The following is a 143,379-nucleotide window of genomic DNA, read 5'->3' as shown; positions in this document are numbered from 1 at the left end:
TCTAATTACAGGAAGGAGATTCAATAATATTGATAACGTATAATGAAAGGAAACTTCTCATCTGAAAGCATTATAATTATTTTGGGTGACTGCTTTTCTGCAAGCAGCATCTCTCTCTTGGGAATGAAAATAGCCTAACAACCATTCAGAGTCACTTTTTAATGGGGAGAAATTGGCATCCACTGTAGGCTGTCATGCCAAAAGCACCGCCTCATATGTACTAAAATAGGCCTGTAATTAATGCTTTCCCCCTTGTATTAATAAATCAAGAGAAATGGGAGTTCAATTATTGCAATATTCTCTAATTTTCCATATTTTGTAAGAGATAAGTATCCTTTCTTTCATTCAGCTCTTATGGGCAACCCAAGGAGAAAATTATCTCCCAAGGCTGCTGTTACCTAAAGACATTAAAAGAAAGCAATTAGATTATATTACACTTGCGTGCGCATCAGCCTCTGGTGTCACATGCAAGAACAGGTGACAGCCAGTTTATATAAAATGTGGGGCACACAGAGAGCAATCAGCTGTTCAGAGTTCCCTGTGGCATGGCATGTGTTCACAACCAGGCCACACATGAAAACAGAACATGAAGTGGGGTAAGTTGAAAACTCTTTTAGTGAGCTGCCACACCACGTGGAACCCTGCAGGTGTGAAATGCTTCTCATACACCTTCTGTCTCACGGAATTGACCTCAAGAAATAGGACTTGGGATGTGGCTATTTAGATGTACATATCCGGCATATGACTATGCAGAATGGAGCTCTGTAGGGTCTTAGTGGCACCCATCGCCACCAGGTGAACCAGACTGAAGCTTGACACAGAACCTGACTCCCACACAAGGTATCAGGGTGAGCAGGCACCGGAGGAAGAATTAGTCCCCACCCGTTTACAATTAGAAAGAAGTAGTAAAAACATAGAAAGCAGTTATCGGAAAAACGTCAAATACTGCCAGTGAATAAACTGATCCTTCTTGGAAAGCCTGGAGAAATAATATCTTTAAGAATCCAAGAAAATAAACAGTGGGTGGAATTCCACATCATGCTATTACAAACATTGTCAGCTTGGCAGATGGAACGCTTCCCCCCTCTCCTCCCTGTTGCTCAAGCAGAAGCCCTTGCACAGAGCCAGCAGTGCGGACTTGGGCCCTTGAAGGTGGGTGCCCTGCGCACAGGTGCCACGCTACAACGTCATGACATCACGTCACGCTGTGCCATGATGATAGTGTGGCCTGGCACTATCATGATGGTGTGGCAGCTGCAGACGCACTATCATGGTGCCACAGTGGTGACGGGGCTGGAGCCTGCACCTCCACCGCGCCTCTTGAGGCCCGCTGCCGCCGCGGACACACCCTGCAAGCACACCTGTGGCCACAGCAGGCCCCAACAGAGGTCCCACGGCAGAGGGACAAGCCCCGGATCACTCATGCCATGGTGCCAGTGTACCAGAGGTTAGGCGATGGCAGGGGAGGGAGTGGGTGCCTGGGCCCCAGGAGTTGGTGCCAGTGCACAGAGCTTTGGCTAATGGGAGTGCCTGTCACTGGAAAATGTGTGAGACAGGGCAAGTGCCCCTGCTTTGAAGGACCTGGTCCACACCACCATGGAACACCTCCCAGACAGTCCTGGACTTACAGAAGCCATCCAGGATTTGGATTTGATTTGATCCTGGAATGTCTCACTTTTCCTTCCTCTTTTCTTTGGATAAATGTTGGAGGGTATGGAGTTACGCAACCCCCCAAGCCAGGGAGATAAGTAACTCTATAACCTTTAGAAGACATCTAAAGCCAGCCCTGTATAGGGAAGTTTTTTTTAATGTTTTATTGTGTTCTTATATATGTCAGAAGCCACCCAGAGTGGCTGAGGCAACACAGCCAGATGGGTGGAATATTATTATTATTATTATTATTATTATTATTATTATTATTATTATTGGAATAGGACATCCCTATTTTCATCAAAGAAATATTGGAATTCAGTGCGCCATCCAGTTAAGCCATCTCTTTAAATCTGCATACTTCATAAGACCGATAAATGTCATTGATCAATACTAGCTGGTCACAAATGGTCTTATAATTGCTACTGTGGTATTTTCATAATCCCACACATATAACAGGCAGCTCCATTGTCATATATATGGCAGAAACAGTACTCATAGCAGTTTACAATAAAATATAAAAATAAATGCATCTAAAAGCAGAAGTAAACCATATAAAATGAACCATTTAAAACACACAAACAACAGAGCAGGTGTCCAGTATAAGCAATATAAGTATGACCAATCTAGTTATCAGTACTCAAGGCCTCTTGGGTCAGTTTTACACCTGGGATGGCTAACCTGAGCCCTCCAGATGTCACTGGACTGTTATTCTTTAAATGGAAGGTGCAATTGTATGTCATGTTGTGGTGGAACAATGTCACATATTTATGAGACAATTTCCCAAAAATATCCAGGGTGGGAGGGGGAGGAGGAGGAGAGAATAGCTCTGGGTAGTTGTGCATCCTTTTGCCCCACACTGGCTACAGGGCTGCCCAGAGCCAAACCACGTAGAGCAGGATGGTCCAACATGTGGGCCAAGAACCTCACACCGCCCTTGAGGCCTTTTGGGGGGCGGGAGCCTCAGCAACATTTGACACACACAACCCCACAGCCCTTACGCTGCCTTCCCAAAGCCAGGTAAATGAGGCTCGAGGCTCTGGCAGGACCCTAGAGCCCTCTCACCTTCTTCCCAAGCTGGGAAAATGCTAACTAGGCTTTGAGAAGGAGGATGTAGATCTCTAGGACTCTGTCAGAGCAGCTCACTTAGCTGGCTTTGGGAAGGCAGCTCGAGGGCTGGGTGGGAATCAGATTTGGGCCTTATCCTCCCCCCCCCCGCCATGACAGGGAAGTGTGAGGCCCACAGGTTCTGTGTCAGAAGTATTCTTGTGGCCCACTTGGTATGAAAAGTTGGACCACCCTGACTTAGAGCTTTAAAGGAGGTAACCTACACTTCGAACTGGACTCAAGTATGTATCAGGAGCCAATAGACTTTGTGTAATATTGGGTTAATCTGCTTTGAATAATGGATCACTAAGAGTACCTTGGCATTCTCTGCCAGCAACAGCTTCCTTGCACCCTTCAAAGGCAACGCCAACACAAAACACAGAGAGTACCTGGATGTGACCAAAGCATTTGTGACTGTGACCACATCTGCATTCTTCAGATGATGCATTCCTAAACGATGCAAAATAATTCCTGGCCAAAGCTACAACCCACTCTCCAGTTGCCACCATACCCAGAACAGGCTGAATATCCTTTCCCAGATGAATTTTCCTTATGACCAAAAGCTTCTGTTTTCATCTAGCCCAAGTCCCAATTTGTTAGTTCATAAATTATCACGAAATGGATATATGTATTCATATAAGAACTGCCTGCCTGAAGCATGGTGGCAGGGAGGGGTCAGAATGGTGAATGCATCAACATCAAAATTGCTAGTACTGTTTTTAAATAGCAAAGTGCAGGGGGAACCTGACTCACCCTACAAGAGAAAAACCACAGCAACTAATATTTCAGTTGTATGCAACCTAAAATACCTCAGAGATCTATTTCACTGCTGAAGCATGTTTTGGGTTTGTGGGTGGGGATTTAGAAGCCTGCTGCCCAGGTGGTTCTGCAGTGAAAGAGTGTGCTCTTCAGTTACAAATTTGCTATTTATTTACAATGCACTCTTAGTCTGCAAGATACTTTAATAAGTCACAATTACTGCCATTTTACAGATTTGGAACTGAGGTTGAGGGACAGAGAGGGTGCATGGCAGCAGTAGCATAGGAAGGGGGATGAAGGGGGCTGGCTGCCCTGGGTGCCACTCTGGGAGAGGTGACAAGATGGCCCCTGCCTCCCCCCCGCTGTAGAGCGGCCGAGGGCGCCTGCAGTCCATATGGGTGCCACTCACGCGGCATCCATACGGGTTGCTGCTCTCACGTGCAGCGGTCATATGGGCTGCCGCGTGTGCGCAGTCCGTACGGGCTGCCGCTCGCACGGCAGCCCGTACGGTCGCTGCACAAGCAGCAGCCCGTACGGCCGCCATGTGCGAGCGGCATATTCCGTATGGAGTGCGCACGTGTGGGAATGGCAGAGTTAGGACCTCATCACAGGCTTCCTGAATCCAAGGACAATTGCAGGTTGGACTGGAACCATCATCCCTGAGACCTGCAGGTATAGGGTGGTATAAAAATTTAATAAATGATAAATAATAATAATCCAGTTCATGGCAATCTGGCAAGGTGCCGGATGAAAGATGAAGATGGGAGTGGGAGGATGGATTCTGCCCCAAATTCTTTTCATATCTGCTACTGTTGGGCTCATTTAGTGAGTCACACAAACCCAACAGATCAATAGCGACTCATGCAATTCACATTTTGTATGGCTGATGATGCCTTTGACATCATCTCTGGAATTGCCTTGTAATTTAAACTGGAATGTTGCCATTTGACTCTTACAGTAAAGACGTAATAGACATAAAATGAAAACCTCTTTATCTCTCTTGTGTGGGTGGGAATCCCTAAGATAAGGTAGTGCATTATCAGAAGTATGTTATAGTGATATGTGGGAAAGAAAACAGGAACCACTCTTTTTAGAAAGAGAAGCAAGCTGCAAACATCAAAACAACAGATCCTCCAGAACTGGATGGTTGCCCCCGTCTGACTTTAGCATAGGATGAATGCCAAACAGAAACAACCTTTAAAAGAAATGCAGCCAGGCTACCTGACAATCATATAAAACAATGGTTTTCGCACTGTCTGCTTAGTAACTCTGTAGAAGCCTATCAGGGACTTCTCAAGCTGCAAATCAGATGGTGAAAGGCAGCTTGTCTGCTATTTCCATCTTTCTCCTCTTTGCAGCTGCAGGGAGTATATTGAAGAAGAAGAGTTTGGATGAAGAAGAGTTTGGATTTGATACCCCGCTTTATCACTACCCGAAGGAGTCTCAAAGCGGCTCACATTCTCCTTTCCCTTCCTCCCCCACAACAAACACTCTGTGAGGTGAGTGAGGCTGAGAGACTTCAGAGAAGTGTGACTGGCCGAAGGTCACCCAGCAGCTGCAGGTGGAGGAGCGGAGACTCGAACCCGGTTCCCCAGATTACGAGTCTACCACTCTTAACCTCTACACCACACTGGCTCTCATGTGCAGAGTTCGTGCAGGATGATGGTGAGGATCCAGCATTCAAACCCTTCCTCTGAAACACCAGCTGTGATATCAGGCTCACAAGGCCTGAAGGTAGAAATCTGCAAGCCACTGCAGATGTAGAAGGTAACAACAGATCTTTTCCTCACCTCTGCCAGCCTTTAAAGGAAGCACGAGCCAATTCACAGAACAGCTGACAAGTGGCATTGGGTAAACCGATAAGCCCCTGGTTACATGTAAATCACTGCAAAGCCTACATTCTCAGCCACAAATCAAGGCCTCTAGGAAGCAGGGAAAACAACAGCTGGCACTTTGTTTGCTTAGCTATATTTCATACCACACTGTGGCACGAAAGCTTGCCCAAGCAGGTAGAATGCATGCTTCTCCCTGATGTGCTACCGTGGGGAGCCCAGCAGAAAAGGCTGGATGTTACTCCAGAGACAATAATCAGAGAAGCAAATGAGGTGTTCAGGGAGCACTCCACTTTCACGGGCGAGCTAGCTCAGTCAGACATGGGATGAAATTGCTCACCATCAGTGCAGAGCCACCAGCATGTCACATGATCGCTATATGAGTCTCTTTATAAATCTGTTTTATGGACTTCCGCAGTATAATACATGTGGTAGTGAGGAGCAGCCTACTGAAAACACATAGGCATGGTGCAGACAGCTGCCTGCATTTTTAGGCCACCTCATGCCATCCTTCTCCCATAGTACAATGGAAAGCTGAATCTTTCTACTCCAAGCCTGAGACTCTTGCTCTCCTTGCCCTGCTCATTCTCACATGTACAATACATGTACAATATGTGTCGGGCGCAACAGAAAAATAAGGGGTTCATTTAGACAAGTCCCATTGAAAATTGCAAACACTATAAACAGCTCATTGTTCTTTTCTAATCAAGCACTTTTATTCTGCCATCAGCAACTGACTGCACTTTCTCTCTACACTTCAAAATTGCTTCTGCTTTCTTCAGTGGGTTTTGCCACTTCAGCTTCTGCTTTCTTCAGTGGGTTTTGCCAGGCAAAATTATGTTTCTCTGTCCAACTGAAGCGACTTATCTTTGCCATTTTTGTAAGTGAAAATGGATGGGATTCTGAGTCATATTTGTTTGCGTAGTAAGATACTGGAGGAAGCAATGTTTCATGCAGAAATGACCAATTTGCAGATGTGCCCACCAAAACTGGCAGTAAAGAAGCTGCCTCATAGTCAAAATGATCCCTCTAGCCATTTGCTGTCAGTCCTGACTAGCAGCCCCAATCCAAGACCTCAGATGGGAGTCTTTCCTACTATTTGTAACTTACAACTGTTTTCTCAAGGAAGCTTGAGACCTTTTACAAACACAAAGCACATACTTCCTGCCTGCCCTGAGTTACCCAGGTCAGACGTTTGGGGCACTTTCATATGGCAATCTTGGCTGCACACCCACAATACATTTAAAACCCCAAGAATCCTGAGAACTGTAGTTTGTTAAGATGCTGGGAGGGGTAAACTATAGTTCCCATTATTCTTTGGGGAAGTGCTTTGTATGTATGGTGCATGTGCTTAGTGCTGCTGATGCATTTAAGTTCTGTACAACATCCACACAATGTCATGCTCATCAAATTGCTGCCCTATATTATTTCCCCATTTGATCTGGATTTCCCATTTCCGTGGAAAATTAATGATTAGGTTTAAAAAAAAACCCAACAACAACACACCCAAACCTGTGGAAATGGTAAATCCAGATTAAAAGGGGATGGAGTGGGATTTTGAAGAGGACGTCATTGTGTGGACGCTGTAAAAAACTTGCATGCATGAGCAGCACCAGCTCCACAGTAAGTGGCTGCTTATTGCACCCTCTAAGTCTTGGACTCACTGTGGACTCTGTGTTGCTCACAGGCAAGTCGATGAAGAGACAAGCACACAGGAAGGACAGCACTGTAGATTTATTGAAACATAAAGCTGCCTTTGAAAGCTGTAGCCTTCTGTTGCCTTCCTCCCTTCTCCCTCCAGAACCCCTGGAACAGGCGTGGGGGATCTGTTTCACCCTGAGGGTGCGGAACCTTCTGGGAGCTCCATGCCTGTGGCAGATGTGGCCAGAGGCAAAACAGCAACAACATCCCAGCCACGCAAAAGCCAGATCCCAGCCCCTGCATCTCCCCACACAAGAGGCACAATCGTTCTTCATGAGGGTGGCCTGTGGAGAGGCTGTGTTCTGGGGCAGATAAAAGGGCGCAGAGAGCTGTGCTTGGCCTCCAGGCCTGAAGCTTCCCACACTCCTGCTGTTTCCAGTCCCTGCTCCACGTTATAAGGCTCATGATTCCTCCGCAGCAGCGGGTTGGACTAGAGGACCCTCAGGGTTCCCCACCTCTACAATTCTAAGATTCTAGAAGGCTGCATACACACCATGCATTTAATGCAAGCCCCCAATAACAATGGGAACTGTAGTATCCCCCTCACAGCACCAGAATTCCACCACTCACCAACAAACTACAGTTCCCAGGATTCTGGGGTGGGGGGCTATGCCAGCTAATGCCCTCGCGAAAGTGCAGGCAATGTAGGTGGGGAAGGACTGCGATAGGATGGCTGGAAGCTAAAAATGCATCAGGGCCTCAGGCAGAGTCCTCCTTTTGTGGAGCAGCCTCCATGTTAGTTGACTCCTGACACTGCTAGCCTTCCTTAAGCACCTGGGTGTACAGAAGGCTTCCTGCTGTTCTTCTCTGGGCAACCTGCGCGCTCTGCTTTGTTCTCTTTGCAAAGTCCCCCCCTTGCTTCTCAGAGAAGATGGTGGTGCCATTTAGTATTCAGTTCACACATTTTCTTTCCTGTTTTTCTCTGGACTGAAATCATTAAACCAGAATTGGCCTGTCAGTCTTCTGCGGTTTCCTCCTCTCCCTTCCGCACCTCTTTCATCTGTCAATTCCCCTTCAATTTATTCTCCTTTTTTGTGCATGCATGTCTCTCCACTCACCTTAGATGACAGTTCACTCCTCTCTAAAGCATGAAACCGAAATCTTCCCCTTACTGTTCCCTAATTTTGCTCCTTACCTCCTTCAGTCCTGCAGGTATATCTGTTATATTGAGCAAAGAACCAGAGGTGATGGTTCTGAATTTGCTGAACATGGTGGCAGCCATTTTGTCCTGTCCAGACTCCATTTTGGGAGCCAAAACTTGCTCTCAGTAAAGTAGCATGAACTGGAGTAAGTGTATTCAGTGCTTCCTTCCCAGTATACGCAGGTTCAGTTTGTCACTTGCTGGGAGCCAGTTTATGGCTTTTATCGGTCTACCTGCCTGTCCTTATGCTTAAATGCTAATATGAGGTTTACGAAATGGTTATTTCACTTTGGTGTGTGATGTTTTTATTATTATTTATTAAAGTTATCCATTCTTAAGGAAATCAGCCCTGAGTGCTCACTGGAAGGACAGATCATGAAGCTGAGGCTCCAAGACTTTGGCCACCTCATGAAAAGAGAAAACTCCCTGGAAAAGACCCTGATGTTGGGAAAGATGGAGGGTGCAAGGAGAAGGGGACGACAGAGGGAAAGATGGTTGGACGGTGTTCTTGAAGCTACGAACATGAGTTTGACCAAACTGTGGGAGGCAGTGGAAGACAGGAGAGCCTGGCGTGCTCTGGTCCAGGGGGTCACGAAGAGGCGGACACGACTAAACAACAACATCAAAAGTTATATGCCACCTTTCATCTGAAGAGCTCAGGCAGGTCACAGCATAAAAATACAAGATAAAAACACAAAACTCATAATAAAAACAAGAACAAAAACAAAGCAAACCCCCCCAACACATTTCAAAGGGTATTTAATGGACCCAAGGCCTGTTTGAAGAGGAATGTTTTGACCTGGCACCTAAAGGCGTATAATGAAAGGCATTCCACTTTACTCAACTCTAACTGGCCCAGATATATTATCTTACTATGAAGAAGGAATTTCAGAGTTTTAAAAAGAGATAAGGCAATGTCACTGATACTTGATGGCTGCATAGAATATACGTGGGCCAGTGTGGTTGGAATCATTTTGGATTTGATGAAGTGAACTTTTCCTAATATACAGGTTTGTGGTGCTGCGCTTCATAAAATCCCAATGTACCCAAAAATGGAATAAAGGCATCTAGCTCAGGCCAAACTACATGTTATGTTATTCATACTTTTTTTTAGAGTATGCTTGAAATGTCCAGATTTATTTTTAAGAAAAAGCAGCTGTAGGGCCTTGATCTGGAATCATACACTACAAGTGACCTGTTTTAAGTGGGGCATACCGGATCACAGAAGGCTTCTGTTTGGATCCCGGAATGGTTTTTTGTTCTGGAGCTCTGGTGCAAGCACTCGCTCGAGCGCAAGTCAGCAGCGCCTTCCTGGCCGGCACTCCGGGACGACCCTGCTGACAACTGCCAGAGCGCTAGATCGGAAGGTGTGTCTCTCCTGACGTCCCATAGGAAAAGGATTCGTGTGATTTAAAATACATATACTGTACTGTAAACACACACACACACACACACACACACACACAGAGTGAAATTGCTTTGAGATACTTGGAGAGTGATTGATTCCCTGTCCCCACTTTCACAGGGCCACTCTCAGAAGGAAATGACTTGGGGGGTGGAATGAGATGTTCCTTACCTTTTAAATACAAGTCAAAGTATTCAAGTCAAAAGACAGGAGGGGGTGGAGTGAGTGTTTTGTGTGAATACACCTAGCTTAAAGGCATTAAAAACTACTAGAAAGGCTTACATGCACTTTTAAAGCTTTGTTTGTAATTCTAACTTCAGCAAAATCTTCCGGGGTACCACAATAAGCTGACAGTGCAGAAGGAGGCATCTGTCTCAGAGACATGCAGCTAGAGCGTGCTCTTTTGTTTTCTGTTAAGTTGTGTGTTGACATAACAGACGGCACAGCGATTTCTCCAAGTAGCTCTTTATCTTGTAAGCTGGAATAGAACTGACTGCAAACAGCTCAGACAGCCTGCTTTTATAGGCAGCCGGCTGTCAACATTGTAGCAACAACAGCCCAGAGTTTCCCGCCTAAAATAACTGACGTGGACCTGAGTGAAAACTATCTACAGACCTGAGTGAAAACTATATACAGTACCCCCCTGCTGGCCCAGGGTGAAACTTCACTACATAACACCCCTCCCCACCGAGATAAGGCGTTAGTTACAATCGTAATGGTTTCCTTATATACAGCACTACGCGTAATGGTTCAATTAGGCACAAAAGCATATCGGTTACATTTCCCATACTTAGTCCAACAGTGATACATGTCCAACAACATAGTCCTTTAAATAAGTTGGGCGCTTGGAAACTCTGCCAGACCGCCGGGGACTGGTAGCCAAGTCCGGAGGGCCACACAGTTCTTGCTGAGGCTGTGGTGTGACCCTAGGTGGCGTTGGAACCAACTCCCCTGGATCCGCTGCTGTGGGTGGAGCCTCCGCAAGTGGAGTGGTCTGAGTCTGTGGTAAGTCTGGCAGACCCTCTGAAGCGGCTTGGTTCGGCTCCACGCTGGCAGTTTGCGAGGGAGGTGTAGGTGGGGCCTCGCCATCTGTACGTGTCTCTTCTTGAGCCGCAAGCGCAGTTGGGGGCACCACGGTAGTGTCCAAGTCCCCAACCCTGCGCCTAAGCTGGTCTATGTGCCGTCGCCACAAGCGTCCGTCTTCGAGTGCCACCTGGTATGAGCGAGGTCCAGTGACTCCCACTACTGTGGCTGGCACCCAAGGAATGTCCCCCACATAGTTCCGGGCAAAGACCTGGTTTCCTGGGACAAATGACCGTGGCGCGTTGGCACAGCCTGGGGGTTCAGCCACGGCAAAGTCCGGGTGTAGCCGGTCGAGCGGTGACCTGAGGCGGCGGCCCATAAGCAGTTCAGCAGGACTCCGCCCTGTGACCGCATGAGGGGTGATGTGTTGCACGAACAAGTATTCGGCGACCCGCTCATGCCAGTCTCCCCGGTCCAGGCGCGCCAGTGCCTCTTTTGCCGAGCGCACCATTCTTTCCGCTTGCCCGTTGCTGGATGGATGAAAGGGTGCCGTTAGGGCATGGCGGAGGCCCAGTCCCAAAAGATACCGCTCAAACATGCCTGACGTGAACTGCGGTCCGTTGTCAGAGGCAAGGACATCAGGACACCCATGCGTTGCAAACAGGCCTCGCAGCACCCGGATGACGGCTTCTGTAGTGGTGGAGGGTATCAGGGCAACCTCCAGCCATTTGGAATAGGCGTCCACCACTACCATAAAGGTCCGGCCGTGAAAGGGGCCAGCCAGATCGATGTGCACCCTCGACCAGGGTGTCTTTGGCGTCTCCCAGGTGTGTCCCTTAGCTGCCGGTGGTGCAGGCCTCGACTCTTGGCACGCTTGACAGGCGGACACCCAGGCAGTGATGGCATTGTCCATATTAGGCCACCAGACGTAACACCGAGCCAGTGCCTTCACTTTGACAATTCCCGGGTGGCCAACGTGCAGAGCCTCCAGGACGCGCTGACGGAGTCCCTGGGGAATCACGACGCGGTCTCCCCACAGCAGACAGCCGCGATGAGCTGAGAGTTCATGTTGTCTGGTTGCGAAGGGCTGGAACTCCGATGCAAAAGGCCCTTGTGGCCACCCCCTCCACACCCAGTTGAGCACCCGGCTGATGGTGCGATCCTGGGCAGACGCAGAGGCCACAATGGCAGCCGATACAGGCGCTGCCGGAAGATCCTCAATCAGAAGGAGCGATGAAGCTGGAGCCGGGTCTTCCACAAATGCTGGAAGAGGGCAACGGCTGAGGGCGTCGGCATGGCCCATCGATTTCCCCGGGCGATGGATGAGCCGGTAGTGGTAGGCAGCCAGGAAAACAGTCCATCGCAGCATGCGTGGCGAGAGGACCGGTGGAGTTGGACGATCACCGGCGAGGAGGCCCAGGAGTGGCTTGTGGTCAGTGATGAGGTCAAAAGTCCTGCCATAGAGGTATTCATGGAACCTCTTCACCCCAGCCACAAGTGCCAGTGCCTCCTTGTCGAGCTGGCTGTAATTCCATTCCGTCAGAGATAGCGTCCTGGAAAAGTAGGCGAGCGGTGCTTCTCTTCCGTCTTGAAAACGGTGACTAAGGACAGCACCGATGCCAAAAGGTGAGGCGTCGCAGGCAAGGACCAGCGGCCTGGATTCACTGTACTGTACCAGCACACTGTCTGATGAAAGGAGAGCCTTGAAGGCCGCCGTCTCCCGATGACCCCAGGCCCAAGGCGTCTTTGTGCTAAGGAGTCGGTGAAGAGGCTCAGCCACTGTGGCTTTGTGGGGCAGGAACATGTTATAAAAGTTCAGCAGCCCCAGGAACGCCTGCAACTCCGTCTTGTTCTTTGGGGTGGGGGCCTGCTGGATAGCGCGGATCTTGGATGTGGTCAGGTGAAGGCCGGAGGCATCGATAAGATAGCCCAGGAACTCTACCTGTGGAACGGCGATCTGGCACTTTTCCCTCTTTACCTTGAGCCCGGCCTCTTGGAACCTGGTCAGCACGGCACGGAGGCGCTCGAACAGCTGCTGGTGTGAGTCTGCAGACACCAAGACGTCATCAAAATATGGTACCACGCCTGGAAGCCCTTGCAGGAGACGCTCCATAAGGCTTTGGAAGATGCCAGGAGCCACACTCACCCCGAACTGCAACCGGCGGCAACGGAATGCCCCCCGGTGGGTGACGATCGTCTGGGCTTCAGCAGTGGCATCATCGACGGGCAGTTGTTGATAGGCTTGGGCAAGGTCCAGCTTAGCGAAGACCTTACCCTCACCCAGGGAATGCAGCAGGTGTTGGACAACAGGAACCGGATAAGCGTGCTGCTGAAGTGCCTTGTTGATCGTGCACTTGTAGTCAGCACAGATTCTCACCAACCCATCTGGCTTGACAGGCGTGACGATGGGGGTTTCCCACTTGGTGTGGTCAACCGGCTCCAAAACTCCTTGGGCGATCAGTTTGTCCAGTTGTTCGTCCACCTTAGCCTTGAGAGCAAAGGGAACCCGGCGTGGCTTTAGCTTGATGGGGGCGACTTGTGGATCAAGGCTAAAGGAGATGGGCGTACCTGTATATTGCCCCAAGGTGCCGTCAAAAACCTCAGCAAAGTCTTTGACCAGACCCTCAGTCTCTGCGTTAGAGATGCAGTTGATGCCGGTGACTTCCAGGCCGAGGGCATCAAACCAGTCTAGCCCTAGGAGGCTTGGCCGCTGACCTTCGACCACCACCAACCGGAGCAGGCCCAAAAAATCCTTGATGGCGATCCGGAACCGGCCAACGCCTACCACGGGAATGTCGTTTCCCTGGTAGTCTCTCAGGTGTACGCGGTGAGAGTCGAGTTGCCTTTTGGACACTCTGGGTACTAGTCTTTTGATGGTGCTCCATGACATGATGGACAGGGCAGACCCGGTGTCGATCTCCATGTCACATGGAGCTCCTTCAATGAGCACCGTGACGTTCAGCTTGCGTCGCGTAGGCGAGTCGGTTTGGCCAATCGTGGTTCCAGACGGGCAGCGGCAGTTGGTGAGAACGAAACAACTTTCCTTGGCAGACTGGAGTGAAGACTTGGATTTGCAGGTCGATGAAGGGGGGGTGTCAGACGGAGCCGATCGGCAGACCTTAGCGATGTGGCCCCTTCTGGAACACTTCCTACAGATGGCGTCTCTGAATCGACACTTGGCACGGGAATGGTTGCCTCCGCAGCCGGCACATTCCGGTTGGCCCTTGGACTTCTGTTGGAACTTCCTGCGCTCCCGCTTTGTCTGGTGCACTTCATCGTCTTCACTGGAGGATGCCTCATCACTGCTGGCCTCTTCATGATGCACCGGAACTGGCTCCCTAGCAAGACGCGGGCTGCTGGACTTGCGGATCTCCTGGGCGGAGCGTTCAGCAGCTTCTGAGGCCACAGCCTCCTCAATGGCTTTCTGTAGCGTGAGGTCTGGCTTGGCGAGGAGACGCCGTTGCAGATGGATGTCCTGGACCCCGCAGACGATTCGATCCATCAGGGCATCGTCTAAGTCTTGGAACTCACAGTGCATTGCAGCCTGTCGCAGGGCGGTGGTGTAGTTGTTGATTGACTCCCCCTCTGCCTGGTTCCGGTGGTAGAACGCATGGCGGGCAGCAATCTTGGACGGCTTTGGTGCGTAGTGGTTGCGGAGCTTCTCTTGGATCGTGTCCCATGGTGTTGCCTGGACTGCTTCAGGCGCAACCAATGCTCGGGCCGTCTCAAACACCTCAGGCCCACAGAGGCTGAGGAATAGGCCCCGCTTCCGATCCTTTGATACTGCTGTCAGCTCGTTGGCTTGGAGGTAGCAGTCGAACCGAGCGAGGTAGGAGTCCCATAATTCAGAGGCTGGCGCAAACGGCGGTAGAGGCACAAGTGAAGCCATGATTCCAATGCCGGCGTGAAGGGCGATGGATGGAACACAGTGCTCTTAGCCAGAACAGTCAGCTCTGAATTGGTTCTGTCCAGTGATTTCGCTCAGTGATTTCGCTCTGTGATTCAGCTCAGTGACTCAGCTCAGTTCAGAGGCTGGCCGCATCTGGCTGTGCTCTGATGTCCATCGATCCCACCTTCGTCGCCAGTGTTAAGTTGTGGGTTGACATAACAGACGGCACAGCGATTTCTCCAAGTAGCTCTTTATTTTGTAAGCTGGAATAGAACTGACTGCAAACAGCTCAGCCGGCCTGCTTTTATAGGCAGCCGGCTGTCAACATTGTAGCAACAACAGCCCAGAGTTCCCGCCTAAAATAACTGACGCGGACCTGAGTGAAAACTATCTACAGACCTGAGTGAAAACTATATACAGTATCCCCCTGCTGGCCCAGGGTGAAACTTCACTACATAACATTTTCCATCAGTCAAATGGACCATAATAGAGCCTGATGGGCAACACTGTCACATAACCAAAGCAGCTCTGCTTTTAGGTTTGATCCAGGAAAAGCTCCTCACTGTTCACTTCCCCAGGAGGTCTGTGTAATATTTCAACAGACACTGCAAGGCTTAGGGATGGGAGATCTTCCACTTTTGGTCTCCTCAAATCTCTTTTCTGATGAGAGCAGCTTTTGCATCTCATTTGAAAACCAAGGACCCAGAGTCTGGAGGAAGAATGGGGAGGCACACAATGCCAGATGCTTGAAGTCCAATGTGAAGTTTCCACAGTCTGTGTTGATTTGGGGAGCCATGTCATCAGCTGGTGTTGGTCCACTGGGCTTCACGAAGTCCAGGGTCAACACAGCCGTCCACCAGGAGATTTTGGAGCACTTTATGCTTCCTTCCGCAGATGAGCTTTATGGGGATGCTGACCTCCTTTTCCAGCAGGACTTTGGCAGCTGCCCACACTGCCAAAAGTACCAAAACCTGGTTCTATGCCCATGGGATTACTGTGCTTGATTGGCCAGCAAACTCGCCAGACCTGAACCCCATAGAGAATCTATGGGGCATTGCCAAGAGAAAGATGAGAGACATGAGACCAAGCAATGCAGAAGAGCTGAAGGCTGCTATTGAAGCTTCCTGGTCTTCCATAACACCTCAGCAGTGCCACAGGCTGATAACATCCATGCCACGCCGCATTGAGGCAGTAATTGATGCAAAAGGGGCCCAAACCAAGTACTGAGTACATGTGCATGCTTCTACTTCTCAGAGGTCCAATATTGCTGTATGTGCAGTCCTTGTTTTGCTGGTTTCATTTAATACTCTAATTTTCTGAGATTGTTAATTTGGGGTTTTCATCAGCTGTACGCCATGATCATCACAATTATAACAAATAAAGGCTTGACATATCTCGCTTTGCATGTCATGAGTCTATCTCATATATTAGTTTCACCTTTTAAGTTGAATTACGATATTCTAATTTTCTGAGTTTCACCTGTATATGCATATTTGTACGTATTGCTTTGCTGTAGACCTGCTCTGCAAAATCAGGAAAAGTGTGATGTTTGAAAAATGACTGCATTTAAGTTTGCATATTGTTTTGGGACGTGAGAACTAGATAGATACACCTTTAGATGTGAAATGAATTGAATTCCTCCATCCTTAGTGGGAATGTCCAGGTTGGAGGCCAGGTAGAATTCTCTGCATGCACCTCTATACTTCCATGATTGTTAAAGCATGCGGCAGACACATGGCACACAGCACCCTCTAGCTCTTTCACATACATACATGCTATCACACACCAGACATGCAGGCATGTGTGCATGCACACACATACACCCACAAAACCAACATTTCCAGACCTCTCCATTCCCTCACTAGGATCTCTAATGAGTAGTCAGAGTGATCTCTCATCTCCAGTCTGAGTGCTAAGCACCACAGCACTAAGATCAGACATGCCTGCTTTTTAGAGAACGATCAGGCAGAGAGCTTATCTTTGATCTTAGCGCTGCTGTTGTACATAATGCTAAGATTAAAGATAAAGAGATCCCTCTGCCTCCTCTTTAAGGGCAAAAGGCAGCATTTCAGCTCACACCCACCACAGTGTGGGGAGGAAAGCCTCCCGGTGATCAGATGAAAAGGTGAGAAATAGTTGGGTCATCAACTTACTGGTGTCCCCAACAGCCAGATCCCAGAATGACTTCATCTCACTTGATTCACTTGGATATTAAATAGCAGGAGGGACATGATGTTAACTGTGCAGATCTTCGGAGGCCATTGACTTAGTCAGTTTGTATGGGTCTTATGTTCAGAGTATGTCTCTTCAGTCACAAAAGTCTCTGTGAGAGGGAAAAGATCCTGGCTTTCTAAATTTATATTCATAGCAACAATATCCTTGCTCTGCTAGGGACCATTGGCTCCCTATGGCAACGGAACTATGTACTCAGCATGGAAGGAGAAATATGCTGGGGAGGGTCAATAGGACAAATACCTGTGAAAAAGCTACCTACCTCCTGAAGGATGAGGGACTCCATTAATTCCAGCAAGTTAAAGTCAGGGACACATAGAAATGAACCTCCTACTGTTATTTATACCCATCTCCTTTACCCATGTTTTTCTCATATTTTCCTTACATCCAGGATAGGATATTTCCACCTCTTTTGCCAGATGACATTCTCCTTCAAATCCCACAGTCGTTCTTCACACAATTTACCTTATATACCCCTGACATTTGCTTACCCTGTCTCCCTTCTCCCAGTTCATTTCTACCTTGTGTAGGTTACTTTAAAGAGGAATTACCAGGACTTGCGTCACTTGATCTATAATATCGTATCTCACATAATAAGATTCTCTCCCGCCCCCCACCTCCTCACTGCCCCGTCCTTGCAAACTCCTTCGCCTGCTTGGCTGGAAAGCTAGTGTGGCGCTGCTGATAACAGTATTTGCAGAACGGTAATTATATCACTATCATAAAAGATGTGTGCCTTAATCCCTTCATGAAGGGAAGAAGAGTGGTACCTAGGGTTACAGACACTTCAGGTTACAGATGCTTCAGGTTACAGACTCCACTAACCCAGAAATAGTACCTCGGATTAAGAACTTTGCTTCAGGATGAGAACAGAAATCTTGCTCCGGCGGCGCAGTGGCAGCGGGAGGCCCCATTAGCTAAAGTGGTGCTTCAGGTTAGGAAGAGTTTCAGGTTAAGATCGGACCTCCAGAACGAATTAAGTTCTTAACCCAAGGTACCACTGTATATGAATGCAAACACACACACACACACACACACACACACACACAACCTTCCGGTTATTTCTATAATCAGATTTTCATTACAGCAACTGCCCAAAAAAGTTCAGTAAATCATGCCTCAAAGCATTTACCCTCTGAAAAATATTATCTAAATCAAAGAAAGGGGCTGGAATAGATGATCCTTGGACCCTTCCAGCTCTGCAATTCTATGGTTCCATGATAAGATTAAAGCCCTGCCCAAGTCCTCTAGTTAACACACTGTTTTCCCTCTCATTTGTTTTGAACACCCCCCACACTTCAAGTCTATTGACACCAAATGATTAAACGTCTATTTTTGATCCTTTTTATTCTTTACACCATCTGTGCTGTCTTTCCCCGCCCCCCTCTAAAGCCCCCACTTTCTCTCTTCTCCCTTCAGACTACTTTTTAAAGGCCTGTTAAAAGCTCTGGGCTGTCCTGCCCCAGGGAGTCGGCTGCCTCAGGCAGATGGATGTTTGGGGTGGTGGGGTGGCACCAGCTGCTCCCAGTACATACACCCAGTCTGAACCCTCTCAGCTACCTTCCTTGCACTCCCTAAGCGACACAGCTGCCTTCAGGCATGGTGAAGGATGCTGTCCCTCTTGCCAGAATACCAGAATAAGACTCAGTTGCCAGTCTGGTCAGAGGCTGTAAGTGGACGGGGGACAGGAGCACCATCTTGCTCTTTGCCTGAGGATGCAAAATGTCTTAAGCCAATGCTGTGCCAAAATAACCCAAACTCTGAAGAAAGAAGTTCCAGCTTCTGATATCAGAATAAGCAATGTTTGTGAATCAAACATATTTGAATATATTTGTGCTTGTTTTCGAGTCATCATTTGAAAAAGAACCTGGAATATTTTTGCTCTGAGACCAACAGACATATTAGTTTAGTATCCATAGCATGAGAAACCCAGACTCTACAATTACCAAATGACTAGGACTACAACTGTATACCTGGGAGTAAGGCCCATTTACTTCAGTACTTGTGCATGGACATGTCTAGGCATTTGTGCTGTGAATTTTTAAAAACCACAAATTTGTATTCTGCCCTTCACTCAAAAATCAAAGTGTGCTTCACAGCATAAAAATACAAAATGGCAACACTAAATACATAATAAAAACAAGCAGACAAAAACCCTCCCCACAAGCACATTTAAAAGGCCACAGACAGTTTAATCATTCTGACAGTTTCCCTCAGCTGGCTCTCTTTTTGTGTGTGAGGGGGGAAATGAATGGCAAAGCCTCGTGCCCTTGGCTGAAAATAGCCTCCCCTCAGAATCCATGTTGAAGCCTCTCTATTAGCTGCAGGAAGGTGAAACAAAGAATATGCACTCCCTGCTTGTTTCTTGAGGAATTATCTAATTCCTCTTCTAACCCTTTCCCCCTCCAAGATAAATGCATTGAAGAACATTGTAAATATGATGGAAGGCGGCCTGATCCTGAACCATGAACCACTTGAGCTTCTCTGGAAACTAGATAGTAGTACTTGCTGTCAGCTACTGAAGCCCAATCCATGTTTATTTTGATATTCTAGCCCACTTATCTGTGTTAAAGACATACTCAAGTGGGCATACAGAATAAAAATATAACAACAAAGGGTAGCTAAGCTACAATTCTAAAAGCAGCAGCAAGAAATCCACAGCGGCAGCAGAACAGCACAACACACCAGGATAAACACACTCAGGATCAGTGGCGTAGCGTGGGTTGTCAGCACCCAGGGCAAGGCAAGTAATTTGTGCCCCCTAATCCATGGATTTGCGCCCCCTAACCCTAACCCCCAGATGTTGCGCCCGGTGCAGCCAGCCCCCCCTGCACCCCCCACGCTACGCCACTGCTCAGGATATATATATATGCATACCCTCCTCAGGTGAAAATAGGGACATTTCTCACTCCCCCCCAACTGACCCTCCTTGAATCCCCATTTTTGTCCCTACCCCCACCCCCGCATTTCCTACCCAAAGAACAGCGAGTGCCACAAGCACTTCACCAGTGGGACATAGCACACATGCTCTCCGCCGTTCTGAGAAAACCCCTCAATCCTATTTTATTTTATTATTTAATATATTTTTTAAAAAAATACACACTAACAAACACATTTTAGAAAGGGGCAAGATTGGAAGTGGACACACAAAGTATTTTTTAAAATCACGACTCCCTCTTTCGTCCTGCCCTCTGCCTGCCCCTCAGAGCTGGCACATCATGCAGGGCTGGGCCTCGGGGGCAGGATCTCTCCTCCTCCCCACCCACTCTCCAGCAGCCGCTATGAGCTGCCCAAGTGAGGAGAGGCAGCAGGATGCTTCCTCACTGCTGCCATCACTCAGGACACCGAATTTGGTGATGGAAACACTGGCAGAGGAAATAGGGACATTCCAGGATAAAATCAGAAGCTGGAATGGCTTTCATAATTCCAGGACTCTCCCTGGAAAATCAGAACACTTGGAGGGTATGCTTTTGTGTATGTATGTTACGTTGTGGGTGAACATATCAGACAACACAGCGATTCTTCAAACAGCTCTTGTTTATTCACAGGCCAGAACAGAACTGAACTGAAGGGTTCAGTCAGCCTGCTTATATAGAGCTCCACTAGAACGCAACAGTAACCATTTTCTGTAACTATCCAATCACTGAACGTCACTTTCAATCCCTTATTTGCATATGTGGACCTGAGCGAAAACTATCTACAGTATCCCCCTGCTGGCCCAGGGTGAGAACTTCAGTACATAACAATGTATGTATTTATATACTGTATACACCACCATTCTGAGAAACAGTATATGAAGCAGCTAATAGCAAATTGAAATAGAAAAAGTACAGTGCATGCTTGGGTTGTGAACGTGATCCATGCGGGAGGCACGTTCGCAACCCGCAGTGTCCACAACCCGCAGCGGCGTGTCTGCACACATGCAGGTTGCAATTTGGCACTTCTGTGCATGTGCAAAGTGCGATTTAGCGCTTCTGAGCATGCACAACCGCCAAAACCCAGAAGTAACCCGTTCTGGTGCTTCCAGGTTTCAGCGGTCCGCAACCCAAAAAAACGCAACCTGAAGCGTCTGTATGACTGTATTGTGAAATCCATGAATCAATAGCAGATTGCAAAACTGCCCTGTGGCGCTCAGAGCACATCTCAGCAAATGGGCAAATTAATATGGGATTAAGTGGTTTCATAAGGGACTGCCAGTAGGAGCTGTATAGTTACTGTTTTTAGCTGGCTCCTATGCTGCTACAGTAATATTTGAATAGCATGGAGCTTACGTGATATGGCGTCTACTAAAACCAACTTTAGCATCCTCATTTTTGAGGGGAAGAAAGAAAGGCAGTGCTGTTGCTACCTACATGATTTTCTGGCCCAATACCCCTTGTTGAATGTGATCCCATCTTTCAGACACCACCAGACAAGTGGTTTGGACCAGCCACTGGTGAAAAAGCAACCACAATGTTATAGCAACAAATTAAATCAGACTCAGATACAACATAAGCTACCTAGAGCCACCGCAGACATCTGTACAGCCTCTGTACACCAGCCTGGTTTGGCTAGAAAGGCTGGATCTCTGCCATCTGAACAATGGCTGAAGACCTGGATCCAGATCTACTTCCTGGCCCCGTATATCATTTTGTGGAAATCCTATTATGCTTGTTCGCCTGAACAGACCAAATTAAGGTTCACCAAGTGCTCCGATAGTAGAACCCTGTGCACTTGCATAACAGCCATTATCATCTCTTTCCCTCTGAACCTCCTTTAGCAGCCATTACTCAGAAATTATGAGGGTTATTATGGTTGTGGTAGTGGAGCAGTGCTTCTGAAAAGTTCAAAGAGTATCTCTGGGACACTCTGTGCATACAATCTTTTTTAAAAAAGAAAAATATTGGAAAAATAACTCCCTAGCATTTCAGTGCTTAAAATCTTTCATTGCTTGTCACCACAAGAGACTGTTGCCCCAGTGTTGTCAAGGAAGAGCTTAAGGAACAGGAACGTGGCCAGGAAGCATCACATGTGAAATGCAAAACAACCTCTCTGCTCCAAATCTGCTATCAATAATGGATGGAGCGGCTAAGTGGGCGAGCAGATCTTGCCTGCTAGCACAAGGGCGCAGTAAACAGGCCGCTAAAAAAACAAGGCCTGGAGCAGCGCGAAGAGGTGTAGCGGGTACACAAAAGCAGGCAAACTTGGTGACATGGTGTTAAACAGAGATTTGTAAGGGGAAAGGGTTGAACCAGATATAGGTCAGGCAGCACAGAATGGTGGTCTTCCAACCCCTGTTTTTCCTTTAATGCTGCATCTGCTTTAATGTCAGAGCGCAAGATTAAAGTGTCTCTGGGAACAACTACATTTTGGTCAGTGGGGTGCAGCTTTCCTACCAGCCGTCAGACAGTGTGAGATTTTGGGTATTTTGTCTCCTCGTAAAGCACTGGCTAATTTCCAAAGAGAGAGGAGTCAGAGGACAGATTAGCACAGAGAGAGAGAGAGAGAGAGAGAGAGAGAGAGAGAGAGTGTCTATACGGGGTGGAGGTGATGTCCCCTCACTGCTGTCCTGATGAAAATCTCCCTCAATCAAGCGCATAGCTGTCAACTTTTATCTTGCAATGAATCCTATTTGGAATGACAGCTATGATCAAGCAGCTATTTATCCTGGGAGGAAAGCTTCCATTGGCACAGGGTAAATTCCAGTGGCAAAGTGAATTTTCACTGGGACCACAGCAGAGACGGTGGGGGAGGGAAAGTAAAAAATTCTAGGCTTGGGAAGAGTTTTGAGGGAGCTGCGGGGGGGGGGGGGGAGGCACATCCATCACTCAGGTCTAAGATTCCCCACCCCTAACCCACGGGCTCCCAAATCTCTTTGTACAAGAAGTCAGCATGGTGGTAAGAGGCACATTTCTGAACTTCTGGCTGACAAAGAAGCTGGCAGTTGAACTTTGGTTGATGGGATGCTGGAGTCTATTAGTGTGTTTATGTTGCTCCCACAGTAGAGTCCGTTAGTACTACTAAGGCATTGCTTTTCACGACTAGCTAGAAGTGGACCTGAAATGGAGATTCCATGCAGGAACTTGATTTATTTCTGTCTTATCTAGCAATGTCCTTCCCCTCTGCCAAGATCCATCTTTAATGACTTCTCATAATTAAGTGCCATTCAGAAAATACAACATGGGTGACACCTGGCTTGAGAGCAGTACATGTGAAAAGGATCTAGGAGTCTTGGTTGACCACAAACTTGACATGAGCCAACAGTGTGACGCGGCAGCAAAAAAAGCCAATGCAATTTTGGGCTGCATCAATAGGAGTATAGCATCTAGATCAAGGGAAGTAATAGTGCCACTGTATTCTGGTTCCTCTTCATCCTGGAGAAGAGTGACTAGTGGGGTGCCACAGGGTTCTGTCTTGGGCCCGGTCTTATTCAACATCTTTATCAACGACTTGGATGATGGACTCAAGGGCATCCTGATCAAATTTGCAGATGACACCAAACTGGGAAGGGTGGCTAACACCCCAGAGGACAGGATCACACTTCAAAATGACCTTGACAGATTAGAGCACTGGGCCAAAACAAACAAGATGAATTTTAACAGGGAGAAATGTAAAGTATTGCACTTGGGCAAAAAAAAATAAATGAGAGGCACAAATACAAGATGGGTGACACCTGGCTTGAGAGCAGTACAGTTGATACAACCGTTGAAGGAGGTCTGCAATGAAATCTTAGAGGGGAAAAAGGCACCTGAATCGTGGAAAGAAGCATTCATTACACTTATACCAAAAACTGAGACTGAAAAGAACCAGATAAAGAACTACCGCCCTATATCATTACTTAATGTGGATTACAAAATATTTGCTGACATTTTAGCAAAAAGATTGAAGAAGGTGTTGGTGGAAGAGATTCATAAGGACCAGGCGGGCTTTCTCCCAGGGAGACATTTGTCAGATAATGTGAGAAATATAATAGACATTATAGAACTGTTAGAAGTCAACATCAACACGAAGGCTGTATTAATATTTGTGGATGCGGAGAGAGCTTTTGATAACATTTCTTGGAGTTTTATGAAGAAGAATCTCCATGGGATGGGGGTAGGTCAAGGGTTTGAAAATGGTATAGGTGCAATATATTCTGAACAAAAAGCAAAGTTAATTGTAAATAATGTGGTTACTGAAGAACTTACTATAGAAAAAGGGACACGAGAGGGCTGCCCAATATCCCCACTGCTTTTTATATCTGTCTTGGAGGTTTTGTTAAATATGATTAGGTGGGACCAGCTGATTAAAAGAATTCAGGTCGGAGCCAAACAATATAAACTGAGGGCCTTTGCAGATGACTTAGTATTAACTTTACAACAGCCAGACACTAGTACGAAAAGAGTTCTAGAACTAATTCAAGCTTTTGGTCAGGTAGCAGGATTCAAGTTGAATAAGCAAAAAACTAAAGTTTTGGAGAAAAACTTAACAAATGCTGAAAAAGAGAGGTTCCAAAATGAAACTGGATTAATGGTGGTAAAGAAAGTGAAATATTTGGGGATTAACATGACATCTAAGAATGTGAACTTATTTAAAGACAACTATGATAAATGTTGGACAGAGGTAAAGAAAGATCTAGAAATATGGTCAAATTTGAGACTTTCCTTGTTAGGCCGAATTGCTGTAATCAAGATGAATGTATTGCCTAGAATGCTATTTTTGTTTCAGACATTACAGATTGTGGACAGAATGGACTGTTTCAGGAAGTGGCAGAAAGATATATCTAAATTTGTCTGGCAGGGCAAAAAGCCCAGAATAAAATTTAAGATATTAACTGATGCAAAAGATAGAGGGGGGTTTGCCCTGCCGGACTTAAGATTGTACTATGAATCGGCAGCTTTCTGCTGGTTGAAAGACTGGCTACTTCTTGAAAATACAGACATTTTGGACTTGGAAGGATTTGATAACAGATTTGGTTGGCATGCATATATATATGGTATGACAAGGTAAAAACTCATAAAGGATTTAAAAACCATATTGTTAGGAAAGCACTATACAATGTTTGGATTCGATATAAGGATTTGTTGGAAAATAAAACCCCTAGGTGGTTGTCACCAATGGAAGCAAAGGAGGTGAAAAAACTTAACATGGAATCGAAATGGCCAAAATATTGTGAAATTTTAGAGCAAGAGAGTGGAACAATTAAATTGCAGAGTTATGAAAAAATGAAGTCTAAAGTACGAGATTGGCTTCATTACTATCAAATAATGGAGGTGTTTAAACAAGACAGGAAAATTGGCTTCCAGATGGAGAGATCAAAACTAGAAACAGAACTGTTAGAACCCAATACTAAGAATTTGTCAAGAATGTATAACCTGCTGTTGAAGTGGAGTACACTAGATGAGACAGTTAAATCAGCTATGATCAAATGGGCACAAGACATTGGTTATGACATTATGTTTGCTGACTGGGAGCAGCTATGGACCACTGGTATAAAATTCACGGCATGCAATGCCTTAAGAGAAAATATTATGAAAATGATTTATAGGTGGTACATGACCCCAGTCAAGCTTGCAAAAATTTATCATCTGCCCAATAATAAATGTTGGAAATGCAATGCGACTGAAGATACCTTTTATCACCTTTGGTGGACTTGCCCGAGGATTAAAGCCTTCTGGGAAATGATTTATAATGAAATTAAGAAGGTACTTAAATGTACTTTTCATAAGAAACCAGAGGCATTTCTCCTGGGCATGGTCGGCCAATTGGTGTCAAGGAAGGATAGGACGTTTTTTATGTATGCTACCACAGCAGCAAGGATCCTTCTAGCAAAGTATTGGAAGACACAAGAACTACCCACACTGGAAGAATGGCAGACGAAGGTGATCGACTACATGGGATTGGCGGAGATGACGGGCAGAATCCGTAACCAAGAAAAAGAGACGGTGGAAGAAGACTGGAAGAAATTTAAAGTATATCTCAAGAACTGTTGTAAAATTAATGAGTGCTAAAATGTCAAGGGAAAGGAAAAAATATAGAATTACAGCTGCAATTGACTAAGTATGAGAAGAAGTTAAAAAAAGAAAATGAGCAATTAGTTAATTGGAGTGAGGGGTTGTTGAAGAACTTTTAAAACAGGGATGCAGAAAAGGGGAGGTAAGGGGAAGTCTGGGAAGCAAGGCTTATGAAAAAGAGGTTTTGAAATTATACATGTTTATATGTTTTGTTTGTATGTTGTTTTGTTTTTTAATTTGTGTTGGAAAATCAATAAAAATTATTATAAAAAGAGAGAGCAGTACATGTGAAAAGGATCTAGGAGTCTTGGTTGACCACAAACTTGACATGAGCCAACAGAGTGATGCAGCAGCTAAAAAAGCCAATGCAATTCTGGGCTGCATCAATAGGAGTATAGCATCTAGATCAAGGGAAGTAATAGTGCCACTGTATTCTGCTCTGGTCAGACCTCACCTGGAGTACTGTTTCCAGTTCTGGGCACCACAGTTCAAGAAGGACACTGACAAACTGGAACGTGTCCAGAGGAGGGCAACCAAAATGGCCAAAGGCCTGGAAACGATGCCTTATGAGGAACGGCTAAGGGAGCTGGGCATGTTTAGCCTGGAGAAGAGGAGGTTAAGGGGTGATATGATAGCCATGTTCAAATATATAAAAGGATGTCACATAGAGGAGGGAGAAAGGTTGTTTTCTGCTGCTCCAGAGAAGCGGACACGGAGCAATGGATCCAAACTACAAGAAAGAAGATTCCACCTAAACATTAGGAAGAACTTCCTGACAGTAAGAGCTGTTCAACAGTGGAATTTGCTGCCAAGGAGTGTGGTGGAGTCTCCTTCTTTGGAGGTCTTTATGCAGAGGCTTGACAACCATATGTCACGAGTGCTCTGATGGTGTTCCCTGCTTGGCAGGGGGTTGGACTCGATGGCCCTTGTGGTCTCTTCCAATTCTATGATTCATTGGAGATTCAGCCCACCCATTGCTTCCCTGCTGCAACCTGACTAGGAGATTAATGCTGAACTGTCACTTCTGCTTGTCCTGCCGCTTTCCCCCCGGAAGTGGAACGAAGGTCAATAGGTTTTTTCTGCTAATTGATGTTCTGATTCAGCAGTAATGGAACGATGGGACAGCAATGAGTGGTCAGAGGGAGAAGACTGGGAAGAGGAGGTGACAGAAGCTGAAGAGGTAACAGGGTTTTGAACTGCTAGGTGGGCAGGAGCTGGAACCAAACAATGGGAGCTCACCCATCAAGGGGATTCGAACCGAGAGAAGTCCAGGAGAGGAGGGAGGCCAAGAGGCAGAGATGAGCCAGGCTGATGAAGTGTCACAGTGTCTCCCCCTCCTGCTGCAACAAGCTCCCCTCCCCTCTTGTCTCCCAGAACCAGGAGAGGCATGAAAAGGGCGGAGGAGAGGTTGATTGCATGCAGCCACTCTTGCTTTCAGTCTCAGCAACTGATCCATGGGCCAAGACTTACCAGGGATGAGGTGCTGTGCTCATTAGGCCTGACACTCTGCCAAACCTGGGCTAATAAAGAGTTAACTCCAATTTGAACAGTGCAATTTATTGCGGGTTTGCTCCTGTCAGCCTATAAAGCAGAAGACCTCTCGGAGCCATGCTTTCTAGCCATGGGACAAGTAGAAGTGTGGATGAGCTCTTATTCAGTTTAGACAAAAGTAAAAAGGATGGGCAGATAAACGACTAGTTTATTTTCAACTCCCCATCGTTTTGTAGAAGAATAGTGCTAGAATAGTACATTAGGGTGCCATGATTTGGACATCTACAACATCATGTGGATTCAGTGTTAAAAAGTGAATGAATGACTGTTCCGGGGGGAAAGGGGCTATTATAGAAACAAGCTTAGCTGGAGGATGCTGAACAGCATCTGTGGAAGGGGGATGTATCCCAAAACATAACTGAAGCAACAAAATCACTCCCCAAATCTCTCTTTCCCAACTCCTTCCTTCTAGTGACTGGATGTGACAGAACCTGGTCATAAAAGTGTAGGGAAGGAAACTCTCCTCATCCAGTCCCCATTGAAGTCTCAAGGCAAAGCTCCTCACCTTCCCCTAACACCGAGGTCGGTCGCCTGCACAAGCTTTTACAATATCTCCTAAATGGGAATGTCACCTTGTGGGAAGATATTTGGGGTCCACATTACAGATTATCTGAAAAAGCAACTAAATTATCCAGGTCTGCTGTGTTTTGGCCATTAAGCAGGAAAAGACACTCTGTGCATGTTCAGAGACACATGTACTCCTGGGGCATGGAACAGGGAGCCTCTTTGAGTGCTTCAATGGAACATCTAGTTCCAAAAATTTTCCATTATTAAATTAAGTACTGGGGGGGGGGGGAGCATCAGCACAGAACATGTGCTGCCAACTGGAGTTTTCTCATCACTGAGCAACCATCCCCACCCCCATGTTTCTGGGATTAGGAAACGAGATTTCCAGTCATGCGTAAGCCTTGTGCCCCTTTTCTTAGAAATTAACCACTAGATGCACCCAAAGGTGGACACCCTCTCACTAGAAGCAGGAAATCCTCAAGGACAATGTGATTAGCTGATGAGTAGGTAGCAGATGAGCCTTGCAAAATACAAACAGGTATGTAACTTGAGATGTCAGCAGCAGCCACCCTTGGAGGCCTGTGGCCCCAAACAGCATTTGCAGAGCTGTTAATTGATGGTTTGGAAAGAACCTATGTTAGGGTTTATAATGGTAAGGTGGCCCCTGCTCCAGTGCCAACCCTGCAGGGTAGCTTAGTAGCACCAGACATCCTGTAATTTTGTTCTCTCACTTATGGCTAGGTGTGTGGGATTTCCAGAGACTGACAGTAGAGTGGTCTCCAGAGTAGGGGAACAGCCAGCTAAATTCCATCTAAATCTCCTGCTTGGCGACTTCAGTCCGCCTCCCATCTGCTCTCTCAGGCACTTCAACAATTAGCAGCTTAGCTCCAAGCAGCCTAAGCCACATGGGAGGTTAACCAACCCTTGAGTCTGTTCAGAAACCAGTACAGCCCAGTACAACCCACTTCATAGCTATTCAGCAGCTCTGACAGAACCATGTACTATGGCCTCCTAAGGGCTTTCTAACCCTTTAGAAAGGATTAGATGAGATTCAGATGACAGCCTGTTTAGCCACACTATTTCTATCAAGGTAAATTCTCAATATATATATGCTTTCTTTGCCTATGTCACATATAGATTAGACTAGATTTATTTCTCCCAGTTTTGCTCCTTTGTTCTGCTAGGAATCTGACTTTCTTCTATGTTTTGCCAACCACAGTTTCTTTGTATCTGCCTAATAAGCCTTATAATGTTGCCTCCACAATTTGCTTTCTAACTCTTTTCTAATTCTTCCAGCAGTAATTTGCTTCTATTTCTCTGTAGAATGAATGAGGGAGGGAGAGAACAACATGGCTCAGTTTATTGAAATAGTGTATGTTGGGACATGCTAATATGCCATGAGGAATAATATAATGAAATAATTAACAGTCTTTCAAGAGCCCACCTGCTGCAAATTTGAACCCTTACTCTACCCCAGGGGTCAGCAACCTTTTTCAGCCGTGGGCCAGTCCACTGTCCCTCAGACCTTGTGGGGGGCCAGACTATTTTTTTTGGGGGGGGATGAACCTATGCCCCACAAATAACCCAGAGATGCATTTTAAATAAAAGGACACATTTTACTCATGTAAAAACACACTGATTCCTGGACGGTCTGTGGGCCGGACTGAGAAGGTGACTGGGCCGCATCCGGCCCCCGGGCCTTAGGTTGTCTACCCCTGCCTCTGTATGAGTCTCACTGTGTCTTCTGGGTTTACCCCTAGATGGGGTTCAGGCTTAATCAGCTCATGAGCACACAATAATAATTACTACTTTAGTCTGACACAGCAATGGAAATGGCAACTGAAACATGTTAGGTGCTTTACCAGTACTTAACATTTCTACTGCCTTTACAACTCTGAGGAGGATGTCGGGGTTGAAGTGAAAATACCTTGGTGAGTCAGGCATCTGTGGACAAATGGCATACAAAGTGTTGAATCAAAGGCTGCTGCTCTTGCAGCTGCTGACAATAGGCTAGATGATGTGGAAATGAGCTTTCCCTGTCATGTAAGCCCCAACTGTTGATCTTCTGTGCTAGGCTATTTGCCCACACAGGTTAGCAGTCATATGGTTGTATATATAACAGAGCTTCCCACATGTGCCCGCATGTGAACGGATCTGTCACAAAGACGCCAGCTAGTGTCTCTCGGAGGCACGCACACTCTCACACAGGAATAGTTCACAGAGCAATTTTTAGCACACTCAGCCATAAAAGCAAGATCAGATCTGAACAAGTGATCCTTGAGAATGCACACACCTTAAGCACACATGTGAATGACTATATAAATAGTATTTTCTTGAGCGTTCATGAAACCTACCTCCCTTTTGCACGCTCTCTCACACACAGCATTTGTGCCTCGTGTCTGTAATCGGTGCTGTGCTGTCTTCAGCAGTTACTCCTGTTTAGTTTCAGTGCTTATTTTCAATGATGGCCAGAAAGGAAAGAACACAAGAAGAACACACAAGTTAGTGGGAACAAACATTACCATTTCAGATCAGGTGCTTTGGTTTTTTTCTAGTTCACCAGTGCAGAGGGGGGGAGAGAGAAAGGAAAGCACCACACATTTACCTCCAATACAAACCCACATTTGTATTCACATTCTTCTTCAATCCCCTACATTTCACCTCCCCACTTTGCTATTCTCCTGAATTCCAGGCACTCAGTTCAGAACAGGGGACTTTTTACTACAGTATTTACAGCCTCCCCCACCCAATTTCACATGACCCAAGGGCTCACACACAGGTTATATAGGAGGTGACAATCTACCGTATTTTTCGCTCTATAACACGCACCTGACCATAACACGCACATTGTTTTTAGAGGAGGAAAACAAGGGGAAAAACATTCTGAATGAAACAGTGGATGTATCATTTTTGGGCTTCATGCTGTGGCCACAGACATGTGATCTGATGGTGAATTTGGGATGACCCAATGCAAAGATCCTGAGAATCCCTGTGGATCCATGCTCTGTAACCACGTTTTTGCACCATTGCAGCCCCAGGCAACAGTGGGTGCGTGATTTTTTGGTGCAGGCTGTAGCCATGGACATGCTATGTGATCTGATGGTGAATTTGGGGTGACCCAATGCAAAGATCCTGAGAATCCCTGTGGATCTATGCTTTTTAACCACGTTTTTGCACCATTGCAGCCCCATGCAACAGTGGGTGCGTGATTTTGGGGGGGCAGGCTGTAGCCATGGACATGCTATGTGATCTGATGGTGAATTTGGGGTGACCCAATGCAAGGATCCTGAGAATCCCTGTGGATCCATGCTTTTTAACCACGTTTTTGCACCATTGCAGCCCCAGGCAACAGTGGGTGCGTGATTTTTTTGGTGCAGGCTGTAGCCATGGACATGCTATGTGATCTGATGGTGAATTTGGGGTGACCCAATGCAAAGATCCTGAGGATCCATGTGGATCCATGCTTTGTAACCACATTTTTGCACCATTGCAGCCCCAGGCAACAGTGGGTGCGTGATTTTGGGGGGGCAGGCTGTAGCCATGGACATGCTATGTGATCTGATGGTGAATTTGGGGTGACCCAATGCAAAGATCCTGAGGATCTATGCTTTGTAACCACATTTTAAGTGGGGAGGGAAGGAAAAACACAGAAGGGACAAGGAGCAGGAGAGGGGTGTGCAGAGAAGCAGCTGGCTAAGAATGCAGGAGAGGGGTAGGGAGGAAAGGAAGGCAAAAGTTTTCCCCCACCCAAGCCAGCCAGCCATCTCTCTCTCTCTCTCTCTCTCTCTCTCTCTCTCTCTCTCTCCCTCCCTCCCTCTCCCCCAGCAGCACCGGAGCTTGCCTGGAGGGGAGGGGCTTTCCCTGCTCTTTGTTCCGTTTCAGCAAACACAGCAAGGAAACAGAGAAGGGTGGGCAGTAAGACCCTGAGGCAGAATGCAGGAAAGCAGCCGCTTTCTCTTTTCAAGTTTCGCTTCTTGCAGCGTACAGCCCCGCGATTTGATTTTTGCTTGATTTTTCGGCTCCAGGGACCACACATTCGCTCTATAACACGCACAGACATTTCCCCTTCCTTTTTAGGAGAAAAAATCTGCGTGTTATAGAGCGAAATTTACGGTAATTGTTTGAAGGCTCTATATCCAAATGACCTATGAGATTAGCTAAATTGAAGAGGGCTGCAAGCAAAGTATCAGTGGAGCCTCCTCTGTTGGACAGTTTTGCTATCAATCCATCAGTTCCTGGGAGCACAAAACTGAAACATTTTGATTGGAGATGTGTCCACATTTCCAGTGACTGAAAGGCCTCCTGGATGCTCCTGCCCATCTCCTCTGCTTAGCCAATCAATGTACTGTACTTTTCCATGTATAAGAGTAGGGTTTTTTTTACTAATAAATAATGATAAAAGGGGGGTGGTTGGCTTATACACTGGGCAATCTCCCCCCATTTTCTTAATTTTGAGTCCCCCAAAATAGGGGGTGTCTTATATTCCATCTGAAGAATGTGTATCTGAAGAAGTGTGCATGCACACGAAAGCTCATACCAAGAACTAACTTAGTTGGTCTTTAAGGTGCTACTGGAAGGAATTTATATATATATATATATATATTCCTTGTTATGCATGGAAAAATATGGTAATCACTATCAGCAGGTCCCTCCCTGGTCATTCCCCCTAGAAATGACTTGATTACCGTATTGGCCAGAATATAAGATGCACCCGCAAATAAGCCACACTCTGAAAATTGAAGGGGGGGGGGAGAAAAAACACACAATACCAGGGCTGCTTCCTGGGGGGGGGGGGGGAGCTGCACTGCTTTGCCAGCAGCATAAGGTGGTGAATACTTTAACTTTTTACTTTCAGAATTTGGGGGGGAAGTGTGGCTTATGTTTGGGTCAGTACGGTAGGTGGTGGATTCTATTATCCTTTTCCTCCCTGTTTTTCTTTGCAAGAAGCCTTGGAGGAATTAAGCAAGCTGGAACAATAGAAGCAGCAGGTGAGAGTGAGGTTGCCCACCATGTCAATCTGCCAACCCGAGCCATGCATTCTTCCCGTGGGTGTTCATCTTTCTAAGCCTGCATTGTGTGTGAGGGGCAGAGAGAGAAATAAATTTTCCTCACAGTTAGACTGGAAAAGAAAAAGTGTTTTATATGTGTTGTACATGTGATGTAATGCTGTAACAGCAGATGGCGCTGTGGAGTCCCACCATTCCCAACCGGATTTCCCTGTATGAGTTACAACGTGTTTAACTGAAACTCTTCTTGGGTGTCTAGAGCAGCTTCCGTAGGAGAAACAAGGGAGCCAAGCTTGCAGCAGGAGGAGCAGTGTGTGTAGGTCAGCCTTTCTTTCTTTGCTAGAATCCTTCATTTCTCTCCTCTCTGCCTTCCTCCAGGAAGCCTGCTCAGCTCCTCCCTCCCACTTTCTTGGGATCTTTCTCTCTGATAGCATTTTCACTCCCCTCAATTTTCAAACACCACAGCTCAAGCTAAAAAGCCCACCTCAGATTCTTTCCATGTTGTCTTAGGTTAAAGTTGCAATGCCCAGCACCCTCACCAAACCACAGCTGCCAGTTATTCCTTGGGGAAAGCTGTATGTTTTGTGTATGGTGTGACTGTGATGTGACACTGCCAACTACAAACCACACTCTCAGTTTCCTCAGATAGACATATCCTGTATGCTTTTTTATTCCCAATCCTCTTCTGTCTGATTTGGATCATTATATGAGCAGCCATTGGTCATATCCCTGTCCCATTCACTTTATTTGTTCAGTTGAAATATTCTGTGTTTGTTTTTAGTATGTATTGTGTATAAAATAAACAAGCAAATGGCACTCTGATGAGAGGAACTTTATAGCTAAAACTCTCCCGGGCAGCATTAACAACCATAGGAGCCGTGTCCTACATGGAAGCAATAACGAAACAGTCATCTTGTTCTCTGATACATTCAAGCCTCACTTACAGGACACACTCATCTCTTCTGGCCCCTTTTCTCTGGCTCATCTTGTTCCTGGTATACCTTTCCCTGCAAATGACAGCCACTCTCCACAGCTGTTTCCTGCTTGCCTTTCTCCCTGCCTCCCACTCCAGCAAGATTTCACTGCCTCTGAGCCACATCTGTCACTGTGTCAGAAGGAGCGCCTTTGTTATGTGTTTGCTGGTTCAACACAGCTTCCCGTAGTTCTGAGGGAAGGTGTATCCCCCTCCCTGCACCCTCAGCTGTAGTGGAAATGTCATGCAAGCCTCAAGTGGAAGTGGGAGACACCTGCAGCCGGGGGGGGGGGGACCAGCACCTTTGCCCTCCTCCAGCCCATCCATCACTGCATCACAGGGTTGTTGCTGTTTTTGAAAAAGAGCAAATGAGTTACTGGAAACGCCACACAGCTGTGGAGCTGTGCCCTGCACAGGGCAGCAGAATGAGGCAGTTGTTCAGGGTTGGTAGAAGTGGCTGAACTGCCACAGGGTGGGGAAGTCCAGGACTGAGGTATCACCCCATCCACTGCAATACCACACTTTCTTCAAAGCTTGAGGCAGCTGTCAAAATATAAAATCAGTTAATAAAACACAGCTGAGAGAGGATGGGGGGGGGGGAGTAGCACAATGCTCCAAAAGCCAATCTAAAAAATGTGAGTTTTATACCTTCAACAGGGAAGTGCCCCAATTCACACCTAATTCTACAGCTTTGGAGCTCCACATGGGGGAGGGAGAGGCAAGGGGATCCCCAAGGTAGTTATTTTGATTATTTGAAGGAAAGGCACTATTCACATGCAAAGGGTTGTTGGCATCCATCTGCCTCATGAAGTCAAACTATTGCATTAGCACTGAAGTGACTTCCCTGGGGTGCAAGCCTGGGCAGTGTGCTGTGGCTGATACAGGAGAGACATGCTTTGTTGCAGCTGGGGCAGATGAAGGTGCCTTGTCTCACTACAACAGCCACACCACGGCATTTCTCTCTCTGCACTCCTCCAGAAGAAGCCACTGAGGGGAGTAGAATTTTCTGCCTTATTGGCTATCAGTAATTGAGGTATGGATGAAAGTAGAAGCTGCAGAGCTGTGCCAGACAAGGAATCTCTGGACTGGCTTATGCAAACCCTTATGCTAAGGTGGCAAAGGGGATTGATGGGCCATCTGAGAGAAATCCTTTGGCCTGGGAAGACAGATGTTGCCAAGGTGATGGGGTATGTGAAGTGATGGGAAAAGAGATTTTTTAACAACATGTTCTGAGAAGAAGAATGGGAGGGGGGAAAGCCTGGAATCCATATTAGGCAGGCTGGCTGAAGGCAGGCTAGGAGCATAGCTGTCAACTTTTCTCTTTTCTTGTGAGGAATCCTATTCAGAATAAGGGAATTTCCTATTTCAGAATAAGGGAATTTCCCTTTAAAAAAGGGAAACCTTGACAGCTATGGCTGGGAGAGAGGCCTTGAACTGCATGGCTGCCCTCATGCAGGGTACAAGCTCCTCTTCAAATGGCCACGCTGTGAGATCTCGACTCCTTCCATGCAGACTGAAGGTGTAAATCGGTAAGTAAGCCATATTTATTAAAGCTATGACAGTCTCTGCTGTCTCTTATTCCTCCAAAGGAACACAGAAATGGATCATGCCTATTTCAGAGTAACATTCCTGATATAAAAATTACCCCACCTCTTCATCTATCAACCCAGTTCCTTACAGTCATGTAGCCCTTAAAATGGGTTGGTTGATGCCATCCTGAGGGATTAAACTAGGTATGCTTTTTAGATAGATATACAGTGCTATTTTTCTAGAAAAAGAGGTGCTGGAACTCACATGAACTAGGTTACATTCTAAATAGTGCACAGTAAATACGCATACAGACAACTTATTGGGAAGGTACAATGATCACCCATAATGTTTTGTAAATGCTGGGCAGATGGCAAATGGATTACAGATTTCATGGGGCAGGGATGGGGAACCCATGGCCCTTCAGATATTCCTGAACGACAATCCTGGTTGTCCCTAGGCATTGGTCATGGTGGATGGGCTGATGGGAGCTGGAGTCCAGCAACATCTGGAGAACTCGAATCTCCATCTCTGTCCTAGGTAAAAAATGCTCATTATTATCCCTCAGGGGAAAGGTTGAAGGGGAGAGTGGAAGAAAATTTACCAGTCAGGTGTGCCAAGGTTGCCTGGGTAGGATTTTATTTCTTTAGCTGGAACATGACATGTTTCAACACACACATGGAGGATGTTGGACAATTAATGCTTTTCCTACCCAGGAAGATGGGAGAAAAAGATGTGAACTGGGAGATATTTCCCCTCTACTCAAAGCAGACATGCCCCATGGGGGTGTGGGGTGTCCATCCTGTGTATCTACCTGCAAGATGCTTGCAGTATGTGACAGGAAAGATGCTCTGCTGTGGAAATTCTAGGTCAGAAGTGAGGGAGTTATGGCCGCCAGATGTTGGGCTCCACCGACCACCAGCCCCTAGCTGCATGACCTGTGGCAGTAAACATCTGGAGGGCTACCACTTCCCCATTTCCTGTTGGACCAGAGAGCATTAAAAAATAAATACTACATATAAATAAAAGCATTTTATCATTGGGCTTTATCCACAGTCACATATTTATGTTCAGTTTCTGTTAATTGATTCTCATGAAAACTTACAGATTCTGGCTTCACACAATTAACTCAAGGCACTGTCAATTTACTCTTAGCAGAAAGCCAAGGTCTGCTTGACCTAGGAACTTACTCTGATTGGTTAACGACCAGCACTCAACTCTGTTATCTAGGAATGCTAGTACAGTTGGTGTTAGGTGTGTTAGGAGTAGGAGTGCTGTGTATGGTTAAGAGAGAGAGAGAGAGAGAAAGGATTTATTTTGCTTTGTTTTGTATGCAGAAACTCTGCTGGTTTTATTTTTCCTTTTAATAAATCCTGTAAATAGTTATTCTGAGTCTAGCTGACTAGTCATTTCCACCTCAACTAGCTTCTTCGCTGTGCAGGAAAACTCTGCTACGTTTGGGCTAAAGCCATTAGAGCTATGCCTGACACTTCAAAGTTCCATGAATTTAAGACTTCACAGTGCAGCTCCCAGGACTGCACTAAACCAGCACAATATGGACACCATCTTTCTCTGGCCTCATGGTCTGAAGCAGGTTTCCTTGGAATACAGTCCTGCCACTTTTAATGAAACTTGTTTCTTGCTGGGCAGGCTTGGAACCATCACATATAAAGTACAGCAAACAGCATTTGTGACTATTTTTTTCACCATACACTAGGGCCGGATTTAGGCCCTTTATATGTCCAGCTGTCCTTTGTCAACAACAAATTGTCACTGTTTTTTGTGCTGAATATATGCTATATGGTAATTTATGGACCTAATAGGTATCTAAAGCCATTTTATTAGTTTTTTATCTTATATTTTGGAAATGCACATCCAGTTTCCCCCCTTTAATTTTTTTGGGGGCCCCAAGAGAGTGGAGCCCCAAGCTATAGCTTGTTTAGCTTATAGGTAAATCCGGCACTGCCATACACTCAGTACTGAAGTGTTTATTTAATTGTGAACCTAGTCACAAAACGTGTTCCTTGCGTCTCTCTGTATGCCCTTCAAATCAACAAATGCTAAGGCACCGCAGCAACAGAAGGCGGCATGTTTTACAATGCAGAATTGGTCTGCTTGTTCTCCTGCCGGGAACTGTTCATGACTGCGACGCTCAAGGACACTTCCAGTTCTTCTTGTCTGGCGGCAGGAGCTGCTGTGCACTTGATTCCGCTCCCTCCCATTTCCCATCAGATATAAAAGCTCCGCTTCCAGACAGCAGCGCACAGAGGGCTGCCGGAGCTGCCCACTGCGTCTCTTTCCTGCACAGCTTTAGGCAAAGCGTCTGTCTGCTCCCTCGCCATGTGTCGGGGGTTAGCTTCCCTTCCTACAAGCTGCTTGGAAAGGTAAGAAGAGGCTGGGAAATATTGGGGGCTCTTAGCAAACAACTGCTGAGTTGATAAAACAGGAGTGTGCTTTGCTTCAACATCTGTACTGATCGGGGTAACATTTGTGTACAACCATAGCTCACACTCCTATAGTATCTTCTAAAGAATGGAAAAACTTTTGTTAGTTAGATGAGCAAGATCTATCACTGGCAGGGGCAGGAAGTGTGTGTGTGTGGGGGGGGGGTAATTCAAACAACCAAACAAGCAAAATAACTGCATTTATCCTGAATTTCTGTTACTCTTGTTGAGGGGTGCTTCCTGGTCCGTACATACTTTTGTTTTCACTCAAAAGGAAGGCTTTTAAATGTTATAATGAAATCTTTTTCTCCAAACGACCACCTGTTTTTGCAATGCGGTTCCACAAGCCACTTCTGCAAGCAGCACTCTGCACAATTAGCATTCCTGCCACACACCGCCCAGAGGGGGGTGAGCTAAGAATAGAAAGTGGCGCGCCAGGCAGTCATCTACAAACTGTCGCAGTGATGCACCAAGCGGGGAGGCACCTCGGTGTGGCTGGTTGCAGACGCACTACAGCAGGCAGGCAGCTGTCATAAGAACGCTAAAAACGGGAGACCGTGTCCGCATTGTTATGGCTAGTGCAGCAGCAAGTAAATCTGGGTCACTGAGAAGTGGTGCAAAGGAAGTTCAGGAGAGATGGTATGGAAGAAACTCAGCTTCATGCAGTTTTGAAGAAGGAATGTGATTGTTGTCATTCGTAGCAGTAGTATTAATTTCTCTATCGTTATTGATGTAACATTTTACTTAACCGAATAATAGTGTTCACAGTTTATATTTTGACACTGGGGGAGACAACAAGAGGGGGAGGAAATAAGGAGAAATCATAAATGGGATGCTTCTCTTGAGCTTAGCTTCAGCTGAGCATGACAATAGAGTACAGTGTTGAATGTCTACCTGAAAAGCAGCACAGTGAGCAATTTCAGTTGTGACCTTCTTGAGGCAGGGACCTATCCTTTCCCCTAGAAATTGTAGAAACTCTGGCTTACTGTATTATCCACCCAAATGAGGCAGACATATCAGTCCTTTTAATAGCAAAGAAAGAATAATACTATTGCAGGCATGCTCTTCCTGGTTTCTATACTTTGTCCAAGAATGTGGGGTTGTTGTTTTATACCTGTGAACAAACACTCTTTCCTGGAAAGCTTGAGGCATGGAAATAGAGACCTCTTTATGCACTGGTGACGGTGTTCATTCCCCCACCCCACCATCATCTATGGTCAAGCTGTTGTGGTGCTTTAAAGCGTCAGAGACAGTGGCACAGGAAAAAGAGTGAGTGTGTTAAATCTCTGGACTTAAATATTCCAGTTCTCTGACAGATGCATTCAACAACATAGAGCTGTGAGGAATAAGAGAGACTATCAGAGGATGCATGAACAGGAAGAGCAATCTTGCAGGGAAACATAAGAGTAGAGGAAGAGACTAAAAGGACAGCAGGTGCTCCAAGCGGAAATGATTTGGTCTTTACAAAAAGTGGTTAACAAACAGTTCCATCTGCATGTTGTGATATTCCAGTCTTTTTGCATCTGAAGAGCAGGTGCCACATAACAAAATGTACCAAACAAGTGAAGAAACTGTGTCCATCAAAAATGGAGATCTTAGGTTGCACTTGCGTCCCACTTGAGAGGGGCATCTGGCTGGCCACTGGGCAAACAGAATTTTGGTTCCTTTGTGTAACCTTGGGATCACTTGTTGGAGCCATAGCTGGGCACCATATGTGACAATCATGACAGACTTTCCAAGAGTCCCCTGGCACAGAGGGCGAGGGATTAATGGTGCTAGGGATGAAGAGAAGCTGTTACAAGAGGTTCCAGTTTATTAAACAGGAAGGGCACTAGTGAATCCTTAATGTTGTAAAGGTTACACAGTTCAGATATTAACCACTGAATCTGAAGGCTAAAAATAAGCTAGCTTTGCTGCCAGCTAGATCCCATTGTCCATAAAAGTGGGAACTAGGTGGGAAATAAAAATCTTTTTTTTAAAAGGGGAATTCAGGGAAAGTTGTGTAGTCATGAAAGCATGATTAACACACAGTGCACAATAAACACAATACACAATTGCTGTATTAGAGGCCTGGAAACAGTACAGCAGTCGTTGAAGAACCAAATGGCCACCCATCTGTCAAAGATGATTAAATTACGTGCATGTGTAATCCTGCCTTGCCTTCTGCATTAATGGGAATTACAGCTTGATTAGGAATTCTACATTACTGAAATGCTTGCATGCCCTCACACAACAGAAATTAGTATTGTTTCTCCCTCTCTCCCCCCCTCATCATATAAATCCTACATTTATTTGAACAAACATGCAGCAACTCTTCTCTCCAGCCAGGGGCATAGGAAGGGGGCTGGTGGGGGTGGTCTGTGCCGGGTGCCCTCACTGAGGGGGGTGACATGCAGATCCCAAGTCTACCCCGAGCCGTTGGGGTAAGGGGAGGAGCTGCACCGCCTTGCCGGCGGCATTGCCCCCTTTGCCCTTTGTTTTGACAGCTTGGGGGAGGCTTGGGAGTGGCGGGCAGCAGCGCCAAGTGTCCGCCATGGGTGGCTCGCTCGCTCCGCCCCTGGCTGCAGGTCGCTCACACCGCTCTGGGCAGCCAAGTGGCTGTCCCACGCCTGGGAGGGCACCCTCCGCGCCACACACCCCTCGGGAGTGCGCCTGCCCTGGGCAGAGTGGATATATGCTCCCCTGCTGTCTCCAGCTCCCAATGTATAGCTCTGCAAATTCACACCAAAAGCCAACAGCCAGTTTGGAACCAGACATAGGGTGCTTCTCCCTTGAAGCAGCTCTCTCTCTTCTTTTGAAGGAACACACACTGCTGCCCCCTCGTGGCCACTTCTTGTTTTACCTTAAATACATTTTGACATTCTTCCATTCGTCTCATTCTGCAGAGCAAAGGAATTCAAGACCCGCTTGGGGATCCTGCTTCATAAACCAGATCTGGGATATAAAATTGGGAGCCTGAGCCGAAGCACAAAGCAGAGGTAAGTCATGTGCTGAAGGCAGCCTAAAAAAACACCTGGTGCAACCTAGAGCACTGCTGCAGCTACTTAAGAGGGACCGGTCCTGAAAGGTGCAATGGAGCAGTGCAACATTAAATATATATATTAGCTCCTAAGGAATTCAGTGAGAGGGAGGAATCGTAACTAGCTGTCTATGGAAGAAAACTGTTCTTCAGCCATGACCTGCCCTCCTGAGTCTGAGCTGTTGCCATCCATCTGTCTCAAGAGACAACGGCATGCGCCTCTGGGCATGAGGTCAAACTGCTGTGTCAGTAGCACCCAGGTCACTTCCCCCAGGAACAAGCCTGGGCAGCGTGTCTGGAGGTCCTGGGCTGCCCAGACAACAAGACCTCGCTGAAGTGGTCCAAAGCAAAGCAGAGCAATACGTTTAGCACCAACCTGGCTGCAGAAGTTGCTGGAAGGAGGCGTACAAGACGCCGTCCAACCATCTTAGGGATTCCACTCCAGATTTGTGCAGGGCTCACTCTTTAGCCTTTTCTTCTCCTGAAGATATCCCACAAGGCAGCAGAGGTTTAGGATCATAGTTTTCCTTCTCTTAGATGGACTATCTTCCCAGGTTGATGAGCCCCATCTGCCCCTCACTTCCCTTTTCAGCACATGCAGAAACCACCGCTCAACCCATGTAGTCTGAGTAAATTCCAGTGATCCAGTGGGGTGGCTTCTGTGTGCTCAAGCTAGAAGCCAGCTTGTTCTCTGCAAGAACAGGGACCCATGTTTTCCCATACAGCTAACAAGAAACAGGAAAACTGAAGACCTTGCGTCAGCTGTTTTCTAAATATTGTAACCACACCATGGAAACCATACAAGCTGAAATTAAGAGACAGATACATCTTTCTGCCTCCCCCCCCCCCCTAAGTGGTGATGAGGGTGTTCGCTTTAGTTTAGGATCTCTGGGCTTCTTGTCTTGTCTGCTCCTCTGCCTAAACTCTTCACCCCAACATTCCTATTGGCACCACCATGATTTTTACATTTATTTTCCTCTCCAGATATGCCTTAGAAGAGGTGCTCGGATGGAAGGAGTCTTTTGACCACCTTCTGAGAAGCAAAAGTGAGTATGCCTTTTCACAGTCCCCAACACGTCAAAGGGAGCAGAGAGTTTTTCCAAAACTTGTTTTAGGAAAACACATTCCTTCCCCCCATAGCTACCAAATGCATGCCTTGATTGTTCCTTCAAGTGCGAGATGTCCTACAGTGTACTGTGCCTCAGAAAGGTTCACTTCTGGGTCAGATTAATGTATGATTAAACATGCCCTTGAATGCAACGCTTGGTTTCCCCTATCTTTTTAAAAAAACGAATACCAGCCACAGGCAGCTCCATTTCATATAAGGACTACAGTATGCGGGGAGGTGTTTAACTCCCCCCCCCCCGTGCCATTTCCCCACTGCATATCTCCCCACACGTTCCCAGTCCAAGCTGCTAGATCCTGCAGCTAGAGACAGATAAATAACACAGAGCAGAGAGTGTTCTTTTAAACAACAATTCAATCCTCAGAGAAGGCCATGTGGTGGTTTAAATAACATATATACTATAGAAAAGTTAGCTGCCTATCAGTTTGCTCCAAACATGCTGATTTGGATATATTTATAAAATATTTCCTGCCTATGCTCCAGTTCTCCCAAAATAATTTTTCTACCAATGTTCTGACCCTTGTTCCGCACAAGGGTTTTATTCCTATGTCTTTTCTTTCTAAAAAAATAAATAAATCCCATAGCATTGTGTTAATGTCTGTAAGAAAAAGTGCATCCTTCTGTTCTCGTCACTCTCCTTCCAAACTAAACATTCCCTGTCCTCCTTCACAGGTGGCCTGGCAGCATTTCATGGCTTCCTCAAAACGGAGTTCAGCGAAGAGAACCTGGAGTTCTGGCTGGCCTGTGAGGAGTATAAGAAAACCCACTCAAAAGCCAAACTAGCAGCCAAAGCCAACAGGATCTTTGAAGATTTTGTTCAAAATGAGGCCCCCAAAGAGGTGAGTAAAAATTCTCAGTATGATGCAATCCTTTAAAAAAAAAATACTACTGCATTTGCACCCTATATTTCCTCTAAGGTTTTCAAGACAGTAGACATGTTTCCTTCTCCACGATCACTCTATTTTATCCTCACAACGAGCTTGTGAAGTAGGGTAGACTGAGAGACAGCCCAGGACACTTTGCTGCTTGAAGCAAAATGCCCGGCTGCCACCCCCTGGCCATTGCCCCCCCCCCTTGCCACCACTGCAGTCTTGCCTTGGGATGCGGGGGGGGGGGGCGGCATGAGGCTCTGCAATGACTTTTCCTAGAGGAAATTTTTGGTTTTATTTGTTCAATTTGTATACCGTCCTATGTCTGTAGATAAAGCTTCACCGTCAGGAGGGAGGGGGGAGGCTCTGCAAGGAGCAAATCTGCAACTGCCTCCCTTTGCTTCATGGGCCAGCCAGCCTGTGAGGGTTGTGGGTCTCCCCAGTCCTCCTTCCATCCTCTTAACTGCCTCACACTGGCTCTGCTAGAATGCATACAATACCTGTTGCTTTTCCTCACTGTTAAGAAGCATATTGGCATAGAATTAATTGCTGCTGTGTTCCTTACAGGTGAACCTTGACCATGAAACCAGAGAGGCGACCAGGAGGAACCTCACCATTGCCAATTCTGCTTGCTTTGAAGAAGCCCAAGCAAAAACCCACACCTTGATGGAGAAGGACTCCTATCCCAGATTTCTGAAATCTGCCTATTACAGGGACCTGACAGAGCAAGCGACCAGCCACAGGACAGGCAAGCCCACACACACCTGAAGCTGATCATTGTCACTGCTAGGACTTGTGTTGGGGGAACAAAGAATGAACCAGGAGAGGCAGCAGCCTCAGAGGGAGGTGATAAGAGCTTTCCAGTGGTGGAGTTTAGGCTGGGCCTTTACACTGGCCAGGATGCCTGGGACCTCATATGCTTCCATACACCCAGGAGCTATAGCAAGAAAAGGCCCTCCCTGGCATCTAGGAAGGGCAGAAAACAGGCGCTCATGTGAAAAGCACCGGAGAAAATTGTGTAAGAAAGAACCTGCACTCCAAGTAGGACGAAGAAAGCAGAAGGGAAGGCGAGAATTGAGGGGCAGAGAACTAGAAAGGTTGAATTCCTCTCTAAAACTGTGTATCCTCCTCGTGTTCAATGTTATGCACCTGTGCACCCATCCGCATGCATCAGTCTGTATCTGCTTTCAGAATCCAGTATCTGCACTTGCAAAACACAGACGACAAACTGTATCTAGCACACAGGGGTTTGAAATCTCCAGCTACCGCATGACAGTTCCAGAAGCACACAGCTCTCTGCATGTTTGTACACCAACCAGTTGAACAGTCAAGACTTAGCATCCTTAACAGTGCAGGTGTTGCTTTGCCTTTGTAGCCAGAGGAATGCTGCGTCTGCTTTGATCCAACTGCATATCTGCCTTCTGCCATGATGGGCAAACTTTCTTCCTGTGACATCTGCAGAAGTCAACAAACTCTGTGAACATTATAAGCAACCTTGGGTGACATGCCCCATTTTTTAATGGTTTCCCATTTATTGTTAATTATTACAGTGATTATTAATAATTATTTATTTAGATAGGGCATTGAATGAGCACAGCACTTTCGACACAGGTACAAGTCACTGCAGCAAGGGGCCTGCAAATGATATCTCCGCTGATTTCACGATACCTATAAGACTACATTGACAGGTGGCATCAGCAGAGAGGTAAAGAAAAAGAGAGAGTGGGAAACAAGACTAGATTGGCCTTGCAAATATAAGTCTACAAAAGTTATTAATTCCTCACCCCTCCATGAAAAAAAACAACAACTACTACCCTGGTGGTCCAAACAAAACGTGTTATAGAGCATTCTACGCCTGTTTACTTGAAAGAAAGTTCCACTTTTTTAAATGGGACTTGCTCCCAAATAAGTGTGCATGTGTATAGGTTTGCTGTCTCCATCATGTGCAGCACATCTGACAGCTTGAAAGGGCAGGGGGAGTGAAACTTTCCAGTGAACACACCCTTCCCTGCCTGAAGATTATTTTCTTTTATAAATTGTATTTTTGCATTTTCAATTTTACAAGAATAAACAAAAGAAAAATACACACTCAAACAGAAATATACTGTAAAATCCCCATTGATTTCCCTCCTGCCCTTTGTGAATCCTCATAAGATTTCCCCCCTGCATCTCTTCCATAACTCTATTCTTATAAGTCCTTTATCAATCCATAGCTCAAATTTTTACTACAAGTTTTCTGTCAGTCCTACCAATGGATTTGTTTACAATAGTTTTTCAAATAGATTATATACTTTCCCCATTCCTTATTAAAATCAGCCTCTTCCTGGTTTCTAATTCTTCCTGTAAGTTTTGCCATCTCGGCATAGTTCATCCATTTTATCTGCCATTCTTCATTGGTCAGAGTTGTACCATCTTTCCATCTCTGGGCTACCAGAATCCTTGCAGCCGTGGTTGCGAACATAAATAATTTCATCTGGTCCTTCAGAATCTCGGCACCTAAAATTCCTAAAAGAAAAGCTTCTGGTCTCTTAAGAAAAGTTATTTTCAGCATTTTGTTCAGGTCGTTATATATCATTTCCCAGAAGTCGTTTACCACCTTACATGACCACCATATATGATACAAGGTGCCCTCCTTCTCTTCGCATTTCCAGCATGTTTTAGACTTTGATTGTACATTTTAGCTAATTAACTAGGAGTTAAATACCAACAATACATTATTTTCATATAATTTTCCTTCGGAGTGTAACATGCTGTGAATTTAAACTTGTTGTCCATAATCTCTCCCATGCTGCTAACTCAATATTGTACCCCAAATCCTTCACCCAGTGAATCATCATGGATTTGACCTGTTCATCTTTTGTTTGCCAATATTATTCTTACTCATAATCACAGGTGACCAGGTGACTAGGTATTTGCAGTCCTTGACCAAAATGCAATCAGGGAAAGTTAAAAGGCCCAGCAGGGATGGAAAGCTGTCTGGTTCACAAGCGACTTACTGCAGGCCAGTCTCATTTAAATTCTGAAAATAGAATAAATGGAGATTATTTGGGGAATATTAAAACACTGTTCAATTGTAGCCTCCTCTCTAGTGCAAGACCTGTTGAAACTGATAGCAATCGTGCATGTGGAACTTCCAATATTCCAATTTTGTAGGGCTATATGTACAAGAGACGTTTCCAGTGAATTGTGCCCGTAGACTGACAGGTTTGGAGGAAGGACATTTTGAAAAAGGAGACAAGAAAAAACCTGGTAAAGGAAGAATGATGTGAATAGGCAAACAAAGGCAAATTCTGCTGCTTAAGCAGTACACACAGAACAAAGATATATGGTTAAATCATGTTAGCAAGTTAGTAGGTCCATCGTAGCTTAATGCATATAATAGAATGGAAGGTGGGTGCAAGAGTGGCCCAGTCATTCAGCAGACTTTACTGGTCCAACTTGTGTAATGGATAGACAGGATCCTGGATTGCAACTGAGAAGGGGCACAGGCTCACAGTCATTGAATCCCTGCTCATTTGTACTTTCATACATCTTGTAATGTACACCAGCTAGGATTGTACGCGCAAGATAACGCTGGCAGCAACAGAATGTGCCACACCTGGCTGAACAATTGTACGTCAGGTAGTTTGTTAAAATCAGCCCTGACGCCCTGCCTTGCTCATTTGACAAACTGCAAAATACCAAGCAGAGTATTTGTTCACAACAGAAACCTATCTAGACTCATGTGAATTCAGTACTGGAAGTAGCTGAGAAAATAAACAGTCAAACTGCAACTACTGAGCAATTTACAGTGCTGTTTCTGCTGCTGCTGCTGCTGCTGCTGCTGCTAGTAAAGCTTTCAAATACCAGTAAGATCAGTTTATGCTTTTCTTTCATTTATCCACAAGCAACATTTCCCAAAGCCGATGCACCCTGAGCCAATAGCAAAAGCCTCTTGCATGATGCAACTCATTTGGCAGAGACCATATCCTGAGGTTCTTATTCTGGTTTTGATTAACCTTATTCAGACAAACTCCTGTTGACTTCTGTGAAGTGTTGTCTGAAAAAGGAGGCATGATGCAGTTTTCCTTCTGAAGTCTATGGTTAAAACCTCCCTCCATGGACTTCACTGGTGAAAGAACAGTGCATATATATAGTTATATAAGCCAAACCATGTTTACACAAACTTTTCTTTTTTAAAAAAAAAACCCAATGCTGCGTTTGTGGGTCTACTTGGGGTGAACTCTTTACTGCTGCAGTGTTTGCATGCCATTGTGCTTTAACCATCGATCTGCCTGCATGCCAAAATAAATATTCTTCAGCAGCAAAGGAGGGTGGAGGATATGAATTTGAAAAATGTGCTCTACCCAGTTCTTTGCATTATTCTGTTTCGCACAGCTGCCATGCTGCCCCTTTATTGTTGGTTTTCTTGAGAAGTTCTACAAAATAAAAAGCATTTCTTAATGCTGAACCACAGATGAGAAATTGTGAGATGCCCGTCTAGTGGTGGGTGATTCCATCAGCAAACCAGCAATGAAGTGACCACGCCTTTGCAGCCCAGTTTAAAACCTCAGGATGAAATGTACTGTCCTATTGCTGAAGTTAGCCTGGCTAGAAGTCTAAGAGAAGATGGACTGGAATTCTCCCCAAGGCCAGAGCTGCTTTAATATTTATTATTTATTTACAACTGGAACTTATTCCGGTTCTTTCAGTGTGAATGACTGAGATACTACGTTGTGGATTCAAGAATGTTATAATGTTGTTGTTATAATATTATTTGAAAATAAATCAGTTATAAAACCAGTGCAATGGAAATCTGTTTCATATTGGCCAGGGAGGAGGAAAGGGGGGGGACAGCATCTGCATGATATAATTTGGTAGAAACATTTATTCAAACAAATAAAACTAATATTTACTGTATTTCAGAGTCAGGAAAACTGGTTAGGGTAAGGAAAGATGGAAAGGCAACACCATTAAAAGTAAGGTTCATCTATGTGCACTCCAGCAACCAGGTGGTGGATGCCACCAATCCTGATTTATCAGGTGAGAGATAAGCTGTGCTCATGAGGAACTGTGAGGCCAGAGCGAATCTGGCTTCAAGAGGAATGAGGCTGGCCTGATTCATGAAGACTTCAGGGACATCCCTTTTGAAGAAGAAAGAGAACCACTTCTCTTTCCTTTTCCATTACAGTGCATATTTATTTGCATAAAAATTATACCCCCAAAATCCTCAAAGCAGGGGGAAAAACCAGCTGGTCATCCTTGCAGAACCACAACAAATTTTAAACTTCCTTTACTCATTGTTGTGTTTGCTCACTTCCTCCCCAGGCCCAGGGAAGTATTTGGAGCCTTCTTCAGTTGCTGCGCAGCAGAAGGCGATGCAGTATTATAAGTCATGGGGTGGGGAGAGCGTGTGTATGAATTCAACAGCGCTAGGTTTGTTTTTTGGATGCTGCTTTGTTAATGTTAATACTGTTTTATAGATTATGAATGCTGTAGTACTTTATGAATCCTATAATATGACTGTTGTATAAAATGACTTTCTCGTAATAAGCTGTTTAGCTTATTTTTTTTAGCTGTGTTGTTAATAGTGATTTATAGATTAAAAGGTAAAGGGACCCCTGACCGTTAGGTCCAGTCGCGGATGACTCTGGGGTTGTGGCACTCATCTCGCTTTACTGGCACAGGGAGCCGGCCTGCAGCTTCCGGGTCATGTGGCCAGCAGGACTAAGCCGCTTCTGGAGAACCAGAGCAGAGCACGGAAACGGTGTTTACCGTCCCACCGGAGTGGTACCTATTCATCTACTTGCACATTGATGTGCTTTTGAACTGCTAGGTTGGCAGGAGGTTTTAGATTACAATTGTTTTACTGGAGATTTATATTCTTTATCAATATTTCTGTGACGTCCTATTATGCTGTAATTTATTGTTTGTAAGCTGCTTTGTGATTCATGTGAATGAGAAGTGGCACAGAAATGTAATAAACCAAGCCAACATTTGGACAAACCACATTTTCAGCCCAGAGGGGGACCCCTGACAGGATATGACCAGAAGCCTTTCCACGCCAGATGAACCCCGACCTTCCCTGCGGGTGTCTCCTCCGCCGATTCCCGCCCCCCTGAGGGCGCCGCGCACCATTTCTTCTTCCCACCTCACTCCATCCTCGCAACAACCCGGCGAGGGAGACGAAGGACATCATGGCGGACCGAGGTCACGTGTCTAAAAAAGGGGAGCCCTGAACCCGAGTCCCCCCGGGCCTTGGGCCTTGTTCAAGGAAAGGAATGGGGGGGGGGGGGAGAGTCTCCTCAGCCTCCGTGCCAGCCGCGCCTTGATTGTGAGGCAAAAAAAAGGCACGCAAATATTTCGTTTCCCGCCACGAAGAACAAACTTCTCATTTTCTTTTCCTTAGCAAACTTTATTCGGCGTTAAAACAAAATAACCCCGCAAGGCAAAGCCTCCCCTTCTGAGGCGACAAGAGCCTCGCCCCGTCTCGCCTTCTCGTTTCCGTCTCCACCTCCTCGGGCGGCCTTTGCCCCGCCGGATTCAACACATTGTTGTGGCGATAAGTTCCTCCTTCCCTCACAAAAACTTCTCCGAGCGAAGGAGGCGAGCGATCTCCGCCGGGCGGTAAGGGCCGGCGGGCGGGCCGGGAGGCGGCTGGCCTGAGGGTGGCGGGCGGCGCCGAGGGCTTTCTGGCCCCGCAGGCGAGGGAGGAAAAAGCGGCCGGGAAAGGAAGGCCGCCTGGGCGGGGCCAGGATTGGGGGGGGGGGAGGCCCACCTGCCCCATTTCTGGGGGGAATGGCTCCGCGCGCCCCGGAAATTTGTCTTCTTTAAGCGAACAGACAGCAAGATGCAGTGACAAATATTCAGTCTTTGGTGTCTCTCTTTTTCTACCTACGTCCTACAACATCGTAAAGAAAGATGTTGTAAATAGGACACCTGGAAGCTTGAAATTATAAAATGACTCATTAAAATAAACCACAGTAACATCCGCATTGCACACAGAAAATTAAGATAACAAAGGGTTACGTTAAAATAAAAATTGCAAATAATCCTAATGAGAAGGATGAACCTGGTGCGCTGCTATCGATTTATTAATGTTTGGCTCTATTTTTGGCAGCGGCAGCAACGTTAAATCACCTGATTAACTATTTGCAGTTTGTTGCCTTTTTTTGTTAAGAGATTTGTGACCTCGGGGAACCCACGTTCCACTAAATACGATGAAGGAAACATGGGTATAGCCAAGGGGGCGGGGGGGGGGAACAGCTCTTCGCCCACATCAAGTAAAACAATAAAAATACTTGACTAACTAACTAATCATGTCAGTTTTGCTGCCCTAACAAAAATCCTGGCTATGCCCATGGAAGAAAATGCAATTAAAATTGTACTACTGTATAGGCCAGGGGAGGAGGCGTCACTGTCCCACAACAGCACCTGGATAACAGAAAAATCTGTCAAAATCTTCAGTAGGAAGTTAAATAAAATATTAAAATCATACCAGCATCTTCACCTTATCTTGGTGGTGACAGGTGGGCACAGCAGCAGCAAAAAGAAAAAACACAAGCTGGTACAGCTAAGAAATGCTGTTGCTGGTTCCTGCCCTTTTAATCTTTCCACAATACCTCTCTGCCCCAGTGTAACATTGCTGTGGAGTAACCCTACACTGAGGCACAGAAGATATTGTGGGGGGAATCAACACGATGGGCACCAGCCACAACCACTCAGGATCCATGTGACAAAGGCAGTGTGACTAACTTTTCACTATGTAGCACCTCTGTTATTTGAGCCTTCACTATCCAAAACCACTGAATCAAGAGACGCTATGTCTTGCATCCAGCCCTGTGGCACCATAACTCTTTGTGTGAATAGCTCTTCCATTATTAAGTTGATAATGTCATAGTTGCTGCTTTTGTCTTGCAGTAGAAATATATTCGCAGAAAGCTAATGTAATCACGACTACTGGGAGAAGCGTCAGAACCCTACAGAAAAGAAATGGCAGCTGATAAAGCCCTTCAGCTAAATAATGCAGTAAGAAGAGGATTGATTGAGACTGTCCGGCAGTTGATAGAAGAAGGTAATGATATCAATTCAAAGGTGAATGATGGATGGACAGCCCTTCACAGTGCTGTACAAATGAACGAAGAGGCAATTGCCCGCCTTCTGCTGGACAGAGGAGCCGATCCACTTGCTAGGAAGGACAACGGAGCTACCCCCTTTATTCTAGCAGGGATAACAGGCAATGTTGAACTTTTAAAGCTCTTCCTTCAGAAGGGTTCGGCCATCAATGAGTGTGATTTGAATGGTTTCACGGCATTCATAGAGGCTGCTGGGTATGGGCGAGAAGAGGCCCTGAGGTTTTTGTATGAGTGTGGGGCAGATGTTAACTTGCCCAGAAATGTGACTGATGAGGTTAAAAGGGCCCTGAATAAAGGTGGAGAAACAGCCCTGATGGATGCTGCCCGGTATGGTCACTGCTCTGTTGTCAAAGTCCTAGTTGAAGAATTGGGTGCTGATGTGAACATCTGCGACAACTGGGAGAGAAATGCATTGGTCCATGCTCTCTCAGCGACTAAAAAGGATCAGGCCCAAGGCAAAGAGGCAGCTGCCCTTTTCCTCTTAAAACATGGGGCTGATGTGAATAAGAGAGATGAAGTTGGGAAAACTACTTTGATCCTGGCAGCTGAAAGGCAAAGCCTAGACCTGGTGAAGGCTATATTGGAAAAAGAAGAAGTGGACGTAAACGACGCTGACAAAAACAACAAAACAGCCCTTATGACAGCAGTGGAAATGGAAAATTATGAAATAGCGAAGACATTATGTGAAAAGGGAGCAAGAACAGACATTGGGAACTTGATAGATATGGCCAGCCTGAATTACAACAACAGAATGATAAAGCTTCTTCGCCAGTATGGAGCATTGTCTTGTCTAAGGCAGCCAGAAATACAATGGACCTCTGCTAGCAGACACTGGCAATCCAAGCTCCAAGATCTTTATGGAAAGTATCGTCCTATGATTGGAAAACTCAAGATCTTCATGTTTCCAGATTTCCGAATTCAGACAAGTTCCCACGGAGGTGTCTACCTAGGATTCTACAATGGGGAAGAGGTGGCTGTGAAGATATTCCCCACCACTGCAGAAAATGCTAAACGAGAGAAAACCTGCCTTGAGAAGTGCCGTACCAGCAAACATCTGGTGAAGTTCTGTGGATGGGAAGAGCAGAACGCCTGTCTCTACTTGTGTCTTTCCCTATGTGAGAAAAACCTTGAGGAGTACTTCAGGACAGCAGAGACTGAGAATGGAACTATGAGAAGTAATGTTATTATTGAAACAATATTTCAGGCAGTGAAGGAACTGCACTCATTTGGATTTGGGCATCAAGATCTGCACCCAAGTAACGTTTTGATAGGTTTGTGTTCTTTCTTATATGACTGTCTGTCGAGTGGAACCCAAGCCATTACCCAAGTGTAGTTGAAAGAATTTTATGAAAGAAATATGGAGTAGCAAGTTTTCAATTTTATGGTGTAAACCAAGGATGGGGAATCTGTGTCCTTTAAGATACTGTTGGCTAGCAAGTCCCATAATCTCGGAACATGGAGCTGATGGGATTTGGAGTCCAGCACTAACTGGAGCACCACAGGTTCCCCACACCTGGGGTGGGGGGTGGGAATTGGCTAGCCAATCATCTGCAAGGGGTCAGAAATTCAGATCCAACAGTAAGCATGTGAGCAGCATAGAAGAATAGTTTCACACACAAGCTGAAAGAAAACAGCAGCAGATATTGGAGATTTATTACAGGGAGTGATATGGGATTGACTCTCTGGTGACATACCAAACCCTTGGATATTCTAAGCTGTAGTGATCATAGTGCCCTGCATTTTCCTCTTCTAACCAGCAGCCTCACTGGTGCAAGGCACAGTCTGACCCCCTGCTTTGGTAATCCTCATAGAATGCTAGCCCAATGGTTGCCATTAAATTGATCCTGAATTGATTTTAGAATGAATTGATTTTAGAATGTATTTCAATTAATTGATTGTGATTTTATGTAAACTGTGTTACTTTTATTGTTGTTAGCCACTCTGAGCCCGGCTTCGGCTGGGGAGGGCGGGATATAAAATTATTATTATTATTATTATTATTATTATTATTATTATTATTAAGGAAGGAGAGATTCCAGCTCAGGAATAGAATATCTGCTTTTCAGGCAAAAAGTTAATTATGTTCCACCCCCAGCATCTCCAGGCAGGGTTGGGAGAGACTCCTGTGTGGCCCTGTGGAGAGCCACTGCCAATCTGAACATAAACAATGTTGAGTGCAGAGGGACCAATGGTCTGACTAGATATAAGGTAGCTTCCTGTGATCCTAGTCTGCACTCTACTCACCCAGCTCCCAGATCAAGCCGTCTGGAAGCTGACGCCACCATCCTAAATTTTGAGAATAATTTCACTACACCTTTTTACTGCTTCAGAAATGTGGCCCGCCCCTCCAATAGATCTCCATTGTTTACTTACATATTATGCACTAATACTTTGAATATTATGATTTCTCCTCTGCATTATATCCCCTCAACAGATCTGGAACGTAGGACTAAGCAGATGGATGGATGGTTTCAGACAGAAGTCATTCTGGTTCTACCTGGAGAACAGCCTACACCAGGAATCCCCAGACTCGGCCCTCCAAAAGTTTTGGGACAAAAACTCCCACCATCCCTGACCACTGGTCCTGTTAGCTAGGGATGATGGGAGTTGTAGTCCCCAAACATCTGGAGGGCCAAGTTTGGGGGTGTCTGACCTACATATTCAGATAAAAAATTAAGTTCTGTTGGCATCTACATTAGGGTGGCAAATCTTTTTAGGATCAAAGGTCACATTGCCATGTTGTGACTTCCAGTAACTGAGCGTGGGGGTGGGTGGGGAGTCCCTGAAGTGATAGTAGTGCTTGAGGTGAATATTTATTTATCATACTTCTGTGCTGCCTCAACATCAGAAATATAAAAACAATACATTTCAAATAAAACGTAAAAGCTAAAAGCAGCAGAGATAAAGTGAAACTAGTCAACAATACCATAAAAATGTTCATGACACAGACACATCTTTGATGTTTTAAAATAAGAAAGTGTCAAAATCTCAAAAATCCGCAGAAATCAAAAGCCCCTAAAAAGCCTTGGGAAATGAAAATGTCTTCATTTGACCATAACAGCAATAACAAAGTAGGCATCAGGTGGACTCTCTGGGGAGGCCATTCTATAACGGTATAAAAGCTGAGAAGGCCTTCTCTCTAGCAACCACCAGCTGCTCTCATTAGGCAGGGATATGCAGAGAAGAGCCTCAGGCGCTGACATGAAGTTTCACGTAGGTTTGCATGTGAGCAGGTGAATTGGCTGCTCTTGTTAAATCTTGAAAGTTTCCAATATGTGCTCTTTCCCCACAAAGCATTCAATACACAAAGATGTGAAGACCATTCCACTTGATTGCTTCCACTTATGTATTTATTTATTTTGCTAGATGTCACAGGCAAGGTTTTTCTAGCAGATTTTGATAAGTCCAGAAAAATAGATGAAGAAGAAGATCTTACCATCACAGAAGATCTGCAGGTAAGTGAGTCTCCTCTGCAGTTGCCTCCCCAGCCTTCTATATTTGCAGAATGATTATCCCCAACCATTAAGGCAATGTATTGTGTGTTTGTGCACAATATACTTTTATGCTTAACCATAACGTAGAGTTGGGTTGAATGTTTGTCCTACTCAGAGTAGCCCCATTGAAATCTGGCTAACCTAAGATCAATAATTCCAATGAGTTTACCCAAACTTTGCCCGGTTCAATTTGTATTTATTTATTTATTTGATTTCTTACCAGCCCTTCACCAAAAGGTGCCAGGGTGGAGTACAACAATTTTAAATACAGTACTGTATTATTGGAAACATTTTAAAACAAATTAATGTCACGTGAATATGGTAGATCCTGAAAATGAGTATATCAGGTGTATGGTTCAAATTTATTCAAGAATAAATTGACATCAGTAAGAATGTTAATTGCCAGTTCTGGTCCCAGGAGTTCTTTCTGGTAACAGTGTCATTGTTTTTGTGAAATTTTTAATTTCCTGTATAACCCCAGTATAGTCGTACCTTGGAAGTTGAATGGAATCCGTTCCGGAAGTCCATCCAACTTCCAAAATGTTCGGAAACCAAAGCACAGCTTCTGATTAGCTGCAGGAAGCTCCTACAGCCAATCAGAAGCTGCGGAAGCCCCATCGGACGTTCGGGTTCCAAAGATTGTTCGCAAACCGGAACACTCACTTCCAGGTTTGCGGCATTTGGGAGCCAAAATGTCCACGTACCAAGGCGTTCAAGATCCAAAGTACGACTGTAGATTAGAGAATGTCAGTGCAGTCCTGTGTTTCTAAGGGCCAAATTTGATTTCAGTCGTGGTGGTGGGAATCTGATCAGGACCATAGTGGTGAAGAACCAGTGTGTGCCGGGGAATGGTATCTAAACATTCCTCCAACATTTTTTCCCCAGGTTGAAATTACCTCCATCTGCTATTTAGTCTATAGGGCAAAACATAGAGATACTGAACAAGCTGTAGTATAATCCTATTCTCTAACATTTTAGGTAGGTTTCTACATGCAAGGGGTGTGTTTGTGTGTAGAAACATTATGCCATGTGATTGCATCACTTGCAATTTAAACTGACACAGCCCAGAGACAGATTTTTAGCATCTCGGCAAGAACTAAGCCCAGGCACAAAGGATAAAAGTGTAATTCCAGTCTACTTGCCCAAGAATGACATTCTGTGTTGTGAAATCGTATTGCCATTTGTTCTCACATGTAGGCTCTCAGAAGTCTATCCCTGTATGTTGCTATGAGGGGGACAATCTGCTTTGAAGCCTTGCCTGCGCAGTGTCCAAAGGATGTAGATGATTACTTTGAAATAGAAGACCTCAGAGCAAGACTGGAATCTCCTGATGAAAACATCCCAGTCACTGAGCAACTGGGACAGTTGATCTACCATCCTTACTTCTGGAGCAAGAAGGTGTAAGTACTAAATAAATACAGGAAACTTAGCAACTATCCATTCTTATCATTCTACCTTCCTCAGTTTGATTTGCCCTGTTACTACAACAGCATGGAAGAAGAAACTTTGCAAGTAGGATTAGAATGACATTTTGGGAAAATGTTTTAATCCATTCATTTCTATTTTTTGAAATCTTAAGTTTTGCCTTCAGAATTGAAGCTCAGAATTAGATTATGCTGCTTTAGATGTCTTTGTTACTTATAGACTGTCATGTGCTTTGTCATGTTGTTTAAAATATAATGAATGTTCAGGTTTTCATGTGAAAACCACATGGCTAATCATTAATGTAAGATAAAAATAATGCAGTCAAACCTCGGTTGTCAAATGTAATCCATTCTGGTTACAGGTAGGTAGCCGTGTTGGTCTGCTGTAGTCAAAACAAAATAAAAAAATACCTTCCAGTAGCACCTTAGAGACCAACTAAGTTTGTTATTGGTATGAGCTTTCGTGTGCATCCGTTCTGGAAGACTGTTTGACTTCCAAAATGTTTGACAGCCAAGTTGCAGCTTCCGTTTGGTTGCAAGAGCTTTTTGCACTCAAGCAGAAGCCATGCTAGACGTTCAGGTTCCAAGGAACATTCGGAAACAGGAGCATTTACTTCTGGGTTTTTGGCATTAGGGAGCCGAAAGATTTGAATATGGAGCCATTCGAGAACCGAGGTTTGACTGTATATATATTTCGGTAAATAACTGCAGTGAACTTTGGATAGTGAGTTTGCTGCAGATATGACAGCACATTGATGCAGTATTGATATTATTTGTCATTGCTAGCCATCAGATACCAAATGTTGAATATGAACTATGTGATGTACAATTGGCACTGAAATCCATGCACTAAGATTTAAGGGATCAATGTCTGATTCTATGCTACTATTCAGGGCTCTGAAAATCCACCCTCATGCCTAACAAAAAATCTCAAGAGACTTTAACAGGCAGAAACACACATTTCAAATTGGTTTTGCACAGCCACAATAATAATGCCACATCTGGAGAGCCACAGATTAACCACACTGCATTAGATGGTAATGTGTCAGGGAGAGGAAAGGCAAAATCAGAGTTTTGTTATAAAAGGCAGCTTGCAGAGCAAGGATGCCCCTTCCTTGCATATGACAGGAGTTAATGGGTGCAGTATACCTGCCCCAGGAGAACAGAGGAAGCTGCTTTATTCTAGGTCAGACTATTTGTCTATGTCTTGGTGTTGTCTGCTCTGCCTGGCTGCCACCAGGGTCTCATTGCCTGCTACTGGGTCCTTTTAACTGGCAATGGCAGGTGTTGAAGCTGGGACCAAGCGTGTGCTCTGTCCTTTCCTAGTCTCTGAGACCAGCCTTACCTTGGCTCTTTGGGTTCTTAGTAATTGCCTTTTGTTTGCCTGGAGATACAGGGTCTTAATAGACGTTGGGAATGAGAGCGATATAAAGACACGCAACACTCGGCACCATAACAGCACTAGTGAAATTCTGAAGGCTCTGAATAGTGAGGAAGATCCTTTCAAGGACTGGACTGAAAAGGTAAGAGATCTCTTGCAGCTCCGTATGAAAGCTTCAGCTGTGTTGATTTGAACCGCCACATTAGACCTCTTTTCCTTCTGCATTGTCAGTGCCAGTGCTTCATCACTTCTCAAAGGCATGAGGGCAACTTACCGTATTTTTCGCTCTATAACACGCACCTGACCATAACACGCACATCGTTTTTAGAGGAGGAAAACAAGGGAAAAAACATTCTGAATGAAACAGTGGATGTATCATTTTTGTGCTTCATGCTGTGGCCACAGACATGTGATCTGATGGTGAATTTGGGGTGACCCAATGCAAAAATCCTGAGAATCCCTGTGCATCCATGGTTTGTAACCACGTTTTTGCACCATTGCAGCCCCAGGCAACAGTGGGTGTGTGATTTGGGGGGGCAGGCTGTAGCCATGGACATGCTATGTGCTCTGATGGTGAATTTGGGCTGACCCAATGCAAAGATCCTGAGGATCCATGTGGATCCATGGTTTGTAACCACGTTTTTGCACCATTGCAGCCCCAGGCAACAGTGGGTGTGTGATTTGGGGGGGCAGGCTGTAGCCATGGACATGCTATGTGCTCTGATGGTGAATTTGGGGTGACCTAATGCAAAGATCCTGAGGATCCATGTAGATCCATGCTTTTTAACCACGTTTTTGCACCATTGCAGCCCCAGGCAACAGTGGGTGCGTGATTTTGGGGGGGCAGGCTGTAGCCATGGACATGCTATGTGATCTTATGGTGAATTTGGGGTGACCCAATGCAAAGATCCTGAGGATCCATGTGGATCCATGCTTTTTAACCACATTTTAAGTGGGGAGGGAAGGAAAAACACAGAACGGACAAGGAGCACGAGAGGGGTGTGCAGAGAAGCAGCTGGCTAAGAATGCAGGAGAGGGGTATAACTGGGAGGGAGGAAAGGAAGGCAAAAGTTTTCCCTCACCTACCCACCCAAGCCAGCCAGCTCGCACGCGCGCTCTCTCTCTCTCTCTCTCTCTCTCTCTCTCTCTCCCTCCTGCATGTTTTCCCCTCTGCTTGTCTGGAGGGGAGGGGCTTTCCCTGCTCTTTGTTCCGTTTGAGCAAACACAGCAAGGAAACAGAGATGGGTGGGCAGTAAGACCCTGAGGCAGAATGCAGGAAAGCAGCCACTTCCTCTTTTCAGCTTTCCCTTCTAGGAGACCCGCGATTTTTGCCTGCTTTTTTTTTGCCTCTTTGCCTCCCCTCGCTTCATTTGGCTCCAGGGACCACACATTCGCTCTATAACACGCACAGACATTTCCCCTTCCTTTTTAGAAGAAAAAATCTGCGTGTTATAGAAGGAAAAATACGGTAAGTGCAAAACAAACAGCTTAGGTCTGATTCACATCTTTACAATATGTATACCTGTCCTGGGCAAGTATCTGTTTGCCCCTGCAAAACCATTCCTATGTCTGTGAAATGATTTGCCGTTAGATCAGATTTTAAACACAGTTGTACCTCGGAAGTCAAACAGAATCTGTTCCAGAAGTCCATTCAACTTCTGAAGTGCGGCTTCTGATTGGCTGCAGGAAGCTCCTGAAGCCAATCGGAAGCTGCAGAAGCCCTGCTGGACATTTGGCTTCCAAAAGAAGGTTTGAAAACTGGAACACTCACTTTTGGTTTTCGATCATTTAGGAGCTGGAATGTTCAACTCCCAAGGTGTTCGGGAGCCAAGGTATGACTGTATTGCAAAATCTGGCAAGCAATATAAATGGAAACTGTTTCAATAAATTAACCAGTATAGTATTATGATAACCATATACGTCATACTTCATGCCATTCTGTCAAATGTATATTTTTGTATATATTTTTGTATATTTTTGTATACTGTATATTTTTGTGACTTGGAATCTGCCAGCTTGCAGGTCTACATGGAAACTGTATTGTGAGGAGTGGGTTTCATGGACCCAGATTAATGACAGGGGACATGTGTTTTTTTCAGATTGATAAAGATGTATTGGACTGTATGGTTGGTCCCTTTAATGACAAGAAAAAGAATAAGAAAAACAATAAAGATTATGAAAACTGTGTGACAGATTTACTGAAGCTGATCAGGAATATGGGGGCGCACTTCAGTGAGAAGGATGAGAAGTAAGTGAGAGTTGTTTTTTCTAGATTTGCAGCTGTCCCTGGCCTTCTGCAGAGGAGTCACTGAGTGGCCATTTCTATGCAGTGTACTTCCTCTTCTGTAAACCAGTATGTGAATCCGGACTTACCGGTAGATAATCACATCTTTGAAAAGGCCTCCCAGTGGTCAAGTGGAGTTTTGCACCTCAGCTACCAGCTTCAAGTCAAAGGGCTAAACTGAGGACTCATTCATGCTTCCCTTTGTGCTGCATTTTTAGGCACAAAAACACGGCTTTAAAGCGGCGTGTTTGAGTGCATTTGTTTTATCCCAGCAGTATGCCCAGGAAAACCCATGCTTTGATGTTGGATCAGAGCAAACAGCAAACGGGTTTTCCGTGGATTGGCATTTGCTTCAATTCAGAGACCAGCATTCACATTCTATTTTAAAAAAATACAGATCGAAACTACTGCTTGCTTACACACTGGTATTAAAAGGATTCACATTTTCCTCTATTTCAGGGTGAAGGAAATAATCAAGGAGCCAGAAGACTATTTTCTGAACCTTTTTCCAAATTTAACAACTTACGTCTACCGGACTTTGCATAATATAAAATATGATAAACATTTTCCAAATGCACAGAATTCTTCTCAGCTATAATGGGGACCAAAAAACCGAGATTCTTCATGAGTTCTCTTCTGTTTCAAGGTGTAAGGATAATTAAGAGGCAAGCAACATGTCCCTCTTTTTCTGAGCCTCTTTCCAGAATTAATCATTTTCACCTTGCCAGAATTTGTGCAACACAGGATGATCTATATTCTCCAAGTGCTCAGAACCCTTCTCATTTGCGATGAGAATCGGCAGCAGTTGATTCTTGCACGCGACTCTTCTGCCTTTCTTCAGTTTGCCCCATTCAGCTAAGATACCAGATAAAGTCAAATAAGAAAGCTGCAGCACGCGTAATATAAAGAGACAGAAAGGAAGGTTGTGGCTGGCAGAAGGGAGCTTTAGTTGTCTATGCATTTGCGAAGCTTGTTTGCTTGAAATTGAGGCTTTCTCTCACCTACCAGCAAAACATCAATCCAGATGTTGTATAATTTCCTGAATTTTATGCTCTGCCAGGGGAAAGAGAAAATAAATACTTTCTATTACATTCTGCAGTTGCTTGATCTTGGATTGCTTAACAAATGCAAATGAAACTGCAGTCAGACTACAGCAGTTCTCTTTAGTGTGCTTGCCCAGAAATGTTGCCACTTCAGATCTCCATGCATTTCCATACAAGGCAGTCTACAACTTCAAGTTTGGTATCAACCATGTCCAATGCAACTTATGGTGGGCTTAGATTCTTGGCAATATAGCTGCAATTAATGGGGCTTCCATTGCCATTGCACAAAAACAAGGTGGATGCAAAAGGCCCCCCTTGGGTCTGACACAGATCCCTGCCAAAGAAAACTACATTCTACATTCATGTTGAACTACAGAAAGGACCATGGCTGTCATGGTGGACTTTGGAGTTTAAAATTTCAATGGCACCCTGGGCAACACCAAAATTTGCCCCTCCCTGCCTCTCATCTTTCATTGTTTTATCATTGCTGCAACACCCCTCTTGGATCAGTGCCCAGTGCAGGCGAACCAGTCATGCTCCCCCAAATCCACTTCTGGTGGCTGGCCTAAAGCCTGTTCCAGGAAATGAGGGTGGCAGGGTTGGGGTATAAGTTAGATGTCTTGGCATCTTCAGAGGACTCCAATTTGCTGCCCTTCAGAATAACACTAGGTTAGCTTGATAAGTGTCTGATCTCTGTGTAATTACAAGGGCCCCTGAGATGATGGGTGGGCACCCTCCCTCCTCCCTCCCTCATCCCTCTGAGGGCTCTAATGGGCTTTCCTGGTGGCAACAGTGGGCTGCATCCGTGCTCGGAGAAGGACCAGACAGATGTGTGCCTGGGTGGCCCTTTTAATTTCCCACAATGTAGCACAGCTGTGGGGTTGGGAATCAAAATGGCAGCTAGAAATTTAAAGGGAGGTTCATACCACACATTGTAAGTTAGGAGGCATCTGTTAGGGTTCTGGGACCCTAACAGTTGCCCAAGAATGCTGGGTCCTGGCATCTGCTCTGATGACCTGCCTGTCCCATCTGTTCTCTACTGTGTGTTGGTCCCTCTAAGAATAATATTTATTTATTTATTTATATCCCGCCAATCTGGCTGGGATTCCCCAGGCACTCTGGTGGCTTCCAACAGAATATTAAAAACACAATAAAACAGCAAACATTAAAAACTTCCCTAAACAGGGCTGCCTTCAGATGTCTTCTAAAAGTCAGACAGTTGTTTATTTCCTTGACATCTAATGGGAGGGTGTTCCACAGAGCGGGAGCCACTAGCGAGAAGGCCCTCTGCCTGGTTCCCTGTAACCTCACTTCTCACAGTGAGGGAACCATCAGAAGGCCCTTGGAGCTGGACCTCAGTGTCCAGGTATACTGGGCTGAGGCCATTTAAGGTTTTAAAGGTCAGGGCCAGCACTTTGAATTGTTGCCTATCTGACAGCTTTGGAACACTGGGAAGGACAATCAGTTTATGTCACTCAAGATTAGTTCTGAGGTACTTCAAAAGAGTAAGGTGAGCGATGGAATGACGGGCACTGGCAGTGACCTTGTGACAGGGTGAAGGAAGAAATTCTGAGAGGGAAGGCACCCAGGCTGAGAAGGCAAAACTCCCATTAAGTGAGTGTGGCAAAATTAGGACTCCCCTGGTGCACAAAGGGGGGGTGTACTATTGGACAGTGTGGATGGTTTATTCCCTGGGAGACCTGTTTTGAACCAATTTACTGGGATCTACACACTGAATTACTTGTTATAAACAACTTAAGGGATTTTTAAAAAATCTGTATTGACAACATTGCTATTACAGATATTCAAAAATGCCCTTAAAATAACACTTCTCTTTTCTTTGCAATTCAAGCTTAAATCCATGAAGATTGGGCCTTCGATTCTTGTTCTAATTCATACATATAAACTCTGAAACCTTTCCACTTGATCTAAGGGGATCTAAAATCTAAGGTTTCTTTTACTTAAATGGAAGGAGAAAAACTTCACCATTACAAATTGCATATTTTACTAGAACAGGCAAAGAAATTTAAAAGTGCTTGTGTAAACCTCTACTGGTTGATACCATCCTACACCAACCCCACACACTGCTCTGCTGATAGGAAATTATAGAAGCAATAGGGAAATGGCTGGGGCTAGATTTGGAAGTCCATCAGGCCAGAGGTCCTCATCTCTGCTTTAGGGGCATAAGAAGATTGCTGATCCCTTCATCGACAAATATGGAGAACCCCTCCCATCTCACCCAACAGAACCCCGTGACCTAGTGAATGCAGTTTTGTTAAAGGACTTCAGTCCTGACCTGCAGTGAAGTCTTGTCATCCAGCAAGAAATGCCTGGAATAATCTTTTCCATGATGCCCAGACAAGGAACAGTGTGAGATCAAGTTATATCAGTTTATTTCCAGCACCTACAGATGAGGTCCTGTGCAGAAGAATATAAATAAGAAGAGTCTTCATAAACTGCAATCTGAAACAACAGTTTAGAAGTCTTTTTGGCATATATGCAGTCAATCAATTAATTAATTGCAATTACATGCAAACATGACCTCCTGGCTGTACAGCAGTATTAAACGTGTAACTGAGGTCATACACTCAGTTTTATTTAGATATTTATTTAATTTATATACCACTCTTCATCTAAGGATCACAGGGCAGTTTAAAGTATAAAAACATATAAGACAGTAACAAACCAAACAATATCCAACACTATAAAGCACATTTGAAACACATTATCACAGTTTCAAGCACCCAGAACTCTTTGAAAGAATTTCCTTTAAAGGTATGTTGTAAACACAGCTTAAGAGCACTTTTGTATATCGCTTTAACTGTCATAACTTCCCACAAAGAGTCCTGGGAAGTGTAGTTTAATATCAGCTCTGTGAGGGGTCTCCTAACAACTTTCAGCACCCAAACTACAACTCCCAGGAATCTTTGGAGGAAACTGTTAAAGTGGCATAAGAGTGCTTTAAAGGTATATAGTGGATGTAACCTGAAATAGCCAGTTCGTTGCCAATAATTTACTTTAGCTTGTGTGCCACAATCCTTTCTAATCATGGCGGTTATGTCAAGCATATGTGACTGTTCTTGACACAAACAATTTAATATTGCAATCAACATAAAATCAGTTCATGCTTCTCATTTTTTCATTTTGCTCTTGAGTGGGTATAATTCTGCACAAGTTAAGCACTTGGGTCCCATTCATTTCAGCAGGAGGATTAAACTTGGTATTCCAAATGTGACTTAAATATGTCTAATTTTGACTTGCTAGTGCCCTAAGATTTTAGTTTCCCTGGGTACCTACCGTCTCTGGGGCACACTTATGGTTGTTGAAGACTTTCTTAATGCTTCTAAACTTCCCACTGAAGCTGAGGGTAGAAAAAGAGACAGCATATTGTATCTGACGCAGCCGTACGAGGCAGCTGAACTGTTCTAAGACTGTTTTTTCATCCTTCCACTCCAACCAAGGAAGGAGCTATCTAGACAACCATCAGGCATTTTGTCTGTTTATAATTCTGCAATTCCTCGTTGAGCTATTTTATTGGGTGGTAGTGGTGACTCAATGGGTGGAATTAAGCTGTGACTGGATAGGGTCAGGGTCAGGTCCTTTGGGGCTGGATCTTTGCCCCTCCAGACTGGTGGTTTATTGTGGGTGTATTCTGCAACATCTGCTTGACACAGTATCAGTGCACTATTGGCAGATTTCTTCTGCTTTGGTTTGTTCCGCTTGCATAATGCTACCACATTATTGCTATTCTGAGAGGCTATAGCACAACAAAAGGAGGACAAAAATAAACTGGAGCATTTGTGGTATAAAAAGTTCCAGGCAAAAAAGAAAGAAAGCATGGAATATGCGCTGATTGGATCTGAAGCCAAATGATGGCCCCCAAACATCTGCAGTCCCAGATAGCCTTGAAAGTGGATTCACATGTGATCTTCCCAATACATACCCCGATTTGAGTGGGACATCCCAGAATTACAGAGGCTATCCTAGGTTCTGAATGCATCTTGGAATGTCCCATTTTTTGGTCTGGTGCTGTTGCACGAACCAGCTGGCTTGCACCAGTGAGCTGGACCAAAAGATGCTCGTTCTTTGCTCTCACACTCTTGCACAAGTCACCTGGCTCCTGCATCTGATTTTGTGGGGTGTTAGAGGGCAAGCCAATGCTGTCATGAGCACAAATCATCATTGTTGCACAATAAAATAATAATAATGTTCGGAGGGGCCCTCGTGTCTCAGCTCATATTCTGTTTCCTGACCAGCTGCAGTCCGGAAGCTGAGAGAATTTAGTAAGGGACCCCATCCCTGCCACTCTGTCCACCAGCCTTACTTCACCTTGGAGAAGAGTTAGACTTTGAGTACCAATCTTAGCTTGAGTGTCCAAAGTTCTTGGAAATGCATGTCACAAAGATGGCTGGGTTTCTGTTGGGAATTCCAATGTCTGGGTAGACTTGTCTTGGGTTCAGTTCCTGATGCTAATTCTGTCATTGAGGCTGAGTCATGCCAGCATGTCCCTGGCACCGAACTATCTCTAACATGTAACCCAGCCAATTCTGGGTCAAACTGGAAGTGGTAGATAATGTATATCCTGAAGTGCTGAGATAATTCAACAACTTTTGTTTTATCCCCCAACACTTGCAGCATGGCTGCAGGATTGCTCATAAGGATAAATTATACACAAAGATTGCAATGCATGTATCTTGGGGAATTGATGTGGCCATGAGAGTCCTTAGCAGGAGAGTCCCCAAGGTGGCAGCTCTGCGAGAACTCCCCTGCCCCGCCACCATTGCCACAGAAGTGGCACTAGGATCAGCCCAAATCACACCTGAAATCACGAGTTTTTGCAGAGCACTTCTCTACCAGCGGCAGAAGTGGTCAGGCAGGCAGAGAAGTGGTGCCAGTGGCAGGAGGGCAGGGCAAGGCAAGGTGGCACTTCCCATTTTGCCTCGAGCAGCAAAACAGGACACACCACCCTGGTTCTTGGTCCCCTGTGGGAGATCCAACCAGCTCCCACACCGTACTCCTGCAGTCACTTACACTTCTCGGCAGGCAATTCTTCTGCTTCTTCCTTCGGCTGCGGCAGGAGTAGCTCAATGCCTCTGAGTACAGTATACCTGATGACTGGATAATCTTTTTGAAATTGTAATAATAAAAAAGACAAAACATAATATTACACCAGAGGATTCCCAATCTCACCAATCACCTTTCTGAAGGTCTGGTTACCCCAGATAGGATAGATGCAAATCTCTGTGGTTGTTAAAAGCACAGAGAATACTTTAAAGAAAACTGTTCAGAAGCCATAATTCCATTCCCTTGATGGAATAGACACTTAATAATTACTTGACATTGCTCAAGGCATTTTTGGCTGGCTAACTTCTGAATAGTTTTTCTGTCAATTAATGCTTATGTGGCATCATCATGCATCTTAAGCCTCAAGACTTGAGCTATATGTAACTTCTCAGCGAGCCTGAAACTGCTCAACAAACTAATTGCACAAGATTGCCAGCTTGAAGACTCCTGGAGGAAAAATTATTTTGATTTCAATAAAATAATAATAATAATAATAATAATAATAATAATAATAATAATAATACAAGTTACATTTGTTAGTCACTTTATCTTGTTCAAGGCAACCCAAAGCAACTTACAGAGCAATGGGCAAAGGGGGCTAGAAAGGTGAGATAAGATTCTGTGGAATATCATAGCACCTATTAGCTTGCTGTGGCCAGGACGAGAGGCTCAGAAGGTGGCTTTCCTTCTTTTTTCCTTTCCCTTCCTTTCCTTCCCTTTACTCTCCCTACTGACTCTGCCCCTCACGCTGATCACATCAGCTCCAGGACCTGTTTAGTGGCCTGTCAGGGCAGGGAGGGGCTTAGGGATCAAGGAGAACCACGACCCTGACATGTCCCAATTCAGCCCACACCATCCAAGGAACATCAGCCGTGGGTCACCAACAGTGATGGAGCTTTCCACTCCCATAGGGGGGAGGAAGAAACCTTTGCCAGCAGACCTCCCTCTCTGCTGACAGGGGTTGTGGGTCCTTCCACTGCCTTGTCTGCTGCCTCAGCCACTCTCCCACAAGGTTGTCATCCAATTTTCAAAGAACTTAGAATTTTTAACCATGGATTCTGACTTAGTCACAACTGGGCAACTGTGTATTAGAAGAGACTGTATATTGAAACTATGGAGCTAAGCAAATTCAACAAGAGAGTATTTCAGATACTTTGAAATACTTCATAATAGTGTTGTGAGTTTTGGTTGTGTGCCTGGGTCCCTTCGGATTCCTGTATCCTCCAAGGATTGGTAATGGCCCCCTAAGTATGGGTTGTGAAGCCAGAGAGCAAATGGGTGGGCCCTCCTCCCTCAATCGACCAGTAGTTTTTGGGACGAGCGCAGAAAGAATAAACGCCCTGCAGCAGCACAGCTGGATGCCTTCCTCTGCCCCAGCTGCAACAAAACATGTCTCTCCCATATCGGTCTCTACAGCCACAGCAGACACTGTAACTCTCCAACTTCACCTCCAAAGGTTCACTCTTCCATTGTCTTGTGAGACGAGTCTCACACTGCTCAGAGTGGGGAGGCATGCAACAATATAATTAAATATGACATGATCTAAAATGTCAAGAGATGGTATTTATTCTGCTTTATTGGAATATATGGGCACATGAAGACAAACATGCAAAAACACTCACACACACTTTCTGGTCAGATACATATGTCATGAGGTGTAACAGATGCAACAGAGTGCATAGAATCTGCACATTCTTGCTTACCACCAGTGTAACAGCTGGGCCTCCTAGATAGTTTTGTTATAACTACTGGAGGAGAAGGTTCTGTTTTCTCTGGCTTGGGTTTTTTGAAGCCCCTCATTGCCTTCCAAGTGCAATATCTGCAAGGATAGTGTTGACATTGGCATACTGTATTTAACTGAGACAACCAAAGGCATTGTTACTGGCTGGGACAGTCACAAAAGATGGGACTGCACAACAAAAATAGTTGCCAAACCAGCTATAGCTTTATTGAGCCCCTGCTGATATGGCCCCAGAGCCATTCTTCCAGCCCTGGTTTCGCCGCAGCTTGCAATGGCTGAATAATAGCTGTTTGTCTTTGCATGGCCATGGCATCACAGATTAATTTATCACATGAAACACGCGCTTGCAAAATGGCCATGATAAGCTTAGCAAATTATAACCACACCTATTGTTTTAACCCAATTAAATCCTCATCCTCCGATATCTGCTCCCTAATTTGGTTCCTCTTGAATTTGATTTTTTAAATTTTGTTGTTGAGTTGCAAAGGTAACTTTGGGTCAGATACAATGAATCTGTTTATAATCTACATGCAATGGCTTCATCCATTACCATTATAACAATAATGCACACACTTTGCCTTTCTAATCTACTTACTTCTTCCAGTAGAATAATAAAACTGGAAAGATACTCATAAAAGCAGAATGATAAAGAGTCCTGTTCAGCACACCTTCAGCAATAAAATTTCGGATCTGAAGGACCTGTGAATCTGTGAGGTTGACCTGGACACAGAAGAAGAGGCCATATCAGGAAGCAGATGACAACTACATCAACCTTCAATTAAAAACATTTCATAGCACAGCTGATGTCGCTGGATCCTTTGGGATCCTACCTTTCAACTGAGGGCTGAATGCAAGAACCTGCATGTGAGGCTTTCTTTGGGGGAAACAGACGCACAATACTAGGGAGGTCATAGCTGACATTTTATCGTTAGTGTGAATCTGGTTTCACAGCTTCCTTCCCACATCCACATACCAGCAATTTAAGCAGTGGCTCATCCCTCAGTCTTGCTCTGTGTCATGCCTCTGTCAAGACCAGCCTGGAGTCCAATGAAGCCTCCTTAGAAGAGGGCCCCATTTTCAAGCCTAGCTCTCATGAGATTCTAGGAAACTCAGTGGACACTGGCAACCCTCTTGAGACCATCTCCCAGGAAGATGCCCACTCAAAATGGTGCCACTGCCACAGAACACTGCCAACACTATCAGAGATCACCTCTGTTGCTATCAAACTTGGTGATTAAGCAGTATGCATAGAAATAGCTAAAACAAACATATATCTAGCTGAGTGCATATACTGTTGGAAGTGCTGGGATGCAGCTCAGCTTGCACTGAAGGCTGATGTATCTCCATGAGAAAGGGGAGATGGGGAGAAGAGCCTCCAGACTTTCCGGTCTGTCCTTCTGATCTTCCTTCAGGGTTAGACTACCGGTATACACTGTACTCTTAGCACTGCTGACTTCACTTCCTGTGTCCATTCCCTTTCTTCTTATGTGTGTTCCTCATGACAATAGGCATGATTTGATGTCTACTCCTGAGATACAAGAGCAAGAATGGCTTACTGCATCTCCATCTTAGCCAGAGAGAACTAGGGATCTTTCCTATCAACATGTATTTCCAATAACAAATACTACCTTTCTTTCCCCCTCAAAAATCCGGAGTCTCAGAATGATTGTATCCAGGGGAGTCTGTCTCCATTCAGCTTCTGCCAGCATTTTACTCCAAATGCTACCATTCACTATGGCGTTTAGCAGAAGTCCCAATGGCTTCATTTTGTGCCCAACTGTCTTAGAAAACTTGGCTCCAGCCTCTTACCCTCAGTTTAGGTGGGATATCTGAATTCAAAAAGAGCTTGTTGATGGTGGACACTTTGCTCTTCAGAAAGGCAATATCTTTCTCGGTGTATAACCCAAGGGAGGACAGGACGACCACGGAGTCAGAGAGGTAAAAAAACCTGCGGCAATAAAAGACAGACACAGAGCAGAAGATGGAGAGATGGGTGGGCAGTGGGAATGGGGGTATGTTGGAAACAACACAAAACCTGAGGCAGGATCTCATCATCACAACAGGTGGCTGGAATCTGGACACTGGGCAGTACAGGCAATATCTGGGGTCACTGAGAAGGATCTTTATCAGGGTCATTCTCATGCTGATAAGAGGAAAGCAGGCATATAAACTCAGGACTAATTCCAAGATGGTCCCTGCTCGTCATGTAGACCAATGAGAAACCAGTGCAATTGGAGCTCTTCCATTGTCACCATTAAGCACCTGATGGTACATGGCTGGTAGGAAGCATTCGGTAAACAAACAAACAAACCCAACAACATAAGCAATATTTCTTGATCAGGAGCTGGCTGAATTGCAGGATGCAGTGAGAGTAAGAATAAATGGACGGTAATCCCAATGGAAGGGTGCAGAAAGTGGAGTCCCACAAGGACTGGTGCTGGACCTGCCCTTTTAACTTGTCGAGGTTGCCAAGTTTGCTAATGATATGAAATTGCTCAGTGTGCTTAAATCTAAAAAGGATTGTGATGGGCTCCAAGCAGATCTCTTCAAACTGCATGAATAGGCAGTAAAATGGCAAATGCAATTTAATGCAAGCAAGTGTAAAGCGATGCACATTGGGACAAAAGAAAATTCCTAATTTCACATGTGTGCTCATGAGATCTGGACTGGCAATGACTGACTTGGAAGGAAACCTTGTGGTCATAGGGAAAATGTTGACCTTGTGTGTGGCAGCTGTTAAAACAGCAAATACCACACTAGGTATTGTTAGGAAAGGGATTGAAAATTAAACTGCTGATATCGTAATACAAATCTATGGTGTGACCACACCTGGAGTACTGTAGAATACCATTTCAGTTGCCTTCCCTCAAAAAGCTATTACAGTGGTACCTCGGGTTAAGTACTTAATTCGTTTTGGAGGTCTGTTCTTAACCTGAAACTGTTCTTAACCTGAAGCACCACTTTAGCTAATGGGGCCTCCTGCTGCTGCCACGCCGCCGGAGCACAATTTCTGTTCTTATCCTGAAGCAAAGTTCTTAACCCGAGGTACTATTTCTGGGTTAGAGGAGTCTGTAACCTGAAGCATCTGTAACCTGAAGTGTCTGTAACCCAGGGTACCACTGTATAGAGTTAGAAAAGAGCAACCAAAACATTTGGGACTTTTTAGTTAAGAGAAAAGGCAAGTAAGGGGAGGCATGAGATATCTGCATAAGATTATTTGTGGTATGAAGAATTGGGGGTATAAGAAAGTTTTTCTCCCTCTCATAATACTAGAATTCATCCAACGAAGTGGAGCCTTGGAATATTCAGGACAGACAAAAGAAAGGACTTCTTCACATACCACATAGATTAATTTGCAAAATATAGCGATGGCCACCAAATTGAATGATTTAATTTTTTAAAAAGATTAAAAGTGGAGGATAGGCTATCATGGCTGCTAGCAATGATTGGCTATGTTCTCCCTCCCCTGCCCGAGGCCCTGGGCCTGTGAATGCTGTGAGTGGCTGGTGGAGAGAGGGCTCTTGGGCTCGGGTCCCAGCTGGTGGGCTTCCCATAGGTAACTAGCTGGCCATGGCAAGTATAGGCTGCCCAACCAGATGGGCCTTTACCTGATCCAACGGGACTCGTTTTCATATTCTTAATATAATCCAAACTGGCATTTTTACCAGATGACCCTATATGGTGATACTTACAGCACCTTGCTATGTGAGGGCCAATTTAGATGTGATTATGACAAATGCTTCTGTTCAGAGATTTGCCCCGTTAAATGTCTGCTCTGTTCACCCATGGAGTCCAAGAGGTGTGCAAGGCATGGAGGGAGAAATAACAGAGGCTTGCTCACTCACTTCTCCATCTCCAGGTAAAAATAGAGATCGTTGACCAGGAAGTTGACTGAGATGAGGCGGCCAAAGATCTTGCGCCTCACTTGCGGCACTTCAGCGTCTTCTGACGTGGAGCCGTAACGCCCACTCACTCCACTGAAGCTCCCACGGGTCTGAGGCGAGGATTGAACATCTATGAAAGAAAAGGGAGGCCCCAGTCACAGCACCTCCCATAACCACCTGCAGGCCACCAGGCATATTAAAAAACGCAACTCGTATGTTCCACATAAGTTAATCTGCTTTGATACTTGGGAGTTGGACAGAGTTTCACTGGGCTTGCAGAAAAATATCACTCAGCCTTCACTTTATATACCTGATCTTAGTTCTCTGGGAAGTGGAGTTCCTGGTTTTTGGAGCAGCACATTCCTGATACTAGAGTTAGAAGCAAGGCACAAGAACAGGGCTGGGCTGGGTGGAGCCATGCAAACACTGCAACTTTTTGCACAGGACTTGTGAGCAAAGTGACAAGACTTGGGCCTTTTTAGTTTAGAGGAAAGATGAGCAAGAGGAGACATGAGAGGGGTGTATACAATTCTGAAAGGTGTGGGGAAACTGCATTGGGAAATGTTTTTCCTCCTACTCTCATGACACTAAGTAAGCACAGGAAATAAAACCAAGGAGGTGACTCCTGTCACCTGCCCAAAGGCCAGTCATGTGGGAACAAGAGACTTTAAAAGCACGCACTTTCCTTCTCGCTTTTCACTTCCCGGTGGAGGAAATCTTCAAAGCGTTTGCGCTGCCCTACGTAACTCATTGCCTTCCGGAACTTGCAGACAGTCCTGATGAAAGTACCAAGAATATTCCAGTACCTTCTCTGTAGAAGAGAATAATGTTATGTACAGCCCATGGTAGTCACAGCAGTCTCTCGTAATAACAACAACATGAAGAAAAAGAACCTTAAAGACCAAGAGATAGATTGCAGTCTGTTTCATCAGGTGCACAAAGCATTAGCCAAGGGTAATGTTAATATCAGGACAGATAGAATGCAGTGCCATGGAAAGCTCTGAAAAGGAACTGAAGGGGACACATGTGGGCGAGGAGAGGGAGGGAAAGGAGCTGTGGAGTGCAGAGTTCTGAAACTGGCAATGGGCAGGTCCACAGTGCAGCAGTCCATGTGGATGTGCAGCTGCAAGTCTCCCCGTTAGCGTGGGGTTGTTCACATGACGTCTTCCCCATCCCAGTGTTTTCACAGACCTTTCCCCACTTTAAATCCATATTTAAAGGATCAACATGCACACACTCTGCAGTTAAAGGGGGGGGGGGAAGTGTCCAATAAAACACTGGGGGATGTATCATGTCCCTACATTAATGGGGGCGGGGCGGAAGGCAGGTGCAAATCCACATTTTGCTCTTCTGTGGACTAGTCAAATGTTAGATTTGCACAGGGCAAAAAGTGCTTGTGTGCTCTCCAGGGACTGCTGTTTGGGGAAGGAGTGAACACCCTCCGTACCACATGCAACCACAAGTCCCTTTGCACCTAGGATCTGGAGCTCCCCCCAGCCCCATTTTCTCCATGATTGGAGCACATCCAGTTTTAGACACATGCATTTGATTCTTTGACAGATCGAATCAAAAGCAACCTCCAGTTTCAATGGTTCACCTCCAAATATGTCTCAGTTTCGTAGCCAGTAATTCCAGGCCCAGCAATGAATGGGGTGAAGATGGGGGTGGATGAGATCAGGAAATTCCTTTTAGCAAACTGTGTCTTCTCCAACATGTAGTCAATGTTTCACTATCACAAACAATCAGCTTTGATTAGTTAACAGAATTCCCAGCATATTGTGAGGACACAAGCCTTTAGACTGCCTGCTCAGGAGCTCACAAATGTTTCATATCAAACATGGTCTGAATCTATGGCAGGAGGAGACACATCCCAATCCTGCTCCACATTCACCACTCACCATCTTTTCTTTCATCAGGGAGCCCCTCCTTCCCCTCCCACCTGCAGTAATGGAAAGGTCACTTTCAGGATATAAGCCTTGATACATTTGGAACCTGCCAGGATGCAACAAAAAGGAGAGAGAGAGATAGGTGAGTTAGTTGCTTTGCTCCCCTTATAAGCATAGTCCTCCGCATTCTGCTCATCTGTTTATCTCCATGGGATATTTAAAGTGCAGTCAAGCCAACAATTCATGTTTTGCTAGATAGGCACATGACAGAAACCGAATTTCACAGAGTTTTCCTGTAAACTCTGTGAGAGACAGCCCCACTGTGCCCTCAGAGGGGGAGGGCAGAGCTATTATTTTCTCCTACCTGCCTGAACACACTCTTTCCATCTCTTTCTGCTCTGCCAGCAATGTGAGAATTTCTGCCTGTCTGAGCTCCATTGCTCAGACTCCATTTTAAACTAGACTACAATATGTCTTTGTAACTGGATTACCATTTTAAGCCTGCCTGAACAAAGCTGCTGTATCTGTTTCTCTTCAACAAGTATTCAGAGCGAGTAAATCTTGTTTTTACCTTCTACATCTACAAGACTTTGTTGTTGTTATTTTAAGGGGGAGAAAAGAAAGAAAGGGGGGAAATGCCAGGAAAATCCAGTTTGCCTTGAAGCATCATGGATTACTTAAACTAAAAGACTAAAACTAGCCTATCTGATCTTCCCTTATGGGTAGGAATGGCACTCTGCTGAACATCTAACTTAAATCCATCTTTAATTTTTTTTAATTTGGTAATTTATATAGATTATATTATATATCGAATATAATCTATATTATATAGATTATATTTGACTAAACTGCGGGAGGCAGTGGAAGACAGGAGTGCCTGGCATGCTCTGGTCCAGGGGGTCACGACTAAACGACTAAACAACAATAGATTATATAAACTGGACACCATTGTTTGGAAAGGCAATATAGATGTAAACAAGAAATAAATAATGAATTTGATAAACCAATGCACATGGTGATTCACAGAGTTGGATATGGGGAAGGGATGGTCCTTGGCCAAAGAAGCTTCAGCTTTAGCCCTGTTGTAATTGTTGGTGCAAAATATCTATATAAGCAGGAGAATTCCTGGGTCACAAGATCCAAGTTTGGGACAAGTACTCTTTGGTGGGAGAACTCCAGCAGGTATCTAAAGTCACAAAATATGCAGCCAAGTAAAGTGTGGAAATATAGGCTGCTAGACATTTAAAATATGCCCTTTAAAGTGAGTTCCAAAATGTCCCCTTAAAAAGTCTCTTTCCAAAGTTTCCCTTTTCCCACAGCATAGGAAAAGACCATACATTTGGTAACTTAAAAAATGATTTACTTACAGTTCTCCAAAGGTCAGATCCATGTGCTTCAGAATAGTTACAAATGCAGAAAAACTTAGCTTAGTTTCCAAGTTGATGAAAGATTCTAAATTATTTGTACAGGAACTCAAGAGAGCCATGTGAGAGCCTTGCAGCTGAGCTGGAGCAACCAGCTCAAACCTCTTCACACGCTGAGCTTCTCAAGTAGACTGGGGGAAAACAAAGGCTTGATTACCTAGTTCTTCCCAAGGTGAGGGGAAGTGGACATAGCTAAGCCTGGCAGGACAGTTTACTCTATGGTATTAACCCCTTAATGTCACAACTGAACTTAAACATATTGGTTATATGAGGCTGGTTATACCACAGTAATCACTACCACACTCCAGACCATAAATGTGATGGAATCGTTCTGTTTTGATAATATTAGAACAGAACATTTCATTGCCAGCTGCTGCCTTGTCAGTTGTATCACTGCCCATTCCACTTTGCTGGTCATATTTGCGCCTCCTGTTTACTCACCATTTCTCTTCCAAGGCCTTCATGACCAAAAATTGTGCTGTGACCAACATGGGAACAGTCACATTAGCTGCCCTTGGAATCTCTCTGATAATATCTGCATCACAATCCAACAGCTTTTCTGGGTGGGTAAAACAGAAAAAAGGGGGGGGGGGGGACAGGAAGACATACTTTCCAAAAGAGTCTTCTATTTATTTTTGCCTTTGAGCAATACTGAGTAAACTTGGGCCAATACATTAAGATCATTAAGAAGTGGTAATTGATACAAAGAGGGTGGCCACCTGTCTGTGTTTTCCAGCCAAAATTACCAGGAGAGCTTCACCACACATGTATGACAAAATGCTTTTTTTGAATGCTTGTTTGCTTTCTAAGCAGGGAATCTAATGCCCAAACTGAATTTTCACTCATGAAGACCTTCAGAGTGGCTTAATTTGAGGAGACAAAAATAATCCGAGTTGGGGAGGGAGGGTCCTTCTGATTCGTTGGTCATTTTTGGAGCTGTTAGCAGCCCGGGCCCAATTTATTAGTGTTCCTTGCTTTTTCATTATGTGATCCCAGCCAAGCAGGGACCACATCAGAAGCACGATGATGTGACAGGGAGGTTTATCTTGACAAGTGACATCGGAATGCACAATGGATCAAGCATTTGAGCAACACAGCTGCACCTGGAGCTGCATGCCAACGCTCATTCCGATGCGCATTCAAGGGCGCATCTGAGCTGATGCTCCTGCTTCAAATCCACTTCCCTTTGCTGCCACATATAGTGCAGCAATCAGGGAGCATCAACCTGGACATCTCTTTGATCAAGGCTAGGGAGTTCCACAAACAAGGGCAGAGCCTAGCTGCTCCTTAGGTAGACCCTGGGCTGGCCTGACCTGAAAGTATTAAGCAGATGAGATCCAGAGGCACCAAGGAACTACCTGGGATAGGGGTGGTTGGCAGAGCCATGCGGGGACCTGGGACAGGAATGCTGCCCTTGCTTCCTCCACCTACAGCCTCAAGGGTCCTGGTGCACAGACCAGGAGTCTCCAAGGTGGGTAGGGCTGGTGCACAAGGCAGGTGGAAGCTCCTGTCATTGACAGGTCAGGGGAAGCTCAAACACCTTGCAATTCAAGGGGGTATCTATAGCCTGCGAGTTGATGTGTTGGGTCTTGTGGGCAAGAGTGAGGTGCAATTGGAGCCTGGCTTGCATACCGGGTGGGATACTGTGGAAGAAGAAAGTCCTGACGCAGTCATTGACCTGAAGGCGCTGGATCCTGGGATTCCCCTCGTTTTTGAGTTCTTCCACGGCCATCCAGAAAAGGAGTGGGGCTTCAGCATTGTGCATCTTGAGAAACTGCCTGAAGTAATCCAAGTGGATGGGGTTCTGCAGCACTTCTGAGAGCGTCCTATAATGGTAAGGAGACATTAGGCGCTGCTGAGGCCATCAGCTCTTTCACCTAAGTCACATATTTTTGTACACAGGTCCCAGGTTGTGAATGATGAGGGACCTGCAAAATTCTGTTTAAGAAAATCTCCACTTCAATTTAAAATAATGCTCCTAAGTCTCATGAAAGACAGTGTGATATAGTTCTCTTATCATTTCTTGTATACCACTCTCTCCTGGTTTAAACAGTCTTGCAGGTTTCTGAAGTGTTGCAATCTTTGCAGTGTAGCCCTTTGCATGTTTTCACAGAAATAAGTGCTGTTGTGCTCAAGATGACATCATTCCATCCTGGATAAGTGTCTAAAGAACCACAGCCTTAAACCTCTCAAATCTATTTGACAAGAGAGGATGTTATGGAAAATGTGCAGACCATTGGCCTATACTGCACTCTGCCTCAACTCTCTGAAAAATCTCTTGTCTGTTCTCAGTCTATGAACAAACTGGAAGATGGTCTTGGTAGCCCAGAATGGGCAGTTAGTGGGGGCCAAACCAGACATGAGATTGAAAGCATGAATTTGCAGGCAATAACAGCGTCCCCATAATGAACCTCCTGTCTCACTTGACCCTGAGTGTTGGAGCTAAGTGGCAGGTCGTATCTCTAAGGCACAATGATGTCCTACCTGGGCCTCAGAGGGGGCTTTCTTGAGGCAGGCCCCTTCCTCATGAAGGACAAGCTGGATCGGGTCCAGTGGAGATTCCTTCTCATAGATAACGGACGACTGAACACGCCTGCAGGGGAAAAGAAGCGCTGCCTCCTTACAATTAGCCACGGGAGGCGGTCTTCTGCGAGCCAGCAGTGCTCCACTCAAGACCACCACCACAGTGACCTCATGAAGACCACCACAACAGCACCTTGCAAGATCTCAGCACAATGAAATTCTCCTGCATGAAAACATTCTTTCTTCACCCTTATTCCTTCTCAGAGCACAACCAGACATGACAGCCAGACTCAGAACTGCCACTGCTCCATAATCTTCTTCACTCCAAGCTCCCCCTTAGCTTTGCTCTGTTCTCTTCCGATGGAGGCGAGTCGGGCACTGCCCCATGAACCTCAGCCTGCCTCAGCCAGGCCCCACCTGCCAGCCTTCTTACTTAAACAACCAGTCCAGATTTGTAGAACTAACTAGAATCACAGAACCATAGAGTTGGAAGGGACCCCGAGGGTCCTCTAGTCCAACCTCCTGCAACGCAGGAATCTCAGCTAAAGCACCCATGACAGGTGGCCACTGCTTAAAAACCTCCAAGGAAGGAGATTCCACCACCTTTTGGGGAGTCTGTTCCACTGTCAAACAGCTCCTACTGCCAGAAAGTTTTTCCTGATGTTTAGTTGAAATCTCCTTCCTTGTAACTTGAAGTCATTGGTTCAGGTCCTTCCCTCCAGAGTAGGAGAAAACAATCCTGCTCCATCTTCCATGAGACAGCCCTTGAGATATCTGAAGATGGCCATCTCCTCTCCTCTAAACATACCCAACTCCCTCAACTGTTCCTCCTGGCGCTTGGTTTGCCTCTTTGCTTCCTTTCCTTCGTCCCAGCGCTGCCCTCAGTGTGGAGGAAGGATCAACTGGCTCTCTGCCTGTCATTGGCTCCGGCTCCGCTTCCTGCCACCCCCGCCAGTCCCAACAGGCACCAGCCCCCACTGGTCTCTGCTACTCAAGCTGGACAAATCCTACCCTGGTGCCAATACCCCAGGGACTCACCACTTGATGGGGAACTTTTGCAGAACGCCTTGAAGTTACTGCTTAGAAGTTCCACAGCCATCTTGGGGTTCAGCCGGGCCAGCTCCTCAAATGTCATGCTGCTGTAATCTGTCTCCAGGGAGAAGAAGATCAGAAGCACTCTTTGGTCCCCTACAGCCAGGACAAGGGATCATGCAAGGAGAGGGTCTATGTACTGGCAGCGCCACCATGGAGCACATGATGTGCAATTCTATGTGGCGGCACATTGCCAAAGGTTTTGTTAAAAACAGCTGAGACAGGTCCAAGGTTTTATGTCATTTCAGTTAAATGCAAACACTCCCTACATGCCACCTATGAAACAGAAGCACTTTGGTCTCCTTCGACTTCCTGCCGCCTGGACTAGGAGACTAACAGTGCAATCCTAACCACTGCTACTCAGAAATAAGTTCCACTGAATTCATGGGGCATGCACCCAGGTCAATGGCGTTAGCACTGCAGCCTAAGTGAGCCTTATCATTTTCCATAGGAACTGAGCCCCCCTGCAAGCCCCTCTGCAGTCTGGCCTTGCACATGGCCAAAGGCTCTTCTCTGCATCTTGCACACAAAGATGCATGCCAACCCCCTCTAATCCCTGGATCCAGCAGTTGTTAAAAGCTAATCAAGTCCTCTAATTCCAGGAATAGCCAAGCTAGCTTCCTGGTGAGGTGATGGGGGATTAAATGGAATCGAAGGCAGAGAGCTGCAGTGATGTGAGCAATGTGAGAGCTGCAGTGATGTGAGAGAGCTGCAGTGATGTGAGAGAGCAATGTTTGATGTCTGCTGGAATGCAAGGATGCAGCTATGGGGAAAACAAGGTTCCTTTGGGGTGGGGTAATGCTGTGGACCTCTCCATCGTACGCTCAGGTTGTATGCATGTGTGAATAAACCAAGTATCATAATGACCCCATAGTCTCCACTGTGCTTCGTTTCTAAAAGGAAACACAAACTCTGGGTAAGCGCCCGGAATCTTGCACTTGCTCAGAGAGTGGGGTAGGATGCAACTATGCCTTCTTTTGAGTCAGTTGCTTCCTTCATCTGCCAGTATGAGCTGCCAACAGAATTTTATCCTCTGTGAAGTAAAAACGTTTCAGGAGAGAATTACTTGAAGAAAACTGGCTGTGGGAATTTCACCTCCACCCCCCCCCCCAAATATTTAGCAAAATATCTTCCTGATTTGCACTGCCCTGTGAAAGAGCAGGGGGGCTTTGGGCAGGGAGACCATCTCTGCTCAGCCCTAAATCCCCGTGAGAATGCAGCGCCTCTGGCAACTTAAACCTTGCCTTCAGCCAGAGGAAATAAAAAAACATTGCTCTTGAGTGAGTCCTGCAGGGCAGGTCTTCTTCTCACCCATCTTGCGCACCACAGGCTCTGCCTCCATGAAGATGGAGCCCCCCAGGCCCAGGTCCTGAGTGCCCATCATCTGCCAGTGTTCCCCCATGAGCAGCTCAAAGTCTCTCATGCCAGCCAAGGTCTGGCACAGGTGTAAGGCCTCCGTGATTCTCCTGGCCAAGCGGCGATTCTCATCCTTCTCGTAAGGCTCTTCAGCACTGAGTTTCTTTTCCTTGCCGCTCTGCAGTGACAGAAAGACGGACAAGGTGCATCACGCAGGTGAAGAATGAAAGCATGGAGAGCAGGATTAAGGGCCAACGAGCGTTCAATTACAGATCCATAGTGGTGGGACTATGCCTTTCCGACCTCCACATTTCCTCCTTTAACTTTGTTTGTGCTTTGGGAAAGTTGCTGAACTGCAGGTAAAGGTCACATCCACATCATACATTTGAAACACTTTAACAGCCATGGCTCCCCACCTCACCCAAAAGACCTCTGGGAACTGCAATTTGTTAAGAGTGCTGGGAACTGTAGCTCAGTGAGGGGCCTCCTCAGCACCTCTTAATAAACAACAGTTCCCAGGATTCTTTAGGGGAAGCCATGGCGGTTAAAGGGGTGTTGTTGACATCCATCTGTCTCAAGAGACAATGGAGTGTAGCTATGGGGGTGAAGTCAAGCCACTGCATTAGGGTGCAAGACTGGGCAATGTCTGTCGGGAGATGCAGCAGCACAGAATCCAGGGTCCAGCTGCCATGTTATAGATTAGAAATTGGAAACTTTGTTGGAGATTGCAGTCAAATCCAGCTAGCAAGCATAGGGCTAGTTAGTGCCACAGCGTGTAGTTCCTAGACTTTCCTCCAGAAAAGGAGGATGAGTTCTGGGAATTTATGTTAAAGAATTTAGAACATATGGATGTGGGCCAATCTTTTTTGAGTGGTATACAGGCGATATACAGAGAGCAAAAATAATTGTAAACAATGTTATAACAGAAAATATTGCCATCACGAAGGGTACAAGACAGGGATGTCCGTTGTCACCGCTGTTATTCATATCGGTCCTAGAGGTTTTTCTAAGAACAATAAGAAACAATGAAAAGATAAAAGGTGTAACAGTGGGTGGCAATCAATATAAGGTTAAGGCCTTTGCTGATGACTTAGTCATAACTATAGAAGATCCCATACAGAGTGTTCAAGAGGTGTTAGAAGAAATTGAACATTTTGGTCAGGTGTCAGGCTTTAAATTAAATAGGAAAAAACCCAAATAATGGTTAAAAACTTAGATATAGAAGTGATAGAAGAAATACAGCAACAAACAGAAATGAAAGTGGTTAAAAAAGTAAAATATTTAGGGATTACGTTAACTCCCAGGAATATTGACCTATTTCAAAATAACTATGTACCTACTTGGAACAAAATCAAATGTGATCTAGATGTATGGACAAGGATGAGATTATCGTTATGGGGAAGAATTGCAACGATAAAAATGAGTGTGCTACCGAAAATGTTGTTTTTGTTTCAAACAATACCAATAATTAAAGGTGTGACAATATTTAAAGAATGGCAAAGAACAGTGTCAAGATATATCTGGCAGGGCAAAAAGCCCAGAATTAAATTTAAGATATTGACAGATGCAAAAGAAAGAGGAGGCTTTGCCCTGCCAGATCTAAAGTTATATTATGAAGCTTCGTGTCTTTGCTGGTTGAAAGAATGGATAAAATTAGAGAACACAGAATTGTTGGATTTAGAAGGATATGACAATAGATTTGGGTGGCAGGCGTATTTATGGTGTGATAAGAACAGAATGCATAAAGGTTTTGGAAATCATATTTTTAGAGGAACGTTAATTGAAGTGTGGAATAGGTACAAAAATCTATTAGAGCCTAAAACTCCAATGTGGCTATCGCCATTGGAAATAATGAGTATGAAAAAAGTCAATATGACAGGGAATTGGGCCACATATGAAAATTTGATATTTAAAGAAGGAGATAAGTGGAATCTGAAACCATATGAAGAGGTTAAAGAAAAGGTGAATGATTGGTTGCAATATTTCCAATTGAATGCAATGTTTAAAAAAGAGATGCGAGAAAAAGGTTTTTTAGGGAAAAAATCAAGGTTTCATCAAGAAATCTTGAATAGTGATGTAAAAATATTGTCAAAAATGTATAAATTATTACTTGAATGGCACACAAAAGATGAAGAAGTAAAAACGGTTATGATTCAATGGGCCAAAGATTTTGGTTATAATATACAATTAGAGGAATGGATAAAACTTTGGAAAGAGGGAATGAAATTCACCGCATGCACTACGATAAAGGAAAATGTTATGAAAATGATATACAGATGGTATATAACTCCTGTGAAACTTGGAAAGATGTTTAAAGTTAGTAATAAATGTTGGAAGTGTCAAGAGAAAGAAGGAACATTTTATCACATGTGGTGGGAATGTAAGAAAGTGAAATGCTTTTGGGAAATGATTTATAATGAGATGAAAAAAATGTTGAGATATACTTTTGTAAAGAAACCAGAAGCATTTTTACTTGGTATAGTAGGGAATGATGTTGAAAAGAAAGATGTGAAGTTATTTAGATATGCAGTAACAGCAGCCAGAATTTTGTTGGCCCAAAGGTGGAAACAGGAAGAAATGCCAACGAGGGAAGAATGGAGAACAAAGCTGATGGAGTATGCAGAAATGGACAAATTAACTGGAAAAATTCAAAACCAACGCGATCAGAGATTCACCGAGGACTGGAACAAATTTACAGAGTATATGAAAACTGTGTGTGATCAGGAAATAACGCTTGTTGGATTTCAAGAAGCTCTGTGAAAAAATAAACTGAAATGTCGCTTAAAAGAGAAGATAAAATAGGGATTGTCAAAGTGCAACATAAATGTATGAAATGTGAGAAGTTGTGATAAATATGAAAATTGTCAGATAGGCTGATGGAAGTCTAAAAGAATGTATAAGTTAAGTTAAATTGGATGTTTAATTATAAATGGATCGGTTATTGGAAATTTGAATAAAAATTAATTTCAGAAAAGGAGGATGTGAACCCTTGTCTTACTGTTCCTCTCTCATTCTCTGCATCATGTAAAGACAGACGTGCTTAAGTTAGCTCAGAGCTTAGAGCACATGTACAAAACTCTCTTTCCTCTATTTTCTACCCAAGACTTTTTTGCCTGTATTATCCATGCTTCTGCATGGAATAATGCATGGCTGAGGCCTTGAAACTGTAAGTAAAGCATTTTAAACTTACTTAACAGTGTGTGATCTGCTCACAGCAGAAGGGGGTAGGGAGAGAAGTGCTGTGAGTACTTCAGAATGGGATAAAAAGGTTTAACAACCTATATTCCTAACACTATAGTGCTGGTTAACTTTTGTGAGTTTAATCTCTGCTACAGGGGCTCTCTACCTGCAGGAGAGTGTGCAAAACCCACTGTTCTGAATCCAGGCATCCAGGCATTTTCTTTTGTTGTTCACCTCACCCACACACATGGGTCCCAGAGATTCATATTATATTCCCTCACAAACTTGTGGCCCTCCAGAAGCTGTTGGACAGCAGCTCACATCATCCTTCACCACAGGCCACGCTGGGGGGCTAATGGGTGCTAGGAATCCACCAACACTTGGAGGGCCACAGGTTCCATATCTCTCTTATAGGTGAACACCCAGCATATTCTAAACTGTGGGGGAAACATGACCCTTTGATCACACCCTGACACCCCATGAGCCCCTCACTGCCCTGGTGGTTCCAGCTTACCACATAATACAGGAACATTTTATCGTCGTGCTGAAGGAAATCCTCATAAAGGAAGCTGAGTATCTAAACGGAAAGTGAGAATAGAGTCTTATGTAGGTACTCTTTCCATTTCAGGCAAAAGGCAACAGCTTTCGAGCTTCCTGCAAGCAAGCTCTTTAAATCAATTAAACCACTTTGCAGTGAGAGAGAGAACTTTATCTTCTTCGACAAATCCTATGCCACACAAGCCTTGGAAAGACATCTAGGTAAAAAGCGGCGCTGCTTTGCTACTGAAAAGGTTGGGCAGCATGGCTGACTTCACTCTACTGCAGCAGGTCTGGGGAACCAGTGTTGCTAGACTCCAACTCCCAGCTTCCCCAGCAAGCCTGGCCGGTGGGCAGGGGTGATGGGAGCTATAGTCCAACAACATCTGGAGGGCCACAGCTCCACCCCCCCCCGGCTGTGTGTGCACTTCGCCTCTAAAGCACATTCTTTCCCTCAAAGAATCCTGGGTGCTGAAGTTTGCTGCTGGGAACTGTAACTCTGTGAGAGTTAAACTACAGTGCCCAGAATCCTTTGAGAGAATGAATGTGCTTTGGAATGCGTTTTAAAGGTATAGTGCTTACACAGCCTCTTATTAAATTAGCCTCTTCTCTTGGCACTGCAGAGTGTGAGTTCTGCCTCTTCCTCTGCACCATCACAGGATTGCACCTGTCTTTGGTACCCCGGCTGCTTTTCTATTCCAACATCCACAAAGTCCCATCTCTCAGTTGTCCTCAGCGTCTTCTTTCTGTGCTTCCATTCCATGTTATCTCCTGTTTCCCTATCCTAAGGCTTCTCTGCACTTCCTCCTCTCAATCCCCTTTCTTTCTTTCTTTCTTTCTTTCTTTCTTTCTTTCTTTCTTTCTTTCTTTCTTTCTCCCTCCCCCCTCCCTCTCCTTCTTCCACTGTCCTGTTCCTTCTCACAGAGTTCACTGGCAACAGCTCACAAGGCTTTTACACCCTCAACAGTTTGCGCCAGTTCAGGATTCTCAGATACAACTAAGGCACGTGGTGTGTTAGGGACCTGCAGGGTGCGCCAGGGGAAGGGGGGCTGGAGTTTGACTTAGGAGAGGGGGGCTGTGATTTGTGGGAAGCTGTACCAGCCAGGAAGCAAGAATCACAGGCAGGGGGAGGAGCTCCAGAGCTGGAAGGTGGAGCGCAGGATGGTTTGGAAGAAGAAGAGGAGGCGGAGGCAAGTCAGGCAAGTGAAGGGCCCCCCTCTCCCACACCTCTGTCTCCCAGAACCATGAGGGGACTGAAGAGGGGTGAGCAGAGGAAGCTTCCATGCAGGCATTATCTCCAGTTGCAACTGCACAGCCCATCAGGGGAAGGTACATAAACTGGTAAAGGGGGAGTGGTCCCCTGTTGCTGCAACTGCTCCCTAGAGTCTGGGCCTGGCAATAGCTGCCTAGATGCTAGGTTGGTGTGCGTGGCCATTCAGAGCCATAGAAACGACTGTAAGTGTCCACTTTTGACAATAAAGAGTTAACTATGTGCTGCATGCATTCCTGACATGGTGTGCCTGACTGCCTGCAGCAGGCTAGAAAAACCAGCGGCAACTCTGCCACACATCTCTGGATACAGGAAAGGAGGGGTTATGGGCTTACAAGGGGCATCTATGTTTCCCACAAAGAAGTGGGGAAGCCAGGGCCACAAAGAATGGATATTTGGAATTCCTCCTTGTTTTGGGGAGGGGGTGCAGGGCATGTTGTCTATGGTAGACCCTGATTACAATACGCCTACTTTACTGGGTGAAATCTCAAGTATGCTTCCCGCTATTCATTTTCATGGAGAGAAAACAAGCTTTCCCACCTTACAGATTTCTTTCTGTGCCTTTAGTACCCAGGGTATAACATGTCCAGAAGGAAGGAGATTTTGTAAGTTCCTGAGAGTTGTCAGTTTCAAGGGGAGGTGCCAGTTGCTGTTCTGGGTCAGGTACAGCTCACAAATCCTTTCTCCCATGACATGGCGCAGAAGGATGTTCCCTTCGCCAAGGGAGCAGAGCATCATGCGCAAAAAGTCCTCCAGGTCATGCCACAGGTCTAGGAGATGGACCTCCAAGCCATAATCCCTGCGCAGCAAAAACTCCCGGAAGGGGCGCCCTGCACATTTGTCGGCAGTGAGTGCCCAAGGAAGGAAATCTAAGCACATGGGAGACTTGACCAGGGTTTTTAAGGCAAGCAGCGAAGGGAACTGGACCACAGGAGTGGAAGAGCGCAGCTTATTATAGGTGATTGCATTAGCAAGCTCATTTGCCAGAGGAGAGGACATGAATTCGCTTGGACTGCTTTTGAAGCTTGGCGATTCATCGGAAACGCCCATTGCTGAATCCCGGATCTGATCTGCTGGAGAAGGACTGGAACTGGCAGAATGTCTTGCAGAATGACGGTGCTTCTTGTGTGCCGGACTGCTTCTGCGTGACTTCTTCTTCTTCTTGCGGCTTTCTTTGTGCTTCCCTCCTTCAGAGTAACCTTGGCCTGTTACATGGTCCCAGACCACCCTCTTGCTTTCCAAGCTGCAATAGGATTTTGTTTCGCTGCTGCTTTGCCTGATGCTCATGGGCGGCCGAGGAGACACCGCCGGCTTCGGCAAACCTGCCCAGTGCAGCCTTTCCTCATACTGCTCAAGGAGATGGCGGCACGCTGGCTCCTTCTCCATCTTCAACTTGCAGTGGATGTAGAAGTTTGGGAGCCAGTAGCTTTCAATCTTGAACAGGGCCACCTTTTGCATCTCGGACAGGATTTCCCTCCGAGAGCGGACGTGTTGGGGGTGGTAGGGAGTCATTTTCAGAAGGGATTCTGCAAATGTTACAAAGCATTGGGGGAAAGAGGAGTTAATGGTTCATAGAGTTGTGAAAGAAGAAAATGGTCTTTCTGCTGACTGGCTGGGCTTCTTTTTAATTCTGTGTCCGCTTCTGGGATGACTGCTGTTTTAGGCTGCAGTCAGATGGCAAGTGTGATGGAGGGCACCATATTAGCTACCCGTTGCCTGGAGGGTACTCAGACACTCCCCACCCCCACATAATGGGGTGCATTAAGGGGAAAAGCCACCAGTCCACCCAAAAATATTAATGTTTTCATTTGGCGTCTTGTATCAAAGAGGGAGTCTGAATAGCCAGTGGCGGAATCATAGAACTGTAGTGTTGGAAGGGACCCCAAGGCTCATCTAGTCCAACCCCTTGCAATGCAGGAACCTCAGCTAAAGCAGCTGTGCATGCCATCAATGGTCTCACAAGTTGTCAAACTTCCAATGGCTGAGGCACCGTTTTTCTCTGACTTACACGTCAATCATATGCATGAGTAGATTTTTTTAAAAAGCATGTATGGGTAAAAGTTCTCTGTCCTCTGAGAAGTCTATGCTCTGTGTTCCAGGGTGAGTGGAGTCACTGTTGTGGCCATGCCTTCTGATAGTCATGAAGGATAGCCCTATCAACAGCTATCAGCCATTGTGGCTAAATGGAACTTCTGGGTTCAGAAGCAGGAAAAAGAAGAGATGTTGCCTGCAAGCTCTCTTTGTGGGCTTCCTGGGAGCACGTGACGGGCCTTTTTAGGAAGCAGTGTGCTAGACTCAATGGACTTTTTTGAAGGAAACTAGCCAAGCAGTATCACATGCAGAGACACAACAGGTGACTTCAGTTTCCTCCACAGGCAGGTGACTCTGTGGGGAATCATGGAAAGATGCAGTGGGGAGTCACTGATTTAGAAAGGGGCACTTGGGGTTCCCAGGAACCTTTAATTATATAATTAGTTCTCTTGCAGCATCACGACACTGCCATTCTCTTCCAAAGCTAACACCTATGAGAGTGTGTCTCTTACCAATGGTTGTGTTGCAGAGGATGACAACGGTGGAGCCCTCCTGCAAGTGAGTAGCCATCAACACCTGGATCAGGGACTCATAGAGATCTTGCTGGGATTCATCCGTCTCGTCAATCCCAAGTATCCTTTCCGTAGCGAGCCAGAACTTGGTCAGCTCTTCCCCTGTAGATTAGACGTAAAGTTAGGACTACGCATTCCAGGCAATATCTGTAATGTCCTGCTGGGAAGGAATAGGATTTTCAGCTAATTCTTGAGGGGGGGTTGGTTGTGAAACTTGGATTGCAAAATGGTTGCTTTCTGCTTTAAAGGCTCTCCTCCACTGAAGGGGCAAAAGCTCACAGGGAGGTTAAAAGTATACAGGCATGGTTTGCATAGGAGGGGTATGGAAGGTTAAAAACATTCCTCTCCCTGCAATCCCCCTTGCGCTGCTCTCTGGACTGGGGAACAGCTGAGAGCAGTGAAAAGGAGGCTGGACTACAGGGGTAGGGGAATTATTCTTTATTTGGAGGCCTAGTCCTTTCTGTTGTTCAGCTGATCAGTGGGAAGGTGTGTTGTGGGCCACATAAGATTAATAAGGTAAGGACCCCCTGGACAGTTAAGTCCAGTCAAAGGTGACTATGGGGGTGTGGCACTCATCTCACTTTCAGGCCGAGGAAGCCGGCATTTGTCCACAGACAGCTTTCCAGGTCATGTGGCCAGAATGACTAAACCGCTTCTGGCACAACAGGACACTGTGACGGAAGCCAGAGCACATGGAAACGCCTTTTACCTTCCTGCCTCAGTGGTACCTATTTATCTACTTGCACTGGCATGCTTTCGAACTGCTAGGATGGCAGGAGCTGGGACAGAGCAATGGGAGCTCACTCTATCACAGGAATTTGAACTGCCAACCTTCTGATAGGCAAGCTCAAGAGGCTCAGTGGTTTAGACCACAGTGCCACCTTAACCACATAAGTTAAGGTGACAAGCAGCCCAGGAGGTACAGACTGCACACTTCTGAGGAAGATAGAAAAGGGGGCATATTTTCTGAGACTATACATACTGACTGGAGAATATGCACATGTTGGCTGGAGAATGTACAAGATTCACCTGAAATCTGCACATTTCCCAAAGCCTGTTGGGTATTATACATAATGGCCAGATAATGTACAAAATTCATTTGATTCATGCAAATTACCCAAGGTTTCTTGGAGATTATGCATCTTGACCAGGAAATGTGCACATTCTCCAGGAGGTCTGATGAATGTACACAATGGCTGCTTGTTATGCACATTAACCATTCAACTTGCATTCTCCTTAAAATATCAGGATGGAGGCTATCAATTCATTAGCACTTTAAAATAATAGGGCAGGCTACCCACCTGCAGCATGAGGGAAGACAGCAAGACAAACAAGTGAGCCAGAAGCTGATTTGCTATTGCAAACATATATTTGTATCATGCAAGTTGCAGAAGTGAATGGAATCGAGGCTCCCACCACAGCTAAAGAGTTTGCTGTTAAGCCTTTTTAAATTGTGATATCTTTACCCTTAGAGAATGATAGAGTGTGCAGAGGCAGGTTTTTATCAGATACATCCACAAAAGGAGCTGGACAGATGTTCAGCCCCACGGATCAGAAAGAGGAGGCGCAGAGTCTTGGGTTGCCATTTGTTTCCCGCTGTGTAATTTCTGTGTGCTGCGCTTCCCCTTTTCTTACCTGCCATTCCTTGCATGAAGGCGCGGAAGCGCCACATCCCCCGGCTGCCCCCAATGCACTTCTCAAGAAGCCACTGGTCAGCCTTGATCCACCGCAGCATCTCCGCTGTAGAGCAAAAGCAAAGCGACACATTGGCAGGTCACCTAAAAGTGTATTGGTGGCACCAGCTTGGCTGCAAGAGTTGCCAGAAGGAGGCGCAAAGACACCATCCAACTTGTGCAGCCTTTTATTCTCCCAAAGATATCCTGCAAGGCATCAGAGGTTTAGTCTCAGAGTTTTCCTTCTCCTAGATGGGCTCCCTTCCCAGGTGGATGAGGAGTCTGCTCATGGTTGGATACTTGGGATTTTTTGTGGGTTCTACATTAGTTGGTTGTTGTTTTTTCTGGCAGATAGTATTTGGAATGTTTCTTTTAGCGTTTCATGTCAACTCTTACCTGCCTCTGGAGACCGGATGAAACTCAGGAGCTCTTCACAGAGAAGGTAGTGCAGGCACAAGTTGGTTTTGCAGAAGTAAGGCAGTCGGTGTTTTTCCATCCAGTTCATCAAGCCTTTGTGCTTTGATACCTGTATTGGCCCAAAACGATGTGCTTAATTGAGACCAGATGTATGGGAGAAAGTCACCAGTTCACATTTAAAGGTGAACCTCCCTAATTTGCACTTTCTGAAACAATGCAAGAACCAAAACACAACCACCCTTCAGAATTCTCAGTGCTCCAAATTTTGCGGTGCAGCTTTCCGGCCTAGTAACATGCACAAGAATGCATATACTGGGCAAAATGTATATAAAAATGCATATATTAGTGAAAGTAACATACAAAAATGCATTATATTACATTTAGGCATTTTATGAGGGTTTTGTGGTTTTTTTAAGGGAATGGATGTGGAAATGTGGAGAACTGAAGATTGGAAAAAGAGGGAGAGACAAAAACTGACAGATTCACCCATCCCTAAAGAAAAAATTGTATCACATCTGCAAAATCCTGGCATCCAAGAAATTTGTGGTTTATCATTTTCTTCACAAGGAGGTAAAAGACAGCTTACTTGACTGGCACTTCCTTGCAGAAAGGATTACTGGTTGTATCACAACACCCCACAGCCACTCCAAATTCAGTGTCAAGGAAACTCAACAGCAAAGACAGAGATGAACGGTTTCAAGCAGAAGTAACCAACACAGTTGCCCTCAAGACAAGTTGTACTACAAATCCCATCTGCCCCAACCAGTTTGGCCAATGGCCAAGAATGATGGGAGTTGTGGTCCACTAACATCTGGTGGGTGCCTCGTTGACTATCCTTGGTTTAGAGGGTGAGATAGATTAAAAAAGGAGATGAGGGACAGAGAATAATAGCTATGTGAAAAGGATAGGATTGTGATCAGCTTTATAGCCCATCCACTAGAAGTCTTGTCCCTTCTGGTCCTCTTTGATGTCTCAGTACCAGACAGAGCTCTCTTATTCATGAACTGGTTGTGCTCACGCTCTTCAGAGAGAGGCAAGCACTTCAGCAAGTCGTCTTTGTCATTCCGCATGGACACAGCAAGGCAGTTGTGCATCTGCTTTTGCATGCATGAGAGTCTGAATTCTGCTCATATTATGCCTTGGTGGAATTTAGGTTGTCCAGACACACAAACAGCAAATTGTAGGATGATGGAAAATGGAATAGCATGAGAGATTCCAATCATCACCACAGGCCAAACACCAACAGATGCATTTTGGACACCACACATTGAAGAAGTCTATTTGATTCTGTGCCAGATTCCTGGGACTTCAAGCTAATATCAGCAATACCATCAATGCCACTCATCCCCATGTGCAAAAGGCTGCCAGCTTTGGAAAATATTGACATTTACCAGGTTGCATGGTAATTCTGGCCAAAGATACCACTGACGAGTGCTGTGCATGAAAATAGGGGTCTGACCAAACACCTGTGGAGTGAGAGAGAAAGAGAGGGAGATGGAGAGAAAGATACAGAAAAAGATGGTTAATGAAGTCTCTACTTTCATCTCCAGCTCTAGTTTCTACTGGGATATAGTCATTGCTTTTTAAAACGATAGTCCTGTTACACACCACCCCAATCTCTGAACAGGGCGAGACTCCAGGGGTTCCAGGCGCTGAGCCAGGATTTCTTTCTTCCTTGAATAGGAGCTTGGGGAGGGGTGTTGCAAGCACTGGAAAACAAAGCAGGTAATGCACAACAGGTGAAGGCATCCCTGCCCGCTCTCTGGTTTGTGCAGCAACGTGTAAACACATATTGAAATGTAGCAGGGCAGGGGACAGCCTCACTGCATTTTAAGTCACTAACATGTAATATGTACATAGCCAAATATACTGAGTATTAGAGGGAACTTACAGGAAGATTCAGGAATGTGTTGAAGAAGTCAGCAAAGATCTCATTTTGCATCAGAACTGTCAAGTGCTTCTTGGCAATCAGTTCTGCAAAGAAGAAGAGCGTGATTGTGGTGAAAATGGAAGTTTGGGTTTGAAACAGTCAAGTTATCCACCAAATTATTTGCACTCATCCTTACTGCGAAAAAGTTGTCTTTTGAGGAAGCAGGTTTGTTGGGTAACACCTCCCAGTTGCAACACATGAATTTTGCGGTATGTGACTAAATATCATATATGGTATATCAAAACAACAACAACAACAACCAGTAACTCCCTCCCACAAGTACATTTTAAAGGCCAAAGGCCTGGTTATAGAGGAACATTATTGCCGGCACCTAAAGATACTCTATTTAGTGAAGGTGCTAGGCGAGCCTCCCTGGGGAGAGCATTCCATAAGCAGGGAGTCACCACAGAAAAGGCCTGTTCTCCTGTTGCCACCTTCCAGAGCTCTTGTGGAGGAGGCAAATGAAGAGGGGCCTCAGATGACAGTCTCAGGGTATGGGTTGGTTCATATGGAGAGAGATGGTCCTTGATTATTCTGTTGGAATTGGTAGGAAGTGAGTCTCATCCACTCAAAAAATTATGAAGAGATATTGGTGTAGAAGAGCCAGTACTGACAGCGTAGTGTTTTGAGACCTGGGCTTGGCTGTGAAAATCCCAGTTTCACATCCATGAGGGCTTCTCTGAGAGCCTTTGGGCGCACCATGGCCATCTATCTGCCCAACCTATCCCAGGGCTGTTGTGAGGATGGCTGGGCTAACATCAGTTATGCCACCACCCTGAGCTTCTTGATGGAAAGGTATGATAAAAAATACAGTGAACAAATGATACGCGCGCACAAACACACCAACTCTTACTCATTCTATTCATGATGAGTCTGGGTTGAGGATGCTTTCACTGTTTCAGCATTTCAAGGCAGTTTTTGCTGAGCTCTGTTCTGTTATGATGCGTTAGAACAGTTGCTGCTCCAGCAGGTTCCACATTCCACCAAGGCAGCTCTTATGATTTTTCTCCCCATTTGTTGCACATAACATGAAAAATTATATTGTTTTACAAATTTCCTCCTAACTATCAAAGATCTCCTTAGAATGTCCTGGAGCTGTTCATAGACTCAGCAGAATCGAGGGGTGAAGTTTTCCCCTGAATGAAAGTTACAATATATTAAGATAAATTATTAAGATAAAAGCAAAGATGGAAAGGATTTGCTGAAATAACTAATTGAACTAGAATACAAAAAAGGGAGGTGTGAGGAGGTCAGGGAAACAAGTAAATGAAAGACAAGACATGGAAAGATTGATTTGTTTTTAATGGTTTTTATTTTTCTGTATTTTGTATTTTCTGTTTTCTTTTATTATTATTTTTGTAACCTTTAGAAACTTTAATAAATATTATATTATTTTTTTAAAAAAAAGAAGTTTTCCCCTCAATGGCAGCACCTCAGGTTCCTGGTAGGGCTGCTGCATGTTTGAACTTGCTCTGTCCTCCCTTCCCAAAATAACCTCTCTGCACATAGAAAAAAAGCAGCAAGTCGGCTAGGAAGAACTCCTGTTCTTTGTGGGTGGGTGTATTCGTGACTGTGTGTAGGGAAATTCAAACATACAAGCATTCATTCTCACTTGTATCCTAAAGTGGAACAGTCCAGGAAATGTTCTGCCATTTAGTTCATTATTAAGAGGCCTTTGCATATCCCAAAACACACATTTCCCTAGCATGCATGTTGTACATGTGATCATGGAGTTATGATATTTGGGCATTAATTGGAAATTGTTTCACACCAGCCCCACCGCAAGCCCACCACATACCTCTAGAGGTATATAGCACCACACTTCCCCTGTTGCCACCCTCTGGTTGCATAGGGGAGGAACCAAGATGATCAAGGGTTTGGAAACCAAGCCTTATGAGGAACGGTTGAGGGATCCGGGTATGTCTAGCCTTGAAAAGAGGAGACTGAGAGGAGAAGTGATAGTCATCTTCAAATATCTGGAGAGCTGTCACATGGAAGATGGAGCAAGCTTGTCTTCTCCTACTCTAGAGGGTAGGAATCAGTCCAATACAACTAAATATAAGGAAGAATTTTTGACAGTAAGAGTTGCTTGACAGTGGAACAGAATCCCAAAAAAGGTGGCAGACTCTCCTACCTTGGAGGTTTTTAAGCAGGGATTGGATGGCCATCTATCATTGATGCTTTAACTGAGATTCCTGCATTGCACAGTGAGGGGTTGGACTAGATGACCCTTGGCTCCCTTCCAAGTCTAAGATTCTAATTTTCTATTATTCTCTTCCTTAATAGCCTGGGGAATTTTTTTTTTATAAAATATTTATTAAAGTTTTTAAATACAAATGCAAGAATAATAAACAATATAACATATATCATAACATAGTTTCATAGCTTCTTTGGACTCCCTCACGTCTCCCGCTCCCACTTACATCAGTATAGATTTTTACCAGCAATTTATCATCTTGTTTGCGTTCTTACGTCCCGCTCTTTTAAATGTAATATAATAAATCTCCAAAAGATTTATATTTTCCTCAATCTCACTTATCATCCTAATTCCATCTAATTTAGTGGTGCTCAATTATTTATGATCTAGCATCCTTCTTAACATTCAACCAAATTACAATATTTTTGCAAATAAATCTTAAATTTCTTCCAGTCTTCTTCAACCTTCTCCTCTCCCAGGTCTCGGATTCTGCCGGTCATCTCAGCCAGTTCCATATAGTCTATCAGTTGCGTCTGCCATTCTTCCAGTGTGGGTAGATCTTGAGTTTTCCAATGCTTAGCGATGAGTATCCTTGCTGCCGTTGTTGCATAGAGGAAAAAAGTTCTGTCCTTCTTTATCACCCTCTGGCCGACAATACCCAGGAGGAAGGCCTCTGGTTTCTTAGGGAAGGTATACTTAAATACCTTTTTCAACTCATTGTATATCATTTCCCAGAAAGCCTTCACTCTAGGGCACGTCCACCAGAGGTGAAAGAAAGTTCCTTCATTTCCTTTACATTTACAGCATTTGTTATCAGACAAATGGTATATTTTGGCAAGTTTCACTGGGGTCATGTACCATTTATATATCATTTTCATTACATTTTCCTTCAAAGCATTACATGCAGTGAAGTTCAACCCAGAATAGCCTGGGGAAAATAATTAGGAACAACCACTAATTCCCAGTCCATGAAAGGATAAAATTGTTAGTTATGCACATGATAGGATAAAATTATTAGTTATGTACACAAACATAATGGCAGCCAATAGAGTAAAACTGACTTTGCAGCTTGAGATGATAAATGCATCATTCACATTGCTAGTGTAACAGAATCTTGTGGCACCTTAAAGTCTGACTAGAACCAGTGGAGAGCCATCATTGTCAATGATACGGAAGCAGGTGGAGAGCAATGGCATAAGGCAGGTTTCCATGTTCCTATGTAGCGCATGCATCCTAACAGCAGGTGGCAGAATGAGATCAAAAACCATGCATTCTAATCCCAGAGTTTGTGGAAAGTGCAGCAGGAAATCCCAGTGGCATGCTAAGAATTGTTAATACAATGGATTTTCTTCCCAAATCTGGATTACAGCTGCTTATCATCTCTGACTTAGATGTTGCAATAACTCCCAATTACTGCCACACAGTTTCTGACGTATGTGGATTAAGTGCAGGGCTAGCACTCCAAGAACCGGCAATCTTGATTCCAGAGACACCAGTCTCCCCGCCCCCTACAGCTTTGCACAGAGACTTTTAAGCATTAGATGACCAGGTCATCTGAAGGCCCGGTCAAGACCTGATATTGTAAGCAAGGAAGAGCCGTTTTATGCAGGGTTCCCCTAAAATGCCACTCGGCGGCTGCTGTTGCCAAACAATGACTTGCTTCCTCAGTCTCCACAGCCACCCTGACGAGGGCCAGTGGCTGGCACAAGATCACCCAGTGAGCTTCACGGCTGAGCGGGGATTTGAGTGCTGGTCTCCCAGGTCCTAATTCAACCCTCTTCCCACCAGGCGGGCTCCGGAATTGTGTTCTCTGCTATATGCAGTCATTCTAGCTACTGTGCGAATGGCGCCAGGCGAAGCCTCATGTCATGAAGTTCAAGTGATCAAGAGAAAATGTTCCCCTTTCTAGACTTTCATGTGAACCAGGATGTCTTGGGCAGCACATGTACCAAATCTCAGCTTGCTGTTCAGTGTAACACAAGTCTGCTGGCAATTGCAATGGCCTGTGAGTTGAAGAAGCCGTTTCAAGTCTATTATTTTCCACAGAGTATAAGCACTTGCTCCTTGCAGGCATGTACCATGCAACCCCAGCCTGTGGGATGCAGGACTAGTATTCCTTTCCTTTCATTTCTTATATTTCTATGCCACTTTTCACTCCCACGAGTCACAAATCGGCTTACAAACCTTGCAGTAGCAGTAACACACACACACACACACACCCCTCCTGGCGTTCCCATCCCCCCTACCATTGGCCCTGCTGGCTGGGGCTGATGGGACTCAGAGTAAAACAGCATCTGGAGGACTAAAGATTAGGCAGCCCTGGCCTAGGGAGAACATGGGGGAGAAAATTAAATCTGCACTGATACTAGAAAGAACACGGTAAGGACCCTGCCTTCTGCTTGCCTATGATTTGCCTGGTCTTGTCCTCTGCCCACAGACCTCTGGACCAATCAGAGGGTGGGGCAGCACAGCGGGCAGATTAACCTTGTAATGCTTGACCAATATCCCACTATCATACTATGCAGGCTATGTTTTCACCAGTATGGTAGTCACACCACACCTGGACTCAAATGCACCTGGACTCGATGGGGTGGAGAAAACTCCAAAACGTGTGGCATCCTGTGGTTTTTTTGTCCTTCAATGAGACATCAATGTGTTTCATCCTGGATCACTTTAGACTGACGTTCTCCCCAGCTTCAGGATAGCTGAGCCACACACTCATCTGTCTACTGAATTAAAATGGGGCGTTCATCATTCTCACAGCCAGAACACCTTTTTATTAGAGCATATAAAAGTGAGACTCAACTGCCCTACTGCTCCTGATTCTGCAGGAGTCCTTGATCAGAACATGACCTCTGATTAGAAGTAGGCAAGTCCTATGCAATGGTGCACGCAGAGATATAACAGGCCACCTCCTGTTAAGTCATTCTGCAATCTCTCTGCATTGGAGTGACGGAATAGTCATACCTGATCCAGATACGTCACAGGGCACAATCCCTGGTGTTGATTGGAAGAAGGCATGGCCTTGACAGCAAATCATGTAGAGATGGAGCTGAGAGTTTGTTCTGTGTGTGTGTCTGTGTGTGTGTGTGTGTTTCTTCACACTGAGAAATTGCACCCCAAATAGAAGCTTGCAAAAGGTGTGCATGCTTGCATGGAAGTAAGTTTCAATGAAATGTCAATAAATCAGTTTCAATAAATGTGAGAGCTGAGCTTGGTGGCCCAGGATCTTGCTTTGCATGCAGAAGGTCCCAGGTTCAGTCCCGAGGGAGGGCTGGGAAACCCTGGAGAGCAGCCTACTGAGGTAAGTGTGAAAATTACCTGCTCCTTGGTAAGTGAGTGCAGGACTGAGGCTTGCTGCCTCAGTCCTCTTTCCTCCCCATCTGCCTTCTGAGGCCACGACCTCTGCATTGCCCCAGATGCATTGCAGACACACGTCATGGTCAAGCCTATCAGTGCCAGATGGAGCTCCTTTTCTGGGGGGGAAAACAGAAGAAAAAAGAAGAAAGCTTTCCAGTGCTACCTAGATAACCCCCTGACCTTCGCTACACACACACACACATTTTGAAACCAGCGACCATCTACCCCTGACCTGGCAGCTTCATCAAAGGCAGCAGGGACCTTTTGTAAATCTTTCAATATTGATTCGTTATAAAAGCAAATTGAGCACGTAGGCTTCTGTGCGTGAGAATTTCATCATTCCTGCTACCTGGAAGCCAGAGGCTGTAAATCTGCTAGTAGATGAGCACAGCTGATGCATTCTGCACCAGTTCAAATCATGAAGATGAACCTGAGACACAGGGAGGGGAAGACCAGGATATTATCTGCAGAATCCAATGCAAAAGCTCTTGCTGGGCCGTATTCTGCAAGCAGGAGCTGCACAACTGAATGCTCCGTCCGAGTGAAATATCCCTCCATGTGGAAGAGCAGCATGCTGTGGGAAAGGCATCACTTTTCTCAAACATGCTTTTTTGCTGTATCCAGAGAGATGCTTTTTAGCAGGGCTCAGAAAAAAGCTTTCCACCCCGCAGACGGCATAAGCTGACTTCCAGGGCTGAATTAGATTGGTAGGGGATGGCACCCACCCACAGCTGCTGCCTACCCCAGGTCCTCCTGGCAATGATGTAGGACCTGACATCCTCATGCTCAGAGTTTCTGGCTCTGATCCACTCCGTGGCTGCTGCTGCTGCAGGCGCAAGTTGCAGGCAGTCATGTGCCTTTCTTCACAGTTGATGCTTCTCTCTTTGAAGGACCCAAAGATTAAGGACAAGCAGGGGGCCTTAGCGCCCAGAGAGCCCACTAAGCAGGCATTCTCCAGAGGTCACCTAGTCACCGACTTCCCCATAGGGTGAGGTCTGCTGAAAGGTAAAGGGACGCCTGACCATTAGGTCCAGTCGCGAACGACTCTGGGATTGTGGTGCTCATCTCACTTTACTGGCTGAGGGAGCTGACGTTTGCCCGCAGTTTGTCCGGGTCATGTGGCCAGCATGACTAAGACGCTTCTGGCGAAACCAGAGCAGCACACGGAAACGCCGTTTACCTTCCCGCCAGAGCGGTACCTATTTATCTACTTGTACTTTGACGTGCTTTTGAACTGCTAGGTGGGCAGGAGCAGGGACCGAACAACAGGAGCTCACCCCGTCATGGGGATTTGAAACAATTACCTTCTGATCGGCAAGTCCTAGGCTCAGTGGTTTGGACCACAGCGCCACCCGTGTCCCTTTTTGAGGTCTGCTGTACTCCTGTTTAAATCATACTTGCAGTTTCTAAGTTTGCATCTCTACATACAAATTAGCACATGCAAATTATATGCAGATCTGGGTCCTCTTTTGCCTTTTTTTTTAGGGGTGCCTTTCCTCTCTTTTTTTGCTTTTGTAAGTAGCCCCCCCCCCCCAGCCTGAGCATCCCATGCATTGTCAATCTCTGGAGCAGTGGTGGGAGAACCTGTGGACCTCCAGACACTGTTAGCTACACTGCTCCACCAACCCACTTGCAGCATGGCAAGGGAGAGGGACGATGGCCATCCAGAGGACCTCACAGTCTCCAACTCTGGCTCTGAACATTGGCAGGGAGAGGTGGTAGCTATGCATCTGAGGCTGTGCAAACACTAGCAACTTAAAAGGCAGCAAGGTGTCTTTCAAGTCACCTTACTGGAAACATCAGAGGGAGGGCTAAGATGTCACCCTTCTTGATGTGCCTCTCCCACGAGAGGTCTGGAGGGTGGCAACACAAGAACAGGGCTTTTCTGCAGTGGCCCCGTTTGTGGAATGATCTTTCCAGGGAGGCTCCCCTGGTGCCTTCATTAGACATCTTTAGGTGCCAGACAAAAACCAGGCCTCTGGCTGATTGACATCTGATGCCCTTGCAAATGTGTTGTGGGAGGGGGATTATTGGGTTGTCTTTTCTTCTGTTATATATATATATATATATATATATATATATATATATATATATATAATGCTGTGCACCTCCTGAGATCTGCAGATGGAGGCCTGTATACAAATTAATTAATTAATTAATTAATTGTTTGTGTTTACTTTCACTGCCCCTGCACATGCCAGAGCTCCTATTTGGGAAGCTGTCATCTGCATATGGGCAGCGGCTGTCTCCAATGCACACACCTGGCTTAACTGCGAAGCGAATGTGCCTTAAGTTCTCTAATTGGATGGAAGCTGGCTTGAGGGGAAATGCATCAAACGGCAATATTTCTCAAGGAACTAAAGGATGTGAATGTAAATACTTCTTTAGCTATGTGTTCTGCAAGCAAAAGCTTTTGAATATTTTAACTAGTGTTTGGACACTGTTTTAATTTCAATAAAAGTCAGTATTGCACATGACATTGGCTTCTTAGCAATTTAGCTACTCTGCCAACATAGAAGCCCCAGTGACCTTTCAGCGGACTCAGAACAATCAAGTCTCTTAAATTCCAGTGCAGAGATAGATATTTAGACACAACCCTGTGTCTAAAATTGAGCCCTGTATAATTATGACAATTAAAAAAGGAGAGGCGGCTTGTGCGGGTACGAGTGACGCACAATATGCCTCTGGTCCCTGCAGGTGTGATTGGCCAACCTGTGGCCAAAGCCAAAGAACAGAGTACAGTATGCTAGTAGGTCTCTCTTCTCTTTGGTGATCCCTTGTAGCTGAGTAAGATTGTCTTCCATAAACGCGGATTGAACAAGGAGTCCGTAAGTGACTGTGGAGGCCGATTCTGGATCCACACATCCATCCACAGTGGGGACCTTGGTTTCTGGACGGGAGTTTATCACGGTTTGGATTTGCCAAGCGTGCCTTCCTCTTAGCACATTTCTCCCTTGTGTCCTGAGTTCGAGTGTCTTCAAAGCCCATGACACCTTTAGTAAAGACTGTTCTCCAACTAGAGCACTCGCAGGCAAGTGTTCCCCAGTTGTCCGTGTTTATACTACATTTTTTGCCTTGAGACAGTCTTTAAACCTCTGCTAGTAAGTAAACATGTTTTGAGCTAAGGGAAGTGGATTTCTCCAAGATCCCTCACTAGAGGGGGCTCATCTCACACTGGCTTCAAGTCACCCAGCCTCCTGCTGTAGCTTTAGTTGGTAAACAACCTTTGAAAATAGCTTGGGGGGGGGGAGTATGAATTCTGAACAAGGGCAGCCTCCAAGACACCTAAGCACCTTCGAAGAACCTTTGTTCTGACATGCAATGAGCAGGGGGTGCGGCAAGAGAGTGAGGAAGGGACAAAAGCTGACCCCTTCTGCAATTTCCTTGCTTTGCAACACAGAGAAAGGGAAGATTGGTACCAAGAAAACTGGTTAATACTGGGAGAACATTAGCAATGGAGAAAATGGATTTTTAGCAGGCGCAGCTTGTCATCTAGGAGTCAGGAAAACCGTGGCAGCCCAAATTCTGTCTTCCATGGGTGCTCCCAAACAGGGCCTTAATATTGCAACTGAGTCAAGTCTGAGGAGCACATGTCTGGAGGCACCTGACATACACCTGACATACCTAAGAAACTCTGAATATCAAAGAAACAGATGTTGGACTAGGGACACCATCAACTTGGTCTACCGTCTCCACACCAAGTTATCTGGAGCGTGTTCTGCAACAGGCAGTTGACAAACACAGGGGGCTGCTTTCTACCAGAGCACGGGTCAACCGGACAGGAGGCAGCTCTCTTGGGCTTTAGGCAAGAAACCTTCCCATACGTACCTGGGGAAAGGAGACCTAATAAAAACAGTAGGGCTCCTCCTTGCCAGTTGTCTAGAAGAGGGAATTTCAGTGGGCTAGCTATGCTTGCAGAAATCCCCTTTATTAAAGGTGCAGGATCTGCAGCCTCTTTTTCAGAGATGAATCTGAGAACTTTTGTGGGCAAAGTACATGCTCTACCACAGACTAATTAATTTGCAATGCCATTTTAAAGATGATAATCGTAATAATTAATTTGTGTGCCCCCCTCTCTCTGTCCCTAGCCCAGTTTCTCCCCTAGCTGAGCAATTAGGTTCAAGTGACCAGATACGAACTTGTCTGAATAATTGGAGGTTTGTCTCCACTGTGAAATAACCGACCACTTGATGGGATCCCAAACCATGGCATCAGACAATGCACTGTCTGATGGAAGGGCTTGGAGAGTTGAAGAAGAGGCAGGGGGAGCCCAGGTGACTCAAGGTGAATGGAAGCCGAATCTGCATTAGGACTTGCCTTCCTCCAGCAACTGATCCAGCTCCTCAAAGAACAGGCAGTTTGAGGGGAAAGGCTCTGTCCAGCCCCGGGCCTTCCACATGCTGTGAGGCTCCAAGTCCCATCATCCCTGACCACTGGCTGTGCTGGGTGGGGTTGGTGGCAGTTGGGAGTCCCATGGCACATGCAGGGCGCCCTGAGCTAGCCTTGATGGCTAACAGTCTCCATGAATTGGTGCAAACCTTTCTACAAAGCCGTCTAAGGCAGGGGCCATCACTACATTTTGTAGTGAATTGTGTAAGCTAATGAGAGACTGAACAGAGAAGTGCTTGTCTTTTGTCTGACCCAAACCCACTACCAGTTGATGCCCCCCACACACACTAGCATTATCATGTGCAAAAGCAGCACAGGGTGGTATACAATCCAAGTTTTACTCAAAGCACGCTAGTGGAATTAAGGCACTTAACTGAGAGCTCATGCGGACTTCCTTTCATGCCGTTTTACTGCTGAATCGAACCTGCTCAGCTTCAATTCTGCGCATTCACACTGTTTTCTGGGCTACTTGCCTCTTGGTTCCTACACAGCTCCTTCTGCTGTCAAGCAAAGTCTTTAATCCCTCATTCCCACTTGCCCAGAACCATCATATGAGGTTCATGAGAGAAGTGCGCTCTCTCTCTCTCTCTCTCTCTCTCTCTCTGCCCCTCCATCTCCACAAAGTATAAAGTGAGTGTACACTTAAAATATTAGGCCTTTCAAAGGGGGGATGTAAGATGTGAAATTGCTTTGAGATGTTTTATGGAATGCGATTAATAAATGCAATTAAATAATATATAAAATGTAAGAGTTGGGACTAAAGGCATGACAATCTCTTGGCTAGAACCTTGGCAGTAACAATGCAAAAAGTAGTTGGGGTGGAGGACAGGACTGTCTCAGTGGTGGCCCCAAATCTTTGGGAAAGCGTATTAGGCCCCCTCATTGGCACTTTTAAAGCGGGGTTTTTTAGAAAGAAAGAAAAGAAGAAACTGCACCTGCCCACCACTCAGCTTTTTGTCCTTTGGCTTTTGCTTTAGGAGTTGTGATTGTTGCCACTGTGAATGTGTAAGGGGTTTTTTCTTTCTTTCTGATCACAAGTTTTATTACCTGATGGGTTGCATTTTCTTAACTGCTGCAAAAAGTGGGTTGAAACAAACGCCTTGTTTAAAATTCATTAAAGACCAACCCACCCAAACAAAACAACGCAGCCCCCAGTCACCCCAGCAAAATGCAAACACGAAAAAAAACCCCAAGCAACCCGACTCCCTTCCCCTGCCTCTTGGAGCTGTTTGCGACGCTAAGATTACATGTACCAGCGTGCAAGTTCCTATGTTGTTTCAGCGAGCGCGGAGAAAGTTGCGCAAAGGCAGCTCCCGAGGGGTCAACATTTCGGAGAAAGCTGCTCCGTCCTCGCTGTCCAGGACCTGCTTCTTGGAAGGAACACCCTCATCCTGAAAATCGGGGCATTTTTCGTTTGCATGGCCCTTGCAGCGAGACTACACAGATGCATGAAATGCTACAGGGAGACTGGGCTGCAACTGTCAAACCTTTGCTACCAAAAATTAAGCCCCCAGGAACTCACTGGGCTTGACTTGCAAGCAAGCCCGGCTAAGGGGCGAGACTCCGGCAAGATGCGGGAGAGAAGCCGGAGCAACTGGTGCGAGGAAGCGGCTCCCGCTTTCACTCTTGTCTTCCAATTTTCTTTTTCAGACCGCCCCCTCCCCCTTTTTTGCACGCGCCTTGCTTCGCCTTGCACGCCTCAAGCGCGGCGGCTCCTGGGGGGGGGGGAGTCCGGCCTCGCCCTCCCGCCCCCGCGCTGGCGACCCCGGGCAGGAGCGCCCTCATTCCCTGCTCCCGCAGGAAACAACGCCCCCCCCCCGCTTCCTCGCGAGTCGGCCTGCCTGCAGGGCTGCCCCCAAAGGGAAAGGCAGCCGCGTGGAGACCCCCCCCCCGTCCCCGTCCCCGTCCCCGTCGGGGCCATGGCTTCGTTAGGCGGGCTTGCTTCGCAGGCGGGGGGGCGGGGGGCTGGCGGCCCCTCCTCCCCTCCCCTCTCCGCGTCAGCTGATCCCGCCCAATCCGGGAGGCGGGGCTGGCGCCGGGCAGCGCTTAAAGGGGGCGGCCGGCGGCGCCGCTGCTCTAGAGCCGAGCATGGCAGCGCCCCGACTCCGCTGACCAGCAGCGCAGCCTCCTCCTCCGCCGCCGCCCACCGCGCACCCTCCGCCGCCGCCAAGGTAAAGCCCGGCTGCGAGAGACGCCCGGCAGGGGCCGCCCTGCCCCGGGCTCGCGCCCCGCTCTCCTCTCCCGCTGCCGGGCGGGGAGGGATCGGGGAGCCGCGCTCCTTTGGGGTCTGCCACCATGCTGTTCACACGGGTCGAGGGCGGAGCTGGCGGAGGGGAGGTTCAGCGTGTCCTTCGCCTCCCCCGACTTGGGGGGGGGGGAGAGGATGTCTGGAAGCATTTGCCCCCCGTTGGCTTTTCGCATCTGCCTCTCCCGCCCCTTCCCTTTTCTCTCCAGATGGGCCAGCTGAGCACGTCTTGTTGAGCTTGCATTTCTTCTCGACCGAGGACATCCGCTTCTGCCTGGGCCTGTTTCGGGAGAGACAATGGGCGCTGTGTGCCCGGCGGGGGGGGGGGGGAGGCGGGAGGTTCCCTTTCTTCTTCTTTCCCTCGGAGACACGAAAAGCAGGTTTCTCCAACCCTGATCCCCTTGGAATCGGGAAGCAAAAGGAATTTTTCATGCCTGTGTTTGAGTAACGTGGGGGCAGGGAGAGGGATGAGCTTGAAAGAAACTTCTTTTATTTTGCATTTCTTCCGCAATCCCTTTTTACTTTCCACCTTTCAAAGGCATGGTAATCTCCAATCTGGTTGCTTTTTGAATTTCCAGGATCTGTAAATGAAAAGGGAATCTGTAAGGGAAAAACAAGAGTGTAAGTGGCTCCTGGGAGCCTGTGGAAATGCTCCTCAGCCCAATTCTGTTTGGGGTGGGGTCTGGGGGGGGCGTGGGCAGGCATCGCATTTCATCACTTACAGGGATACAGAAGAAGCGAACACCCCCTTCCCTCACAGCTAGCAGGGAAAGAAGCCCTGGAAGCTCTCCAAGGGACCCACCCGGAGGGTCTCTGGGGGGGCTTGTCTTTGAAGAAGAAGCCTGGAGCAGAGGAGGACACAGTGGAAGGACCGAGGGGGGGGTCAAAGGCATGTGCCCCCCCTTCACCTTACAGATCCATTTGGAAAACAAATCCTAAAGTAAACACAGGTGCCATCATAGGATAATAGGTCTGTAATGCTAAAATGCCACATAACTACGAAAGCTTGTTCATTCCCTGTCAAGAGGTTTTTGCAGTGTGGCTGTGACAACCACCAGCCTTGTACGCTCAGTGGGGAGCTGGGCTTGGACCCCCACCTGCTTATCAGTCTTTGGAGTGCGGCAAACTTGGCTTTGCCTCCGTGGCAGATGGGAAATGGCTCTTCGGTTGGAGAGCACAGGAAATAAAACCTCCGGAGAGAATTTAGGCACCTCAAGATAAACAGCCTGGAAAGAGTCAAGGGGGGAAATGGGGGGGGGGGGAGGCTTTGCAAAGGTGTTGCCACTGCCTTTCCTAGAAGGGGGCAGTTGGACTTGACCAAGGGTAACCAATGGGGTGCCATTCAGATGTTGCTGAACTGTAACTCCCATCATCCCTGGCTGGGGCTGATGGGAATTGTAGCCCAACAAGCACTTTGGGTGTCTCTGGACAAGTTTGCCATTTGTATGTACTGCGTATGGCTCAGGGTGGGTAGATGATCCAGACCTGCTCAGTGGAAGCACTCCTTTGTAGCAGTTTTTTCATGTGGAGCTACTTCATAATAAGTTTTTTTGGGGGGGAATCAGTAGAAGAGCATACAGACATGTCTACCACTACATAGAATTTTCCACACAACAAAGAGTTCTGTGTGAACTCAAAAGCTTGCATAGTATCCTGGGTAGTGGAGCTATACGGTCAGTCAGCCTCTTGATGAATATATCTGTAATATATTCTTGTTATATTTCATCATCTGCATTTTTAAGGAGTAGGCATAAAAGCCTTAACACTAAAAGTAAGGTGGGAAGTTATTTTTCAATGGAAATTCATTACAGATATAGCTAACACTTTTCAGCATAAAATGACTTTAGTCCCCAAAAGATTATACCATGATCTATTAATCTTCAAGCTGCTACAGGACTCTTTGTTCCCTCATTAAGGGAAAGTTGGATGAATGCAGAAGATAAAAGGGGAAATGCATAACAATTCAACGAAATTGTCTAATGAAGCATTGGAATGTTGTTTAATTGTGTTATTTTGCCATGCTTTTTAATCACATACTAGCAGCCTTACTAGGCTGCTAATGCACATAAATTGACAATACAAATTCCTGTGTTTGGAGGAACATTAGGTTTCCAGTGTTTCAATGTCAGTTTTTTGTAGCTACCAGAAAAGTACTTTTTGTACATCCCAAAATTGAGAGATTATTAGTGGAGCTCCTGTTTAACATCAACTAGGGCCCTACAGCCTTCACAAAAGGGGACCTTTATCCACTGCAAAAGTAGCTGGACGTGTGTGATCCCATTACAGTATGAGCCTCTGTGTCTACTCAGAAGTAAGCCTCATTTATTTCAGTGATACAGGGGAAGTGTGTGTACTGTACATTGTACAAGAAGATTGCAGCCCTAGTTTCTCTTGAGAAAACAGCAAGTTATTAGATAAGTATTGCAAGTTCATGATCTGTTTGATTAAAGAGCAGCATACAAGCTCCCATTGGGAAGAACTTGAGGCAGAGTGGTCAAGTGCTGCAGAGTGCTGGGAACCCATCTGTGCTGTCCAGTGTAAATTCAGTACAGTGGAAAATATGCCATGCATATTTAAATCACACTTCCCAACTTGAGAAAGTTTCAGAGTTGGTCCAGGCCTTCCTGAAATCTCCTTTATACAATAGGTATCGGTTTCATGTATATCATGTTACAAGTATGGGAACAACACATTGCTGGATGGGATTCTCAGATGCTAAATATAGTATAAATAGCAGTACCCAGTTTACAGCAGGATGGTGCAGTTGAGTTCATTTTTTTTAGTTTGCTGCGGAATTGAGTTGTTTGAAATGTATATCTGGGAATCACGAGCTCATCTGGAATCTGGGAGTTTTGTTGTTGAAGCTGCCCCTGTGGAAGGACCTCCACATGCTGAATTATGCCATTACAAAAGTGTCTGGAACATAGGCAATGCCATGTTCACCACTGGCTTTCCTATCATGCACAATACGTATTTCTTACACGCATGTTTCCATTCACTTAAGGTAGGAGAGATTGTGTACAGGTTCTAATGGATTTGAAAAGTCTTAAGTAGATTGTTGAGACTGACTGCCTTTTAATATAGTTTCACCAGTAAAATATATTACTGACACTGGTTTGTTGTAGTTTTCCAGGCATGATTCAAAGTGCTGGTTATTGCATACTTGTAAAATGCTTATAATTATGGCTGGGGAAGTGTGTGCAAAGGAAGGGCCTGTAGCTTGCAAGGGCCTTTAAATGGATGTGTGTGCATGGAATACTTTGCAGAATCCCTGTCAGTACTGGAGAGCACATTTTACCCTTATTGTTGTATTGTACCCAAGTACAGCACTTAACTATCCCTCCAATTGATTAGTAGCATTTTGCTTATATGGGAGAAATGATATCTCATTGGGACAGGTGCATGTTAAATCTTCACAGAACTATCCAGGCTGATCTGCCCCCGATCTATTCAGAATGAAGTTTGCCCCAGCCTGGGTTTTGCTTCTTGGTCATGGGGTGGAATGCTGAGAATAGGCTTACGTTACACAGAGCCTGGGCTCAAAGTACCATCAGATGCTGTTATGTTCATGAGAACACCCTTCAAGGCCTTCATAACTCCTACCCTCTAACTCATCATAGCTTAGGAAACTAAATTACCGTATTTTTCGCTCTATAACTCGCACCAGATCATAAGACGCACCTAGTTTTTGGAGGAGGAAAACAAGAAAAAAGATATTCTGAATCTCAGAAGCCAGAACAGCAAGAGGGATCGCTGCACAGTGAAAGCAGCGATCCCTCTTGCTGTTCTGGCTTCCGGGATAGCTGCGCAGCCTGCATTCGCTCCATAAGACGCACACACATTTTCCCTTACTTTTTAGGAGGGGAAAAGTGAGTCTTATAGAGCAAAAAATACGATAGTTTCTTTAGGAGACAGATGAAAACTTTCCTGTTCAGGCATGCTTTGCGGATGTGAGATTTAATATTTGATGCTTAAGATTTTGCCTTGTACAATGTTTTCATGGACTGGTTTTTATGGAGGATCTTTATTGTGTGTTACTTCGGGCAGTTAATTTGGAAAGACAGTGACACATTTCTTAAAACATACATTTTCTCACCTGGTCTAAAGGGGTTTTGGGGGGGGGGGTTGCAGCTTGTGCAGTTTCCTGGCATGAGTTTGTAGTAACAGCTGTTTTCAGTTGTTAGCAAACAACTGATAGAACAGCAAGATACTGATATGACTTTAGAACAATTTTGATTCCTTATTTTAAAAATGGAAAGTGCAAGAAGCAGACACATTAAAGATGACAGTGACATGCAGATTCCAGTATTAAATTGAAAAGCACCACTGGATATGACACCCTGTGCTCTCTGGATTCCAGAGTGGGCATCACTCTCTACCAGTTTTTTATATGATCAAAGTCCTAAACGCCTAGCATTGCAATACTGGAAGTGCCAATAAGGGCTGAATTATTTGGGACTGAGTGCCTCTTTTGTATAACAGTGTCCCAAGTTAGATTTTGGAATTCAGGCAATACTGCCAGCTCCTCGTTCTTTAACAGCATCGTTGCTCAGCCCACAACTGCGTATAACATCCTGACATACAGTAACTTATTTTGATTGACCCAACTCTGTTGACTGTGCAGTGTGGTCATATGTGTATATACCAGCAAAAGTGTAGCTTTCAGGTCACATGAAGGTGATGCAAGTTGCCACTTCAAAGCATGGCTGTCTTTAGATTCCTTTTGCCCACCCATGGCCTGATTTTCAGCCAGTGTGAATAGCTGGCAGAAGCTGGACTCTGAACTTGGCTGGCATACTCTGCCTGGGTTACCAGAGAGCATTGATTGCAACTAGGAAAGTGTCCCTCCTTGCTTGTTGGCAGGACTCCCTTTCATGGACTCCTCCCCACCCCACTTTGCTTTACAGGCCTTCAGAAACAGCTTCTGTAGCCATGGCTACCTCTGCAAGCTCCCACCTGAGCAAAGCCATAAAGCAGATGTACATGAAGCTGCCTCAGGGTGACAAGGTGCAAGCGATGTACATCTGGATTGATGGGACTGGCGAGTTCCTGCGCTGTAAAACCCGGACCCTGGAGCAAGAGCCCAAGAACGTTGAAGGTAGGCAGGCGGGTTGGCCTGTGCTTCTGTCCTACCTGTGAAAAAGGACTGCAAGCCATGTTGTTGTTTTTTGAATTTATACACCCTCCTATACCCAGAGGTCTCAAGGCGGTTCACAGAGAAGATCAGCATAAAAACCACAATATGTATATAATCAAAATAAAAACAACAACTCTTCACACACACACACACACCCTGGTCTATTTGTGATGTCAGCTTCTTGCTCTGGCTCTGCGATGCCACCCTGTTGCTGGGCAAGAGCTGCCAGCCTAGCTAGGGACTGCCTGGTGACTAGGCAGCCCTGTTCAGGGAGGTTTTTAATGTTTGATGTTTTATCGTGTTTTTAATATTCTGTTGAGCCACCCAGAATGACTGGGGAAACCCAGCCAGAGGGGCGAGGTATAATTTATTTATTTTCTGCATTGAAGAAGAACCTGGCTCTTTCCCTGGTCTGAAACATTTTTCCATTGGGTAAAAGACTGAAAACCAGCATGATGGTGGTGTTTTTATGAGTTTATAGTGCATTCCAGCTCCCCCACCCCAGCCAACAATGTCTACTACAGTTCTTTGCACACTTACCTGGGAGCAAGGCCCGTTGAACACAATGGGACTTGCATTTGAGTAAACATGTGCACACCAGGAAAATGTCAAAGTTGTCTAGTGGGATAAATGGATTGTCTGCCAAAGTTCAGTTCCTTTTTGTGCCAGATGAACCGAACGTTGGTGGAGGAGAACAGGTGGGGAAGAGGTTTGTCTACATTTCACAAAGAAGGCAAAGTCGTATCTTTTTCCTTTTAATTCCCTCTAAGACAAGTAGAGCCAAAGTGACTTCAAAAAAATGATAAACTTGAACTTCAGCCTAGGCCTTACGCCCCATTGATCAGAACCATTATCCTGTGATTCACTGTTTACTCAAAGCTTGGGTGGGTTGGTCACCAGTGTGCAGTGTAATCCGATATATTTCTGCTCAGAAGGACACACCACTGAATCTCATAGGACATCATAGGACATGATTCCCCTCAGACCTGCAACTTTTGTGCTAAGCTTTTTCCCCAGACTCAAAACAGCTGAGCTGTCCATCCCCCTTCTGCCCCCAAGGACAGGGAGCCTGTGACCCTCCAGATGTTGTTGGATGGCAGCGCCTCCCATTCCTGACAGTGGACCGAGTTGGTTGGTGCTGATGTGAATCTCCACAGCATCTGGAGGGGGCGTCCCATCCTCAGTGAGGTCTGCCCTCTTGCAGGATGTGCTGTGGTTCTGAAATAAGCCCAGCGCGTTACACCTTTAGAGGATCCTGGGAGGGTAGTTTGTTTCGGTTGCTGGGAAATGTAACTCTGCAAACCACCATTCCGGGGTTGTGGGGGGTTGTGGGGGCTTCCTGATCATGCCGCTTGCTTTGGTGTGCCAGTATTCACCCCTGATCTTGTGAAGGTGGCAGGAAGCAAGGGGGGGGGGAGCCATAAAAATTTCCACTGCGCACAATGAGTTGGCCTTTTGTTTGCCCCTCCGAACAAAGCGGCCTCCCCAACACAATAAACAGCATTAGGATTTATTCACATGTTGCCATGGAGCTGGCCAGAGATGGTTATGAAACCCGCAGAGCATGTATGGCCAATTAGAAGTATTTAGTCGAGTGCTTTGTTTTCATTCTGAGGAGCGAGCGGCTGGCACTGCTTGGTTTAAATCATTTCGCCACCTCAAGCATATGAAAGGGATCAAGCCGGCTGGATTAACCACTTTAATGCCAATTCAAATATGATTATACTGTTTGCTCATTCTCTCTCCCGCCAGCTCCGAGTGCCTGTACCTGGGCCCACTCTCACGCACACATCCTGCCCTGGAGGGAACGCTTTGAAACAGAGCAAAACCAGATTCCTGGCATAAGGAACGTTGTGGGGTCAAGATCTGGGAGAGTGTGGGGAGCAGAGGAGCCTGGGGCAGGGTCTGAAGCCCTGGATTATTTGCAAGCACAGCTGCCCAATGTTTTGAATCAAGTTTCTCTGTAAACCTGAGGATGTGGGGCTTCCACTTTTAATATAATGGGTTCTGGAGCACCCTAGCTCTGTGCTGAATGGCCCATGCTCTGCTTGGATTCTCTGATAATTGTTGCAACAAGCTGTTGGCATGAAATGGTAGCATAGGAACATTGTCACAGACACATGGACTACCCACCAGTGGCAAGGTATGGCACGGTGGACTTCTAGTTTCTCTGTTTTGCGGGGGGGGGGGTTTCCAAGCTGCCGCCACCTTGGGCTTGTAACAGATCTTCAGTATTTCCCCTGTTAGGTGGAAAACCAACTGAAACTGTTTCCTGCATTGATGCAGAAAATCCCTTGTGTGCCAAGTTTTGTACACATTGCAGGTTTCTGTTTAAAACAATCAAAATTTCCTTCCTAAACAGCTGCTCCAGAACATGATAAATCCCAAATGCACATTTATTCTGGATGCAACTTTCCTACTCCTCACAAGTAAGCCTCATTTCAGCTATAGCGGCAGCAGCACAGCCAGTTAGCATAGATTCTTTTTCTGGGAAGTAGCCGGAGTTTATTATTGCTAAGGCAACCTATGCTTCTGCTTCCAGATCTGCCAGAGTGGAATTTTGATGGCTCTAGCACCTACCAGTCTGAGGGCTCCAACAGCGACATGTACCTGGTGCCATCTGCCATGTTCCGGGACCCCTTCCGCAAAGACCCCAACAAGCTGGTGCTCTGTGAGGTCCTGAAGTACAACCGCAAGCCGGCAGGTATGTTCAGCGCTGCTCCTTTCCCCTTCCGCTTTGCTCTTGATAGGAAAAAGAGAGTGCAGAAAAGGCCGCGCTTGGGAGAAATGAGGAACGAGTCGTAGTAATACTTAGGAAGTTCAGGCCCCGTCAACCTGAGAATGGGAGCGAGGAGATACGGTGCTTGTTCTTTTTTTAAAGGACAAAACAAATTCACAGAGGTTGGTATCTGGTGTTGACAGCTGCTAGCTAAGATGAATAAGGGAAACCTCTGTGCTTCGGGGGCAGCAGAACAGAGGACAGGATTCCTGGAACATAGTAACTTACTTCCCATGAGACATTAAGCAGCACTTTCAGGTTGTGACAAAATTTGTTTGTGGTGTGTAAGTGTCCCCCTCTTCTCGAAGCAAACATTTTGATCCTCTTTTGTTTTCATGCTTTTCTATGTACAAGAGTACATACACTGTCAGAGGAGAACTTGATCGGCGTTGATTGCAAGTGTTTTATGCTGTAAGCGGCCCAGAGTGGCTGGGGCGACCCAGTCAGATGGGTGGGGTATAAGTAAAATAATAATAATAATAATAATATTTAACCCTAGCATCCCTATATAAATGCAACAGGTAATCTTACACGTTTTTGAAAGAGAGAAATTTAACATTTCCTTCATGGATCAAACCAAAGGTCTGTCTAGTCACCAAGCTGGTCCCTCCAGATGAGGATTTGGACTATAGATGGTGCTGGGTTGGTCTGATGAGAGTTGCAGTCCAAAACAACATCCAGAGGGCACCAAGTTGGGGAAGGCTGATCTAGACCAACCTTCTGTGTCCAGTTACCGCAGCCATTTGCCTCCGGAAGCTGACAGTGCTGGCATAATGTTGGCAGAAAAGCCAGTAAACATCAGATGCCACTTTCAATCCACAAGACATTCATTCTTCCAGCTGCGTCAGCTGATCTGTTGAATGCATGCATAGCTCCCCCCATGCTTCTTTCTCGCAACATATTGAACACAGTCATTCTTCTCTTTTAACCACTGCCTCGCCTTCCTGCAGAATTCATTTGCAGCTTGCAGCCATGACACTGTAGTTACCATGGTGATAACACCGTTGCCAAGGTGACGTTTCAAGCACTCCGTTAAACATAACTGTTTGGGTTTGATGTCAGTGTTCAAGATAGTTTAGCTGCAAAGTTTAGATCCCAGTTTAGCTAGAAGCTTTTTGAATGGAATTGGGCAATCTGTCTCCCAGCTTCCATTCTTAATATGGGAAATGAGCCTAGTGATCCACTTTCCAGGATGACTTTGTGGTCTAATTGGAAAGAACCACAAGACGCTCTGGCCTTTCCTGATAGATTGCAACACTTTCTACAGTTCTGAATGGTGTTATTATGTTTTGCTGATCTATGTTGCCCTGATGTCTTACAATATGGTGAGGGATGCGGGTGGTGCTGCGGTCTAACCCACTGAGCCTCTTGGGTTTGCCAATCAGTAGGTCGGTGGTTCAAATCCCCATGATGGGGTGAGCTCCCATTGCTCGGTCCCAGCTTCTGCCAACCTAACAGTTCGAAAGCACGCCAGTGCAAGGAGGTAAATAGGTACCACTGTAGTGGGAAGGTAAACAGCATTTCCGTGCGCTCTGGTTTCCATCACAGTGTCCCAATGCACCAGAAGCGGTTTAGTCATTCTGGCCACATGACCTGGAAAGCTGTCTGTGGACAACACTGGCTCCCTCTGCCTGAAAACGAGATGAGCGCCACAACCCTATAGTCGCCTTTGACGGGACTTAACCGTCCACGGGTCCTTTACCTACCTTTTATCTATGATATGGTGGTATATATTCTTAAACTCTTTTGTGAAGACTCTTGATTAACCCTCACCCGCTAGCATTTCCCCCATGCAGCAGAGAGGCATGAGAAAACTACCTGCAAGTTCCTTCAGGCAGAGCTTGGGGTGTGGTAGAAGTAATACTAATTTGCCTTACACACCTTTTTCTCCCAGAAACAAATTTAAGGTCCACTTGTAAAAGGATTATGGACATGGTGTCTAACCAGAACCCCTGGTTTGGGATGGAGCAAGAATATACTCTTCTGGGAACAGATGGACATCCCTTTGGCTGGCCTTCCAATGGCTTTCCCGGACCACAAGGTAAAGATGCTACAAAGGAAGACCACGGATGGTCTTGAGTTCCCAAGAGCAAATTGCAACCTGCCGCAGCATAGCAACAGAATTTGTGCTCTGTCTGCACAAATGATGGGGGTTTTAAGTGGCAGTTGGTGCTGAGCTGGGTGGAACATTGGCCTATCTTGGCAGAAGGATATTCACTACTGCAAAGTGTGGATGATAAAATTGTAAGGCCTTTGTTCACATGCTAATAGTGGGACTTTGAAGTTGCTCCACGTTGCATTTTCCTCTTACACTTGCATGTGTACAGCATTGCTAGTGACACATCACATCTAGGCTGAGCACTTTCAGTGCAGTGCAGGATTACAGTGGTACCTTGGTTTACGAACTTAATCCATTCCGGAAGTCCATTCTTAAACCAAGGCGTGCTTTCCCATAGCAGCGGGGGACTCGATTTACACTCAACAGGAAGCAGAACATGTTCTTATTCTAAGGCAACGTTCACAAACCAAAACACCTACTTCCAGGTTTGCAGCGTTCTTAATCCAAGTTGTTCATAAACTAAACTGTTCTTAAACCAAGGTACCACTGTATTAATTCCATGGTTTATGTGCCACCTTTCAAGGCAAGGCCATCAGTTTGCATAAAATAGTACTTGCACCGTTTGCCTTACTGCAGGGATGGATGTGAGTGGTAGACACACAATTCTTAAGGCTGCACCCACCACATCCCTCCAGGTAATATGCAAATAAGAGTCTGAGGCTACATTTGATGTAGGATTCAAAGATGGCATGTAGAAACATTTACAAAAGAAAAGAACAGTGACCAGCTTTCGCTCCACCAAATATATGAGCCAGATGAATGCCTGTCATGATTCCTGTAATGATATTACAGGAGCACCCTTTGCAAAAATGTATAGTCATGTACTGAACATGGTGATTAGAGATGCTGACTCACCCGTGGACTCCTCTTTCTTCTGGCATTCTGCAGGGCCATACTACTGTGGTGTTGGAGCAGACAAGGCCTACGGCCGAGACATTGTGGAAGCCCATTATCGAGCCTGCCTATATGCCGGTGTGAATATTGGAGGCACAAATGCAGAAGTGATGCCAGCACAGGTAGATATTGGAGCCAAAATCCCGAAACGAATGTTGGTCTCTCTGCATTGGGGTTCTTTGCAGGCGTAGTAGTGTGCAAGGTGAAGGCTGTGAACAGCATCGTGCAGACCAGTTTGCGCCTCCCTTTCTCTGTGCCAATCCTGATTTGAAACTGTCTTTTCTCTTCTGTAGTGGGAGTTCCAGGTGGGCCCTTGTGAAGCAATTGATATGGGAGACCACCTCTGGATTGCTCGATTCATCCTTCATAGAATATGTGAAGACTTTGGAGTCATTGTGTCTTTTGACCCCAAGCCCATCCCTGGGAACTGGAACGGAGCTGGATGCCACACCAACTTCAGCACGAAGCTCATGCGAGAGGAGGGAGGCCTCAAGTGAGTGTGTCTTCAGACCTGGGGAGTTTTTTCTTAGGAGAGGATTAGGAAGACAGATCTTGACACCTTCAGGCCGTACACCTTAAACAACATAGTGTAGCCACTGGTTCCAAAAAAAAGCCTTCCAAATTCTGCAGGAATTTAAAATACCCAAGCATGCAGATATATCACGACAATATACAAAACAAAGGAGATTGGTACATTTTATTGTGCCTGTATTTTTCCCTCTTCTGGTACAGAGTATGACTAGGCAATAGAGGGAAATGCATCATTTTGCAATAGCCTACTGCTTTGATATTATCGGCTTTCTTGAGCTGCCGTTGTTGAGAAATATCTTTGTGGTTCGGAGGCTCAAAAAAACAAAATCTATTAAAGAATTAACTGGTGTCTGAGCATGTGTTAAGAATGGGGCTGTGTGCATGCTGCAGTTCTATGGGTCTGGAGAGGTGCCAAATGCAGTAGTGAGCACAACATCCAGTTTCCCTTTTAAATGCACACATGCTATTTTATTTTATTTTTTATGATTTTTTAGAATAGGTGGACTTCAGCCACCAAATACTAGATTTGCTTTCTGTGCTTCTAAGGAATTGCAGCACGCACACACACACCCCAGCTCCAATAATAGTGGGCAAAAGTTGATTCTCCCGATGATGTGCTAATGCTGTCCTGCAAGTAAGGAGATTCGGAGGCCCCTCTGGGGATCTCAACATCCTGCCTCTTCTCCTTTCCACAGGCACATTGAAGAAGCCATTGAGAAGCTGGGCAAGCGTCACCAGTACCACATCCGTGCCTACGACCCCAAAGGGGGGCTGGACAACGCCAGGCGCCTGACGGGCTTCCATGAGACATCCAACATCAATGAGTTCTCTGCTGGGGTAGCCAACCGTGGGGCCAGCATCCGCATCCCCAGGAAAGTGGGCCAAGATAAGATGGGCTATTTTGAAGACCGCCGACCCTCCGCCAACTGCGACCCCTACGCCGTGACCGAAGCCCTCGTCCGCACTTGTCTCCTCAACGAAACTGGGGACGAGCCCTTTGAGTACAAGAACTAAGTGAACTCTGTCCCCACAGGAACCCACCCATTCCCTTCCCCCTTCTGCATTTTCTAGATGTTAATTCTGAGGGCATGAGATAATACCATGTCTGTGCCTCCCCCCAATTTACCCTCTTGTTTCTTCTGGGTGGAAGAGGGAAGTCTTAGTCTCTTTCAGTGTTTATTCTGTCGTTTGAGAGGCCAGGAAAAGGAAGAGTAGGCATTAGAGGAAACAGTCCCCAGTTAACCACTATTTTTGTCTAATCCATCTGTATGTCTTGACAGGATTTCGGGCACTTCCAGGGACAGACAGCACAGTGGGGGGGGGGGATGCTTAAGAGAAATATGTGCGAGGCCCATTTGTTGTGCTCCTCACCCAAATGTGCCCTTTGTGAGCCCTGCTGAAAGGAACAGGAGAGAGGCAGAGTGAGGGAGGCCCTTGGCGCACCATTTGTTCACTTCAGTGGCGCTTGAAAATTTAGGCGTTCCGCAGCCCACCATGGAAAATAGGAAGGTGGCTTAACCCATACATAGCCTGGGTCCACACCCAATCTCTCTCATGGGCAGAAGGGTGTTTTAATAGCCCCTTATTATGAGATGGAGGGGCATTATGGCATGCCAACCGTGGGGCAGTGTTGGGCATTCTTGCAACCTGTGGTCAGTTGTCGTCCCCACAAGACCAAGTCTTATTCAAAAGCTGTTGCAACATGTTTGATCTGTTTTGGAAGCTGTCTTGACTTTTCTGTTTCTAACACAGAGTGAAGTAGTATTTTTATATTTTAATGCCTGAAAAGGAAAAAAAAGTTTGTGTTTCTTTTCTTTCAAAAAGGTCCACTCAATCAGCCATTTGCAAAAAGGCTGAGTTTGCTACAGGTGTCTGTTGGTTAAGACTTGCGTACAAGATTGAGGAAGGGGGTAAGGAGAAAAGATGGGGAGGGGAGAGAGAAAGAAAAAAAAGAAAAAAGAGCTGCATGTTTCACCTTCAAGAGCAGCTTTGATGGCTTGTTATAAGTAAGGGGTATCTGTTTACAAGTTTATAAGTGGAAATAGGTATTAATTTTTTAATTTAAACTGGAGCCACCAGGGTTGTCTCAGCAAGGCCGTGTGTAGCTAGTTGTGGCAACAAGATGCAACCGTGCTTCAGATAAAAGGAGTTGGCTGGTCAACTTGAACCATGTTATTTGACAAGTATTTGGCGGGGGGGGGTGCGGGAGCAGGGTCAAGGAGTGTGTTAAAATCTCCAGTAGGATTTGCATGTTGGCTTTTGATGACTGCACCAATGAAGAAGAACAGGTGGGAAGCGAGGTTTTTTGAGATTTTTAAATAACATGTTTTTAGGGGTTTCTAAGGTTGTACAGTTTGGCAGAGGCCACCGCTGCTCCTGTTAGGTACACCCTGGCACATCCAGAAATGCTTCTGCCAGGACTCCACTAATAAAACAATAGTTGCGCTCAGAGGTAATAATGCTAGTGGGTTCAAACGTTCCGGGATTTTGTACGTTGGTATCTTGGATGGTGCCAGTCATCTTCCGCTGCATTTGGACTTGAAAATAGGGTGGGGGTTTTTGTAATAAAAATTTAAAAATCAAACCTCCCTCTTTTCCATGTCTGCCTGTGTGTACTTGGCTTAATTCATACTGGGGGTGGGAAACCTCAGCTGCCAGGGGCATTCATGGCTGCTGCCCCTGCACACAGCAGCAGTTCTCTCACCAGACAGAGTACTTGCCCCAAACCTGGATCTAGGCATCCAAGGATTATCCCTTTTCTGTGTGTGCCTACAGTTTTCCTTTAACCAAACAAAATCAGCATTTTTGTCACCGAGGAGAATCCACTGAGCAATATGCAGAAAAAAATTCTTCCCTACTGAGTAACATACACTCATCCATCAGGTTATGATTAGTCAGCATGACTTTGAAGAGCAAAGAGACAGAGATGTGTCTGGCCCCATGCAATTTTTACCAGTGCTGAAGATGCACCTCTTTAGTCTTTTATGATTTAAATTTATTTTAAACTGTTTTTAATGTTGCCTTCTAGATTATTGTAATCCAACCTGGGACCTTAGAGTGAAGGGTGGGTAGTAATAATAATAATTATTATTAATAATAATAATAGTAATAATGGTGATAATAATAGTTTAATAACACAGATTAATATAGGCCAAAGTGTGCTTGTCCTCACTTTCTCATATGATTTGATGGCCTAAGAATGCCCAGATCAGGCTAATGTTCTGAAAATGTGGTGCTCAGAACTGGACACAGTACTTCAGTTGTGACCTGACAAGTACATAATGGAGTGGATCTATTACTTCTTGTGATCTGGGCTCTATGCTTCTGTTAATACAGCCCAAGGCAGTGATAGGTGTTAAAAGCGTGCACATTTCATTGCTGGTTCCTTGATGCACAGTTTGTGATCAACTAAGATGCCAAGATAGATCCTCTTCATATGTGCTGCTGCTAAACCAGGTCTCCATCATCCTATACTTCTGCCCTTGATTTAAAACAAACAAACAAAGAAAACCCCCAATGGTACCTAACTTCAGATCTTTACATTTATCGCTGTTGAATTTCATCATCTTGGTTTCAGCCCAGTGTTCCCACTTGCCAAAATCATTTTTAATTTTGGTTCTCTCTTCCATGGTGTTAGCTATGCCCTTGTGCCGTCACCTGCCTCTTTGAATTAGCACTGCCCTCTTGTCATGTGTAAAAAGGTTGAACATCACAGAGCCTGGGATAGCAACCTGTAGCACGCCACTCAATGCAGGCATCCCCAGCCTGCAGCCCTCCAGATGTTTGGCCTACAACTCCCATGATCCCTAGCTAACAGGACCAGTGTTCAGGGATGATGGGAATTGTAGTCCAAAACAACTGGAGGGCCAAAGGTTGGGGATGCCCGACTCAATGCATCTCCCCATGTTGACACAGAGCCATTAATGAGCACTTGCTGGGTATGGCTGTGTGAATCCACTTATCAATAGTCTCATACAACCCACATTTTACCATCTTTTCAACAATTATCCCTTGGGAGACTGTCAAACGTTTTGTTGAAATCAAGACGGCGACAGCATTTCCATGACTGGTAACTTTTTTTTTTTAAGGGAGACAAGGTTGGTCTGGCATACTTTATGCTAGATAAACCAATGATGTTTCCTAGTGATCAGTGTTCACAGACTTACAGTTTAATCACCTGTTCTAGAATTTTACCCAGTGTTGACATCAGGGAGGTTGGATTCTGGTTTCAAGAGAGCAAGACTATCTAGCGTGGTTGCACTTTGCACTTTCTCCAAGAATTCCCAAAGATTACAGGCAGCAACTCCAGAATAAAAATCGAAAAAGCGCTTCAGTACCCTGGGATGAAATTCATAAAAAGGCACCCCAAAGGTTAAAGTGGGGGCATTGCAAGGCTAGCATGGGGCACTTTATCTTCCCTCCTCAAAGCAGCCAAGCGGGGGAGGGAGCAGTAGAGGGCAGGAATTGCTGCAGTCAAAAACTCCCACATATTCCCAGACTGCAACTTTTAGGGATGGCACCACATGAACCATCCCCTCTCCTGGAACTAAGCTTCCTCACACATAGTCTGAGAACCACCACAGTGAGAAACTTCCAAGGAACCCCAGAGTTACCTTGAAAACAGTTTGAAAACCACTGCTACATTCCATTCCAGTAACAACAATAAAACAACTTACACAAAGTCAGAAAGGATAGGGAGTGAGCAGTGGAAGTAAAATATATCTTATCTGACTGAAAATGAAAATGTATGCTTAGAAGTGTTTTGGAAGCTCTTACAGTTGGAGATGGACAATTCATAAGTTGGGTGGACTTTGACACAATGTTTTTTGCAGAGTTCCACAAGTGCGTTTGGGGGTTTGCACCATGCACAATATAACCAGATATTTCAAATGCAGACATTCTTATCTCAGGAGCATTGTGAACCAGTTAAATAATTCTTAGCTGATAAGTTGTCTTTAGACCAACTGGTTAACGGATAGTATGCAGCTTCTAATTTAATCTACTGTATCACCTAAATCTCTATGGATGCCTTTCTGAGATACTGAAAGAACCGAAAGGCAACTAATAAGCAATAATAAGCAAAAGGCTAAAGGTAAAGGTAAAGGTACCCCTGCCCTTACGGGCCAGTCTTGACAGACTCTGGGGTTGTGCGCCCATCTCACTTAAGAGGCCAGGGGCCAGCGCTGTCCGGAGACACTTCCGGGTCACGTGGCCAGCGTGACAAAGCTGCATCTGGCAAGCCAGAGCCGCACACGGAAACGCCGTTTACCTTCCCGCTGGTAAGCGGTCCCTATTTATCTACTTGCACCCGGAGGTGCTTTCGAACTGCTAGGTTGGCAGGCGCTGGGACCGAGCAGCGGGAGCGCACCCCGCCGCAGGGATTCGAACCGCCGACCTTTCGATCGGCAAGTCCTAGGCGCTGAGGCTTTAACCCAGATAAGCAAAAGGCTATCTTTCAGCAAAACAGTAGGACCAAAACATCACACAACAGCGCCATCAATCAATCAACTAACCAGCTGAAACTTTAATGGATTAATCTATTGGTCCAGAATTGCAACTTTTTTAAAAAAAAAAAAAGTATTTCCAGTAGTTTGGTTATTTAAAAACAAATTTGGATACTGCAAGATTAAAGCCACAAAACCAGAAACATTCTGCAAGATTGGAACAGCAAACAAGAGCATTCTACACTACAACATTTTGTTGCAGATTCTACTTAACAGCTCCTGATCATCTTCACCTTAGTATAATCTTCCGTATTTTCTTCTGTTGCATCTAAGGTGCTGCTTTTTCCATATTTTTCCTTCTTTTTTTCTTGATGGGGCTTGTGGGAATGGAAGTTTAGCAACATCTGGAGGGCCAAACATTCCCCATCCCTGCTCTAATAATCCATACTTTCCTGTTTTATCTGAACTGGGAAACTATGGTCACCAGCTTTGGAACAAGCCAGGATATCTAGCCAGCATCAAAGGATGGCTTAATACCCCGGCTTTTTCCAAAGCAGCTAACCACAGTTTTTTTGGTTCTGATGAAGAAGGAAACATTGGTTGATTAGAGGTTTCCAGGTTTGTCTACTCAACTGATGAAGGGGCAAATGAAGGGGCTGCATGTGTGTTTTGTTAAGCTGAGAAGCATGATCATCTGAAGATCGATCATCTTTGTGTTTTAGGCAACAGGAAAACTCTGTATGTGGTGGTTGACCTGTGATGGCACATTCACACCTGCAAATAATCATTTGGCACTGTAATTCTTGAGTGATGAACATGTGTGTGTGAAGATTATCGCTAGGCACTTACACATCCCAATGCACGGGGGGCGCTGTGATCTAAACCACTGAGCCTCTTAAGGGGCTTGCCAATTGAAAGGTTGGCAGTTCAAATCTGTGTGATGGGGTGAATTCCCGTTGCTCTGTCCTAGCTTCTGCCAACCTAGCAGTTAAAAAGCCTACCAGTGCAAGTAGATAAATAGGTACTTCGGTGACGGGAAGGTAAACAGAGTTTCCGTGTGCTCTGGCACTTGTCACGGTCCTCTGTGTTTAGTCACATGGCCCAGAAAGCTGTCTGTGGGCAAATGCCAGCTCCCTCGGCCTGAAGTGAGATGAGCGCCGCATCACTTTGACTGGACTTTGACTGGACTTAACCACCCAGGGGTCCTTTACCTTTTCTACCTAGGCACTTCTATATAACCAGAGGCAAGCCAGTTAAATATTTTCAACATTTGAGCATTAAACACTTGTCCTCTGTTGTGACAAAACAAAGGCCTACATTAGTCCTTGATGTGATCTTGATCTTCTTAATCCTACCAAAACTGACATTTTCCAAACAGTTTGGGTAACACAAGGATTTTGCACTATAAGCACCACACAAGAAATACATATACAACCACTGAGGGATTAGGTTCCCGCCAAACAATGCAGTTTTGCTGCTCATTATGTAACCCACTTAGGTGCAGCAAATTATGTAAATTATGCCCACACAAGAGATTGAAATCAAGAAGCAAAGCACTTAACACACTGTGTAGCTCTTGCCTAACAATAAATGGCCACTGCTCTGTGTCTCTTACAAATACCTACACTCTTTGCAGCTATAAACGAAGCACTTTGGTTCCTATTTTTATGCCGTTATACAGCATCCTGGAAAGGTTTTCAGTGAGGCAAAGGTATACACTAAATCAGGGGTCAGCAAACTTTTTCAGCAGGGGCCGGTCCACTGTCCCTCAGACCTTGTGGGTAGCCGGACTATATTTTGGGGGGGTTGGGAATGGATGAATTTCTATGCCCCACAAATAACCCAGAGATGCATTTTAAATAAAAGGACACATTCTACTCATGTAAAAACACACTCATTCCCAGACCATTTGGGGGCCGGATTTAGAAAGCGATTGGGCCGGATCTGTCCCCCGGGCCTTAGTTTGCCTACCCATGCACTAAATAAATAAATATTGCTTCCACAAAGCAACTTTTTACATGACGCCCATTCTTTAATTCCTAAGTTTTCTTCCCCAATTGAAATAAATCTGAAGTGTGTGTTAACTTATTTTTCTTACTTTTGTCCCTTGTTATCCTCGCCTCTTCATCCCCTCCCTCAGTAGGGAAATTTAGATCATAAAAAGCTGGGGGCATAGACCTGTCTTTTTATATTTTACAGTAAAACATCATATACAGTGAGGGAACCCCCTCCTCCTCATCTCCCCCCTTTTTTCTTTTTCTTTTCTTCTTCTTCTTAATTGTTTAAACCAATTTATAAACCAAGAACTTATACATTGACCACTAATAATGAAACATATGCTGCAGATATTTTTCCACATTATGCTATTTTTGTGATATACAAATGACATGAGAAAACTTGGTATACTTGTTTGTATGATATTATTCTTGTTTGTACCCCCCCCACACACACACACAGAGTGAGGGAAGTGTTGTTGTTTTCCCTGGGGTGCTCACCAACACCTTTTTTTCCAGAAGAAAAGGATTGAGTGAGGATATTGTTGAACTGATCTGAGGCTGTGTACACACTGGACCTTTAAATCAGACATTCCCAATTAGCAGACCCTCTGTTTTTCACAAGCCAGGTCATGGACCCCCTACTTTTGAAAATGTTGATATTGTTCTGTGAATGGTGCCATGAACATCCCGGGTGGGTGACACAGACTCCCTGGAATCCAGGGACCACCAGCTGGGAACCACGACTTTAAAGCATATTCAAGCACATTCTTTCCCTCAAATGATTTTGGGCTCTGTAGTTTACCTCTTCAGAGTTACAGGATCCCTGAACAAACTTGGCTCAGCTTGGTCTGCTCTACAGGTGGCTTCACGGTGCTATGAACTGGCAGTTTTGTGAGAGAGGTTAGCCATTGCATGCTCTCTCGCTCTCTGCCATATATTCCACGATCCAATTACAGCCATCCATATTTCTTCTCTGAAGTTAAAACAGAGGCCATGGTAATACAGCTACTTTCTAGAACCTAGAAATACGAGCTTTTATTCTCCCTTTTGCCCAAAGCTTGTGTTGACGTCCACGTGCCCTGCTTGCAACAGACAATGCAGCATCCTCTCTCTCTCTCTCTCTCTCTCTCTCTCTCTCTCACACACACACACACACACACACACACACGTTCCAGGATTTCAGGTTAAGGTCTTTCTCTGTGCATTTTCTAATCTTCTATGTTTGTGCTACGTAGGCTGGAAAATGCTGCCAGTTTGATTGCACTGACATCTGCTTTTGCAAGAAAAGAATGTCCTGGCCTTTAGGGGAAGTTTAAACATTTGGTTAACGTGGTTCATTGTGTTACGAAACTTTAAATGGCCCTTTGCATAAAGTGTGGTGTATGATATCCCTTATCTTTGGTACAAAACCCGTCTAGAATGCTGTTGCAATAATATTGGGAGGGGGAGACTTGCAGTAGTTGGCATAGTGTTATTCATGTAAGGAAGGGGGAGGAATCCAGAGGGACAGAAAGAAGGTGAGAGAGAGGAAAGAGGGAGGGGAAAGCCAAAATGGAAGCAGGAGGGTGAAAGCTCTCTCCATGCAATTGGTTCTAAAAGTCTCTTTGCCAGCAGTCCACTGGGCGAGGGCAGGAGAGTGGAGGCACCCAGCTTTGGTTCTAGCCCCACCCACTGCTGGTTGTAGCTCCACCCACTGCCAGCATGCAGCCCTTACAGATGACCCCTGACAGGGGAAAAAGAGTTTCCCTGTTTGAATTAATAGTTTAAAATTAGCCCTGGGGCACCTGAAAGGACACCCTTTGGAGTATGTTGTGCTATAAACTTCTAAGGCAGTGTTTCTCAAACTTGGGTCTCCAGCGGTTTTTGGACTACATCTCCCATGATCCCTAGCTAACAGGACCAGTGGCCAGGGATGGTGGGTATTGTAGTCCAAAAAACCAGCTGGCAACCCAAGTTTGGGAAACTCTGTTCTATGGGATACTGGACCCAATTTGTCAGCTGCATGAAGTCAGCCTGCTTCATCCCACAAAAGCTGACGCCACAAGCAATTTTCCAGTCATCCGGATGCAGGTGAGCTTGACCACTCAACCCAAGTTCCGTGAAGGTCTGTTCTCAGCACGATGGTCAGCAGCTCCTTTGCCAGGACTTGCTGAATTAATGTGTCTCCCCCTGTAACATGAAAAGAGCAGCTTCCCATTGCTGTGGAGAAATGGTGGAGAGAATCCTCAGATCAGGGGGTGCTACAAATCCAATTCCTGCATATTACCCTTTGCCAACTGCCCCCTTTATTTCATCGCTTGCGGCACTCTGCTTTCTGCGCTACTAATATGAGTCCCGGGTTCTGGGAACAATGGGATCCCCCCCCCCCCGTGCGTACCCTGCAAAGGCCACGTGCTGCTCCGTTGTTCTGTGACCCACCCACCCTCCAAAAATCTCAATGCTTCTGAACAATCAACTCCAATTAGGACAGAGTTCAAAAAGATGAAGTATTAGCATGTTCTCTCAACCAGCGTTGGCCTAACCAGCCTGGCACAGGCGGGTAATTCTGCTTTCATAAGCCCCATTATATAACCTGCATCTTGAGCACGGATGGTGCCAACTTGCAGTTCAGAATGGGGGGGGGGGAGAGCAGGAAAATGAACAATATTCTTTTCTTGGTTGGGCTTAATCTCTGCCTCTTGTCAAAATCTGCTCATGCAAGCAACTGGAACAATTAGGTGTCTGTACGCCAAGATCTTTTTCTCTCGTGTTTTGACACAGGTATAGCCTGTTCTCTCTCAGCTTCTCATGCAGCCAGGAGCAACGTCCAGGTGGTGGGGGACACCTGCACCCAGCCCACAATGCGGCAAGGAACAGGTGTGAATGACACAACCCAATAGGTGGAGCCAATTGTGCAAGCCTTCCCAGAAAGTAAAAAATAAACCCACACCCTGTTGCGAAGGTCACCAATTGGCTCGAAAGGCCCTCCACAAGCTGCGTGCACAATATAATTTAAAAGCACATTCAAACTCTTTCCCTCAAAGAACTTTGGGCACTCTGGTCTGCCCCTCCCAGAGTTACAATTCTCAGCAATCCTGAACAAACTACAGTGTCCAGAATTCCCGGAGGGGGGAAATGTGCTTTAAAGGTCCAGTGTGTGCCTGCAGCTGTGGTGCGTTGTTCACATGCAGTCCTTGACCATGCTAGGAGACAGGTGGTCCCCCAGCAATTCGCAGCCAGCACATGAAGAGGCTTCAGTCTTCTTCTTGCCAGGGGCTGAGTAGGGTGGCCAACAACAACAACAACAATATTTATTACGGCCATAGGCCCATACAGGTAAAAACAACACATAAATAACAGCTTGTGCACATAGGGGAAAAAAAACAGCCGCTAAAACACCACAGTAACAATAAAATACTATAAAATAGAATGGCATACTACGCCTTAGTTAGCTTGTAGTGCTCCTTGGCGTCGCTTTTGGGTAAGGACAGCGACCAGGAACCTAGCCACATTCAGGGTCGTATGGGTATCCTTATCCTGCAAGATTTGAGCAAGGTGGAATTTTGGTGGGGTACCCTCTAGTTTCTGTATGATTGATCCCAACAAATTTGCCCATGGCACATTGAACAGGGGGCAAGTGAACATGATGTGCTGGAGCGACTCCGGCGTCTCCTTATCACATTCGCACGTGGCGGGGGCTTGGCCCTTTGAGAATCTATGTCTCAGGATGTTGGAGGGAAAACGTTGAACCTCGCTTTGGTGAAGGCCAGTCTATGGGCAACAGTCGAAAGGGAGGAGAGGTATGATGGAACGCAGTAAGTTAAAGTGATACCAATGTTCTGGGGCGAACAAACACCTCCCCCCAGCATATAATTTCGCTGTAGATCGATGTCATCCAGTCTTTGGCGGATCAGTCTTTGAGCAGTAATTTGGTCTAGTTTTAGGGAATCTGAAGGAGAGATTCCATAACTCAGGAGTTTGGCATGAATTCTACTAGTCCAAAGGCTAGAGAATTCATCTCGCCATAAGCATTGGACAAGGTAGTGGTTTGGTAATCTATGCCACAATGATAACCAATAATTGAAGACTTGCTTCCACAGGCAAGTTTCTAAGGATGCGATCTTCAGTTCTAGTCGCATGGCTGCGTTGCTTACGCACAGGGGGAGCATTAGGAGCCGACGCAGGAATTGATTTTACAGTGTCTCAAGAGGAGTAAGATCTGTCATCACGGCCCAAAGCGGGGCAGCATAAGCAAGCACGGCAACCACTTTTGCCTTGAACACCTTTAGGGCCGAGGGAACATGCAAAGCTCCATCCGAAAAAAAGAATCGGAGGAGCGCATATGACAGAGTTTTGGCCTTGTTAAGTAGGTGTTGAATTTGAGCTTTCCACCCCAAATTGTGTTGAAAAATAACTCCTATGTATTGAAATTTTAGGACTTGCTCTATTTTTGCTCCACCAAGCTTCCATTCGTATAATCTCCGGCTTCTGGAGAAAATCAGAATCTTGGATTTAGCATGGTTGATGGTTAATTGGTTGAGTTGACAATACGTGGCAAAGATCTTCAAAGCTCTGGTTAGTCCAACACGTGTATAGGATAGAATTACCGCATCGTCCGCATATAAAAGGAGTGGACAGCGGTAGTCCGCAAGTCTAGGCGCGTGTGTACTTGGAGATGAGTTAACTAGGGGTGCTCGCATGTCGCTGATGAATAGGTTGAATAGACAGGGAGCCAATATGCATCCTTGGCGCACTCCCTTGTTTATTGGTATCGAATTTGTGAGGTCGCCCGCAGGAGTAAGTCTTACTCTAGCAAGGGTACCTTCGTGGAGCTGACTTATCAGCCATAGGAGTCTTCTATCAATGCCCTGTTTCACAAGTTTCTCCCATAGAATATTTCTAGGAACGCTGTCAAAGGCTGCCTTTAGGTCTAAGAAGGCAGCACAGAGGTAGCCCCGGGGGGGAGAGGAGTACTTTCGTGCCAGATGGTAAAGAACTATCGCATGATCGGTTGTAGAGCGTTTAATTCTGAACCCTTCTTGTTCGTGGCCAATCTGATTAGTCTCATCTACCCATCGCAATAGTTTAGTCAGCAAAAAGCTGGCATAAATTTTCCCTATGATCGAAAGGAGGCTGATGTTACGGTAGTTTTCCGGCTCCATTGGAGAACCTTTTTTATGAATTGGTACTATAATGGCCTCCTTCCATATTTTGGGGATGAGGCCAGAAGCGTTGATTGCATCGAAGGCTTTGGCCAAGATGCCAGCCCACCATTTTGGGTGTAGTTTAATGGCTTCAGCAGGGATCAGATCGGGCCCTGGGGCTTTACCCGGTTTCAGCTGAGCTATTAGCTTGGCTATTTCGTCAGGATCGGTGGGAGGCCAAATAGGTAGGTGGGTAAACAGATGCGTCAGGTGGTCGGAGGGAGCATCTGCCTGTAAGAAGCATTTCTTCAGGAACAATTCCCATGTCGGTGCAGGGATGACTGCCCTTGGGTATTTCCTCACCCTTCTGTTGATCAAAGACCAGAATTCCCTGGATCTGTGTGATTTTGAAGCAGTAATCAAAGCCTGCCAGCGATTGTGTTGCCACTCACGTTTGGCAATTTTCTGCGTGCGTTTGTAAACTAGCTTGGCTTGTGCATAACTAGCTGGCAGAGTAGCTGCATCGGAGGTCTTATATACATTATATATAGCACGGAGGCGCTGTCTTGCTTGTTTACACTGAGAATTATACCAGGGGGCACCGTAAGTATATTCATTTCGATTTAATATTTTGGGTGGTAACCTGAAGAAGGACGTAAGATCAGTCGTATGATGGTGGAAGCATTTCAGCACTATGCTATGCTCGTCTGAGGCAGAGCCTATGTTAGGATGGGGCCCGAGGATTACTTTTTGAAAGAATTCCTGGTACCTTTGAGCCTGGGTCTCCGACCATTTGATTCCTCTTACTTGGAGAGATTCGTTGGTTACCATCTGGGTCGCATGTCTATGAGCCTCCGACTGCCAGTTCAGGGAGAGCTTGGCTACAAGGGGAAGATGATCACTAGATTGTATATTCTCGATCTTAAAGGTGGAAATGCACTTAAGTAGATCCCTGGAGACCAACAGGTAATCGAGGACGCTGTTTGATTTAACGCTCAGGTGGGTAAAATCCCCAGGAATGTCAGGGAGACATGTGCCATTTAAGGGGACCAGATTTAAATGGATGGCCATTTGATAGAGGAGTACTCCAGCCTCATTTGCTCTGTGGTCTTTAGAAGTTCTCCTCATGATATGTTCCAGATCATAATTATCAAGGTTTGGAGTAACCCACCATTTGGCTTTGGTCAGCGAGTCCCAGTTTGCTGCTGTGCGGGCGTTAAAATCGCCACCTATTATGGCCGGGGTATTAGGAAACTTAACATAGCATGAGAGCAGATGCTCTTCTAGCGAGCCCCATTTAGAGCCAAGTTCGGGGGAAGAACCCCCAGGTGGCAAGTAGACATTTGTAACTAGAAGTGAGATCTTTTCCCCCGCAATCAGCCCGGTAAGGGCGTAAGGAGGCAAGGCCTGTACTAGGGTAAGTTTAGAATGTAGGTTGAGGGAGATGCCTATTATTAGGCCCCCTTTAGTGCGGCCTCCTTTCAGGGAGGGGCAGGCAGGGAGTTCTAGAAGCTCAAAGCCATTTAGGACAATTTTCTCTACTTCCCACGATTCTTGGAACAAGATGATATGAAACAGGTTAATAGAGTAGGCCATGTGCCCTACTCTACAAAGGCGGTTCTGTCACAGATCCAGTATGTGTCAAGTTCCCAGCTCCCATTTATCATCTTTTGTTATCTTTAAACTGAACTTCTGATAATTTCAGATTGAAAATTCCTAGTGCTACCCATCACTGCTCTCCGGCTGTAACCAGGAAGTGGAATTGCAATTGACCACTCACACTCCTGGGGGTCTAGCACTTTTCTTTTTGCTAAGTACCACCTGCAGGATGAGCGTGACATGGGAGGTGACAACATTTACCCACATGGCTCTTTCCCCAACCCACATCCTTCTCCTGATTTTCTGAAGTAGGTGCTTTTTGGTGCCATTCTAGCAACCTGTTTGGAGCATGTGAGGGGGTGCCTGTGTGTGTTTTTCTCATTTTTGAAGCAGTGCAATTAATTTTTTTAACAAGAAAGCCAGCAGCACAGGAAAAGAGCCTTGCAGCTAAGGCTCCTTCTGTAGCATCATACAACTTTAAACAGTCACCGCTTCTCCCAAAGAATTCTGGGAAGTGATGCATGTTAAGGGTGCAATTTTCAGATTTCCCTGGAAATGAATAAATTCACTGTGAAACCACTTGAGAATTGTAGCTCTGTGAAAGAAATAAGGCTCTCCTGATAACCTCCAGCCCAAGCTAACTTCTCAGTAAAGATGGTTACAAGTCAACAGGCTTAAATCAGGGATTGCTAGATATCTATGCCAGTCAGTTTCACAACTGGTAATCCAATCTAGTCAATTGCACAATCCACCTGGAAAACTGCCTGTTTGGTTTTGTTACTTGTTGATTGCACTACACTACTGTAGAACATGGCATTTGAAGAAGAAGAAGAAAAATAATGGTTTGCTGCAGCACAGGGTTTAGAAGACTTGCAGGGATTACAGCTCTGAACTACAGGAATGTTTTCAGAAGTAAAGAGCCCGGGGGTAGAGGAGTGCAACCTGACGGGTACACCCAGAATTTACACATATGTAGGGATGTGGGTGGCGCTGTGGGTTAAACCACAGAGCCTAGGACTTCCAATCAGAAGGTTGGTGGTTCGAATCCCTGCGACGGGGTGAGCTCCTGTTGTTCGGTCCCTGCTCCTGCCAACCTAGCAGTTTGAAAGCACGTCAAAGTGCAAGTAGAGAAATAGGTACTGCTCTGGCGGGAAGGTAAACGGCGTTTCCGTGCACTGCTCTGGTTCGCCAGAAGTGGCTTAGTCATGCTGGCCACAAGACCCGGAAGCTGTACACCGGCTCCCTTGGCCAATAAAGCAAGATGAGCGCCGCAACCCCAGAGTCGGTCACGACTGGACCTAATGGTCAGGGGTCCCTTTACCTTTACCTATCTGGCAGTAGTAACTGCTGATTTCAATGTAATCTACTAATAATATAGCTAATTGAAATCTGTAGTTTAAGGAAATCTCATTGCAGCAAATCCATTAATGAAGGCTGAGAGCTGATAGATAAGGAGAAAGGGCTTGTGATGCAAGACACAAAATGTCTCTGAACCCAGAAGGATGTGGCAAGCAATACGTAAATATGGCCACCGCCTTCTCCAGAGGGACAGCTCCTTTCACTGTGCCTGAATCATTTATTTTTCTACTCATGCCTGCAACACGATTCTACAGCTACTCTGCTCTTTCTTTTTCTCCTTAATGGACTTTCTGCAGTAAGAAAAAGATGGACGGAGCAATGAGAAATTGGGAGAGGATTACTATTGATCTGCAATTACATCAGGACCTCCACAAAAAAAATGCATGAAGGAAGCACTGCACATTAAAACACTTGCCTGAAAGCATTTCTTGGTTTAATGTAATGGTCAGTTGTACTCTGCACCTGTTCATCATACAGTGGTTCCTCGGGTTACAGACGCTTCAGGTTACAGACTCTGCTAACCCAGAACTATTACCTTCGGTTAAGAACTTTGCTTCGGGATGAGAACAGAAATCGTGCTCCGGCGGCGCGGCCATTAGCTAAAGTGGTACTTCAGGTTAAGAACAGTTTCAGGTTAAGAACAAACCTCCAGAATGAATTAAGTTCTTAACCCAAGGTACCATTGTATTTAGCAAAATAATCAAAGCTCAAAACAGTGATTTAAATAGACTGGTAAGATGTGTGCATATTTGCTTCTTTGGCTTTAACTTGCTTGTGTTGAATGCAAGTTGCATTGTGCATTATTTGAGGGACTTTGTGGAAGGTTTCACCTAGTTTATTTTGGGACAGACAATAACACAAGCTGAGGTTACCCGGGGAGAAAGTAGTCTTCAAAATATTGCTTCCTGAGTGATGACACCTTCTACATGACTAGAATCTTATTTTTATGTTTTTAAAAATGCACAGGAATCTATATTTTGCACCAGATCTATGCTGACAGAAACCTAGAAAAGAAAACCGCCCAGTTATGCCCCCCCCACCCCACCACTGTGATTATAGCTTGCATTTCTCCTGTGCCAAGATGGAGAGGTAGGAGAAATTGCTTTTCTGCACACAAGCAGGAGTTCCAGCAACGGATGACTCCTACAAAAAGCTGGTTGTTGGAAACAAGCCTTAGGGAGATGACAGCCTCTCAGTGCTTTGAATCAGGGAAGACTTTAACTCTCTGACATCCTGGTAGCCTGTGAAAGCAATTAAATATTGCACCTGAACTGACGATGCCAAGCTCTCTCAAACAGCAAACTAAACTGATCTATCCACTTTGATGCCTGCAAGCTGAACTAAACAAAGAACTGGCTATCGCTGTGGGGTCTCCCCCCCCCTCTTTTTCTTTCTCTCATAAGTAAATAGTTCAAGGTGCTTTGTTTGTCTTCCTATATGGCTTGCCTGGCAGCATGCTTCACAGTCAGGTGAAAAGGTAATACTGATTATCTAAGCATATTAGTTTTTTTTCACCTCTGCATTTGGACAGCAAGCAAACAAGAACAATGGCAACCTCTTCATTAGCCCATGGCTTAGGGCAGGTAAAGAAGACAAGGCACCTTTAGCGATTGTAGGAAAGAGGGAATCTCAGCAGGTCTCACACGACCCCTCTCTTTTTCATTTGGCCACTCTGCTCAGGTTGCCAAATGACCACCCATCTCATATGCTCTTCCACTGCCCCTAACCAGGGGGAGTCTCTGGTTTCTGTCACTGGGAAGTCACCATGCTCCTGTTGATGTCTACAGGGATTTGGGGTGGGGGTGTGTGTGCCTTTTTAAAACTGTTAGTGAACTCGGGAATGCAGGCAGCCTTTGTTCACTTTCTACATCAAGACTCCAGCAATTAGCATCCACTGTATGCTGATTTTGTATATGTAGAGGGGTTTTTGTGTCTTTGTTTTGTTATCCAGAGAAGCACCTCTGTCTGCAGTCTTGGTATAGTCCAGAAACAGTTTTGCCACCTGATCCATGCTGCTTGTGTGAACTACGCATTAGCACAGTTTATGTACTTAATGAAACAGACCTTTACTGATGATGTTTCAAGCCACAGTAAACCAGTTAAGTTAAATTGCATTTTCCTTTCTTGCTGCTAGACACCAAAATGGTTGTTCAGCAATGAGGAGGCTGCAGAACAAACAAAAGGTGACCAGGATCTCTCAACCCTCTTTCAGATATGAAACGATGATAAGATACAGGCTATTTGAACAAATCTTCATAAGCATGAGTCAGAAAGCACAAATATCAGCAGGTTTTCCTGTTTCCAGGCTTGGGAAAGGTTTCGGCACACCAGATTTATACAACTGGGAAGCTGCGAAAGCATCTGGATTAGATCCAGAATTATACAGTCTCTGCTTAAAAAGAAATCACGAGTAGGTTCTGCAAGAAAATGTTGTAGCTCACATTTCCAGCATGTTTGCACTCCTGTCTCAGCAATGTCTACACTGGCTTGGTCACGTGTCGTCTGCAGAATGAAATATGGCAGGATCATTATGGTAACTATGGATATATAATACTGTAGATAATGGTAAAAGAAAATTTAATTTTAAATATAGAACCCATGGAGGGAGGGAGGTCTGAAGGTTCAAAAGAACCTTTTATTTTAATGTCTGAAATGGTTAAAGTTGAAATGTATAAAATTGTGAAAAACCAATAAAAATTATTTTAAAAAGAAAAGAAATATGGCTGAATCCCCAAGGGTGGGCTCTAAGGAGGAGAGTTGGATTCAGACACCAGGCCTGTTGGCAGACCAACTCTGCATTACAAAGATGTCTGCAAATGTGACATGAAGGCGGGCAGAAAACTGGAGGAACCAGTTTGCACAGAGTTGGCTTCAGTGCTAGTTAGCCCTGCAGTTTAAAATGTGCATGGACCACCAGGGTAGTGTTCCACACTTGTGCAAGTATTCGTGTTCCCCAAGGCCTCTCCATTGCGCTTATGGTTGGTTCTTTCAGGGCTTTATGATCACAAGAAATCCATCAGTAGATTATAGTTGTTAAGTTGTGGGTTGACATAGCAGACGGCACAGCGATTTCTCCAAGTAGCTCTTTATTTTGTAAGCTGGAATAGAACTGACTGCAAACAGCTCAGCCGGCCTGCTTTTATATGTCAACATTGTAACAACAACAGCCCAGAGTTCCCGCCTAAAATAACTGACGTGGACCTGAGGGAAAACTATCTACAGACCTGAGTGAAAACTATATACAGTATCCCCCTGCTGGCCCAGGGTGAAACTTCACTACATAACACTCCTCCCCACCGAGATAAGGCGTTAGTTACAATCGTAATGGTTTCCTTATATACAGCACTACGCGTAATGGTTCAATTAGGCACAAAAGCATATTGGTTACATTTCCCATACTTAGACCAACAGTGATACATGTCCAACAACATAGTCCTTTAAATAAGTTGGGCGCTTGGAAACTCTGCCAGACCGCCGGGGACTGGTAGCCAAGTCCGGAGGGCCACACAGTTCTTGCTGAGGCTGTGATGCGACCCTAGGTGGCGTTGGAACCAACTCCCCTGGATCCGCTGCTGTGGGTGGAGCCTCCGCAAGTGGAGTGGTCTGAGTCTGTGGTAAGTCTGGCAGACCCTCTGAAGCGGCTTGGTTCGGCTCCACGCTGGCAGTTTGCGAGGGAGGTGTAGGTGGGGCCTCGCCATCTGTACGTGTCTCTTCTGGAGCCGCAAGCGCAGTTGGGGGCACCTCGGTAGTGTCCAAGTCCCCAACCCTGCGCCTAAGCTGGTCTATGTGCCGTCGCCACAAGCGTCCGTCTTCGCGTGCCACCTGGTATGAGCGAGGTCCAGTGATTCCCACTACTGTGGCTGGTACCCAAGGAATGTCCCCCACATAGTTCCGGGCAAAGACCTGGTTTCCTGGGACAAATGACCGTGGCGCGTTGGCACAGCCTGGGGGTTCAGCCACGGCAAAGTCCGGGTGTAGCCGGTCGAGCGGTGACCTGAGGCGGCGGCCCATAAGCAGTTCAGCAGGACTCCTCCCTGTGGCCGCATGAGGGGTGATGTGTTGCACGAACAAGTATTCAGCGACCCGCTCATGCCAGTCTCCCCGGTCCAGGCGCGCCAGTGCCTCTTTTGCCGAGCGCACCATTCTTTCCACTTGCCCGTTGCTGGATGGATGAAAGGGTGCCGTTAGGGCATGGCGGATGCCTAGTCCCAAAAGATACTGCTCAAACGTGCCTGACGTGAACTGCGGTCCGTTGTCAGAGACAAGGACATCAGGACACCCATGCGTTGCAAACAGGCCTCGCAGCACCCGGATGACAGCTTCGGTAGTGGTGGAGGGCATCAGGGCGACCTCCAGCCATTTGGAATAGGCGTCCACCACTACCATAAAGGTCCGGCCGCAAAGGGGCCAGCCAGATCAATGTGCACCCTCGACCAGGGTGTCTTTGGCGTCTCCCAGGTGTGTCCCTTAGCTGCCGGTGGTGCAGGCCTCGACTCTTGGCACGCTTGACAGGCGGACACCCAGGCATCGTCCATATTAGGCCACCAGACGTAACACCGAGCCAACGCCTTCATTTTGACAATTCCCAGGTGGCCAACGTGCAGAGCCTCCAGGACGCGCTGACGGAGTCCCTGGGGAATCACGACGCGGTCTCCCCACAGCAGACAGCCGCGATGAGCTGAGAGTTCATGTTGTCTGGTTGCGAAGGGCTGGAACTCCGATGCAAAAGGCCCTTGTGGCCACCCCCTCCACACCCAGTTGAGCACCCGGCTGATGGTGCGATCCTGGGCAGACGCGGAGGCCACAGTGGCAGCCGATACAGGAGCTGCCGGAAGATCCTCAATCAGAAGGAGCGATGAAGCTGGAGCCGGGTCTTCCACAAATGATGGAAGAGGGCAACGGCTGAGGGCGTCGGCATGGCCCATCGATTTCCCCGGGCGATGGATGAGCCGGTAGTGGTAGGCAGCCAGGAAAACAGTCCATCGCAGCATGCGTGGCGAGAGGACCGGTGGAGTTGGACGATCACCGGCGAGGAGGCCCAGGAGTGGCTTGTGGTCAGTGATGAGGTCAAAAGTCCTGCCATAGAGGTATTCGTGGAACCTCTTCACTCCAGCCACAAGTGCCAATGCCTCCTTGTCGAGCTGGCTGTAATTCCGTTCCGTCGGAGATAGTGTCCTGGAAAAGTAGGCGAGCGGTGCTTCTCTTCCATCTGGAAAACGGTGACTAAGGACAGCACCGATGCCAAAAGGTGAGGCGTCGCAGGCAAGGACCAGCGGCCTGGATTCACTGTACTGTACCAGCACACTGTCTGATGAAAGGAGAGCCTTGACCGCGTTGAAGGCCGCCGTCTCCCGATGACCCCAGGCCCAAGGCGTCTTTGTACTAAGGAGTCGGTGAAGAGGCTCAGCCACTGTGGCTTTGTGGGGCAGGAACATGTTATAAAAGTTCAGCAGCCCCAGGAACGCCTGCAACTCCGTCTTGTTCTTTGGGGTGGGGGCCTGCTGGATAGCGCGGATCTTGGATGTGGTCGGGTGAAGGCCGGAGGCATCGATAAGATAGCCCAGGAACTCTACCTGTGGAACGGCGATCTGGCACTTTTCCCTCTTTACCTTGAGCCCGGCCTCTTGGAACCTGGTCAGCACGGCACGGAGGCGCTCAAACAGCTGCTGGTGTGAGTCTGCAGACACCAAGACGTCATCAAAATATGGTACCACGCCTGGAAGCCCTTGCAGGAGACGCTCCATAAGGCTTTGGAAGATGCCAGGAGCCACACTCACCCCGAACTGCAACCGACGGCAGCGGAATGCCCCCCGGTGGGTGACGATCGTCTGGGCTTCAGCAGTGGCATCATCGACTGGCAGTTGTTGATAGGCTTGGGCAAGGTCCAGCTTAGCGAAGACCTTACCCTCACCCAGGGAATGCAGCAGGTGTTGGACAACAGGAACCGGATAAGCGTGCTGCTGAAGTGCCTTGTTGATCGTGCACTTGTAGTCAGCGCAGATTCTCACCGACCCATCTGGCTTGACAGGCGTGACGATGGGGGTTTCCCACTTGGCGTGGTCAACCGGCTCCAAAACTCCTTGGGCGATCAGTTTGTCCAGTTGTTCGTCCACCTTAGCCTTGAGAGCAAAGGGAACCCGGCGTGGCTTTAGCTTGATGGGGGCGACTTGTGGATCAAGGCTAAAGGAGATGGGCATACCTGTATATTGCCCCAAGGTGCCGTCAAAAACCTCGGCAAAGTCTTTGACCAGACCCTCAGTCTCTGCGTTAGAGATGCAGTTGATGCCGGTGACTTCCAGGCCGAGGGCATCAAACCAGTCTAGCCCTAGGAGGCTTGGCCGCTGACCTTCGACCACCACCAACCGGAGCAGGCCCGAAAAATCCTTGAAGGCAATCCGGAACCGGCCAACGCCTACCACGGGAATGTCATTTCCCTGGTAGTCTCTCAGGTGTACGCGGTGAGAGTTGAGTTGCCTTTTGGACACTCTGGGTACCAGTCTTTTGATGGTGCTCCACGACACGATGGACAGGGCAGACCCGGTGTCGATCTCCATGTCACATGGAGCTCCTTCAATGAGCACCGTGACGTTCAGCTTGCGTCACGTAGGCGAGTTGGTTTGGCCAATCGTGGTTCCAGATGGGCAGCGGCAGTTGGTGAGAGCGAAACAACTTTCCTTGGCAGACTGGAGTGAAGACTTGGACTTGCGAGTCGATGAAGGGGGGGTGTCAGACGGAGCCGATCGGCAGACCTTAGCGATGTGGCCCCTTCTGGAACACTTCCTACAGATGGCGTCTCTGAATCGACACTTGGCACGGGAATGGTTGCCTCCGCAGCCGGCACATTCCGGTTGGCCCTTGGACTTCTGTTGGAACTTCCTGCGCTCCCGCTTTGTCTGGTGCACGTCATCGTCTTCACTGGAGGATGCCTCATCACTGCTGGCCTCTTCATGATGCACTGGAACTGGCTCCCTAGCAAGACGCGGGCTGCTGGACTTGCGGATCTCCTGGGCGGAGCGTTCAGCAGCTTCTGAGGCCACAGCCTCCTCAATGGCTTTCTGTAGCGTGAGGTCTGGCTTGGCGAGGAGACGCCGTTGCAGATGGATGTCCCGGACCCCGCAGACGATTCGATCCATCAGGGCATCGTCTAAGTCTCGGAACTCACAGTGCATTGCAGCCTGTCGCAGGGCGGTGGTGTAGTTGTTGATTGACTCCCCCTCTGCCTGGTTCCGGTGGTAAAACGCATGGCGGGCAGCAATCTTGGACGGCTTTGGTGCGTAGTGGTTGCGGAGCTTCTCTTGGATCGTGTCCCATGGTGTTGCCTGGACTGCTTCAGGCGCAACCAATGCTCGGGCCGTCTCAAACACCTCAGGCCCACAGAGGCTGAGGAATAGGCCCTGCTTCCGATCCTTTGATACTGCTGTCAGCTTGTTGGCTTGGAGGTAGCAGTCGAACCGAGCGAGGTAGGAGTCCCATGATTCAGAGGCTGGCGCAAACGGCGGTAGAGGCACAAGTGAAGCCATGATTCCGATGCCGGCGTGAAGGGCGATGGATGGAACACAGTGCTCTTAGCCAGAACAGTCAGCTCTGAATTGGTTCTGTCCAGTGATTTCACTCAGTGATTTCGCTCTGTGATTCAGCTCAGTGATTCAGCTCAGTTCAGAGGCTGGCCGCATCTGGCTGTGCTCTGATGTCCATCGATCCCACCCTCGTCGCCAGTGTTAAGTTGTGGGTTGACATAGCAGACGGCACAGCGATTTCTCCAAGTAGCTCTTTATTTTGTAAGCTGGAATAGAACTGACTGCAAACAGCTCAGCCGGCCTGCTTTTATAGGCAGCCGGCTGTCAACATTGTAACAACAGCCCAGAGTTCCCGCCTAAAATAACTGACGTGGACCCGAGGGAAAACTATCTACAGACCTGAGTGAAAACTATATACAGTATCCCCCTGCTGGCCCAGGGTGAAACTTCACTACATAACAATAGTGATGTCGCATGTGGAGGGAGCTTCTCTTGCATACCACGCCCTCCACCATTTCCCGCGTCACGTTGGTGGTGGCTCCTTTCTTCAAGCTTGAGGGGGATCCACTGCATGGGAGTCCCTTTGTCAATAAAGTTCTTGGCTAGGTTAATGGTTGAATGACCCAGCAACATGAATAGATGCAAAGTGAATAGGTCTTTCCTGTGGAATCCGTACTCCTTCCTCCTGTTTCATGGCTGGCATGCATCCACATGGCTGAATCACTTGGATTTTACCCCAGCCACACAGGAGCTCCCAAGCAGGTACCATGCTATAAAGGGCACCTGTGTTGTTACCACCCAGATGCTTTGATGAGACGCACTGATGGTGTATTGGAAAGTGGCACAGCCAGCAGGGATTTCTGGCATGTTTGCACAGGTGCAAGAGGGCTCATGAGTTACAGCACAGAAATTCACCTAGATGCAAAACCACTAAAACCCCCCGGGTATTTGTACTGCAGTGCACAGCAAAGTGACACAGTCCCACCTTTGGGTCTTGGCTTATGCCAGGGGTTCTCAAAAACTTTTATCTGGGTCACACTTTCAGAATAAAATTTTTCTCATGCCACACCAAATGTTTTATTGATAAGAAATACATTGGAAAACAAAAAGAAACAATTCCTTGCAGTTCTTAATTCATAACGCAACTACTTTATAATATGATCATGGGATTTATAATATGATCATAATGCAGAACACAAATCATTCCCAAAATATAATTATAAACGAGCCTCTTACAATATTTACCTCCAGTATGTATGCAAATTGAATGAGAGATATGTGCTTGCTTATTGCTGGGTAATCTCATTTATATTAGGTCTAACTGGAGACCCAAAAAACCCCTCATCTCTTTATCAACACAGAGAAGGCTTTCTATCCCTATTCTGCATATAATAATAATAATAATAATAATAATAATAATAATAATTTTTATTTATTTATACCCCGCCCTCCCCAGCCAAGGCCGGGCTCAGAGCGGCTTACAAGCAATAATAAAAACAAGATGAATGATTACAAACTTAAAAACAAAAATAAAACACAACAATTAAAATAATGGAACATTAAAATATTAAAATGTAGCCTCATCGCAGGAGGAGAAGGAAAAGAAGGGGGAAAAAGAGAGAGGGGGGAGGGGGAGGGAGGGAATCAAACTGGCTCCAAGCCAAAGGCCAGGCGGAACAACTCTATCTTACAGGCCCTGCGGAAAGAAATCAGATCCTGCAGGGTCCTGGTCTCATGAGGCAGAGCGTTCCACCAGGCCGGAGCCAGAGTTGAAAAGGCCCTGGCTCTGGTTGAAGCCAATCTAACTTCCTTAGGGCCCGGGACCTCTAGGGTGTTGTTATTTATGGACCTTGAGGCTCTCCGTGGGGCATACCAGGAGAGGCGGTCCCGTAGGCACGAGGGTCCTAGGCCGTGAAGGGCTTTAAAGGTCAAAAGCAGCACCTTAAATCTGACCCTGTACTCCACCGGGAGCCAGTGCAGCTTGAAAAGCACTGGGTGAATATGCTCCCATGGCAGAGACCCCGTGAGGAGCCTCGCTGCAGCATTCTGCACCCGCTGGAGTTTCTGGGACAGCTTCAAGGGCAGCCCCGCGTAGAGCGAATTACAGTAGTCAAGCCTGGATATGACCGTCGCATGGATCACTGTGGCCAAGTCAGGGCGGGAAAGGTAAGGGACCAACTGCTTGATGCGGTGAAGGTGGAAAAATGTCGCCTTGGCTGTTGCTGTAACTTGCGCCTCCATGGAAAGGGAGGCGTCAAGGATTACACCCAAACTCTTAACGGAAGGCAATGGCACTAATTGGGCCCCCGCAAGAGAAGGGAGTTGGTCCCTCATCCCCATGCCATCCCGACCCAGCCATAGGACCTCTGTCTTCGAAGGATTTAGTTTCAATCGGCTCCCACGAAACCATCCAGCCACAGCTTTCAGGCATCTGGTCGGTGTGTTTGGGGCCGAGTCGGTGTGGCCATCCATCAGCAGATAGAGCTGAGTGTCATCAGCATATTGGTGACAGCCCAGCCCATAGCTCCGGATAATCTGGGCAAGGGGGCGCATAAAGATGTTTAAAAGATGTTTTGTTCTACTTGTTTTACTGTGATGAATCTTCAATACTGGAATCCCATTAGCTGTATTTACATAATAAAACACTCTTGAGAAGACATGGCACCCATCAAGGAATAGAGGGAGGATTGTGCTTACATTAATCTTTTAATGTTAAGAGATTCTCAAATTATGGATATTAAAAGGAAGGTCTGCAAAATGCATTAACACAGGCATCCTCAACCTCATCCTCCCAGCCCAAAGCTCCGGATAATCTGGGCAAGGGGGCGCATAAAGATGTTAAAAAGCATTGGGGAGAGAATTGCGCCCTGCGGCACTCCACACACCAAGGAGTGGCGCGACGACATTTCCCTCCCTAGTGCCACCCTCTGTCCCCGACCAGAGATAAAAGAGCACAACCAGTTACGGGCTATGCCCTGTATCCCCACGTCTACTATACTGGCAACTCCCTGTTTGCATGGGGGGCCTGCATTCCAGGTCATTGCGCTCATCAGTGGTTGCGTGTAATCCTGACCTGCCCCATTCCACCCCCTTCTGGGGCTGAAAACAGTATGTGCCTTGGTGGTTGCATGTCAATCGGACATGCGCAAAATGGCCGTTGCCTGAAGGGTTGCCATCTTTGTTCTGGCAAAATACAGGACACGGCAGGTGGGGGCAATTTTTTCCCCATCTGGTGTTGAAGTGACTTCAGAGCAACCCATCACAATCTGCTGCAGCCTAACAGGATGTCCCCTCTGGAATTTCTCACTCGTGTGCACTCACGCACTCTCACACAAACATACGCATGAATTCGTAAATGTGCCTGTGCTTGGCTACCCAGAGCTTAAATACATGTCCTTTCAAACACATCATAGCTGTCAACGTTTCCCTTTTTTTAAGGGAAATTCCCTTATTCCGAATAGGATTCCTCACAAGAAAAGGGAAAAGTTGACAGCTATGAAACACATGCATTTGGAGAGGATCCCTAACCTGGCAGAGAGAGAGGGAGATCTGAAATACAGGACAAAACTATATCAATACAGGACGTAACATTTTACACTGAAATACAGGATAAGCCTGTATTATACAGGACAGGTGGCAACCCTAGGCCTGTAATATACTACACTGAAATGCTGAAATGCTTCTTTGATTCTCCCTGAATCTTCCCATCACGCTTGCCATCCTCTCCAGGCACACCAGTTTTGGTGCTCCACACCCACTGAGAACCACCAGCTTACGGCATGCTTGCCAAAGAGCTTGGCCACCATTGTCTTAATTAAAACAGGAGCTTCCCTGTGGGCCCCTTGATGTTCATCTCCGTGCTTCATTCCCTTTGCGCATCATCACAAGGCTTATTTTGAAGCAGCTGCCTCTGCCTCCTGAAAGTGGGACTCCTCCACACCCCACACTCACATGAAGATGGCCTGAAGTGACCTCAAGGGAAGGCGAAGAAGAAAAAGGAAGCGCTTAGTAACTTGGCAACTAAAGGGCAGAATGTGTTTCCCCATCTTCTTAGGAAGCAGTGAATGATTAATGTTTGTGGTGGGGCCTGGTGGAATGAATCCTCTTTCAGCGCAAAAAGCTCCCTGATTCCTGGCTGTGAGGCATCCACAGACACTTGGCTGGTCAGCTCAAACATATATATCCTTCAATGACTCACTTCATGTTTAGTAATAGTGGGATTTCTTGCACTTCTTGCACTTTGCCTGGCCCTTTTTGTTTCCTTACGTCAAATCATTGCTTCTTAGCCTGACTCATCTTCATAAAATACTCTTGGGCAAACATTTTCCTCCAATGAAAGGGAGGGAGGAGATACATTCAAAATATTAATAACAGAAAAGAAGGACAGGAGCAACTTTTAAAAAGCCTTAGAATCATATAGTTGGAAGGGACTATCTAGGAATCCTGCGCACAGCTGTCCCTGGCTGGACTTGAACCACCAACCTTCTGGTTCACAGCCAGGGGCACTGGCCCAGTGTGCCTTGCAGAAGGGTCTCCCTGGAAGTAGTCTTGCTGTGTCAAGTCCAGACAAATGTACCTGTCATCTCCAGGGTTGAGTTCTTGGGGAGTGACTGGGGGGATATACTGTGCTGCAAGTCTGGAGCGACACTGCTGACTGGCTGCCCTCCTGTGATGTCATTAAGACCACCACCCAGCCCAGCCCCGAAACAGATTTGCACTTAAAAATAAAAGCTTAATTAAAACAACAAGAAGAAGAACAAAGCAATGGATGGATGCATACGTGAATGTCCACATGGAGCAGCTAAGCATACACAGCTAAGCCTGGCACCTTCACTACACAACTTTTGGGAATGCTCTTTACGAGACATCTGTTTTAAGAACCTGCCCTATTCTTGTGAATGTTAACAACAACTAAAATTAACATCTGCCTAAAGCATGGGGCAAAACGTATGTTGAAGCAATGCTTGAATAATTGGGGTGCAGAGTTTCAGTTTCTTGAGATTAAACGCTGGGCCTTGGGGTTACTTCTGTCACACTGTATTTCTCAATTGTGATTTTCTGCTGCTTAGTGTAATTATTAACTGTATTTGTGTTATGTATGTGGAATGTTATTGATGTAGAGTTTGGTTTTATTGTTTCCATACTGTAAAGTACTTCTTTAAAAGCGTAGTAGCGGCTTGTGCACAGTAACAACAACAACAACAATGCTAGTAAATGATACTATTTCTCCCAGGCATTTCTGTCCTACATATTCAACACAATCATATTCCCAGAGTGATGAAGAGAAAAGTTTATAAACAGTTTATAGAAGAAGGGGGGTTTCAAATCCTACCTCCTGGTGAAATATTCTATATGGGAGCTTGGTAGCAGAGAGTGAACTTGCCATACATCCTTGGAGACATGAAGTTCTCTCAGCGAAGAACAAACCAACCCATCTCTTAAATGGTAAGAGGATGCTTCACAGTGTTATGTACTGAGTCGAATAGGATCCAAACTGCAGCAGTCTGATTGGTCCTAGAACAATAGGATCCAAAAGGCAGCAGTCTGATTGGTCCTAGAACAATAGGATTCAGAATGCAGCAGTCGGATTGGTCCTAGAACAATGCAGCAGTATGATTGGTTGGCAGGAACCACCC

At 45.9% G+C, this 143,379-nt stretch overlaps 4 protein-coding genes across 14 annotated transcripts; 3 read left to right on the top strand and 1 right to left on the bottom strand.

Moving 5' to 3' along the window:
* The first annotated feature begins 37,399 nt into the window (after positions 1-37,399).
* Positions 37,400-47,515, top strand: RGS16 (regulator of G protein signaling 16). Its single transcript, XM_083744010.1, is given in 7 exon segments — positions 37,400-37,484; positions 37,487-37,544; positions 37,546-37,659; positions 40,605-40,697; positions 41,723-41,784; positions 42,537-42,703; positions 43,301-47,515. Coding segments are annotated over 7 exon segments (765 nt in total). The 5' UTR covers positions 37,400-37,414; the 3' UTR covers positions 43,502-47,515.
* Positions 47,516-48,017: 502 nt separating this feature from the next.
* On the top strand, positions 48,018-60,521 carry RNASEL (ribonuclease L). Its single transcript, XM_083744064.1, has 8 exons — positions 48,018-48,112; positions 48,703-49,339; positions 50,387-52,118; positions 54,214-54,302; positions 55,539-55,741; positions 57,132-57,288; positions 59,246-59,394; positions 59,890-60,521. The coding sequence occupies exons 3-8, from the start codon at positions 50,705-50,707 to the stop codon at positions 60,026-60,028; spliced, it is 2,151 nt and encodes a 716-aa protein (XP_083600190.1). The 5' UTR covers positions 48,018-48,112; positions 48,703-49,339; positions 50,387-50,704; the 3' UTR covers positions 60,029-60,521.
* RGSL1 (regulator of G protein signaling like 1) lies at positions 59,921-102,351 on the bottom strand. 10 transcript variants are annotated; one of them, XM_083743782.1, is made up of 26 exons: positions 102,253-102,351; positions 101,939-102,071; positions 96,572-96,726; positions 93,188-93,340; positions 91,015-91,097; positions 90,515-90,589; positions 89,103-89,232; positions 88,669-88,773; positions 86,974-87,135; positions 84,971-85,956; positions 83,138-83,200; positions 79,399-79,621; positions 78,034-78,141; positions 76,957-77,065; positions 76,105-76,298; positions 74,914-75,031; positions 73,061-73,154; positions 71,844-71,973; positions 71,124-71,292; positions 69,088-69,226; positions 67,874-67,998; positions 67,241-67,356; positions 65,505-65,597; positions 63,771-63,834; positions 62,770-62,891; positions 59,921-60,483 (listed from the first exon to the last, which is right to left on the bottom strand). In XM_083743782.1, exons 4-25 carry the CDS (start codon positions 93,219-93,221, stop codon positions 62,855-62,857), a joined length of 3,357 nt encoding a protein of 1,118 aa, XP_083599908.1. In that variant the 5' UTR covers positions 93,222-93,340; positions 96,572-96,726; positions 101,939-102,071; positions 102,253-102,351; the 3' UTR covers positions 59,921-60,483; positions 62,770-62,854. The 10 variants fall into 10 exon arrangements, with proteins under 10 accessions (XP_083599908.1, XP_083599910.1, XP_083599913.1 ...); XM_083743784.1 differs by lacking the exons at positions 96,572-96,726; positions 101,939-102,071; positions 102,253-102,351 and having other exon boundaries at positions 59,921-60,285; positions 60,436-60,483; positions 93,188-93,318; XM_083743787.1 differs by lacking the exons at positions 93,188-93,340; positions 96,572-96,726; positions 101,939-102,071; positions 102,253-102,351 and adding an exon at positions 91,907-91,988 and having other exon boundaries at positions 59,921-60,285; positions 60,436-60,483.
* Positions 102,146-117,291, top strand: GLUL (glutamate-ammonia ligase). Of its 2 annotated transcripts, none has more exons than XM_083743922.1 (7): positions 102,146-102,554; positions 108,152-108,342; positions 110,924-111,085; positions 113,055-113,201; positions 114,168-114,295; positions 114,467-114,666; positions 115,400-117,291. In XM_083743922.1, exons 1-7 carry the CDS (start codon positions 102,247-102,249, stop codon positions 115,716-115,718), a joined length of 1,455 nt encoding a protein of 484 aa, XP_083600048.1. In that variant the 5' UTR covers positions 102,146-102,246; the 3' UTR covers positions 115,719-117,291. The 2 variants fall into 2 exon arrangements, with proteins under 2 accessions (XP_083600048.1, XP_083600049.1); XM_083743923.1 differs by lacking the exon at positions 102,146-102,554 and adding an exon at positions 103,013-103,170.
* The last annotated feature ends 26,088 nt before the right edge of the window (positions 117,292-143,379 follow it).

The sequence above is a fragment of the Podarcis gaigeae genome, assembly GCF_964106915.1.
Source record: "Podarcis gaigeae genome assembly, chromosome: 6".
In the NCBI taxonomy this organism is placed as follows: domain Eukaryota; kingdom Metazoa; phylum Chordata; class Lepidosauria; order Squamata; family Lacertidae; genus Podarcis; species Podarcis gaigeae.
Note: the sequence above shows the minus strand (reverse complement) of the source record. Positions and strands in the feature narration are given on the sequence as shown.

Coding starts and splice junctions, on each gene's coding strand:
- RGSL1 (XM_083743782.1), bottom strand. CDS start 93,221: ATGGCCATCCAATCCCTGCTTAAAAACCTCCAAG. Junction 83,201..84,970: donor CACAGAAAGAAATCTGTAAG/GTGGGAAAGCTT, acceptor CTTTCCGTTTAG/ATACTCAGCTTCCTTTATGA. Junction 76,299..76,956: donor AAGCCCCCTCTGAGGCCCAG/GTAGGACATCAT, acceptor TTACCATTATAG/GACGCTCTCAGAAGTGCTGC.
- RNASEL (XM_083744064.1), top strand. CDS start 50,705: ATGGCAGCTGATAAAGCCCTTCAGCTAAATAATGCAGTAAGAAGAGGA. Junction 57,289..59,245: donor TCAAGGACTGGACTGAAAAG/GTAAGAGATCTC, acceptor TGTTTTTTTCAG/ATTGATAAAGATGTATTGGA. Junction 59,395..59,889: donor TTCAGTGAGAAGGATGAGAA/GTAAGTGAGAGT, acceptor CCTCTATTTCAG/GGTGAAGGAAATAATCAAGG.
- GLUL (XM_083743922.1), top strand. CDS start 102,247: ATGTACCAGCGTGCAAGTTCCTATGTTGTTTCAGCGAGCGCGGAGAAA. Junction 102,555..108,151: donor CAAGCAAGCCCGGCTAAGGG/GCGAGACTCCGG, acceptor TTTGCTTTACAG/GCCTTCAGAAACAGCTTCTG. Junction 111,086..113,054: donor GTACAACCGCAAGCCGGCAG/GTATGTTCAGCG, acceptor TTTTTCTCCCAG/AAACAAATTTAAGGTCCACT.